The sequence below is a fragment of the Lissotriton vulgaris genome, chromosome 6, assembly GCF_964263255.1.
Source record: "Lissotriton vulgaris chromosome 6, aLisVul1.2, whole genome shotgun sequence".
Taxonomy (NCBI): Eukaryota; Metazoa; Chordata; class Amphibia; order Caudata; family Salamandridae; genus Lissotriton; species Lissotriton vulgaris.
In genome coordinates, this window is record NC_141694.1 from 402,081,993 (window position 1) to 402,226,171 (window position 144,179).

A 144,179-nucleotide genomic window follows, 5' to 3' on the forward strand; every position below is an offset into this window, starting at 1 on the left:
TCTGCTCTGCGTAGTTCTCCTTGTCTTGTTTTAAGGTCTTGGTTAAACCATGGGGCTGACAGCTTCTTTTTTTTGTCTTTGATCTTCCTCTTGTTTCCCTGCCCCCCCATTCTTTTTAGTACGTTCATCCATTCCTTGAACGTATTAGGGTCCGTATTCAGAGATCCTATCTTATTAGGTCTACATTCCATTGCCCATCTAGTGAGGTCTGGGTGTGCTATTAGTTCCTTCCATTCTTCATGGGTGGACTGAAATTGCTGATTATGATTTTTACATTTTTTGCCAGTTATTATTATTCAAAATAAGTCAACTGTCTGTGTTTGATTCTTGTAGTGAGTGAGTCGACAACATATACAAACATACTCTGATTTTTCAGATCACACAGTTACATTTTGTAATCTCTTCTTCAAAACTATTTACCGTAGTACCTGTATCCTGTTCTGCAACTGCTCTTGTTAACAACGAAACTGCACATGATCACAAACCTTTTCCTACATTTGCCACACTACCATTCAAAAGTGCTCTGTTCATTTCTCCTAAACATAAATCAGAAGTTTTTACATAGTACAGCCTCCTATCTAAAGTTTGCATTGTTGAGTGGTGTACAGTAAGCATCCTAAAATGATGAAAGTTTCTTTTCTTTGATAAACATGCTAGTGGGTATCCCTGAAAATGTGTATGCTTTCTAACCTTGCAAGGATACAATACTTATAAAGTACCTATTTTGTGTTTTAAACTTTGCCTTGGAAAGATATGTTGTTAATATATCAATGGATGGCTGTCAAATACTGCAAACACTACTACAATTTTGTTTTTATACAGGGGCCTAACGACGTCTTCCTTGTACCTCTTCTGCAAAAACGTATTCTACATTTCTAAGTACGATCGCCGCTTTCGCTACAGGAGTGCCATTCTACATTTCATCATCAGGATTGGGTACCTACATGGGATTCTATTCCATAGTCATTTTCATATGTTGTGAAATCAATTATAATAAGCTCTAAACAGTAGCTTACAGTAAATTATTTTTCAAAATGCTTTCTTATTTTCAATCAATCGAAGCAAAAATTGTATTAAAAAAGAACAATACAAGATGGGTGTGTACTTCTTGAAATACAAATGTATGTGAGAAGATGAAAAGTTATTGAAGGGAATATAAAATACAATATATAAACAAAAAGTGACTGAGATTTAGCGATTCCTTACAACAGTTCTCATATCATTGACTGCACGAGCAGCGGTTTACAGGTTGGATCTAGACCCATTTTTTGAACACCTAATGAAGTTGCTGGCCACACTATAACCAAGTCAGACCAGCATTGCCTCAAAGGTGGACTGTTCGATGAGCAATTGCCTCCAATTTCTATTTCCATCCTATATTTTTTTAAACCCATTCAACGGATTAGACTACATCATATAGCCCACTGCCAATCACCTGCCTAGTCCTCTCAGGGTCATTCTACATTTCAAAATACCATCCTGAAGATTGTCTTACAGATGTTTTCACAACATAGACCAAAACGTCGACACCTGAACCCATTTTCTCTGTGATTGCTTTCACCATGGGAATTGCTTTCTTTATAATCAGTTACAATTCCTTTACTTATATAACATATGGAATGGGTGACCACAAAAGTGTGAATGAGATGAGAACTGTTGTAAGAAATTGCTAAATCTCAGTCAATGTGTGTTTATATGTATTGTATTTTATGTACCCTCCAATACCTTTTCATCTTCTCACATAAATTTGTGTTTGAAAAAGTATACACCCGTCCTGTTTTTTCTTTTTTTTGGGATAAATATTTTGTTTAGATTGATTCACATTAAAAGAATGCATTTTGAAAAATATTGTACTGTAAGCTACTGTTTAGAACTCATCATAATTGATTTCAGAACACATGAAAACAACAAAGAGAAAGAATCTCTTGTAGGCATCCTTACCTGATGATGTTCTAGATAACCTAAGCCTCCTAAGGTATACTGGGTTCCCCACTCTTTTGTTCATTATCACCATCATCTGTATTCTTCATTTCATAACATCATTCGTTTTCATCAATAGCAGGAAATAATCTGTTATGATGGAGAATGCTTTCTTCATTAGTACAAAAGTTACTTTAATTCACTAATGCTTTCTTCTGGTTTTGTCTCCTCATTCACAACACATTTTGTCAAAGGTTTTCATTCGATTTATAAACAAAATGAAAATCTTCCCCTTCAAAGCAAAGGCCTTACCAACTACTCTCTCAACTTGTTGTTTCTGTGTCAGGGACCTCTCTCCTTCTTCTACACTTCTTCAGTAGAGAACAACAACTCTAGTATGAAACATCCTGGCTCTGATTACCTTAAACTGCTTCTGTTTCCTGGTTAAGATGTATCCCTCTTTGTTACATTTTTTATTGTTCTTGCAATATACACTTTATATACACTTATTCTTTCTCATGGTTTGAATTTTATTTTGTTATCTTTGCGAATGTCCACATATATTTTTAAGAAATGACTTTTGTTTTCTTACCAGTAGCTCTTTGTCCTTTTGCCACTTTTTCTGCATTGTGCCCCTTTTATGTCTCAGTTCTGCATAGATACTGTAGTTGCTTCTGTTGCTTTTTACTCCAAGCTTTTGTAGGCATTCTAACTGTCTGTTGTTATGTAAATACTGTTCTGTATAAAAAGGTATATTTTAATTTTAATTTTAGCCACCGCACCAACTACTTTACTACTCACTTATACAGAATACAAAATCAGTTTTATAAATCTACAGAAGAACAGAGCTATATAACTAAATGCTCTAACTTAAATATATCAAACCTGAAGCAAAACACAAAACTTAATTTATTGGTTTTCTTATATTAGTATATCTCCCTCCCCTATAACACAGCTGCACCATATCTCAGTTCTCAATTTAAACATGGTAAAAAAACCACTTTATGTCTTCTGTAGTAAATTTTTAAATAAGCATAAAACAATGCGTAAAAGTAGATGCAGTGTCTCAATACTGTAAATCCGAAAACACAACATGAGCTATTTATGCGCCTCTCTACCACTGTGTCATTAGAATGTTTAGTGTTTCAGTACTTTTCTACTTAGATACGTCAGATTTAAATTTTGGGAAACAGCGCATATACAAATCTACACATTTATCCCTATCAGAGAATATAGCTCATTAATTCTTCTGAGCACATTTAACAGTGTGTGACAGGTTACCTGTATAATTCACTAGATTGTTCTGAAAGACTACACATTCCTCACTAAAACCTGCAATTACATGTGTATGTAGTGGAGTACAACACTATTCCCTGGATGATTGCATGAGTGTGTAGGTAGTGCCTAGGTGATTATCTGAGAATAGAGGTAGTGTCTGGATGATTCCCTGAATATGTGGGAACTACATTGGTGGTTCCATATCTGCATAGTTATCGACTGTATGTTTGCATGAGGATATTGCTACTACCTTGGTGTTTGGATCAGTGCATGAGTAGTGCCTAAATTATTCAATATATGCAGAGATAGTAGTTGGATGATTAAATGAGTGCAACTCTAGTGTTTGGATAATAACAGGAGTGCATGCGTAGTATATAGGTGATTTATTGAGTGCATGGATAGTTAATGTTAATGTTAATGTTAATTGTCATTTATTGAGCGCTCGTACGCCCGGAGGCTTCATGGCGCTGTAGGAAGGAACAGGGCGCGTCAGTCAATTAGTAGAAAAAAGCAGCTCAATGATGTGCCTGAGAAAAAAGCCAGGTCTTCAGGAGATGTCTGAAACTGAGGAGATTATCACTTAATTTTAGGTGAGGGGGAGAGAGTTCCAGAAGGCAGCTGCAAGGTGGTCAAAGCAGCTGCCTCCGAGACGTTTCCTTTTGTACGGAGGAACAATCAGGAGGGATTTATGGGTGGACCGGAGGTTGCGGGGAGGGCTGTATCTTTGGAATAAGTCTCTAATGAATTGGGGACCAATGTCATGTAGAGATTTGAATAGAATGCACCCCGTTTTGAAGGCCACGCGTTGCTCCACCGGAAACCAGTGTAGCTGTTTTAGGCCAAGTCTGACTGATTGCCTTCTAGGGATGTTCAAAAGAAGTCTGGCTGCTTGGTTCTGAACCAGCTGGAGGCGTCTAAGCTCTCCCTTTTGGAGCCCAAGATAGAGACTGTTAGAGAAGTCCAATCTGGACAGGACCAAGGAGATGACGATCTGAGTGAGGGCGGCAGAAGAGAAGAAACAGGCAATTTTTTGATTTTTTTCAACTGGAAAAAACTGGAGGACACAACTGCTCCCACCTGTTTTTTTAAGGAAAGGTCTTCACTGATGTAGATGCCCAGGCTCTTGACCGAGGGTGACTTAGATGGGGGGGCACCCATGCAGGAGGGCCAGAAGCTGGGATTCCAACTATGTATACTCTGTCCAGGCAAGACCAGTTCGGTCTTGCCTGGGTTAAGTTTCAAATGATTGCAGCTCATCCAACTCAGAATGTGGGACATGGTGTTTTGAAATTCTACCACTGAGTCCTTGGTGTTAAGAGGAAAGATGAGCTGCAAATCATCTGCATAGTTGAAGATGGTTACCTTAGCGTTTCTAAGAGTAAACAGAAGGGGGTGCAGGTACAAATTAAAAGGCCTGCCTGCTCGACACGGTCGACCAAGATGGTATAGTCGACCGTGTCGAACGCAGCATTGAGGTCCAACAGCACCAGAGCCTGGTGGATCCTCTCGTCCGCATTCCCCCTCAAGGTATTCTGCACTGAAAGAATGACTGCTTCAGTCGAATGGCAAGGGCGGAAGCCGGCCTGGTTAGGTGCAAGGTACTCTGATTTTCCCAGAAATGTGGAAATACTGTCACAAACATGGGACTCCAGAAGTTTGGCACAGTATGGCAGCAAAGAAATAGGCCTGTAGTTGAGTGGATCTAGCGGGTTGGCTCCTGTCTTTTTTATTAGCGGAATAAGGAGGGCTTTTTTAAAGTTGTTTGGGACTTTCCCTTGTGTGAGTGATCCATTTAACAAGGAAAGTAAGCCCTCGGGGATGTAGGTGCCCACTTCTTTCAGGATGTGAGGGGGGCAGATGTCATCGGGGCAGCCGGATTTGACCTTTGTAAGAAGTTTGGATAGGATGACATTGTCAATGGGGGGGTATGAGTCCAGGGTGGCGGGATTATGAAAGATGTCTGAAAATAAAAGAGGAGGCTGAGTGGTAGAGATGCTTTGTTTGATGGTGCAGATTTTATCAAAAAAGAAGGAGTTAAGTGAGTTGCAGAGTTCCTGGGTGGGGATTTTTGGAAGGGAGGTTCTGTCGCTGGTACTGAGGTTTTCCACTATGTTAAACAGTTCTCTGGATTTATTGTGGGCTTTGAGAATTTTTTCAGAGAAGTATTCGGTTTTATGTTTCAGGATAAGCTTTTGGTAGTCCATGCGAGCCTTGCGATAGTTATCCCTGTCTTGTTCTGAATAGGCTGTTCGCCACTTTCGCTCCAGTTGACGGACTTCGAGCTTGAGGGTTTTTAAAAGAGGTGTGAACCACCTATGAGCGTCGTTGGGGCGAGAGCGGGGAAAGTTGGTGCAGGGAGCATAAACATCAGCTGCCTGAAGTAGCCACCCTGAGAAAGCTTCTTCCATTTCATCAATGCCCTGGTCAAGTGAGGGAGGGGAGGAGGTTAAGGATCCAATAAAAGTGGGGATATCAACATTCTTCCACAGTCTAGTTTTTCCTCCGGGCTGGGGTAGGGACCTTCTACTACTTTCAATGGTCATGGTGAAGTTGATCAAATAATGATCCGACCAGATGCAGGGCGTTATGGACTTAATAGCAAGGAGGATGTTTTGAGAACAAATTTGGTCTAAGCTATGCCCTTTATCATGGGTAGGAAGATGAATATGTTGAATGAGGTTCATGTCCAAAAGGGTTTCTTTTAGCGTGGCTGCCTGAGGGTCAGACTCAGTAGAGTCCAGCCAGAGGTTGAAATCTCCCAGTAGCACGATTTTATCGTGGGAGATTGTCAAGGGAGCAAGTTGTTCTGCAAAGGATGCAGTGAATGTGGGCATGGTTTGAGGGGGGCGGTATAAAAGGATCAGGAGTAATGATCCTGAGTTAGTGTCCAATTTAAAAATCAGATTATCTGATCCTATTAAGTCTAAAGATGGTAAAGAAGAGACTTTATGGGAGCTGCGAATGATCGCAGCGACCCCTCCACCTCTTTTGCCGGCTGGTCTGTCGGCATGCAGAATATAATAGTTCGAAGGAACAGTGGCTAAAATGTCAGGCAGGGATCCTTCATTAAGCCAGGTCTCTGAGAGGAATAGAAAGTCTGGAAAGGGGCGACCACTCGGTCCCCCCGAACGTATGGTCGGGTGCCCCGATCCCCCCTGGAAACCATTTTGGGCGGGAGGCATGTCACGGCTGGTATGCCCGAAGCGGCGTAGCCGGGGCGTGCCTTTTCCCGCCCAAGAGGGGTTGTCCTAGACACCTACACCGTCACCGTCGGAGGAGGGTCCACGCCCTCCCAAAGAAGAATAAAAGGAGCAACAATCCAAGGAAGCATCCTCTTGTTCCTGTGCTTGGAAGCTGCACCTCTTCGTTGCACGTGAGCCCGAGACGGAACAAAGAGCCAATTTTGAGAACTTGTATTTTGTGTTTCTTCTTTCAGCGATTTCGAAGCTTTGATCCAGGACCTCGAGTCGAATATCCGTGAACGATGCCTGACAAGAAGGTCGGAAAAAAGGTTGGGACCGAACAGATGCTTCGTATGCTGGTAAAGGACATGGCGAACATGAAGAAGCAGATGGCGGCAATGAATGGTACGGGTAGACCGAAAAAAGTCATCGGACCAGCATTGCCGGGAGTAGTCCCTACCGGGAGAGGTAAAAGGGCCAGGAATAGGGCGGCAGGAGGGGAGGCTCCGGTTCCCGAATCACCTCCAGCGAGCCCGGTCAGTCCGGTCGAGGCCCCAGTCCCGGTCCCGAACGCGGGACAACCGATCCCTGTAGTGCAGAGCCAAGACTGATGATACGGGAGGTAGAGGAGGCGCCAAGCAGGTCTAAAATCGACCGAGGGGCACCGTTACCTACTCCCATTGATATCATGGCAATGATCCCTTGGCTGAACGAATACCCTGATCATGTCTCCGCCGGGGTGTTGCGAGACGGTTTCTCATATGGTTTCCGCATCCCGGCGGGGGATTTTCGGGGGGAAGCACAATGTAAGAACCAACTATCGGTTCAACAAAATACAGCGGTGGTACAGGCAAAGATTGCAAAAGAAGTGGCCCGAGGTCGGGTTGCGGGACCATATGGCAAGCCGCCAGTTGTCAACTTTGTTGGTTCACCGTTGGGAGTAGTCCCCAAGAAGGACCCAAGTGAGTTTAGGTTAATCCACAACTTGTCCGCTCCTAGGGGTCTTTCGGTGAACGATGCGATTGACCCGGGAGTTTGTTCGGTGCGGTACGCATCCTTTGATGAGGCCGTCGCCATTTTGAATCGCCTGGGGCCCGGAGCGCTGATGGCTAAATCAGATATCGAGTCAGCATTCCGGTTGCTCCCGGTACACCCAGAGGATCAGCGTCTCTTAGGTTTTGTGTTTCAAGGGCGCTACTACATGGATAAATGTATGCCAATGGGTTGCTCCATCTCTTGTGCGTATTTTGAGAAGTTCAGTACTTTTTTGCAATGGGCTTTCACCAGAGCCACGGGTTTTACACTGGCCATGCATTACCTTGATGATTTTCTGTTCCTGGGGGCAGCCGGGGACACGGAATGTGCTCAGGCCTTGAGGGAATTCTGTAATCTCATGAAAGAATTTGGCGTGCCACTGGCACCAGGCAAGACGGTAGGGCCATCTACTACACTCGAGTTTCTGGGAATTGAGCTCGATTCTGTGGAGGGGTACTTCCGCTTGCCCTAAGAGAAGGTAATGAAATTTAAGGCCTCGCTCGAAATGTGCCTCGGCGAGAGAAAAGTAACTCTCCATCAGTTGCAACAAGCTGTGGGTCAGCTTAACTTTGCCCTTAGAGTGATACCGATGGCTCGCCCCTTTTCCCGCTCTATCGCCCAAGCTATGGTTGGCCTCAAGGAAGGGCACCACCGCACAAGACTGTCAGCAGAGGTTTGCCAGGATATGCGCATATGGCTGGCATTTCTGGCGGATTTCAACAGTCGTGTCGTGTGGAACAAACCGCCAGTTTCCTCCGAAGAGCTGGGGTTGTGGACCGACTCGGCAGGGAGTGTAGGTTTTGGCGCCATATTTGGTAATCAATGGTCGGCACGAACCTGGCCAGGTGTGGGGGCACGACGATGGGCTCACAGGTAACATTGGGTTTCTTGAGCTGTTCCCCATTCTGGTGTTCTTAAAAACATGGCCAGAGGGGTTTCGTGATCGCTCTGTGGTGTTCTGGTCTGATAATATGACTGTTGTGGAATGTATCAATAATCAGGCAGCGCGCTGCAAATGGATTTTGAGATTGCTGAAGGAAATTGTCCTGTTATGTATGAGACTAAACGTCCACTTTAGGGCAAGACACGTGCCGGGTGTACTGAACCAGGCAGCTGATGCACTCTCTCGTTCCCATATGCAGGCCTTCCGGGGTTTTCTGCCCTCAGCGGACTTGGTGGCGGCTCCATTTCCCGAAGCTCTCTGGTCTCTCGGTGCCCCGGATTACAAAACCTTGTGGGAGAGAGTCTAGCACCCAGGACAAGGAAGGCTTATGAAGGGGCGTTCTGTTCCTATTGGTCATTTTTGGGTTCAGCTAGGGGGGAGCAGTGGGGGCAGGAGGAGTATGTCCTGAAATTCCTGGTATCATTACATCAGGCAGGCAGATCAGTGGCGACGGCCAATAGGCACCGGGCCGCCATTTCCTTCATGGCGCGGGCACATGGAATCCAGGACCCCACAGCGTCCTTTCTCGTACAGAAGGCACTGCGTGGGTGGCAACGCCTTGAGGGTCGTAGAGTGGATGAGAGGCACCCGATAGGTGTAGCAAGGTTGTCCCTGTTAATGTCCGTACTCCCTGCGACATGTGCATCTCAATCAGAGACGGTGCTGTTCCGGGCCGCTTTTGCATTAGCATTCCATGGGGCTATGCGGGTAAGCGAACTGGTAGCAAGGAACAAGCAGGATACGGGGGGAGGTCTGTGTCGAGAACTCATTCAAATTAAGGGGGAGACAATGGTAGTCTCAATAGCCAGGTCCAAGACCGATCAGAGAGCGATCAGGGACAGTGTGGTAGTCCAGCGGATTCCGGGATCTCCCATGTGCCCGGTAAAATGCGTGGAGGAGTATTTAGCGCAGAGGGCGGCATCATGGGGGGGAAGCTTGCTGAGGCACACCGACGCCACCCCACTGACTAGGTTTCAGTTTCAGCGGGTGTTAACAATGACAATCGCGGCAGCGGGCTTGAACCCGAGCGATTTTGGGACCCATTCCTTCCGGATAGGGGCTGCTACAGAGGCTACAGCCAGGGGTCTGAGTGTTGGAAAGGTGAAAGAGTTGGGTCGTTGGTCCTCGAACTGTTATAAAAGGTATGTGCGGTTGCACATGTTGTGAAGCTTATGTCATGTACTCACGCTTCTTGTTTTCTGTTTGGTTTACAGTTTCGCGAGCAGGCTTTGCGGGGCGGACTGTGCAGTTGACCCGACACCGGCTGAGGAAAGAGTGGTGTGGGTCGTTGGCCACTCATACGTGAGGTGCGCCGCAGACGTATTCAAAACAGGTGACATGATTCACGTGGCTGGGGAATACGGGTACAGGGTGACCTTCCACGGAAGTGGCGGGCTCTGTATTGACCAGTTTCAAAGTTTTATTGAGGGACTGTTAGGGCGGACGAGGTCACCGCCATCTGTAATCATAGTGCATCTTGGGGGCAATGATTTGGTGACCATTGGTCGACGAGTACTTCTCGAGTCAATTTTGTCCGCAGTAAGTTGGTTGGCAAGAAGGGTTCCGGGGTGCACAATTGCATGGTCACACATGATTCCTCGGAAGGTGTGGCGGGGGGCCCTCTCTGTGTCAGCTTTGAACCAGTCGGTAAAGAAGGTTAATAACAAAATTAGTAGGTTGTTTCGTACAGGTAAATTGCATTGTATTCCACACGGATGTATCCGGGGGGACCATATGTATTTGAAGGATGGGGTCCATTTGTCCCGGGAGGGTAATGTCTTACTCATAGGAGACTTCATAGCTTGGTTAAAGAGTTTATGTAGCCATGACCTTTAGTAGGAGCTTTTGTGGGGGGTCCGGATAGCCGGTCAACTATCCGGCCTGTGGCGGTAAGGTCATGATCGGTGAGCAGTAATTGGAAGATCCCTAGAGGTGGGGCGCCACCCATTATGGATGGGAGCGCCCGGGGGGAGGCGGCCATTGGCCCCTCACACGGGGAGGCGGTACCCTTCTAAGGATGGGACTGCCGAAAGGGAAGGCGGTCATAGGCCCCTCCCTGGGGAGGAGGGGCTACGGGCCCCTCCTTGGAATTTCCCGGGGCCAGGACATCCGCGACGGCGGATGTGGTAAGCAGTGTGGGGTGGGAGGGGGGTCTACGCTACCTTCTAGACACCTCACACGAGTCCTCGGACGACCACCAAGATGGCGTTGAGTAAATATGGGGCCCCCGTTAAGACAAGGGAAATTGGAAGTTGGCACAGAGGTACAGTCCTCTGTGCGCCTGCCCCTCACAAGTAAGGGGGGGAGTTCTGGTATTAGGGATCTGACACCGGTTACGACCTTGACGTTGGCCCGTAATGTTAGGATGTACAATTTGAATTTAGAGAAATGCATTTACAGGATGTTTTAGAATCGGCTAGGAGAACCTTTGTATTAGAGATATGTTAAGGTTAGCCAATAAACATCGTAATGTATAAATGAAATTGTACATGATATGAAACTGGTATTTTAATGTTTTCATTTTGTTTCATATTTTAATAAATACTGCTGGGAGGGTAACTCCCTCCCGCCTTCCAAAAGTTCAAGAACCGTTTCCGTCTTCCCATTCTTGGGGATTGTGTTGGGAGGGGGTGACGGGTATCCCGGCCATATGGAAAGGGGCGACCACTCGGTCCCCCCGAACGTATGGTCGGGTGCCCCGATCCCCCCGGGAAACCATTTTGGGCGGGAGCCGTGTCACGGCTGGTATGCCCGAAGCGGCGTAGCCGGGGCGCGCCTTTTCCCGCCCAAGAGGGGTTGTCCTAGACACCTACACCGTCGGCCACGCCCTGTAGGCGGTCGGAGGAGGGTCCACGCCCTCCCAAAGAAGAATAAAAGGAGCAACAATCCAAGGAAGCATCCTCTTGTTCCTGTGCTTGGAAGCTGCACCTCTTCGTTGCACGTGAGCCTGAGACGGAACAAAGAGCCAATTTTGACCCACCCACCAGCCCCTGATGACAGCGTTTTTTAGTACAGTAATGTCGATTAATGAAGTATTATCTCTTTTCAGGTTGTGTTAATAAAGTTTGGAATTTTTGATGTGACAATAAAATGGTTGCTCTGTTTGCATGTACTTAGGGGTGGTATCGCAACTAAGTTGAAAGAGGGTATTGCTTGAATAAAAGTTAAAGGTCGAAATGCCCAGCATACTGTTTATTTCATCCTCATTAAGTTAAAAAATGTCGTATTTATTTTTTTGGTCGGGCGGTAAGGTCATGATCGGTGAGCAGTAATTGGAAGATCCCTAGAGGTGGGGCGCCACCCATTATGGATGGGAGCGCCCGGGGAGAGGCGGCCATTGGCCCCTCACACGGGGAGGCGGTACCCTTCTAAGGATGGGACCGCCGAAAGGGAAGGCGGTCATAGGCCCCTCCCTGGGGAGGAGGGGCTACGGGCCCCTCCTTGGAATTTCCCGGGGCCAGGACATCCGCGACGGTGGATGTGGTAAGCAGTGTGGGTTGGGAGGGGGGTCTACGCTACCTTCTAGACACCTCACACGAGTCCTCGGACGACCACCAAGATGGCGTCGAGTAAATATGGGGCCCCCGTTAAGACAAGGGAAATTGGAAGTTGGCACAGAGGTACAGTCCTCTGTGCGCCCGCCCCTCACAAGTAAGGGGGGGAGTTCTGGTATTAGGGATCTGACACCGGTTACGACCTTGCCGTTGGCCCGTAATGTTAGGATGTACAATTTGAATTTTGAGAAATGCATTTACAGGATGTTTTAGAATCGGCTAGGAGAACCTTTGTATTAGAGATATGTTAAGGTTAGCCAATAAACATCGTAATGTATAAATGAAATTGTACATGATATGAAACTGTTATTTTAATGTTTTCATTTTGTTTCATATTTTAATAAATACGGCCGGGAGGGTAACTCCCTCCCGCCTTCCAAAAGTTCAAGAACCGTTTCCGTCTTCCCATTCTTGGGGATTGTGTTGGGAGGGGGTGACGGGTATCCCGGCCATATGGTTGGTCGACCTGGAGCAGGAGAAATATATCCAGGTGGTGTTTAACCAAGGACCTGGTGTTTAAATATAAACATTTAACAGTGGTCTCTGAGTTACGAGAGGTTGTAGAAGGTAAGGAGGGCTTGAACTTGGGAGCTTTGCCAAGAATGTATTCGGGCTTCAGAATACCATAAGAGGCAGCACGTTTTAAGGTATGAGCGGGCGGGGCGAGTCCAGCGCTGTCGGGGGGTCTAAGTGACAGCAGTGTGGAGGAGGAGTATTTGATGTTAGGACCAGGGGTCGTGGCCCCAGGCCCTGGACTGCCGCGGACGGGCGCAGACGGGCTTGACTTATGCGCGACTTCGGCGCGCATTCGTCGCGCCCGCTGCGCTCGTCCGCTGCGCTCCTGAATGCACATTGTTTATATGGCCTGCCTCCCGGGAGAACTAGACCGCTAGATCCGGTCCAGCTCCACCCAAGATGGCGGCTCGCCTCACCCTCCACGCAAACGGCACCAGCCGCGATGGAACAGGGCGGGTAACAGAGGAATATGCAATTAAATCAGTAAGTGCAAGTCAAAATAATGCTTGTGATTGTTTAAGTGCATGTGTAGCACCTGGCAGATTGAATGAGTGCATGATTAGTGTTTCAGTGATTGAATGAGTACATAACTGCTGCCCATATGTTTTTAGTTAACTGAACAGGTGGTGTCTGAGTGATTAGACAACTACATGGGTAGTGCCTGGATAATTGAATGAGTGCATCAATAGTCCCTGGCTGGATACATGAGTGCATGACTAATGTCTTAATAATTGCATGAGTCCATTGTTGAAGCTTGAGTGATTGGATGAAAGCAAATATACCACTCTGGTGGCTTTATTAGTGCAATAAAGTTTCCTCATTTATTGAGTGCATAGATACTGGATGGGTGATATGTTCACTGCAATGGTACTTCCTGCATAATTGGATGAGTGCATGACTAGTGCCTGAGTGTTTGGATGGGTGCACAGGTTGTGCCTTGGTGTTTAAATGGCTGCATAGGTACAGCTTTTTAATTGTATATGTGAATGGTGCGTGCCTGGGTGATTGGATGAATGCATAGGTAGTGCCTGCGTTTTTCAATTTCAACTTTATTGAATCTTTATTAGGTATGATTAAAAAAGTACAGAAACAACAATAAAATTAAAAGAAAAATAATTCTCATAGATAAAATATGGTGATCGTTTCATCCATATTCTTATAAAGAAGGGTTTAAAAATTCATGCAAGGTTTCAGTTTATAAGTACTTTAAGTTGCATAGACAAATATAAGTTAAAATACAGTATATATATAAAATGTTATAATCCTAAGGACTTCTGCCTTTTTCTACAAGCCCATAGAAATGAGTCTGGCGAGAAGCACACTAGATGGTCTTTTAATGATTTTAGAAAAAATAGTACAACCCTACATTGGACAAAGTGATGGCTCTTTAAAATCGGTACAATATACTTTGTCCCTTATTTAAGATAAGGACAACAAAAGAACAGAATGTGAAGGTCTGTTCAAGCAGAGCACTTGCCACAGGGACAATTAATCAGGTCCGAATGGTTAAATGTTTTCGATGGAAACCTCAACATTAGTGGGATCAGATTTAACTGAAACCGCAGTATTATAATGGTGCTGTATTGTGACCTCCTCTAAGTAAGGGAATCCACCTTCCCAAATAGGTGAATGTGGTTGATAAGCCAGAATAGACTGATTCCTGTGGCTATTCTCCCTATGAGTATACTTGGCTTTCAGCATAAAAGTGTCGACTAGTCTTTGCTTAGACATTATTCTGCAAGACATCGGGTCTGTAAACAATACTTTCAACCCCCAACTTCATCAATTCTCGCTCGACTTAGCTAATCCATGATTTTCTTATAATTGTCTAGGATAAGACAATCTTTTTATTTTACTCTGAGTTAAGGGGAGAGTTTTTCTTCACCAAATTGAGAACCACAGGAGCAAAGGAGCCAGTCTAATTGAGTCCGTAATATAGGGTAGGCTCCGCTCCAGATGGAGTTTATAATTAGATGTTGGCTGGGGAAGGGAGACCAAGGATTTAAAAAAACGTATCTTCAATAATTTGAAGTTGTTCGGAGTGTGCCAGACCCAAGACACCCGCTCCATATGTGGGCACTTATTTTGTTTTAGCTTGATAACTATGAGTAACAGTAGCCAAAGGTTTTATGCCCATCCTGGAGATAAATGCTTTTAATGAACACAGACTCCTTTCCATTCCCATGGCCAGATCATCAAATGAATCTAGACCATGTTTGGTACTTTTCGAAGAGTACCCCAAGATAGGGAAAGGATTCCACCACCTCGATTTTACCAATAATTACAAATGATTTTGGCTGGTTAACCTTCATGTCAAGATAGTCCATGAAGACGGCATAAGTGCTGATTAGACAACGCAGCCCTATCCCTGTTCTGGCGATAAGGACTGCTTTGTCTGCATACTCCAGAATTGGGGGCTGGATAGACTCAGACAGGGGGAGATCAGGGGTTACACCCAAAAGGGCATTTCCCACGTCGTTTGCATAGATGGAAAATAAGAATGGCATGAGGACACAGCCCTGTCTTACCTCCTTAAGATCTTAAAAGAGACGGTACATTCCCCATTTTTTCTATATCTGACCGATGCTACCGATGCTACTGCCTCCGAGCACATTTGCCAGATAAAGTCAATTATTGAGGGTCGATCCCCATCTCTTCCATGATATACCAGAGTTTTAGGTGGGAAATGAAGTCAAACGCTGCTGAAAGATCCATTAAGGCAAAATAGATTTTTCCACCCTTAGCCCATGTATATTTGTCTATGATCAGAGAAAGGTTGAGGCACTGATCTACAGTTTCTCTACCCTGTTGGAGCACATACTGGGCCTGCATTTAAATGTCTTATCATATGCCCAAGTCTCTAGTGCAGCTAAAAGCAGACAGCCCATGAGTTTCTCAGTGCTATCTATAAGGGAGATAGGCCTGTAATTTTTAGGGCTACTCTTGTCCCCCTTTTTATAGGTAGGAACTATTATACTATTCTTCCATGAAGGGGGCCTACCATTGCTATGTTGTTAAAAATGTTTGTCAGTAAAAGAATCCAGAGGTTGTAGTTGTCCAAAAGAAGTCTATTGAGACCCCATCCGGACCTGGAGCTCTTCCTGTACTGCATGCCGATAATGCCCTCCTAACCTCAAAGAGGGAAAATGATAAGCATACCTTCCTTTTGTTCAGAGTGGTAGATGGGGAAAGGACAGGGGGCTCAGCTGGCAGGAAGATATTAGCAAAATGTTCTATCCGCTCCTTCTCACCAACATTTGTATCCATCAAAGGTCCCATGGTTTTTAAAACATGGAGAATTGATTATGCCCCAAAACTTTCTGCTGTCTCGTGACAAAGTTCCTTGGGCAAGCCTTTCCCAAATTTCCTCCCTTAGTGTTCTCTCCCTTTTTCTTCTAGCCAATTTAAACTAGGTATGCAGTAGGGTGATCTGGGTTTGATCGCGTGACCAAGTTTGGAGAGCAATGGTAAGAAGTTTCTTGGCTTTTCTACAGGTCGAGTTGAAATCATCGCTTTTGGGTAGGGCTCTTTCCATTATGTTTACGGGTAAGAGCCACCTTTATATGCATCAAGAGATCCTTAAATTAGAGGACCAGAGTTGAGGATGCTATGGATAAGTCCGGATACCATTTAATTACTAGTTTTAGTGGTTTTTATTATATCAGGGATTAATTTAAATTTATCGATTTGAGCCCTTTTCAATTGATAACCATTTTTTCTGGACAATACGCGGTGATCAACTACCAAATGCGTGGCCTTCGTTCTAGAGTTCAAAGGGGCGAAGTACAATGAGTACATAATTAGTGCATGCGTGATTGGAAGAGTGCATGTGTAGTGCCTGGGCGCTGGAATAAGTGTGTGAGTGATTTGATAACTCCCTGAGTAGTGACTGGGTGATTGGATGTGTACCTGAGTAATGCCTGGGTGACTGTAAAGTATCTCCATTTCTGTTAGATACATAACAGTTGTGACTATATCTGTGACTCATCTTGTCGCTTAATTCCTTCTGTCAGTATCAAACTATCTGTTTTAGTGTATTTATCCTTTTCTACTGAGCTATGTCTAGGAAAAGTCTAGATATCACACTTCATATATAATTGGATACATGTCTCTCTAGGAGCATACATTTCTCTGTTATACAAAGTCAAAGGACTATCCCAGGAAAAATTAGTGTAACGGGAAGCTATCTCACTCACTCCCAGCTTATACTCCAATTACTGTTCAAAACACTGGTCACAAACTAATTTATAACGTTCACAGTCTTTTTATTAAAAAACATATTTGTTAAAAATTCAGTATAGAGTCGATTAGATTCTACTGAAAACATATGACGTAAACACCACCTCATACAGTACAACAGATTAAAAAGAAACTTAAAACATTTTCACATTTATGCAGCATATCTAAAAAAGAAAGAATACATTCTCTAATTCATCAACATATTCCTACAATTATTAACAAATGGAAAGAAGAAGACAAAGAACCCACTACTATAAATGGAACACCTCTTGTTGCTACAGATTGTCAGATTCAATATGCTTTACATTAATTCATTCGGATTTCCAGTATTACAGTGTGCAAAATATCAGGAATCTCCTAGGCTTGAATTCTATTTGAAACATGCATCTGTGAGTTTCTAAAACTGAAAACAACAATTCCCACTTTTTCAAAGCACAAAACCTTTTCTTAATGGCATACATACAACATTTCTCTAATACTTCCTGTGTGTTTAAAATGTATATTCAGTATTTCTAAAAGAAAAATTACACACCAAGTGAATCTAGAACAAGAACTCTCAAGAGACATTCTGCACTATTAACCCTCCTCAATTTTAAACAGAGCATGTTAAAAGAAATACTTCACCCTCAAATATAGATGAAATTGTCATCATCCTTAAAAAACACAGATCACCATGAAAACATATATGTGATTTCATAATAGATATACACCTTCAAGCCATCTTTCCAAAAATGCATAGTTCTCTGCAACTTTAAATAACATTGAGTTCCACCATACATATAATTAACTGCATCCATAAAAAACATATCTTACCATCTGAGCATATACAAACAGGTCATATAAATTAAAAACCAAATGGACAAACACTTGCTAATACATACCTAACAAGTATTACTACTTTATAATTCATATGCGGGTGTAAAACATTTTCTTATCTGTCATCTATGACTACACTTCTCCTATTTAATAATGTGACTAAAAGTATGAAAACTCCCAAAATGCAAATAACATAGATATATCTGTTCTGCACATGATGCTTAGACATTTAAAACATTCTTAGTTTTAAATACATTCCTAATTGTAACTTTCAACAGTATTAAACTGTTATTTATTTTAAAACTTCACAATGGAATAAAGGGGCATGAATTCATTTTATTCTTACTTCATGAAACATTTGGTACTAACATCATAAACACATACCATCTGATATATACAGTTCATCTCATATATTTGTTTCATTTCACTGTGATATTTATTCTTTTATATCAAATACCCATATACATCTTGATTTCTAATGTAAATGTTTTTTAATGACAAAAAAGTTGTGTACATACCAGTAAATTGAGTTCATTGATTCTATTGTTGTTTAGCTCTTTTTAAATAGTTTTGATACTGTTAGGATTTGTAAAAAATAAGAACAAGAACGTTACACCACTCTCATACATAGCAACCATAAAATGGCAAACTCTTCAACTTTCCAATCTGCAATCATGCAAAAGGCAGCAAATAAAATGTCTTTCATTTTAGATTACTCTACCTCAGCTTGTGAATGGTAAGTATCTGTTAACACTTTCTCTCTCTTACAAAAAGAGAATCCTGTCTATGTATGTTTGCAATTTTTTTGCCATTATCGCAGAGTAATTATGAATAAAAAAATGGTAGTCCAAACCTATATTTACCTTTTGTTTATTTAAATTTCAATACTGCGGAACAGTTTTCTACTAAATTAGAAATTAAAATGTATAAATAGTTGCATTGTGTCATAACTACTATACTTTAAAAAAACATTCTACCTCTTTACCACCCTTACCCCAATACACTCTTAGCTGACTATGTATAGCAACCCGGTGTAACCAGTAGGTCACAAGCTCAAAGCACGTTCTAGAAGGACCATCCTACTTCCAAATGAGTTGCAGCAAGTCTGGTTTACTCCAAACATTCAAAAGCATATCCAGGTCTCTATTACATTTATTTGTTTAAACAACAGCCAATAGTAGGACTTCTTGCTAATGTATCCAACACACTACCTAATTGTATTCACTTACAGGCTGACAGCTTCCAGTGAAATATATCTTTTTAAATAGGAAAGAAAACACCTCCATTTAACTGTTTTTTGTATAACACTTCCTCATTCAGCTCCAGCTTTCTCCTGACTGCTATTATTCCTTCACTTGAAAAGGCTTAGAGTGAGGAGTGTTGGCCACAGCAATGTCTACAGGGCTAAAAAGAGAAGCATTGACGTTTACCAAATGTGAAAATTACTTGGTTTGGCCAAAGAGGGTTGGAGTTTCATCAGTTTCTAGCTTTGGTTTAAACCATTGTGGATTGCTGAGCTCCCCACCTTATGATTGTGCACTGAGGTGGCAATGACCTAAGCACATTGACTGGGGTGGCGGTGGAAATCCTGATGAAAGATACCATTGCAGAACTGATGTCGCTTTTCCTCACACTATCTTGGTGTAATCTAATATATGCCAAAGCCAAAAATGGAAGTGATGATAATAATTTTGTCCACAGATTGACAAAAACAGGAAACATGTTAATAGAACTGTTTATGCATTTTCCGGAGATCATTGCATGGAATGTATCTATAACAAAATCCTGTGTTTTGACATGCATAGAATTTATAGAAAAGATGGAGTGCACTTTACGGACGAGGGCAAAAGGGTGTTTCTAAGTAACCTGAAACTCTGCATACGGTCTTATGTGTAGCTGTCATACCCACAATCAACACAAAGGGTCTTGTCAGAATCACCCTATTACCCAAAATATTGTTCATTTTCATTTATGTTTGGGGCGGAATCTTCACGATAATGTCACAACATCACAACATAAAAGCAGACATTCAACTGCCACCAGCACATCCAAAAATCATTACTCAAAAAATTAATTCTAAAACATTGCACTACACATATTACTATACACATACTTCTTTAAAAACATATTTAAACTCACGTTTTTGTATTAAGTTTCTTAAAATCCATCTTTAAGACCTACTTTCCATTTTGTAGTTATTTGGGGAGTCACTGCAATGCCATTAACCAGGACGAGTGTGCCTTTTTTAATTAAGTTTAAAACACATATATACACACTTTACTGTATTTTACACACTAGAGGTTTATAACAGTGTTCTATAAAGTCATGTTTTTCTACTGCGTTTCTATAAAAACCATCTCTTAAACCTATTTTCAGTTTTTGCCCTGATGCCAGAGATTGTGATTATGTCGTTACACACGATGCAATGATTATGTTGCCAAAACTCAAAGCAGAAGCAGGAATTCAATAGCCACCACCACATTCAAAAAATTATGACTATATAATTAATTCTAACCACCACACTACATAACCCCTTATCTAAATATCTCTATAAAAAACTTTGTCCTGTGGATTTTCAGAGCACTGTGTGGAAGCTCCTACCTCTTTCCTGCCAGCCGCCGTTGGATCGTCCTGAGGGAAGCGCTACGTCTTGCCGGACCCGCTGCGCGGGTCCCGCTGTGCCTGCACTCACTGAGGGGCTTCGTGAGGGGAGCAGAACATTTCTTAAACCTCCTTGCACACCGGCAGGGCTGCGAGCAGCCCAGCAGGGACTCCATTGCCCAGGAGTCCCTGCGTGTCACACCTGTGGCCACTCTCCCTGCCAGCCACGCCCCCCGTCTGTTCAAAAGTGCACACCATCTACCAGCAAGCCGGAAACTTTGTCCTGTGGATTTTCAGAGCACTGTGTGGAAGCTCCTACCTCTTTCCTGCCAGCCACCGTTGGATCGTCCTGAGGGAGGCGCTACGTCTTGCCGGACCCGCTGCGCGGGTCTCGCTGCGCCTGCACTCATTGAGGGGCTTCGTGAGGGGAGCAGAACATTTCTTGAACCTCCTTGCACACCGGCAGTGCTGCGAGCAGCCCAGCAGGGACTCCATTGCCCAGGAGTCCCTGCGTGTCACACCTGTGGCCGCTCTCCCTTCCGGCCACGCCCCCCGTCTGTTCAAAAGTGCACACCATCTACCAGCAAGCGGGAAACTTTGTCCTGTGGATTTTCAGAGCACTGTGTGGAAGCTCCTACCTCTTTCCTGCCAGCCGCCGTTGGATCATCCTGAGGGAAGCGCTACGTCTTGACGGACCCGCTGCGCGGGTCCCGCTGCGCCTGCACTCATTGAGGGGCTTCGTGAGGGGAGCAGAACATTTCTTGAACCTCCTTGCACACCGGCAGGGCTGCGAGCAGCCCAGCAGGGACTCCATTGCCCAGGAGTCCCTGCGTGTCACACCTGTGGCCGCTCTCCCTGCCGGCCACGCCCCCCCGTCTGTTCAAAAGTGCACACCATCTACCAGCAAGCGGGAAACTTTGTCCTGTGGATTTCCAGAGCACTGTGGGGAAGCTCCTACCTCTTTCCTGCCAGCCACCGTTGGATCGTCCTGAGGGAAGCGCTACGTCTTGCCGGACCCGCTGTGCGGGTCCCGCTGCGCCTGCACTCACTGAGGGGCTTCGTGAGGGGAGCAGAACATTTCTTGAACCTCATTGCACACCGGCAGGGCTACGAGCAGCCCAGCAGGGACTCCATTGCCCCGGAGTCCCTGCGTGTCACACCTGTGGCCGCTCTCCCTGCCGGCCACACCCCGCGTCTGTTCAAAAGTGCACACCATCTACCAGCAAGCGGGAAACTTTGTCCTGTGGATTTTCAGAGCACTGTGTGGAAGCTCCTACCTCTTTCCTGCCAGCCACCATTGGATCATCCTGAGGGAAGTGCTACGTCTTCCCTCAGGACGATCCAACGGCGGCTGGCAGGAAAGAGGTAGGAGCTTCCACACAGTGCTCTGAAAATCCACAGGACAAAGTTTTTTATAGAGATATTTAGATAAGGGGTTATGTAGTGTGGTGGTTAGAATTAATTATATAGTCATAATTTTTTGAATGTGGTGGTGGCTATTGAATTCCTGCTTCTGCTTTGAGTTTTGGCAACATAATCATTGCATCGTGTGTAACGACATAATCACAATCTCTGGCATCAGGGCAAAAACTGAAAATAGGTTTAAGAGATGGTTTTTATAGAAACGCAGTAGAAAAACATGACTTTATAGAACACTGTTATAAACCTCTAGTGTGTAAAATACAGTAAAGTGTGTATATATGTGTTTTAAACTTAATTAAAAAGGCACACTCGTCCTGGTTAATGGCATTGCAGTGACTCCCCAAATAACTACAAAATGGAAAGTAGGTCTTAAAGATGGATTTTAAGAAACTTAATACAAAAACGTGAGTTTAAATATGTTTTTAAAGAAGTATGTGTATAGTAATATGTGTAGTGCAATGTTTTAGAATTAATTTTTTGAGTAATGATTTTTGGATGTGCTGGTGGCAGTTGAATGTCTGCTTTTATGTTGTGATGTTGTGACATTATCGTGAAGATTCCGCCCCAAACATAAATGAAAATGAACAATATTTTGGGTAATAGGGTGATTCTGACAAGACGAAGCACGTTGTTCCTTCAATAGGGCCCCTGTTAACCTCTTGTGTGACAGGAAGATCTTTTGATGGTGGGCCTGCCAGTTCATAGAGTCGTAGAGGTGGATACCTAAATAATCGAACTCTTTTACCCTTTCAAGTAGGGCTGAGTCCAAGGTGGGTGGAGTGACAGTTTTCCTTGGTGGGTTTAAGACCAGAAATTTAGTTTTGCCTACGTTAATGGCAAGACCCCTATAATCACAGAATATCTTGAAGCTGGAGAATAAGGATTGGAGGCCTATTGGAGTCTTTGAGATCAGGAGGGTGTCATCTGCAAATAGGAGGGTAGGGATTTTTCTGCCAGCCAGGGAAGGTGCATCTGCTGGATGTTTAAGCAGATGCTCCACCACTCCATTAATATAAAGAGAAAACAGAGTGGGGGCTAGCACACATCCCTGGCGGACTCCCCTATTTACAGGAATACGTGGTGTTTTTTGGCCCTGATCACCCCACCTGATCTGTGCAAAGTTACTCTCGTGGAACTTAATAAGCATGCTAAGTAGGTAGGAGGGAATGCCCAAGCCCTCTAAGACACTCCACAGCTGAACACATGGGACCAGGTCAAAGGCAGTCCGTAAGTCTATGAATGCGAGATACAGACTGCCCTTGCCCAATACAACCACTTTCCAGTATAACATTAGTAACCGGAATGTCTGTTCGATGGTCCCCGTTCCGGATCTAAAACCAGCCTGGAAATCTGACAGTACTTGATTATCGTCAACCCACTGTAGGATCCTGCCTAAAACTACCTTGCCAGCTATCTTCTGGGTGGAGTCTAACAGACTAATTGGGCGATAATTAGCGGGGTCGTCCCGGCAAACTTTTTTAAAGATCGGGACGACCTCCGCGCCCCTCCAGGAATCAGGCAAACGTCCCCCCTTCAGAGCCACATTTAGAAGTAGGGCAATGAGTCTGCCCCACACCTCCGGATTGGCCCCCATTAAGTCACCTGGAATGCCATCAGGTCCTGCAGCTTTATTGGCAACCAGGCACTTAATAGCCCTTTCAACTTCCTTAGTGAGAAAAAGGTGGTCCTCATCTAGATAGTCAACCGACACTCGATGTGGCAGATCCGTCATAGCATCTACAGAACCCACAGGAAGGGAGTAAAGCTTAGAAACGCCTCCCCCGTGATGTTACATGTCGCTGGTCCCGCTGCGCCTGCACTCACTGAGGGGCTTCATGAGGGGAGCAGAACATTTCTTGAACCTCCATGCACACCGGCAGGGCTGCGAGCAGCCCAGCAGGGACCCCATTGCCCAGGAGTCCCTTCGTGTCACACCTGTGGCCGCTCTCCCTGCCGGCCAAGCCCCCTGCCCTAGCCCTATTTTACAGTTTGGAGTCACCGCTGCGCGGTAGCGCGCTTGAGCGACCGGGGCAAAGAGCGGGCCGTTTGAGGCCGTTCGAGGTCTGAAGAGTCTGGACTGGGCCCCACCCCTTTCGTCCTTCCCTGTACCATTTACTTGTTGTTCTACCTTATTGTATCTGTCTGGCTAGTTTAATAGGAGATGAGTACACGGGTAAGCCGCAGCAGGGCTGCTAAGGGGAATGTGAAGCAAAATGGGACCCTAGATGACTTCATTAAGAGGACAAATTTTGCTATAGACAAGGAAATCTCCAAAATGCAACAACGTGTTTCCTTAGATTTGGAGGCTGCTAGAAGATTGTCCCAGGACATTGCTAAGTCCAAAAAATCATCTTTGGGCCACATAGCGTCCGCACTAACCCCTGAGCGTTTGGCTAATCCGTGATGTATTATAACGCATGCTGACGTCCATCACTCATTACCTCCGTCCCCTGCGATAATACCAACCCCGAGTCCCTCTCATCAGCTTGCTAGTCAAATTTCTACCGCGGTTGTTCATGATCCAAACCACGGTCAATTTAGTGTTAATGCACCACAGATCACTATGATACACGATAATTCCCCATGCACTAACATTAAGGGTACAGCTCACAAAAGAAAACGCAACACAAGGTCTGCTTACACACGCAAGAAGGCTAAAGTTGCTAGGGCCCATCAAATTACTGTTGGCAATCTCCCTATGCTTAGTGCAGAAGGTGGGACTACTTTTCCGGTACAGACGCCTCCAGGAGTAGTTGAGGATGGTGCTACATTGGAACTTCCCAAGGGTAATGTTACAGTAGAGGACATAGGGGCACAACTAACTGAACAGGAGGGAAACCCTAAAAAAGCTGCTATCTCCCCTCGATTTAAGAATGTCACGCATTGAGAACCATCTCTTAGAGGTGGAAAAGAGTATTTTAGCCCTAGCAACTCTTGCTTTGCGAGGTCAGGAAAACATTAGTACTCCAGATGGCAACTTAGCTCCACCGATACCTAACACTACCCCTCTTGTACCACCCCTAATCAGGCCAATACCCAAACCACGAACTAAGGGTTATGATCACAACGCCCCCAAACCCCCTTCAAAGTTACCGAGGTACCCTACTACACAACCTGCTATCCAAAATGCAGCAGGAATTGAACATAGGCCGAATGCCAATAAGGCTGATTGCCCAACCCCCCAGGTCCCACAAAACAAAAGTAACTTTCGTGGGGGCTTCATAGATCTTCCCCCTGAAGCAAAGCCATATGTGGTGATCTTGACAGGTGTTCCGGAAAATGAGAATGACCGTCAAGAAAACCACTGGTCCCTAAAGAATAAGGTTACCCACTGGCTAAATGTGAATAGACCAATCCCAAATGGAATGAGAAGTAGAATTTTAATGGTGCGTAGGGTTCCTTGGACAGGCCCTTCCCGGAAATCTAGCCCAGGTGATTGTATAGTTGTGTCCTTTGAGGACCCACATACGGCTCACCATATATGCTCATGGACTACCTATGGGGAAGACTCAGCCATTGTACCTAGGCCTTTAACATTCTTTTACCCCCCACGTCCTTACCAAAACTTCGGGGGGGGAATGGTCTCTGGTACGCCACCAGGTACTTCGAGGGGCAAGAGACAAATGGCAAGCCCCACATAGAAGGTGGCTTGGGGCACCAAAAGCCAATAGGTTGGGGTGTCTTGAAGAGGTAGATTGACTTCCCATGCCGGCTGGTTCTTCACCTCTTGCCAATGTCCCCTCGCCTCCTGCGGTTCTTGACCCTTTACCTCTGGCTTTTAAACCTGTGGGAATCAGCATCTATCTCCCTGGCCACCAATCGGAGTACACTATGAAGGAATGGGGGTTGTTGGAAAATCTTAACACCACCACAGCCCCAGATACAGCTCAGGTGACAGCTCCTCTTTCACTGTCCCCCTTAACATTGCACCTACTGGCCCCGCTCACTAGTAAAAGGAGCAATGTTGCTTGTACCCATGACATCTCGGCATTTATCCCTACTAAGGAGGAGGTCAACGCAACCTTACTTGGGGTTGCTATTGAGGCTACAGTGTTATCACAGGGGCCAAGAGGGTCTTGCCTTGTCTCTGCCCCCACTGCAAGTGACCCAGCCTTGGGGCTGAGTGCTACAGGAATTCCACCATTAAGGCTTCTTAGTTGGAATGTAGCAGGTCTTGCACATAACATCGACACTCCTGATTGGATCGCGTTTGTGGAACCGTTTGGGATTTGTCTATTGCAAGAAACCTGGTCCATGGAACCTCGCCACAGGGTGGGTTACACAACCTTCTTTGTGCCTGCATCCCAGGTATCTGGAACCAAAGGTCGCCCTTCTGGCGGCCTTTTGATCTGGGTTAGTATTACACTGGGATTAATCACAAGGCACATACCCACCAAATCTCCTGATTTGCAGAGACTATCAATCCAATGCCAGGGGGGGCAAAAGCTAGAAGTGTTTAACCTCTACTTAAGGGGGGCTAGGGGTGGTGGCTCTAGGCTTTTCTCAACAGGAATTGAGGAGGAGCTTGGGTCCTGTAATACAGACTCCCTCATCATACTGGCTGGAGACCTTAATTGTTGTTTCGAGCCACTAGCCTGTGAGGACATTCTAGATATCTGGGAGGACGATGTTAGGAGAGGTATTCCCTTGCTCTCTCTAAATCCAATCAAAAAATGGACCCAGAGTGCCATCGATATTAATGGCCTTTGTATGGAATATGACCTCAGAGCAACTAATGGTAGATCCAAGTCTGACACCAAGGGAGCTCAAACTTATAACAGGGTAGGGCACACTTCACAAATTGACTACATATTGTTGAATCATAAGCTTTGGGCTTACCTTCAAGATATGGAGGTCCTACCAACTTCTGATAGTGACCACAACCCATTAGCCCTGACCCTTATTCCCCCGTGGCAAGGCATGACCCCAACACAGCCACCGCATACATGGAAATCATCTCACGATCTAGTCCCTTCGAACTGCGGTAGGCGGTTAAAATGGAACAAAGTTGCCGCGGATGAGGGAAGGATGGCCCAAGCGAACTCCATAATGTCAACTGTGGAGTTGAGGCTAGATTCCTTGGAATTTAGTGATTCTGATGTCTCCAATGTCTTTACAGAAACAACCCTAGCACTAAGTAAGCTGTTTGTTGTCCCGCAGGGAAGAGCTAGGGACAAGAATAGAGCTATGTCTAAGGGTAGAGCTAAATGGTATTCTTCTACCTGTGCCACAGCTAAACGTGAACTTATACTGGCAGTGAAATCTAAAGTTCCCGGTCAAATCTGCCTCGCTAGGAAAAAGTATAAAAAAGTCCTGTCTATCGCTAGGGGTGACTACGAAACCAATTTCTGGAATGATTTAATGATGGCTAGTTTAAAGAAAGATTCGAAGGCCTTTTGGGAATTATTGAGAGCCAGGGATAAACCCGCCGACTCTCTACTGACATGTAACATCACGGGGGAGGCGTTTCTAAGCTTTACTCCCTTCCTGTGGGTTCTGTAGATGCTATGACGGATCTGCCACATCGAGTGTCGGTTGACTATCTAGATGAGGACCACCTTTTTCTCACTAAGGAAGTTGAAAGGGCTATTAAGTGCCTGGTTGCCAATAAAGCTGCAGGACCTGATGGCATTCCAGGTGACTTAATGGGGGCCAATCCGGAGGTGTGGGGCAGACTCATTGCCCTACTTCTAAATGTGGCTCTGAAGGGGGGACGTTTGCCTGATTCCTGGAGGGGCGCGGAGGTCGTCCCGATCTTTAAAAAAGTTTGCCGGGACGACCCCGCTAATTATCGCCCAATTAGTCTGTTAGACTCCACCCAGAAGATAGCTGGCAAGGTAGTTTTAGGCAGGATCCTACAGTGGGTTGACGATAATCAAGTACTGTCAGATTTCCAGGCTGGTTTTAGATCCGGAACGGGGACCATCGAACAGACATTCCGGTTACTAATGTTATACTGGAAAGTGGTTGTATTGGGCAAGGGCAGTCTGTATCTCGCATTCATAGACTTACGGACTGCCTTTGACCTGGTCCCATGTGTTCAGCTGTGGAGTGTCTTAGAGGGCTTGGGCATTCCCTCCTACCTACTTAGCATGCTTATTAAGTTCCACGAGAGTAACTTTGCACAGATCAGGTGGGGTGATCAGGGCCAAAAAACACCACGTATTCCTGTAAATAGGGGAGTCCGCCAGGGATGTGTGCTAGCCCCCACTCTGTTTTCTCTTTATATTAATGGAGTGGTGGAGCATCTGCTTAAACATCCAGCAGATGCACCTTCCCTGGCTGGCAGAAAAATCCCTACCCTCCTATTTGCAGATGACACCCTCCTGATCTCAAAGACTCCAATAGGCCTCCAATCCTTATTCTCCAGCTTCAAGATATTCTGTGATTATAGGGGTCTTGCCATTAACGTAGGCAAAACTAAATTTCTGGTCTTAAACCCACCAAGGAAAACTGTCACTCCACCCACCTTGGACTCAGCCCTACTTGAAAGGGTAAAAGAGTTCGATTATTTAGGTATCCACCTCTACGACTCTATGAACTGGCAGGCCCACCATCAAAAGATCTTCCTGTCACACAAGAGGTTAACAGGGGCCCTATTGAAGGAACAACGTGCTTCGTCCCTCAAACCAATTGGTGCTGTACTCGACATCTATAGGGCAAGGGTGGTGAGCGCAGCTCTGTATGGGTCTGAATTGTGGGGCGTGCAGAATGCTGATTTTCTGAGGTGTCTAGAGAACAAATTCCACAAAGACCTTATGGGGCTACCGCATAGCACCCCTTCCCTTCCACTCTTATTAGATGCGGGCACACGCCCAATAAATGAACAGGCGAGGCTACGTCCCCTTCTCCTGTGGGCACGAATATGGAGGGTACCAGAATTATCCAGTTATGCTGAAGGCCTGAGGGAACTCCTCATAACATCCGGCTGGCACAAGGTCCGTTGGCTTAGAGAAGTTAAGCGGCTTCTTTATGACCTAGGCCTTGAAGACGCCTGGGCTAATAGAACTGCCCCCCCAAAAGAGACACTAAAGAAGCTATATTGGTCCTGGGTGGTAAATGAGCGAAACAGTAACTCTAAATTATGTAGATCTACTGTAGAATTTCTGATGGTCAAGGAGCTCCCACTTAGAGAACCATATCTAGACATGATCTACAAACCTTGGGACAGGGCATTATACTTTAAATTTAGGGTGGGTGTCTTGCCACTAGGACAGTTAACAGCAAGTTGGAAATCACCGCTGCAATCTACTCCATACTGCCCTTTTTGTGATAATAGGCAAGAGTCAGTTCCCCACCTAATGTTTGAGTGCCCAGCCTATACAGCCCCGCGCCGCTTGTGGCTGAAATCTTGGCACTAGATCTCATTTGGATGCTTTACGCATATTAAGATCTGATGCCCGTCCCTTGTTTGCTTGTTGTTTGGCGAAATTCTTGGGTTGGGCCTGGCGGATTAGATCCGCCAGACAATTGAGTCTCCATTAATATGTACTGTAATGACACCATTGTACTTCTTTTGCTGCTATCAAAATCCTTCCACAAATGAGTTTTTCCTTAAACCACATTGTGTTGGTTTTCTCTTTTAACATTTTTTATTGTAGAACATAATGCTAAAAATATATTGCTATTTTATTCCTTCTCTTGTACTGTAATGCCAGTATTGTGTTTCATATTTCTTGTACTGTAATGCTTTTATGATATGACTAAAATATCGAAATAAAGCTACTACTACATAATAATAAAAAATGTTGCCAGTCTCTCAATATCTTTATCACAGTGTCTGTTAATGATTCACTGGGTTATGTGAGTTGGTTCATAAGCGTCCGAGTGGGTCTGTGACTGGAAGCCAGAGTCCTTCAGTAGGTCTCTACGTGGGTGCAAAAGTCTCTGAGTGGTACTATGAATGGGCACATGAGTCTTTGAGTAATGACTAGGTATGTGAGTGGGTGTATTAGTATGTGCATATGTTTCCGAGTGGATCTGTCTATCAGAAGGTGAGTGGAAGCAAAAGCTTCTTATTGGGACTGTGAGTCGGTGCATGAGTGTCTTACTATGAATGTGAATAGGCCCATGACTCTCTGAGTGCATTTGTAAGTGGGAGAAAGAGCCTCTAAACACTAATGTGAGTACATGCATGGTTCTCTGAGTGAGTGTCTGAGTGGGTACGTGAGTGGCTGTATGAGTGGATATGTGAGTAAGTACATGAGTCTCTCACTGTGACCAGCTAGGGTATTTATATAGAAATAGATATTTATTGTATTGAATTCTGGCCGATAATAGCAGTGTTGCTGTGATAATCATGACGTCTACATGATGGTGCAAGGGGGCTAGCACTGGCAGTCACAGTTTCGTCATGAATATCATGTGTGATTAAAAAAATTAATTTTAGACACCCCCATTTCTCAAACATGGGGTCACTGAACCTCTACTCTGACCTCTTATGTTAGATTTCATAAAGATTTTTAGCCTTGGTAACCATTTCTGATAGAGAAAACTGTGGGTGCAAGTTTCTGTTCAGGTTACTTCCAGCACATGCATTCATGATTGATCGCGAAATTAGCATGAAAGCTCTGCGGCCAGTGATATCACTTTAAGTTTTTACTTCAATATATCAAAAACTGCCGAACAGATTTACATCAAATAAACAAAAGGCACTTTCTTAAACCAACATCTACCTCCCTACCAATGGTGGTGTAAGTCCATTCATCAGTTTGGGCCGTAGGTGTAATTAAAGGTTCCTATGGGAATTATCATTACAATGCATCCTTATTTCACACCCCTATTTCTCGGTCCCCAATTCACACATCCCCCTAAAACATGACACACATAACCTGCCTTGATACTTTTTGCAGAACATTTCCAGAAGATTGGTGAAACAACACCAAAGTTATAGTCAAGTCAAAAAATGCTTTTCCTATGGAAACTAGGTCCATGGATTAATGAGTGGGTGAGTCAGTGGCTGTATGGATAAGTGAGTGTGTAAGTAAGGGGCTGTATAGGTGACTGAGTGTTGACTTTCATGAAGATTTTTAGCCCCGGTAACCATTTCTGATAGATAAAATGATGGGCGCAAGTTTCTGTTCAGGTTGCTTCCAGCACATGCATTCATGATTGATCGCAAAATCGTCATGAAAGCTTTGCTGCCAGAGATACCACTTTAATTTTTTACTTCAATATATCAAAAACTGCTAAACAGATTTACATCAAATGAACAAAAGGCACTTCCTTAAACCAACATCTACCCCCTGTCAAATTTGGTGTAAGTCCATTAATCAGTTTGGGCCGTAGGTGTGATTAAAGGTTCCTATGGGAATAGGGGAGTTGGGACATTATTGAAAGCAGGAAACGGAAAATGTTAATGATTGAAATGTATACTGAAATATGTGTCACGATGAGGAGAAATACTGTACGAATGTCTATAACATATGCAGTGACCTAACTTGCAAATAAAGAAATTAAAAAAAAAAAAAGGTTCCTATGGGAATTATCATTACAATGCATCCTTATTTCACACCCCTACTTCTTGGTCCCCAATTCACACATCCCCCTGAAACATGACACGCCTAACCTACCTTAACACTTTTTTCAGAACATTTCCAGAAGATTGGTCAAAGAACACCAAAGTTATAGTAAAGTCAAAAAATACTTTTCTGATGGAAACTAGGTCCATGGATTAGTGAGTGTGTGAGGCTGTATAGATAAGGTAGTGTGTAAGTGAGGGGCTGTATAGGTGACTAAGTGTGTATATGGGAGTGTCAGTGAGTGAATGGAGGTGTGAGTGAGGAATTATGAAGGTGGCTGTATCGGCGATTGTGTGATTGCATCAGTGACTGTATAGGTGAGTGAGTATGTGTTTGTATCTGTATGAATAAGTGACTGAATGTGTATAACTGTAAGGGTGAGGAAAGTGGCTGTGTGACTTACTCTAGGTGAGTGAGGAGGTGTGTGATTAGCTCTATGAGGGACTGACAGTGTCTGAGTGGCTGTGGCTGTATGGGTGTATCAGTGGATATATCAGTGGCTGTATTAGTGAGCACGTTGCTGTATGAATAGCTGTTTGGGTGACTTAGTGGATGTGTGTGTAGACCTATGAATCAGTGAGTGGGTGTGTAAGCACTGGTATAGGTGTGTCAATGGTTTTGAGAAAGGTAGTGTGGAATTTGGTGGATGAAATGTTACATGGGGTGTGAGTGGGTGCATCAGAGATTCTGTGGCTGATGTCCTCAGTGATGGCATGAGTGATATCATTTGAGATGTCCACCCTCGATATATATATATATATTTTACCTACTGGCAGTCACCAGTAGGTAGTTATAGTTAGGATTTTTTTCAATGCAAAATCTCAAAATTCTATTGTGAATAACTTTGGCGTCGGTTGACGAATCTGCCTGAAAATGTCCTCAAATTTGCCTCGCGGAGCTCTGGTCCATTCGTCAAGCGGGGGCCAAGATAAAAGGGGGGCCCCAAAACGTGTTTTCCCCATGTTTATTTCCATAGGGCGGTCCAACTCACTTTTAGCCCAAATGGCTGAATGGATTTCCACCAAACTTGGTAAATTTGTAGGGACTGGTAGCCCGATGTGCCTTTGCTAGGTCTCAAGATATGTGCTCCAGTGGTTTTTGAGTGAATTAGGTTCCAAAAAATATATATCTATGGCTCTTGTCCTTCCTAGAAAGTTTTGGGGGGATTCGTCAAGCGGGGGCCAAGATAAAAGGGGGGCCCCAAAATGTGTTTTCCCCATGTTAATTTCCCTAGGGCGGTCCAACTCACTGTTAGCCCAAACGGCTGAATGGATTTCCACCAAACTTGGTAAAATTGTAGGGACTGGTAGCCCGATGTGCCTTTGCTAGGTCTCAAGATATGTGCTCCAGTGGTTTTTGAGGAAATTAGGTACCAAAAAATATATATCTATGGCCACGCCCCGATACGCGCACCGGGGAGCGCACCGGGCGCGCTACGCTACTTGCGCGCCGAAATCTGATTGGCTGTCGGGTGTCTGTAAACATTCTAAAAAGTCAGGAGCGGCCGCCATCTTGTGTCTCGGTAGGATCGAGACACAAGAGGTGGCAAAAACAAAGGGGGAATTGACCATAAGGGGGCAGAGTAGACCCCCCCTGACCTGCTAGGTTTGATGTGGGGGCTTTTTTTTCGAATTTAGCGGGGGGAGCGCCCGGTACGCGCACCGGTTAGCGAACCAGGGAGCGTACCATGGGGAAAAAAGAATGACAGACTTTTCAAAATAATAAAATTGTTCTTTTTGTTGTTTTTTTTTATTTAAGTACCAACATGTAGGTACCAATGCAGAGTCTAAAATTTAATATACACCGTCTCCTTTGTAGATATCTTGCATGTTGTTACGGAAGTTATTGTGGTATATGGAATTCATACCATAGTCTGTCAGAAAAAGCAGAAACAACATGGAGGCAGGAGATGATAAAGAGATGTTAAATACACATTGGAGATAATATAGTGGGAGAAAGGAAGTAACTATGAGCAACATTACTATGTAACATAAAAAAGTTGCACAGTATATTTTAAGTCTCACTTTATATTATATCTATTTTGGTACTATTTCATAATTTACATATAAAAAAGAATAATGTCTCAAACAATTTTTAATTTTTAAATAAAAATTTATTGCTGTGATTTTGTCAGGTATGTCCTCATTTGGATTCCATGATTCAATTTCTTCCACACAATTGAGTAAGTCTTGGTCCAGAGACTGATCCAAAAAGTCTAATTCATCAATCTCTTCCTTAGGATTGTTCTCCATATCAATTTCAAATTAAATATTAATTTTATTATGTTCTCCTTCCATTTTCTTGCTGTAAATTGCATACAAAATAAATATATCAGTAGAGATAGGGCACTGTTGGGTTTAAGTTCAGACAGGTACTTGTGAGTTTTTAACAGTGAAGTTATCTTTGGGCAGTGTATGGTATGAGGTAGGAAGTAGAAATATAAAAAAGTGTATGTGAAGAAGCCTAATATAATTCATAATTATACCAGAGAAGGCTAATTCAATCTATCACTATAACAGAGAAGCCTATCTCAATCTGTAATTATAACAGAGGGACAGTAAATAACTGTCAGAAAACGTTTTTACAAATGAACTTAAAGTGCCCCTTCACATATTTATAACTTACCTTATAGAAAGGTGATGAGGATAAATGAGAAAATCCTTTAAAGATGTATCTCAGGTAGTTGTAGTCAAAATGGCTGTGTTTCCCTCTCATTTTTCATCTAAATTCATATACAAAACCAATCAAATGTCAGGAAAAAAAAGTAGGAAATGAAAGTAACATTTTAATTGATTGTAAATTGTAACACTTGATATGTGTTTTTGTCATGTAATTTACCTCAGGATATTTAGACAGGGCTACAGCCCAAATGGCTCAATGGAATACCATCAAATGTGGGATAATGGTAGGGAGTGGTATGTAGTAGGGTCTATTCTATATTTGGTGAAAGTCTGTCCAGTGGTTTTTATGTAATTTCGTTTCCCACATTTTTTTGGGAGCGCTCCACGGTGCACGCCCCTGTACCCGTACCGGGAGCGCTACGGGAGTCCACCATTTTGTGTTTCGGTCTAATTGAGACACAAGATGGAGGACAAACAACGTTGGGAATGGGTAAAAAGGTGCACAGTAGACACCCCTTGACCCTCTAGGTTTGCTGAGGGGAGCTTAGGAGGGGCATATATGCTAAAAAAAAAAAAATAATACATTTTGCGGGGGGAGCGCCCGGTACGCGCAAGTTATTGTTGTATATTGAACCAATTCCATAGTCTCTCATGTAAGCAGAAACAGATTCATTCACATGTTTCTGTGCTTTCTCAAATTGTGGACAAAATTGGTTGGACCAGTTCCATTTCTGTCTTTGACATATATTGGAATATACCAAGGCAGTTTGTGGAAAAAGTGTCATCAATTGATCAAAGGTGTCCTTTAAAAGCATTTCCAGACCAACCCCAGTCAAAGTGCCCAAGTCATTTTCTCCACAGTGCACTATTAAGAGGTCAGGGTTTGGCAGATGCAAAAAGGTTTTCACCAATGGTTTCAATTAGTGACATCTCAATCCTCTCTGGCCAATCTACTTGATTTCCACATTTGTTAAATCAAGGTTGTGAAAATTTCTGCTAGCTGCATACCTTTGAGCCCAGTGAATGTAGCTATGTCCAATAATCCACACAGAATACATGATGAGAGAAGGTTCTGGTGCAGTCAGATGAAGTGTGGGAATGAAATGGCAGTTGGAATAGTAGGAGTTTACAAAAAAATAATTGTGGAGTTTCACTGCTCTTGAATCACAAGCAATGATTGGTGGATTCAGATAGTTGAAAACTAAAAGTTAGGGTGCATGGTTGTGTTTTGTGAAAGAAGCAATTTGAATGGTAAAGAAAAAGTCAATTAAAGAAACATTTCATCGGATAAGCTGGTGTATTGAGAGGTCAAACATCCTTGCTTAGTTCATTTGCAACATTGTAGAATAAACTTTTTAACCTGAGAGTTCAGTAAGGAGGGAGTTGCTATGGTAACAGATAGAAAGGGCTGAGGGGCGAAGGTTGTTGGCTTGAAAATAGTGAGGGAAGAGTTTTGTTTGGTTGAAATGAGGCATATCTGTGTAGAATTAGAGGTTTTGTGTGCCAGTCATGGTTGCAGTGTGTGGAATGCATACCCTTTGCTCTGCTAAAGAAAAATTGGTGTGTGCGTCTGACATTGTTCTCTATCTCCCAAAGCATTTGTAAAGGTAAGAAATGATTCATTTAATTTAGATAGAGACTTGTATGCTCTATGGAGAAGATTTGGAAGTAGATTGTTGTTTTAAATGTTTTTTGTGTCATGTTTTTTGATAATTCTTGGTTAAAACATTTTAATGCATAGAGGAATTGTATTTTGTGAAATAGTGAATTTTCAGTAGTGAAATTGAATGCTTGTATATAGGACCTGTGTTGTGTTTCTAAAAGGTTATTTAAAAAACGATCTGGGGGTAAATGAATGCTTTTTATATTTTTGAGAATGAATTATTAGTGCTTGCCTTAATAAATAAATATATTTGACCCTTTTACAATGATGTCACCTGCATTACCTCAGATTAGGATACAGATTGAGCTTCTTTCTGGTTGGTTTGTGTCATGTTTTTGGATAATGCTTGGTAAATAGGTTTTGCAGCATATGGGAATTGCATTATGTGAAATTGAGAAGTTTCTCTAGTGACATGGAATGCTTGTACATAGGACCTGTGCTGTGTTTCTAAAATGTTATTTTATAAACGATTTTGGTGTAAATGAATGCCTTTTATATTTTTGAGAAGGAATGATTAGTGTTTGCCTCATTACATAAATATATTTGAACCTTTTACAATGATGTCACCTCCACTGCCTCAGATTAGGATGCAGATTGAGTTTCTTTCTGGTTGGTTTGTGTCACGTTTTTGGATAATGCTTGGTAAATAAGTTTTGCAGCACTGGGGAATTGCATTATGTAAAATTCAAAAGTTTCTCTAGTGACATGGAATGCTTGTACATAGGACCTGTGCTGTGTTTCTAAAATGTTATTTAAAAAACGATTTTGGGGTAAATGAATGCTTTTTATATTTTTGAGAGTGAATTATTAGTGTTTGCCTCATTAAATAAATATATTTGAACCTTTTGCAATGATGTCACCTGCATTACCTCAGATTAGGATGCAGATTGAGCTTCTTTCTGGTTGGTTTGTGTCAGTTCTTTGGATAATGCTTGGTAAATAGGTTTTGCAGCATAGGGGAATTGCATTATGTTAAATTGAGAGGTTTCTCTAGTGACATGGAATGCTTGTACATAGGACCTGTGCTGTGTTTCTAAAATGTTATTTAAAGAACGATTTTGGTGTAAATGAATGCCTTTTATATTTTTGAGAAGGAATTATTAGTGTTTGCCTCATTAAATAAATATATTTGAACCTTTTACAATGATGTCCCCTGCATTTCCTCAGATAAGGATGTAGATTGAGTTTCTTTCTGGTTGGTTTGTGACATGTTTTTGGATAATGCTTGGTAAATAGGTTTTGCAGGATAGGGGAATTGCATTATGTAAAACTGAGAAGTTTCTCCAGTGACATGGAATGCTTGTAAATAGGACCTGTGCTGTGTTTCTAAAATGTTATTTAAAAAACGATTTTGATGTAAATGAATGGCTTTTATATTTTTGAGAAGGAATAAATAGTGTAGATGAAGTGAGGCCTGTCCAGGGGTATAGATGAGGTGAGGCCTGTCTAGGGGTGCAGATGAGGTGAAGCCTGTTTAGGGTTGTAGATGAGGTGAGGCTTGCACAGGGGTGCAGAGGAGGTGAGGCCTATGTTCAAGAGTGTAGTGGGAGAGAAGTCTGTTCAGGGGTGCAAAGGAGGTGAAGTCTATGTTTTAGTATGCAGTGGGGGAGAGGCTTTTTGAAGTCTTGTCCATTGCACTCTTCGACTCAGGCCTCACCTCCTCTGTTCTCCTGGACAGGCATCACCTCATCTGCACTACTGTTCAGGCCTCACTTCATGTGCATCCTATCACTTTTAATTATACCCAATACATTGAGGTCTGTCAAGGGGGCACGGAGGAGGTGAGGCTTGCCCAAGGGTCAGATAAGGTAAGTCAAGTCCATTGCACTATTGGACACTGTGCTGAACTCTTTTGCACCCCTGGATAGGCCTCACCTCATCTGCTTAATCTGTTTACTAGTCTGAGGAAACACAGGTGACATGATTGTGAAATGTGTTAATATATTTATTTAATGAGGCAATCACTATTGATTCTTTCTCAAAAATATAAAAGCCATGCATTTACCCCAAAATCGTTTTTAAAATAACATTTTAGAAACACAGCACAGGTCCTATGTGCAAGCATTCCAGGTCACTAGTGAAACTTCTCAATTTTACATAATACAATTTCTCTATGCAGCAAAATCGTTTTGCCAAGCATTATCAAAAAACCTGACACAAACCAACAAGAAAGAAGCTCAATCTGTTTCCTAATCTGAGGTAATGCAGATGACATCATTGTAAAAGGTTCAAATATAGTTATTTAATGAGAAAGACACTATTAATTCCTTATCAAAAATATAAAAGCCATTCAATTACCCCAAAATCGTTTTAAAAATTACATTTTAGAAACACAGCACAGGTCCTATGTACAAGCATTCAATTTCACTACTGAAACTTCACTATTTCACAAAAGACAATTTCTCTATGCAGCAAAATGTTTTAACCAAGCATTATCAAAAAATATGACTAATCTGAGGAAACATAGATGACATGATTGTGAAATGTGCTAATATATTTTTTGAATCATGCAGATACTATCTAATCAACCTTTTTCTTTGTAATATTCTAGCCTTGAGTTACTCCCTATTACACCTTTTGTCTGTTTTATACTGTCTCTCTTTCTCTTTCTGACCTTTTTTTCTCTCTTCCTGTTACACCCTCTGTCTGACCTACTTCTTGTAACATCCTGTCTCTGATTTACTTCCTCTTACACCCTCTCTCAAACTTACTCTCTGTCTCTTCCTTTACAGGCTCTCTCTGTTTTAGTCTCTTTTACAACCTTTTCTCTTCTAACACCCTCTCTCTGTGTTACTTCCTGTTACATCCTCTCTCTGTTTTACACCCTGTTACATCCTTTTTCTGACCTACTCCCTTTTTTGACTTACTCCCTCTCCCTATTACATCCTTTTTCTGTCTTTCAACATATTATACAATCTCTCTGTCTTAGTCCTTTTGTATGTTTTACTCCCTCTACCTGCTTATTTGTCTGAATTTCTCTGTGTTTTTGTGTTACTCCCTCTAGCTCCCTCTGGTTTGCCACTGCCACCCTCTGGTTCAGCACAGCCACCCTCTGGTTCATCACAGCACCCTATTTTTCACCACTGTAGATTATGGGGGGGAAGCACACCTGCCCAGCCTCAACAGAGATGAATTAATTTGAGGCTGGTTAATGTGTCACTGGTTTTGAGCTTCAAGTCTGGCACCTGCTTCCTTAGCTGTAAGTGATTCCTATTGCAGTTTAATTTTTTTTACAGGAGCATTGTGCCATACTTGTAACTATTCTCTAACCCTGCTTTGAGGGTCAGGGCAGGGTCAGAGAATAGTTGCAAGTAGGCAACAGAACTCTGGAGGGGCCCCTCAGGAAGCACTGCAGGGAATGGTTACAAATTAGCTTGAACTTTTGCACCTGCTAAGTGCTTTCAGTTTTCCAAAATTCGTTTTTCTGCCATTTCACGAGATTAGCGGGCGCGAATTCATGCGCAATCGAACTTGCAATCCGAGAATTTGTGCAAATTTTTTGCGTTAGCGCGTTTTTTTGCTTATTCGCTGACCACTTGCAGCGCACCGACCCCGAGGTTGCCCATGCGGTCGTGTATGGGTGCGGCCATCTTGTTTGCGTGACGTGTTTCCGTTTCTGGCCGCTAGTTGCATGCTCGCGTCGTATGCGGCACGCGATTACGTATTCGCGGGCGTTTTCGCGTGCATGCAAGGGAAATATCGCGCAAACTTACCCATGCGGTCCTCAATGGGCACGGCCATCTTGTTTTTTATTCATTGCTATGGTTCTGTGCATGCTTTCTAATCCTTCTTTCATCTGTGCAATCCTTTGTTTCTTTGGAGTTTTTTTATCTTTTCTACTCTATATCTATCCCTTTTTTTTCTAGATCTATATTTTGTGTTTTTTTCAACTTTTCGTTACTTTTAAAGCTACTTTAAAAAAAATGTTACTTTACTTTTTCCCTATTCTTTCCTTTTTTTTCTTCTTGCAGTACAGGACCATGGCAAAGGGAGCCGGGAAGGATAAGGGAAAGGGTCCCGCACCCCGTACCCGGCTCCCATGCGGGCGATTGCGGGGGGAGAATGTCACAGTCCGGGAGATCTTTAGGGTGGAGGAGGTGGCCACACTGGTATTTTATGTCCAGTGCCACCTCCCCAAGACCATCGCGGCAGGATCGCTGGTGGGTACAGGCTCCGGGAGCGTCAGAAGCAGTGGGAGAAGGTGTGCCGGGCCATGTATCAATACTCTCGGGTCCGGCGCACCTACAACCAGGCCACACACCGGGGGTCCGACCTCCTGGGCCGAGAACGCGACCTGCTCGACCATCTAGGCGTCGAGATCCCTGGGCTTGGTGAGTAGTAGTAGCTATTTAATCACTACTCTGTTTTCTCCTGCTCTATGTGTTATCATATTGCAATTTTTTTTCGAAGAGCAATAATGCTGCCGATTACATTATAGGTAAATTATGTTTCAAAATGTTCTCTGATTTTATTTCAGGTGCACTGCTCTCCTGCTCAGTGGCGGTGCTACTATTCTTATTTGTTTTTGATTTTTTTTGTTCATTTCATTGGCCTGAGTAATTATGTAGGAGTGTACTTTACAGAACTGCGTAATGCTAGACACCAAGGGGCAGATTTACAATTACTGGCGCATCCCTGCAAATTAGCAGGGATGCGCCAGTAATTGTGCGCCACGCCTCCACCACCCAGCTGTGCCATAAAAAGTCAGCGCATTGCTGGAGTTGCGTTGCAACCACGACGCAGCTCCAGCAATCCTCTTGGGTGCCCTATCTCCCCAATGGTGCGTCAAGCTGTAAGTCTGCTTCAAGCAGCCTCAGGGTTTAGAGTGACGCAGGATTGGCCTAAAGGTGACTGAGTGAAATCTTGTAAATTTTACTCAGCCACTTTTAGGATGCGTTCCTGCGCAGGAACGCCATCCCTTGCACCGGAAAGCCCCCTGATGGCGCAGGGCTTTACAACGTGATGCATCTCCCAGATGCGTCACATTTTAATATACCCCGCACCATGGCGCCTCTTTTGCGCTGCCGCTGCGTCACAAAAGTCACGCAACGATGGAGCAAAAGAGCCGCAAGGGACTTGTAAATCTGCCCCTAGAGACTCAAGTCCAGTCCTTCCTTTGTACACCTGCCACTAATAAGAGTGGTGGTGGATTGATAGTTTGAGTATTTTAATGACTGGTTATGTAGTAGGAAACTTACTTTTTAGTGTTCTCACTGGTCTGCAATCACAATGGACTTTGTCTGTCACTTCGCGTGCTGCGGAGTGCTGCCTGCCAGTCCTACTCGAACCTTTTTGTAGTTGGTTTAGTGAGTTACATAACTATCCAAGTCGACGGTCCTCGAATTTAGCAATACTAATATCCTAGTAGACCACACCAGATAGGTCAATAAATGTAGTGCAATTGTTGTCTATTTGCTATTTCCCCCGAAATAATTTGTTATTGTTCTTTTGAAATGTTTGATTTGGTTGACAACAATCATCCATGTTTGGGTCTTTCTTTAATGTTGTACATCAGCTCCCCCCAGGGGCAAGAGGACAGAGGAGGAGGAGGTAGCGGCGCCGGCGGACAAGGACCAAGAAGGCCAGGATCGGTCCGGCGAGGGCTCCTCTGCTGGCCCCAGTAAGTTTTCATATTAATATTAATAATTATACTTCCCTACCTTTTAGTGTACCTATTTTTTACTAACGTTCCTTATTAGATTTTTCCTACATCGTCTTTGATCTTCTTGTAGACTGTTTCTAAATTCTTATCCTGCCTCTACTATCACTTCCTGTGGTACTACTAGATTATTATTATTAGACTGTCTGTGTAGCTAACTAAGCTTGCACAGTTGGCAGAAGGTGTTAAACGAAACTCCCATTCTATTCATCAATAGCTCTATGCACTGAGTGCGGTCCCCCTGGGTTGTCCATAATGTCTTTTGAAGTCTTCTAAATGTTTATGCTATGACAATTCCCGACAAGAAACTGTCAATGACCACCAAGAAAGAATAAGATACTAGTTTACTTTTTGATTGGATAGGAGGACAATCCATATTACTATTGTTGCAGGTACAATTCTGCACAAACAGAATTATGGACACTAAATAGTGCATTGTTTATCAATTTAATATAGGCGCAGTCAGACTTTCCACATACCTCAGTCATAACAGAATTTGAGCCCCCATCTCCTCACTGACTAGCTAGTGTGACAGAGTCATTTAGCTCCCTAATTCATCAATGATTGATCCCCAATGATGATTATCCAACCCAGGACATAAGACTACGGAGTCAGAGTCCAGAACTGTCAGAGCCACGGACTCATGCTTGCAAATTGCAAACCCTTTCGCTCACTCACTCATGACTAAAAACCACTGAGTCTATGTAAGTTTTAAATCTTTATTAAAAGTAAAAACATTTATTAAAATCAAGTTCAGCATACAACATAAACGGTGGATTGAAAATGGAAAAAGTGCTTAGTGATTTCACACATTAATTGTGGGCGAGCCCTCACCTGGTTGGAACTTCAAATCTTCTTTGTGGTGATGAATCGTTGCTGACTCCGTCCTAGTGATGATGATCTGATGTTGCTTTTGTTCTTAGAAGGGAAGCTTCTGTTTGTTATGAGAAAAACGGTGCATGTTAAAAAGCAAGCATTCATCAGTTGTGCCAAAAACTGTAGCAAGACAAGCAACACCCTTCCCTGAAAAAAGTGCAATTTTTTGTTTTGACTAGACAGTCACAAATTATTACATTTCTTTGTGTAGTCGTAGTGACATTTTTTAATTCCTAGACAAAATACTAGGGAGTGGTGTATATGGCATCTAAGAATCTGAAATGTATTTTCTAGGCGGTACATCGGCAGAACCATCCACCGGTGCCGTGGCCAGTGCTGAGGTGGGCACTCCTGGGGCAGAGGCGGTGCAACAGCCAGCGGAAGCTGCTGTTGGGGATGCCACAGGCGTGGCGGACAGTGGTGAGCTATTATATTCCTTACTTTTTGAGATAGCAGACTGCAGAGTGTGCTCTCTGCATGGGTGTATATTGTACAGTACAAGTATACTATAATGTTAAAAAGACTTACAAATTTAGAACTAAGTTTTTATTAACCAGGTAGTAGCCTCCTTTAAATTGACTTCAACTCAGCTGTGAAAGTTTTTTTGAGAATCCAAGTGAGATCAGACATGAACTTAATGGATGGAATGAACGAAAAGGGAAAGAAGGGTGTAAGTAAGTGTGGAAGGACGAGCGAGTTAAAAAGTAATGATGACTGGCAAAGAATGATACGTGTTTTTGAATGCTGCCCGAGGGGGCTGGGAATATGATGCATGGCCGGTTGCAGGATGAATCAAGGATGAGTGGAAGGAGAAAGGAAAGAGGACTGCCTGGGTGGGTTAAACAGAAACTGTATGTGTGCGCAATATATCTTTTGGTTGAAATTCAAATGCAAGTCAAGCACGAATGCATGGCTTGCGGTTTCCAAAATCAAATGAAAAAGTTGTTTTCTTGTGAGAAAAAGTAAGGTTTGTCCACTTGAGACATTAAGAAGGATGATTGACATTTACTTTGAATGGATGGATGCCTGGATCATGGTACTATCTGACTCATGGATAGCATATGTGTATGTAGAGAGAGTAGACGGTCACTGGATGAACTAAGTGTTACTTTGAAGAGCATGTAACACCGCACCCGCACGTCCGTTCTAGTGTAGGAAAGGCAAGAAAAGGAAGTTGTCATTTTTCCGAAAACTACCATGAATAGTAGCAGTACTTTGTATTGCTAGCACAGCATATATCCGGCGATTACCGGGGCCACTCACTACCTCTGTTGATAATTTTAGTGCAACTCTGTCATTCATGTGTGGCCTATCAGTGTTCACTCAATAAAAAAAATTACCTAAAGTCATCCCATATGTAATCAAATACATATCCTGTGAAGGGATAGATAATCATATTATTTATCTTCTTAATTTTCCTTTTCTAGTAGTCATTGGCACTCTAGGGTGAAAGTTAAATTAATTAAGCAGTAGCCCTTGTAACAGAGTATTCTCAGTGCCACCCATAATAGAAAAGTAAGAGCTTCACCACCTGCATGTACTGGACTGGTACAGTAACGCAAGCCCGTGTCATCATTGCGTGCATCTGTTTTTCTTGGTTGCAAGTTGACTGCGCTGGCATTATGCCGGCTTCCAGAAGTTTACATACCAATTTCGTTAAACAAGAGAGAACAAGAAGAATAAGACTGGTGTACTGTCATAGTTGACTCTAATGTAGTGAGTCCATAGTGCTCATAGAATTGATTCCTGAAACTCCCACTAATGTTAGAGCAAGGCTGAAGAAGTGGGAGGTTAGATAGATACAGGCCACAAATGTTATGTACTGTGCTTGCAAGTTGCTAGTTCTACCGTGACACAACTTTCTGCTGAATTATTTTGTGTTAATCTTAAAGAGCATTGGTTACAGACTATGTTTTTCTTTCTTCATGTAGATGCTCCTTCCAAACTTTCACGGAAGGAGCTGGCTAGAAGGGCCCGGCAAAGGAAACTGGAGGCGACTGTCGATGAATATCGGCGGCTGGTGGCCCAGGATGAGGAGGAAACGCAGTCGCAGACCACCACAACATCTACAGGGACACCTGCATCCTCCTCTGTGCTCCCTGGGTCAGCCAGTCAGCGCAGGCCTCCAGCGGTACGGAGCCGTGGTACCGCAGCCACCCGCCACTGCCAAGCAGCCAAAAAATCAGCTGCCCCCCACAGCAGGTGCAAGGCACGCGTGCACCGCCTAAAAAGGCGAGAATCCTGCTCAAGAACCTCCGCAAGGAGCATGACCACCTGGCTAAGAAAGTACGCCGCCTCCGGCATTAGAGAAGGAGAGACTGTCCCTTGTCCCTTTTTTAAAGACTTTTGGGGGGTGGGAATTGGGAGTTGGGTTTTTTGGACTTTGGGGACTTTTTATTTCACGAACATTCCTTGGGGTTAGGGAGTGGGGGTGGGTCGGGTCTTACGGGATAGTTTATTTTTCTTAGGGTTATAAATAATTATTACTTTCAACCTAAACATAGCATACGTGTTTTGACTGCAGTTGAGGCTGGAGGGGGGGTTAACTGTAAGTTTGTTTTCCAGAAACTTAAGTGGCTTCTTGATTCAAATTGTGTAAGTAATTGCCCAAATGTTCACAAAAGTTAGTGCCTCTCACAGAGTTAGTGAATTCAATTGTCCTAGGACTTTACTAGTACTACTGCCAGTCTCCCATCTCTCATACTACTCCATTAGTCTTGCTCCCCCCAAACGCTTATCTTACCTTTAATTCGTGTTTGAAATTAGGGCTAGGCACAGGGCTGGCTGCATGGCAAATGGCGATTAAGATTGACAATCCTTGGCGGTTGAAATGGCATCATTGCGGTGGTACTAGTGGTGGTACACAGTGGCAGTTGCAGCATATGAAAAAAAAGAAATTGAAACCTTGATTGGCCTTAGCGGAGCATTAGAACGGTACGATAGATACTATAGCACGTGACAGTACACTAGAACAGTGCCAAAATGTAGCCTTACAAATGCCAAAGTATTGAAAGTATAACTACTACTTGCGTGGAATTTGACATTGGCTACTACTACAAGAAATAGTACTGAAGGTGAAGGACACAGCAGCGTAATCCTTTGCCACATGTAGGAGGAGGATGTTCTTCATGATCAATCCATTTCATGGCGCCCATGAAAATCTGCCTTGATTTGCCAATAGTCATGTGTCTGTGTCAAGCTGACTAAGATTATATCCTTTGATTCCTTCACCAGCCTTGAAATGTAATTCATTTTCAGTCGCTATGACCTTATCCTCCCCAGCAAGTGTGTGGAATTATTGCTGTCATTTACTCACACATCAATGAAAACCACACAGCCTGGGGGAACAGGGTTAGGGTTTGGAAATTGGATGGGAATGGGGTTTTTTGGGAAAGTTTTGTTGTGAGAGAGGAAAAAAACACAGCATGGACAAAAAACAAATGAAGATAAACAAATCTTTGGATACGAAAATATCCATACAGGGGCATAAAGGAAGTGCTTGCACTTCCGCAGGCATGAAGTTGATTACTACATGGATGGTTAGGTTACTTTAACTAAGTAGAACTTTCTAATGAATGAAAGAATGCAACAGTACAGGGCTGCAGTAATTATGCGTTTTCACTTGCCTATCTCTGCACTCGGAGAAACACTTTGTTCAATAAATTAGTTTGAAAAATAGCAAAGTAAAAGTAAACAATCGCTGGAGGGATGAATTTAGAAGCAGAGAGCATAGGAATGCCGAGTCACACTCAAAGAAGTTCACAGCAATAACATTACTTAAAAGATAAGTAGAAATGAAAGGACACTGTTATTGTATGTTGTTGTACTTGTCCTGTTGAATTTAGGAAGTTGCATGCATCAGGTCATTCCTCTTATTTGCGGTACTCCACCATTCCATCTGACGCTCCGTCGATCAATGTTGGTGACCAGAAGACACCCTGTCCACTGCCTGCCTGGCGGATGCTGAATTGCGGGTCGCTAATGTGAAGCCTAACTTCATCCTTTGTTCCATTGCACAGGATGAAAGCCGCCCTGTAAATGTTGATGGAAAAACAGGAAGTGATATTGTATATGTATGTAAATGTATAGGCATTTATATAGCGCACTACTTACCCGTAGGGTCCCAAGGCGCTTCGACCGCTGCGAAACCCTTCCTGGCTTCCCTGAGAGATGGTCCCTTAATGGGTATCTCCAGGGTGAGACCAGGCATCCCCGGCGGTCTGGTGGGGCCGTTAGTGAAGATGAGGCAAGCTAATGCCCAGAGTTGCCGAGTGTGATCGCTGATCAGAGTGGGCACCGAGGCGAGAGAATTATCGAGTCCGCTGACCCTGGTCCAGAAACCTGCGGCGCCGGGAATCCAACCCTGGTCCCGGGCCGTCCTCTGCTCTCGGGTCTGCCGCCTCTAACCAGTGAGCCACACTAAAACACCCCCGAGAAAAAAGATTAGGTACGTACGCTGTGTAGTGCAAAAAGTCACACTTTCAGTTTCAGAATCGACAGTACAATAGTTTCGAAAGGGCGTACTCTGAGTCTCCTTTTGAAGGATAAATAAGTATGGGCGAATTTTGCGGATCTTTCCCCTCAAGCTAGGTGCAGTGTAAACTAAGATTTTAGAACAAAATTAGACCTTCCCAGCAGTGCTCCCAGACCCTTAAACACAGACGCTAAAAAATAGAATACCCCCAATCAGACCCCAAAAACGTGCGATACTGCTACCTGTCTGAGGCCTAGCGGAAAATGGTGACAAAACGTACATTGAAAGTAAAGTAGGCCCATATGGGAAATCCCCCCTTTCCCACCATGGATGTTCTTCAAACCACTTGCAACAAAAATTTGAGATTTCTCGACAAGTGCTCCTCCAAGAGTAGACCCCAGAGCCCAGTTGGCAAAATCTCGAACACCCCAAACACATGCAATACTGCTAACCCTTACTAGCCCTAAGTTAAAAATAGTGTCAAACGCTTTCTTCAACTAGGCCCTAACTCCCCTTTGCCACTATGGATTTGCTTCAAACCTCTTGCAATCAAAAGTATCCATACCCAGCATTGCTCCAACACCCCAAAACCCACCCCCAAACACCAGGATCCGTCGATCAATGTTGGTGACCAGAAGACACCCTGTCCACTGCCTGCCTGGCGGATGCTGAATTGCGGGTCGCTAATGTGAAGCCTAACTTCATCCTTTGTTCCATTGCACAGGATGAAAGCCGCCCTGTAAATGTTGATGGAAAAACAGGAAGTGATATTGTATATGTATGTAAATGTATAGGCATTTATATAGCGCACTACTTACCCGTATGGTCCCAAGGCGCTTCGACCGCTGCGAAACCCTTCCTGGCTTCCCTGAGAGATGGTCCCTTAATGGGTATCTCCAGGGTGAGACCAGGCATCCCCGGCGGTCTGGTGGGGCCGTTAGTGAAGATGAGGCAAGCTAATGCCCAGAGTTGCCGAGTGTGATCGCTGATCAGAGTGGGCACCGAGGCGAGAGAATTATCGAGTCCGCTGACCCTGGTCCAGAAACCTGCGGCGCCGGGAATCCAACCCTGGTCCCGGGCAGTCCTCTGCTCTCGGGTCTGCCGCCTCTAACCAGTGAGCCACACTAAAACACCCCCGAGAAAAAAGATTAGGTACGTACGCTGTGTAGTGCAAAAAGTCACACTTTCAGTTTCAGAATCGACAGTACAATAGTTTCGAAAGGGCGTACTCTGAGTCTCCTTTTGAAGGATAAATAAGTATGGGCGAATTTTGCGGATCTTTCCCCTCAAGCTAGGTGCAGTGTAAACTAAGATTTTAGAACAAAATTAGACCTTCCCAGCAGTGCTCCCAGACCCTTAAACACAGACGCTAAAAAATAGAATACCCCCAATCAGACCCCAAAAACGTGCGATACTGCTACCTGTCTGAGGCCTAGCGGAAAATGGTGACAAAACGTACATTGAAAGTAAAGTAGGCCCATATGGGAAATCCCCCCTTTCCCACCATGGATGTTCTTCAAACCACTTGCAACAAAAATTAGAGATTTCTCGACAAGTGCTCCTCCAAGAGTAGACCCCAGAGCCCAGTTGGCAAAATCTCGAACACCCCAAACACATGCAATACTGCTAACCCTTACTAGCCCTAAGTTAAAAATAGTGTCAAACGCTTTCTTCAACTAGGCCCTAACTCCCCTTTGCCACTATGGATTTGCTTCAAACCTCTTGCAATCAAAAGTATCCATACCCAGCATTGCTCCAACACCCCAAAACCCACCCCCAAACACCAGGAACCCCCCCAAACAGCACCCCAAAGAGAAGCAAGTGAGCAAAAACGCAACAACTTTTTCACCTCCGATTTTCTCCAAAACAATTTTATCCGGTATTAGACATTCCCCGCAATGGCCCCAGACCCGTCAACCCAGGTGGAAACAAGTAGAAGACCCCCAAACAGCCAAAAAGCAAAAATCCAAAAATGGGGACTTAGAAATTTTTAGGCAAATTTCCAAAATCACTCCACACGCTCTCTGCAGCTAGGCCCTAACTCCCCTTTACCACCAAGGATTTGCTTCAAACCTCTTGCAATCAAAAGTATCCATACCCAGCATTGCTCCCAGACCCCAAAACCCACCCCCAAACACCAGGAACCCCCCCAAACAGGCCCCCAAAAACACGAAAGTGAGCGAAAACTCTAAAAAGTGAAAAACGTTTTCACCATGTATTTTATCCAAAACACTTTTATCCGGTATTAGACATTCCCAGCAATGGCCCCAGACCCGTCAACCCAGGCGGAAACATGTAAAAGACCCCCAAACAGCCAAAAAACAAAAATACAAAAATGGGGACTTAGACATTTAGACGCAAATTTCCAAAATTACTCCGTGCGCGCTCTGCAGCTAGGCCCTAACTCCCCTTTGCCACCATGGATTTGCTTTAAACCTCTTGCAATCAAAAGTATCCATACCCAGCATTGCTCCAAGACCCCAAAACAAACCCCCAAACACCAGGAACCCCCCCAAACAGGCCCCCAAAAACACGAAATTGAGCAAAAACTCTAGAAATTGCAAAACTTTTTCACCATGTATTTTATCCAAAACACTTTCATCCGGTATTAGACCTTCCTAGCAATGCCCCCAGACCCGTCAACCAAGGCGGAAACAAGTAGAAGACCCCCAAACAGCCAAAAAGCAAAAATAAAAAAATGGGGACTTAGACATTTTGAGGCAAATTTCCAAAATCACTCTGCGTGCGCTCTGCAGCTAGGCCCTAACTCCCCTTAGCCACCATGGATTTGCTTTAAACCTCTTGCAATCAAAAGTATCCATACCCAGCATTGCTCCAAGACCCCAAAACAAGCCCCCAAGCACCAGGAACCCCCCCCAAACAGGCCCTCAAGAACACAAAAGTGAGCAAAAACTCTAAAAAGTGCAAAACTTTTTCACCATGCATTTTATCCAAAACACTTTTATCTGGTATTAGACATTCCCAGCAATGGCCCCAGACCCGTCAACCCAGGCGGAAACATGTAAAAGACCCCCAAACAGCCAAAAAGCAAAAATAAAAAAATGGGGACTTAGACATTTAGAGGCAAATTTCCAAAATCACTCCCGCGTGCGCTCTGCAGCTAGGCCCTAACTCCCCTTTGCCACCATGGATTTGCTTCAACCCTCTTGCAATCAAAAGTATCCATACCCAGCATTGCTCCAAGACCCCAAAACAAACCCCCAAACACCAGGAACCCCCCAAACAGGCCCCCAAAAGTACGAAAGTGAGCGAAAACTCTAATAAGTGCAAAACTTTTTCACCATGTATTTTATCCAAAACACTTTCATCCGGTATTAGACCTTCCTAGCAATGCCCCCAGACCCGTCGACCGAGGCGGGAACAAGTAGAAGACCCCCAAACAGCCAAAAAGCAAAAATAAAAAAATGGGGACTTAGACATTTTGAGGCAAATTTCCAAAATCACTCCGCGTGCGCTCTGCAGCTAGGCCCTAACTCTCCTTTGCCACCATGGATTTGCTTCAAAGCTCTTGCAATCAAAAGTATCCATACCCAGCATTGCTCCAAGACCCCAAAAAACAAACCCCCAAGCACCAGGAACCCCCCAAACAGGCCCTCAAGAACACGAAAGTGAGCGAAAACTCTAAAAAGTGCAAAACATTTTCACCATGCATTTTATCCAAAACACTTTTATCTGGTATTAGACATTCCCAGCAATGGCCCCAGACCCGTCAACCCAAGTGGAAACATGTAAAAGACCCCCAAACAGCCAAAAAACTAAAATACAAAAATGGAGACTTAGACATTTTGAGGCAAATTTCCAAAATCACTCCGCGTGCACTCTGCATCCAGGCCCTAACTCCCCTTTGCCACCATGGATTTGCTTCAAACCTCTTGCAATCAAAAGTATCCATACCCAGCATTGCTCCAAGAACGCAAAACAAACCCCCAAGCTCCAGGAACCCCCCCAAACAGGCCCTCAAGAACATGAAAATGAGCGAAAACTCTTAAAAGTGCAAAACTTTTTCACCATGCATTTTATCCAAAATGCTTTTATCTGTTATTAGACATTCCCAGCAATGGCCCCAGACCCGTCAACCCAAGTGGAAACATGTAAAAGACCCCCAAACAGCCAAAAAACAAAAATACAAAAATGGGGACTTAGACATTTAGAGGCAAATTTCAAAAATCGCTCTGTGCGCGCTCTGCAGCTAGGCCCTAACTCCCCTTTGCCACCATGGATTTGCTTCAACCCTCTTGCAATCAAAAGTATCCATACCCAGCATTGCTCCAAGACCCCAAAACAAACCCCCAAACACCAGGAACCCCCCAAACAGGCCCCCAAAAGTACGAAAGTGAGCGAAAACTCTAATAAGTGCAAAACTTTTTCACCATGTATTTTATCCAAAACACTTTCATCCGGTATTAGACCTTTCTAGCAATGCCCCCAGACCCGTCAACCGAGGCAGAAGCAAGTAGAAGACCCCCAAATAGCCAAAAAGCAAAAATAAAAAAATGGGGACTTAGACATTTTGAGGCAAATTTCCAAAATCACTCCGCGTGCGCTCTGCAGCTAGGCCCTAACTCCCCTTTGCCACCATGGATTTGCTTCAAACCTCTTGCAATCAAAAGTATCCATACCCAGCATTGCTCCAAGACCCCAAAACAAACCCCCAAGCACCAGGAACCCCCCCAAACAGGCCCTCAAGAACACGAAAGTGAGCAAAAACTCTAAAAAGTGCAAAACAATTTCACCATGCATTTTATCCAAAACACTTTTATCTGGTATTAGACATTCCCAGCAATGGCCCCAGACCCGTCAACCCAAGTGGAAACATGTAAAAGACCCCCAAACAGCCAAAAAACTAAAATACAAAAATGGAGACTTAGACATTTTGAGGCAAATTTCCAAAATCACTCCGCGTGCACTCTGCATCCAGGCCCTAACTCCCCTTTGCCACCATGGATTTGCTTCAAACCTCTTGCAATCAAAAGTATCCATACCCAGCATTGCTCCAAGAACCCAAAACAAACCCCCAAGCTCCAGGAACCCCCCCAAACAGGCCCTCAAGAACATGAAAATGAGCGAAAACTCTTAAAAGTGCAAAACTTTTTCACCATGCATTTTATCCAAAATGCTTTTATCTGTTATTAGACATTCCCAGCAATGGCCCCAGACCCGTCAACCCAAGTGGAAACATGTAAAAGACCCCCAAACAGCCAAAAAACAAAAATACAAAAATGGGGACTTAGACATTTAGAGGCAAATTTCAAAAATCGCTCTGTGCGCGCTCTGCAGCTAGGCCCTAACTCCCCTTTGCCACCATAGATTTGCTTCAAACCTCTTGCAATCAAAAGGATCCATAACCAGCATTGCTCCAAGACCCCAAAACAAACCCCCAAACACCAGGAACCCCCCCAAACAGGCCCCCAAAAACACGAAAGTGAGCGAAAACTCTTAAAAGTGCAAAACATTTTCACCATGCATTTTATCCAAAACGCTTTTATCTGGTATTAGACATTCCCAGCAATGGCCCCAGACCCGTCAACCCAAGTGGAAACATGTAAAAGACCCCCAAACTGCCAAAAAACAAAAATAAAAAAATGGGGACTTAGACATTTTGAGGCAAATTTCCAAAATCACTGCGCGTGCGCTCTGCAGCTAGGCCCTAACTCCCCTTTGCCACCATGGATTTGCTTCAAACCTCTTGCAATCAAAAGTATCCATACCCAGCATTGCTCCAAGACCCCAAAACAAACCCCCAAACACCAGGAACCCCCCCAAACAGGCCCCCAAAAACACGAAAGTGAGCGAAAACACTAATAAGTGCAAAGCTTTTTCACCATGTATTTTATCCAAAACACTTTCATCTGGTATTAGACCTTCCTAGCAAAGCCCCCAGACCCGTCTACCGAGGCGGAAACAAGTATAAGACCCCCAAACAGCCAAAAAGCAAAAATAAAAAAATGGGGACTTAGACATTTTGAGGCAAATTTCCAAAATCACTCCGCGTGCGCTCTGCAGCTAGGCCCTAACTTTCCTTTGCCACCATGGATTTGCTTCAAAGCTCTTGCAATCAAACGTATCCATACCCAGCATTGCTCCAAGACCCCAAAACAAACCCCCAAGCACCAGGAACCCCCCCAAACAGGCCCTCAAGAACACGAAAGTGAGCGAAAACTGTAAAAAGTGCAAAACATTTTCACCATGCATTATATCCAAAACACTTTTATCTGGTATTAGACATTCCCAGCAATGGCCCCAGACCCGTCAACCCAGGCGGAAACAAGTAAAAGACCCCCAAACGGCCAAAAAACAAAAATACAAAAATGGAGACTTAGACATTTAGAGGCAAATTTCCAAAATCACTCCACACACTCTCTGCAGCTAGGCCCTAACTCCCCTTTACCACCATGGATTTGCTTCAAACCTCTTGCAATCAAAGGTATCCATACCCAAAATTGCTCAAAGTCCCCAAAACCCACTCCCAAGCACCAGGAACCCCCCCAAACAGGCCCCCCAAAACACAAAATTGAGCAAAAACTCTAAAAAGTGCAAAACATTTTCACCATGCATTTTATCCAAAACACTTTTATCTGGTATTAGACATTCCCAGCAATGGCCCCAGACCCGTCAACCCAGGCGGAAACAAGTAGAAGGCCTCAAAACAGCCAAAAAGCAAAAATACAAAAATGGGGACTTAGAAATTTTGAGGCAAATTTCCAAAATCACTCCATGCGCGCTCTGCAGCTAGGCCCTAACTCCCCTTTGCCACCATGAATTTGCTTAAAACCTCTAGCAATCAAAAGTATCCATACCCAGCGTTGCTCCCAGACCCCAAAATCCACCCCCAAACACCAGGAACCCCCAAAACAGCACCCCAAAGATAAGCAAGTGAGCAAAAACGCAAAAAGTTTTTCTCCTCCGATTTTCTCCAAAAACAATTTTATCTGGTATTAGACATTCCCAGCAATGGCCCCAGACCCGTCAACCGAGGAGGAAACAAGTAGAAGACCCCCAAACAGGCCCTCAAGAACACGAAAATGAGCGAAAACTCTTAAAAGTGCAAAACCTTTTCACCATGCATTTTATCCAAAACGCTTTTATCTGGTATTAGACATTCCCAGCAATGGCCCCAGACCCGTCAACCCAAGTGGAAACATGTAAAAGACCCCCAAACAGCCAAAAAACAAAAATACAAAAATGGGGACTTAGACATTTAGAGGCAGATTTCAAAAATCGCTCTGTGCGCGCTCTGCAGCTGAATGAATGAATGAATTCGGATTTCTAAAGCGCGGGTAGCTGCCCTGAGGCGTCCAAGCGCTAAGCATATCTCTGAGGTGTGAGTTAGGAGGAAGGCAGATTCAGTACCATGGTTATGTGGTGAACAGGAGCGTTTTCAGCTGTTTGCGAAAAGAGAGAATGTCGGGGTTTGATCTGAGATGCTGGGGTAGGGCGTTCCACTTTTTAGCCACATTGAAGGAGAAAGAGCGGCCTCCGGATCTTGATTTCTTTATTTGCGGTACAATGGCTAGATGTGCAGAAGTGGAACGCAGCTGTCTAGTGGGTAGATAGGGTGTGATGAGAGGGAGGTTGATGGTCGGGCCTTGCGACCAGAAAGTCTGGTGTGCGATGCAGAGTGATTTGAAGTCTACTCTTTCCTTTACGGGGAGCCAGTGCAGTTTCCTCAGTCCGGGCTTTACTGAGGATCTGCGAGGGATTTGTAAGAGTGTTCTGGCTGCGCAGTTCTGTATTAATTGTAGTTTGCGCAAGGTGAAGTCAGGAGCTCCGAGATATAATGCGTTTCCATAGTCCAGCCGCGCTTGAATCAGGCCCAGGACTACGGTTTTTCTTGCTTCAAAGGGGAGTAGTGGCAAGATCTTCCTGATGACTCTCAGGATACCAAAACAGGTGGCAGAAAGTTTTGTAGCCTGTTGGTCAAAGGACAGGGACCTGTCGAGCCAGACACCAAGGCTCTTAATGGCGTCTTTGGGTGTTGGGGCCGGGCCTAGGCTGGTGGGCCAGAGATTGTCTATGGTCGATGGTAGAGTGTGACCCAGGAGCATGAGCTCTGTCTTGTCTCCATTAAGTTTGAGACAAGACTTGGTCATCCAGCTTTTGACCGTATCCAGGCAGCCTGCGAGATCTACATTTGCTGACGTACCGCCCGCCTGAGCCAAGGAGACCACCAGCTGGGTATCGTCCGCGTAGGTAATGATCTTGATACCGAACGGACGGACGATCTCAGCCAGTGGCCTCATGTAGACGTTAAATAACGTCGGGCTCAATGAAGATCCCTGTGGGACCCCACATCCCAGAGGCTTGCTGGAGGAAGTGACATTGCCCTCATACACCTGAAAGGATCTTTCACTCAGGTAGGACTTGAGCCACTCCAGAGCTCTGTCAGATATTCCGGTGTCCAGGAGACGCTGCAGAAGGATACCGTGGTTAACGGTATCAAATGCGGCGCTCAGATCGAGGAGGATGATTGCCACCGATCCTCCCCGATCTAAGATTCTCCTGGACTCCTCTGTGACTGCCAGCAGTGCTGTCTCGGTCCCATGCTTGGGGCGGAAGCCAGTCTGGGATGGATCGAGAAGTTGGTGTTGTTCGAGAAAAGTTGTTATTATACTGTTTATATGTTTCTCCAGGATTTTGGCTGCCCAAGGCAACAAGGAGATCGGGCGGTAATTGTTGAGGTTCTTGGTGTCAAGATTTGGTTTTTTAATCAGGGCCCTCACCATAGCCTGCTTCCACGCTGCTGGTACTATGCTGGTGGTGATCGAGGTGTTGAGTACTTCCAGCAGTGTGGGGAGGATGGTTTGAATCGCCGAAACTAGAACATATGGGGGTGCTGGGTCCCTAGGGGAGCCCGACTTCACCTGGTGCATGAGGGAAGTGAGGTGATCTGCCTGCAACTGGGGGAATTCCGCCAGCACCGGGGGGTGATTGGATGGGTGATCTGCCTGCAACTGGGGGAATTCCGCCAACACCGGAAGGTGATTGGGTGAGTGGATTTGAGGGGGACAAGGGGCTGCTTTGATCAGAGCAGTCTGGTCTGTAGAAGGGAAGGATGAGTATATAAGGTTGATTTTCTGAGAAAAGAAATTAGCCAGGTCTTCACAGCGGAGCTGTGGGTTCTCCGTTATAGACGGGGGTGTGGGGAGGGTGATGAGGCTTTTTACTATGCTGTATATCTCTTTTGAGCTGGAGCTGGCCTCTGCGATCTGGTTGGAGTAATATGAGGATTGCGCACTTTTTATATCTTTTTTGTATGACCTAATGGCGTCTCTGTAGATAGTTTTATCTGTTTCCACGTAACCTAGTCGCCATTTACGTTCCAGTCTCTTGCAGAAACGCTTTTTCTCCCTTAGTTCAGTGGAGTACCAGGGAGCTGAAGTTCTGGATCTTTTAAAAACTGTTTTCTTCAGGGGGAGCGTGGCGTTTAGGGAACTCAGAATCCATTCATTGAATGTTTCATTGGCCTGTGAGGGAGTCTGATCGATTGAAGGAGTGGATTTTTGTAATTCCTGGGTCCACTGGGCCAGCGGTATTTTAGACCAAATTCGAGTTTCTTGGACAGTGGGTGTAGGGGGTATAGACTTCTCTGTTGTCCAGAGCAACGGGACTAAGGCATGGTCTGTCCAGGGAAGTGCTATAGGGGGGCACGCCTTCAAATGTGTGCAGTTGCTAAAAACTGGATCCAGCAAGTGGCCTTTCGTATGCGTAGGAGATGAGACCAGCTGGAGCAGCTGCAAAGCAGATAGGTCCCTACTTAGTTTGTTGGCGATGGAATTATTGGGGTCGTCAAAGTGTATATTGAGATCACCCAATAACGTGTAGTTGGAAGGCGATAGGGCCAGATCGGCGACTAGCGGTGGCAAAGTTTCATAAAACTGTTTGGGAGTGCCTGGTGGGCGGTATATAAGAGTCCCAGAGAAGCTCAAATTGGGAGAGAAATCCAAGGTAAAGGACATACTTTCACATTCCGGAAAGGGGTTGGGAGTGCAGCGACAGGTGAAACAATCTTTAAAAATGATGGCTAGTCCGCCCCCTCTGTCATGTTCCCGGTCCAGTCTTACAATTTGATATTCCTGCCCCAGGATTTGGACCAACTCGGGGTCAGAGTGAGGGGTTAGCCAAGTCTCCGTTAGAAAGAGAGCGTCTGGTTTTTCCTCTTCGATTAATAGGGAAATCTCTGTGCAGTGTCTAGGAAGAGACCTGCAGTTCAGCAGGAATAGTCGAAAAAGTTGTTGGTTTGATGTGGAGGGTTTAGGTTTGAGGTGAGTTTTGCAAACCTTGCATTGGGACGGTAGGTCGAGTGGGCCATATTTATGAGCACAGGGCAGGATTCCCTGGGAGTTGATGGTTCGGAGTTCCTCGGAGGTATAATACCGAGTTTGCGTGACGAGAGAAGTAGGGGTTATGGCCCCTGGTCCCGGCCCGTCGCGGACGGGAGCAGACGGGCTTGCCTTAGGCGCGCCTTCGGCGCGCAAACGGCGTGCCCGCTGCGCTCGTCCGCTGCGCTTCCTAGAGTGACACATTTTTATATGATTAGGGTATGACGCTAGGGGTGTGGCCTGAGAAGGGGGTGTGGCCAGCAAACTCGCCGGTAATGTCGGCGTGGTGCTTGTTTTTCCTCGGCGTGGGTCCGCTGCGCGCTGGCAGGGAGGTGTGCACAGGTGAGAGTTAAAATCACAACAAGTTTTCAATTTTAAAAGAAAGAAAATTAGCAGCAAATCGCCTACTCCCGGCTTCCGCCTCAGGAGATATGTAATCTAAGGGCGCTAGTGATCAGCGTTCCTTAAATAGGGCGGTCAGGGGGCGTGGCCTGAGAAGGGGGCGTGGCCAGCAAACTCGCCGGTAATGTCGGCGTGGTGCTTGTTTTTCCTCGGCGTGGGTCCGCTGCGCGCTGGCAGGGAGGTGTGCACAGGTGAGAATTAAAATCACAACAAGTTTCCAATTTTAAAAGAAAGAAAATTAGCAGCAAATCGCCTACTCCCGGCTTCCGCCTCAGGAGATATGTAACTCCCCTTTGCCACCATGGATTTGCTTCAAACCTCTTGCAATCAAAAGTATCCATAACCCGCATTGCTCAAAGACCCCAAAACAAACCCCCAAACACCAGGAACCCCCCAAACAGGTCCCCAAAAACACAAAAGTGAGCGAAAACTCTAAAAAGTGCAAAACTTTTTCACCATTTTATCCAAAACACTTTCATCCGGTATTAGACCTTCCTAGCAATGCCCCCAGACCCGTAAACCGAGGCAGAAACAAGTAGAAGACCCCCAAACAGCCAAAAAGCAAAAATAAAAAAATGGGGACTTAGACATTTTGAGGCAAATTTCCAAAATCACTCCGCGTGCGCTCTGCAGCTAGGCCCTAACTCCCCTTTGCCACCATGGATTTGCTTCAAACCTCTTGCAATCAAAAGTATCCATACCCAGCATTGCTCCAAGATCCCAAAACAAACCCCCAAGCACCAGGAACCCCCCAAACAGGCCCTCAAGAACACGAAAGTGAGCAAAAACTCTAAAAAGTGAAAAACTTTTTCACCATGCATTTTATCCAAAACACTTTTATCTGGTATTAGACATTCCCAGCAATGGCCCCAGACCCGTCAACCCAGGCGGAAACATGTAAAAGACCCCCGAACAGCCAAAAAACTAAAATACAAAAATGGGGACTTAGACATTTAGAGGCAAATTTCCAAAATCACTCCGTGCGCGCTCTGCAGCTAGGCCCTAAGTCCCCTTTGCCATCATGGATTTGCTTCAAACCTCTTGCAATCAAAAGTATCCATACCCAGCATTGCTCCAAGACCCCAAAACAAACCCCCAAACACCAGGATCCCCTCAAACAGGCCCCCAAAAACATGAAAGTGAGCGAAAACTCTAAAAAGTGCAAAACTTTTTCACCATGTATTTTATCCAAAACACTTTCATCCGGTATTAGACCTTCCTAGCAATGCCCCCAGACCCGTCAACCGAGGCGGAAACAAGTAGAAGACCCCCAAACAGCCAAAAAGCAAAAATACAAAAATGGGGACTTAGACATTTTGAGGCAAATTTCCAAAATCACTGCGGGTGCGCTCTGCAGCTAGGCCCTAACTCCCCTTTGCCACCATGGATTTGCTTCAAACCTCTTGCAATCAAAAGTATCCATACCCAGCATTGCTCCAAGACCCCAAAACAAACCCCCAAACACCAGGAACCCCCCCCCAAACAGGCCCCCAAAAACACGAAAGTGAGCGAAAACTCTAATAAGTGCAAAGCTTTTTCACCATGTATTTTATCCAAAACACTTTCATCCGGTATTAGACCTTCCTAGCAATGCCCCCAGACCCGTCAACCGAGGCGGAAACAAGTAGAAGACCCCCAAACAGCCAAAAAGCAACAATAAAAAAATGGGGACTTAGACATTTTGAGGCAAATTTCCAAAATCACTCCGCGTGCGCTCTGCAGCTAGGCCCTAACTCTCCTTTGCCACCATGGATTTGCTTCAAAGCTCTTGCAATCAAAAGTATCCATACCCAGCATTGCTCCAAGACCCCAAAACAAACCCCCAAGCACCAGGAACCCCCCCAAACAGGCCCTCAAGAACACGAAAGTGAGCGAAAACTGTAAAAAGTGCAAAACATTTTCACCATGCATTTTATCCAAAACACTTTTATCTGGTATTAGACATTCCCCGCAATGGCCCCAGACCCGTCAACCCAGGCGGAAACATGTAAAAGACCCCCAAACAGCCAAAAAACAAAAATACAAAAATGGGGACTTAGACATTTAGACGCAAATTTCCAAAATTACTCCGTGCGCGCTCTGCAGCTAGGCCCTAACTCCCCTTTGCCACCATGGATTTGCTTTAAACCTCTTGCAATCAAAAGTATCCATACCCAGCATTGCTCCAAGACCCCAAAACAAACCCCCAAACACCAGGAACCCCCCCAAACAGGCCCCCAAAAACACGAAATTGAGCAAAAACTCTAGAAATTGCAAAACTTTTTCACCATGTATTTTATCCAAAACACTTTCATCCGGTATTAGACCTTCCTAGCAATGCCCCCAGACCCGTCAACCAAGGCGGAAACAAGTAGAAGACCCCCAAACAGCCAAAAAGCAAAAATAAAAAAATGGGGACTTAGACATTTTGAGGCAAATTTCCAAAATCACTCTGCGTGCGCTCTGCAGCTAGGCCCTAACTCCCCTTAGCCACCATGGATTTGCTTTAAACCTCTTGCAATCAAAAGTATCCATACCCAGCATTGCTCCAAGACCCCAAAACAAGCCCCCAAGCACCAGGAACCCCCCCCAAACAGGCCCTCAAGAACACAAAAGTGAGCAAAAACTCTAAAAAGTGCAAAACTTTTTCACCATGCATTTTATCCAAAACACTTTTATCTGGTATTAGACATTCCCAGCAATGGCCCCAGACCCGTCAACCCAGGCGGAAACATGTAAAAGACCCCCAAACAGCCAAAAAGCAAAAATAAAAAAATGGGGACTTAGACATTTAGAGGCAAATTTCCAAAATCACTCCCGCGTGCGCTCTGCAGCTAGGCCCTAACTCCCCTTTGCCACCATGGATTTGCTTCAACCCTCTTGCAATCAAAAGTATCCATACCCAGCATTGCTCCAAGACCCCAAAACAAACCCCCAAACACCAGGAACCCCCCAAACAGGCCCCCAAAAGTACGAAAGTGAGCGAAAACTCTAATAAGTGCAAAACTTTTTCACCATGTATTTTATCCAAAACACTTTCATCCGGTATTAGACCTTCCTAGCAATGCCCCCAGACCCGTCGACCGAGGCGGGAACAAGTAGAAGACTCCCAAACAGCCAAAAAGCAAAAATAAAAAAATGGGGACTTAGACATTTTGAGGCAAATTTCCAAAATCACTCCGCGTGCGCTCTGCAGCTAGGCCCTAACTCTCCTTTGCCACCATGGATTTGCTTCAAAGCTCTTGCAATCAAAAGTATCCATACCCAGCATTGCTCCAAGACCCCAAAAAACAAACCCCCAAGCACCAGGAACCCCCCAAACAGGCCCTCAAGAACACGAAAGTGAGCGAAAACTCTAAAAAGTGCAAAACATTTTCACCATGCATTTTATCCAAAACACTTTTATCTGGTATTAGACATTCCCAGCAATGGCCCCAGACCCGTCAACCCAAGTGGAAACATGTAAAAGACCCCCAAACAGCCAAAAAACTAAAATACAAAAATGGAGACTTAGACATTTTGAGGCAAATTTCCAAAATCACTCCGCGTGCACTCTGCATCCAGGCCCTAACTCCCCTTTGCCACCATGGATTTGCTTCAAACCTCTTGCAATCAAAAGTATCCATACCCAGCATTGCTCCAAGAACCCAAAACAAACCCCCAAGCTCCAGGAACCCCCCCAAACAGGCCCTCAAGAACATGAAAATGAGCGAAAACTCTTAAAAGTGCAAAACTTTTTCACCATGCATTTTATCCAAAATGCTTTTATCTGTTATTAGACATTCCCAGCAATGGCCCCAGACCCGTCAACCCAAGTGGAAACATGTAAAAGACCCCCAAACAGCCAAAAAACAAAAATACAAAAATGGGGACTTAGACATTTAGAGGCAAATTTCAAAAATCGCTCTGTGCGCGCTCTGCAGCTAGGCCCTAACTCCCCTTTGCCACCATAGATTTGCTTCAAACCTCTTGCAATCAAAAGGATCCATAACCAGCATTGCTCCAAGACCCCAAAACAAACCCCCAAACACCAGGAACCCCCCCAAACAGGCCCCCAAAAACACGAACGTGAGCAAAAACTCTTAAAAGTGCAAAACATTTTCACCATGCATTTTATCCAAAACGCTTTTATCTGGTATTAGACATTCCCAGCAATGGCCCCAGACCCGTCAACCCAAGTGGAAACATGTAAAAGACCCCCAAACTGCCAAAAAACAAAAATAAAAAAATGGGGACTTAGACATTTTGAGGCAAATTTCCAAAATCACTGCGCGTGCGCTCTGCAGCTAGGCCCTAACTCCCCTTTGCCACCATGGATTTGCTTCAAACCTCTTGCAATCAAAAGTATCCATACCCAGCATTGCTCCAAGACCCCAAAACAAACCCCCAAACACCAGGAACCCCCCCAAACAGGCCCCCAAAAACACGAAAGTGAGCGAAAACTCTAATAAGTGCAAAGCTTTTTCACCATGTATTTTATCCAAAACACTTTCATCCGGTATTAGACCTTCCTAGCAAAGCCCCCAGACCCGTCTACCGAGGCGGAAACAAGTATAAGACCCCCAAACAGCCAAAAAGCAAAAATAAAAAAATGGGGACTTAGACATTTTGAGGCAAATTTCCAAAATCACTCCGCGTGCGCTCTGCAGCTAGGCCCTAACTTTCCTTTGCCACCATGGATTTGCTTCAAAGCTCTTGCAATCAAAAGTATCCATACCCAGCATTGCTCCAAGACCCCAAAACAAACCCCCAAGCACCAGGAACCCCCCCAAACAGGCCCTCAAGAACACGAAAGTGAGCGAAAACTGTAAAAAGTGCAAAACATTTTCACCATGCATTATATCCAAAACACTTTTATCTGGTATTAGACATTCCCAGCAATGGCCCCCGACCCGTCAACCCAGGCGGAAACATGTAAAAGACCCCCAAACAGCCAAAAAACAAAAATACAAAAATGGGGACTTAGACATTTAGAGGCAAATTTCCAAAATTACTCCGTGCGCGCTCTGCAGCTAGGCCCTAACTCCCCTTTGCCACCATGGATTTGCTTCAAACCTCTTGCAATCAAAAGTATCCATACCCAGCATTGCTCCAAGACCCCTAAACAAACCCCCAAACACCAGGAACCCCCCCAAACAGGCCCCCAAAAACACAAAATTGAGCAAAAACTCTAGAAATTGCAAAACTTTTTCACCATGTATTTTATCCAAAACACTTTCATCCGGTATTAGACCTTCCTAGCAATGCCCCCAGACCCGTCAACCAAGGCGGAAACAAGTAGAAGACCCCCAAACAGCCAAAAAGCAAAAATAAAAAAATGGGGACTTAGACATTTTGAGGCAAATTTCCAAAATCACTCCGCGTGCGCTCTGCAGCTAGGCCCTAACTCCCCTTTGCCACCATGGATTTGCTTTAAACCTCTTGCAATCAAAAGTATCCATACCCAGCATTGCTCCAAGACCCCAAAACAAGCCCCCAAGCACCAGGAACCCCCCCAAACAGGCCCTCAAGAACACAAAAGTGAGCAAAAACTCTAAAAAGTGCAAAACTTTTTCACCATGCATTTTATCCAAAACACTTTTATCTGGTATTAGACATTCCCAGCAATGGCCCCAGACCCGTCAACCCAGGCGGAAACATGTAAAAGACCCCCAAACAGCCAAAAAGCAAAAATAAAAAAATGGGGACTTAGACATTTTGAGGCAAATTTCCAAAATCACTGCGCGTGCGCTCTGCAGCTAGGCCCTAACTCCCCTTTGCCACCATGGATTTGCTTCAAACCTCTTGCAATCAAAAGTATCCATAACCAGCATTGCTCCAAGACCCCAAAACAAATCCCCAAACACCAGGACCCCCCTAAACAGGCCCCCAAAAACCAAAAGTGAGCGAAAACTCTAAAAAGTGCAAAACTTTTTCACCATGTATTTTATCCAAAACACTTTTATCTGGTATTAGACATTCCCAGCAATGGCCCCAGACCCGTCAACCCAAGTGGAAACAGGTAAAAGACCCCCAAACAGCCAAAAAACTAAAATACAAAAATGGGGACTTGGACATTTAGAGGAAAATTTCAAAAATCACTCTGTGCGCGCTCAGCAGCTAGGCCCTAACTCCCCTTTGCCACCATGGATTTGCTTCAATCCTCTTGCAATCAAAAGTATCCATAACCAGCATTGCTCCAAGACCCCAAAACAAACCCCCAAACACCAGGACCCCCCCCCAAACAGGCCCCCAAAAACCGAAAGTGAGCGAAAACTCTAAAAAGTGCAAAACTTTTTCACCATGTATTTTATTCAAAACACTTTCATCTGGTATTAGACCTTTCTAGCAATGCCCCCAGACCCGTCAACCGAGGCAGAAACAAGTAGAAGACCCCCAAACAGCCAAAAAGCAAAAATAAAAAAATGGGGACTTAGACATTTTGAGGCAAATTTCCAAAATCACTCCGCGTGCACTCTGCATCCAGGCCCTAACTCCCCTTTGCCACCATGGATTTGCTTCAAACCTCTTGCAATCAAAAGTATCCATACCCAGCATTGCTCCAAGACCCCAAAACAAACCCCCAAGCTCCAGGAACCCCCCCAAACAGGCCCTCAAGAACATGAAAATGAGCGAAAACTCTTAAAAGTGCAAAACTTTTTCACCATGCATTTTATCCAAAATGCTTTTATCTGTTATTAGACATTCCCAGCAATGGCCCCAGACCCGTCAACCCAAGTGGAAACATGTAAAAGACCCCCAAACAGCCAAAAAACAAAAATACAAAAATGGGGACTTAGACATTTAGAGGCAAATTTCAAAAATCGCTCTGTGCGCGCTCTGCAGCTACGCCCTAACTCCCCTTTGCCACCATGGATTTGCTTCAAACCTCTTGCAATCAAAAGGATCCATAACCAGCATTGCTCCAAGACCCCAAAACAAACCCCCAAACACCAGGAACCCCCCCAAACAGGCCCCCAAAAACACGAAAGTGAGCGAAAACTCTAAAAAGTGCAAAACTTTTTCACCATGTATTTTATCCAAAACACTTTAATCCGGTATTAGACCTTCCTAGCAATGCCCCCAGATGCGTCAACCGAGGCGGAAACAAGTAGAAGACCCCCAAACAGCCAAAAAGCAAAAATAAAAAAATGGGGACTTAGACATTTTGAGGCAAATTTCCAAAATCACTCCGCGTGCGCTCTGCAGCTAGGCCCTAACTCTCCTTTGCCGCCATGGATTTGCTTCAAACCTCTTGCAATCAAAAGTATCCATACCCAGCATTGCTCCAAGACCCCAAAACAAACCCCCAAGCACCAGGAACCCCCCCAAACAGGCCCTCAAGAACACAAAAATGAGCGAAAACTCTTAAAAGTGCAAAACTTTTTCACCATGCATTTTATCCAAAACGCTTTTATCTGGTATTAGACATTCCCAGCAATGGCCCCAGACCCGTCAACCCAAGTGGAAACATGTAAAAGACCCCCAAACAGCCAAAAAACAAAAATAAAAAAATGGGGACTTAGACATTTTGAGGCAAATTTCCAAAATCACTCCGCGTGCGCTCTGCAGCTAGGCCCTAACTCCCCTTTGCCACCATGGATTTGCTTCAAACCTCATGCAATCAAAAGTATCCATACCCAGCATTGCTCCAAGACCCCAAAACAAACCCCCAAGCACCAGGAACCCCCCCAAACAGGCCCTCAAGAACACGAAAGTGAGCAAAAACTCTAAAAAGTGCAAAACTTTTTCACCATGCATTTTATCCAAAACACTTTTATCTGGTATTAGACATTCCCAGCAATGGCCCCAGACCCATCAACCCAGGCGGAAACATGTAAAAGACCCCCAAACAGCCAAAAAACAAAAATACAAAAATGGGGACTTAGACATTTAGAGGCAAATTTCCAAAATCACTCCGTGCGCGCTCTGCAGCTAGGCCCTAACTCCCCTTTGCCACCATGGATTTGCTTCAAACCTCTTGCAATCAAAAGTATCCATACCCAGCATTGCTCCAAGACCCCAAAACAAACCCCCAAACACCAGGAACCCCCCCAAAAGGCCCCCAAAAACACGAAAGTGAGCGAAAACTCTAAAAAGTGCAAAACTTTTTCACCATGTATTTTATCCAAAACACTTTAATCCGGTATTAGACCTTCCTAGCAATGCCCCCAGACCGGTCAACCGAGGCGGAAACAAGTAGAAGACCCCCAAACAGCCAAAAAGCAAAGATAAAAAAAATTGGGGACTTAGACATTTTGAGGCAAATTTCCAAAATCACTCTGCGTGCGCTCTGCAGCTAGGACCGAACTCTCCTTTGCCACCATGGATTTGCTTCAAACCTCTTGCAATCAAAAGTATCCATACCCAGCATTGCTCCAAGACCCCAAAACAAACCCCAGAGCACCAGGAACCCCCCCAAACAGGCCCTCAAGAACACGAAAGTGAGCGAAAACTCTTAAAAGTGCAAAGAAATTTCACCATGCATTTTATCCAAAACACTTTTATCTGGTATTAGACATTCCCAGCAATGGCCCCAGACCCGTCAACCCAAGTGGAAACATGTAAAAGACCCCCAAACAGCCAAAAAACTAAAATACAAAAATGGGGACTTAGACATTTAGAGGCAAATTTCAAAAATCACTCTGTGCGCGCTCTGCAGCTAGGCCCTAACTCCCCTTTGCCACCATGGATTTGCTTCAAACCTCTTGCAATCAAAAGTATCCATAACCAGCATTGCTCCAAGACCCCAAAACAAATCCCCAAACACCAGGACCCCCCTAAACAGGCCCCCAAAAACCAAAAGTGAGCGAAAACTCTAAAAAGTGCAAAACTTTTTCACCATGTATTTTATCCAAAACACTTTTATCTGGTATTAGACATTCCCAGCAATGGCCCCAGACCCGTCAACCCAAGTGGAAACAGGTAAAAGACCCCCAAACAGCCAAAAAACTAAAATACAAAAATGGGGACTTAGACATTTAGAGGCAAATTTCAAAAATCACTCTGTGCGCGCTCTGCAGCTAGGCCCTAACTCCCCTTTGCCACCATGGATTTGCTTCAAACCTCTTGCAATCAAAAGTATCCATACCCAGCATTGCTCCAAGACCCCAAAACAAACCCCCAAACACCAGGAACCCCCCCAAACAGGCCCCCAAAAACACGAAAGTGAGCGAAAACTCTAATAAGTGCAAAGCTTTTTCACCATGTATTTTATCCAAAACACTTTCATCCGGTATTAGACCTTCCTAGCAAAGCCCCCAGACCCGTCTACCGAGGCGGAAACAAGTATAAGACCCCCAAACAGCCAAAAAGCAAAAATAAAAAAATGGGGACTTAGACATTTTGAGGCAAATTTCCAAAATCACTCCGCGTGCGCTCTGCAGCTAGGCCCTAACTTTCCTTTGCCACCATGGATTTGCTTCAAAGCTCTTGCAATCAAAAGTATCCATACCCAGCATTGCTCCAAGACCCCAAAACAAACCCCCAAGCACCAGGAACCCCCCCAAACAGGCCCTCAAGAACACAAAAGTGAGCGAAAACTGTAAAAAGTGCAAAACATTTTCACCATGCATTATATCCAAAACACTTTTATCTGGTATTAGACATTCCCAGCAATGGCCCCAGACCCGTCAACCCAGGCGGAAACAAGTAAAAGACCCCCAAACGGCCAAAAAACAAAAATACAAAAATGGAGACTTAGACATTTAGAGGCAAATTTCCAAAATCACTCCACACACTCTCTGCAGCTAGGCCCTAACTCCCCTTTACCACCATGGATTTGCTTCAAACCTCTTGCAATCAAAGGTATCCATACCCAAAATTGCTCAAAGTCCCCAAAACCCACTCCCAAGCACCAGGAACCCCCCCAAACAGGCCCCCCAAAACACAAAATTGAGCAAAAACTCTAAAAAGTGCAAAACATTTTCACCATGCATTTTATCCAAAACACTTTTATCTGGTATTAGACATTCCCAGCAATGGCCCCAGACCCGTCAACCCAGGCGGAAACAAGTAGAAGGCCTCAAAACAGCCAAAAAGCAAAAATACAAAAATGGGGACTTAGAAATTTTGAGGCAAATTTCCAAAATCACTCCATGCGCGCTCTGCAGCTAGGCCCTAACTCCCCTTTGCCACCATGAATTTGCTTAAAACCTCTAGCAATCAAAAGTATCCATACCCAGCGTTGCTCCCAGACCCCAAAATCCACCCCCAAACACCAGGAACCCCCAAAACAGCACCCCAAAGATAAGCAAGTGAGCAAAAACGCAAAAAGTTTTTCTCCTCCGATTTTCTCCAAAAACACTTTTATCTGGTATTAGACATTCCCAGCAATGGCCCCAGACCCGTCAACCGAGGAGGAAACAAGTAGAAGACCCCCAAACAGGCCCTCAAGAACACGAAAATGAGCGAAAACTCTTAAAAGTGCAAAACCTTTTCACCATGCATTTTATCCAAAACGCTTTTATCTGGTATTAGACATTCCCAGCAATGGCCCCAGACCCGTCAACCCAAGTGGAAACATGTAAAAGACCCCCAAACAGCCAAAAAACAAAAATACAAAAATGGGGACTTAGACATTTAGAGGCAGATTTCAAAAATCGCTCTGTGCGCGCTCTGCAGCTAGGCCCTAACTCCCCTTTGCCACCATGGATTTGCTTCAAACCTCTTGCAATCAAAAGTATCCATTACCCGCATTGCTCAAAGACCCCAAAACAAACCCCCAAACACCAGGAACCCCCCAAACAGGTCCCCAAAAACACAAAAGTGAGCGAAAACTCTAAAAAGTGCAAAACTTTTTCACCATTTTATCCAAAACACTTTCATCCGGTATTAGACCTTCCTAGCAATGCCCCCAGACCCGTAAACCGAGGCAGAAACAAGTAGAAGACCCCCAAACAGCCAAAAAGCAAAAATAAAAAAATGGGGACTTAGACATTTTGAGGCAAATTTCCAAAATCACTCCGCGTGCGCTCTGCAGCTAGGCCCTAACTCCCCTTTGCCACCATGGATTTGCTTCAAACCTCTTGCAATCAAAAGTATCCATACCCAGCATTGCTCCAAGATCCCAAAACAAACCCCCAAGCACCAGGAACCCCCCAAACAGGCCCTCAAGAACACGAAAGTGAGCAAAAACTCTAAAAAGTGCAAAACTTTTTCACCATGCATTTTATCCAAAACACTTTTATCTGGTATTAGACATTCCCAGCAATGGCCCCAGACCCGTCAGCCCAGGCGGAAACATGTAAAAGACCCCCAAACAGCCAAAAAACTAAAATACAAAAATGGGGACTTAGACATTTAGAGGCAAATTTCCAAAATCACTCCGTGCGCGCTCTGCAGCTAGGCCCTAAGTCCCCTTTGCCATCATGGATTTGCTTCAAACCTCTTGCAATCAAAAGTATCCATACCCAGCATTGCTCCAAGACCCCAAAACAAACCCCCAAACACCAGGATCCCCTCAAACAGGCCCCCAAAAACATGAAAGTGAGCGAAAACTCTAAAAAGTGCAAAACTTTTTCACCATGTATTTTATCCAAAACACTTTCATCCGGTATTAGACCTTCCTAGCAATGCCCCCAGACCCGTCAACCGAGGCGGAAACAAGTAGAAGACCCCCAAACAGCCAAAAAGCAAAAATACAAAAATGGGGACTTAGACATTTTGAGGCAAATTTCCAAAATCACTGCGCGTGCGCTCTGCAGCTAGGCCCTAACTCCCCTTTGCCACCATGGATTTGCTTCAAACCTCTTGCAATCAAAAGTATCCATACCCAGCATTGCTCCAAGACCCCAAAACAAACCCCCAAACACCAGGAACCCCCCCCCCAAACAGGCCCCCAAAAACACGAAAGTGAGCGAAAACTCTAATAAGTGCAAAGCTTTTTCACCATGTATTTTATCCAAAACACTTTCATCCGGTATTAGACCTTCCTAGCAATGCCCCCAGACCCGTCAACCGAGGCGGAATCAAGTAGAAGACCCCCAAACAGCCAAAAAGCAACAATAAAAAAATGGGGACTTAGACATTTTGAGGCAAATTTCCAAAATCACTCCGCGTGCGCTCTGCAGCTAGGCCCTAACTCTCCTTTGCCACCATGGATTTGCTTCAAAGCTCTTGCAATCAAAAGTATCCATACCCAGCATTGCTCCAAGACCCCAAAACAAACCCCCAAACACCAGGATCCCCTCAAACAGGCCCCCAAAAACATGAAAGTGAGCGAAAACTCTAAAAAGTGCAAAACTTTTTCACCATGTATTTTATCCAAAACACTTTCATCCGGTATTAGACCTTCCTAGCAATGCCCCCAGACCCGTCAACCGAGGCGGAAACAAGTAGAAGACCCCCAAACAGCCAAAAAGCAAAAATACAAAAATGGGGACTTAGACATTTTGAGGCAAATTTCCAAAATCACTGCGCGTGCGCTCTGCAGCTAGGCCCTAACTCCCCTTTGCCACCATGGATTTGCTTCAAACCTCTTGCAATCAAAAGTATCCATACCCAGCATTGCTCCAAGACCCCAAAACAAACCCCCAAGCACCAGGAACCCCCCCAAACAGGCCCTCAAGAACACGAAAGTGAGCGAAAACTGTAAAAAGTGCAAAACATTTTCACCATGCATTTTATCCAAAACACTTTTATCTGGTATTAGACATTCCCCGCAATGGCCCCAGACCCGTCAACCCAGGCGGAAACATGTAAAAGACCCCCAAACAGCCAAAAAACAAAAATACAAAAATGGGGACTTAGACATTTAGACGCAAATTTCCAAAATTACTCCGTGCGCGCTCTGCAGCTAGGCCCTAACTCCCCTTTGCCACCATGGATTTGCTTTAAACCTCTTGCAATCAAAAGTATCCATACCCAGCATTGCTCCAAGACCCCAAAACAAACCCCCAAACACCAGGAACCCCCCCCAAACAGGCCCCCAAAAACACGAAATTGAGCAAAAACTCCTGAAATTGCAAAACTTTTTCACCATGTATTTTATCCAAAACACTTTCATCCGGTATTAGACCTTCCTAGCAATGCCCCCAGACCCGTCAACCAAGGCGGAAACAAGTAGAAGACCCCCAAACAGCCAAAAAGCAAAAATAAAAAAATGGGGACTTAGACATTTTGAGGCAAATTTCCAAAATCACTCTGCGTGCGCTCTGCAGCTAGGCCCTAACTCCCCTTAGCCACCATGGATTTGCTTTAAACCTCTTGCAATCAAAAGTATCCATACCCAGCATTACTCCAAGACCCCAAAACAAGCCCCCAAGCACCAGGAACCCCCCCCAAACAGGCCCTCAAGAACACAAAAGTGAGCAAAAACTCTAAAAAGTGCAAATCTTTTTCACCATGCATTTTATCCAAAACACTTTTATCTGGTATTAGACATTCCCAGCAATGGCCCCAGACCCGTCAACCCAGGCGGAAACATGTAAAAGACCCCCAAACAGCCAAAAAGCAAAAATAAAAAAATGGGGACTTAGACATTTAGAGGCAAATTTCCAAAATCACTCCCGCGTGCGCTCTGCAGCTAGGCCCTAACTCCCCTTTGCCACCATGGATTTGCTTCAACCCTCTTGCAATCAAAAGTATCCATACCCAGCATTGCTCCAAGACCCCAAAACAAACCCCCAAACACCAGGAACCCCCCAAACAGGCCCCCAAAAGTACAAAATTGAGCAAAAACTCTAGAAATTGCAAAACTTTTTCACCATGTATTTTATCCAAAACACTTTCATCCGGTATTAGACCTTCCTAGCAATGCCCCCAGACCCGTCAACCAAGGCGGAAACAAGTAGAAGACCCCCAAACAGCCAAAAAGCAAAAATAAAAAAATGGGGACTTAGACATTTTGAGGCAAATTTCCAAAATCACTCCGCGTGCGCTCTGCAGCTAGGCCCTAACTCCCCTTTGCCACCATGGATTTGCTTTAAACCTCTTGCAATCAAAAGTATCCATACCCAGCATTGCTCCAAGACCCCAAAACAAGCCCCCAAGCACCAGGAACCCCCCCAAACAGGCCCTCAAGAACACAAAAGTGAGCAAAAACTCTAAAAAGTGCAAAACTTTTTCACCATGCATTTTATCCAAAACACTTTTATCTGGTATTAGACATTCCCAGCAATGGCCCCAGACCCGTCAACCCAGGCGGAAACATGTAAAAGACCCCCAAACAGCCAAAAAGCAAAAATAAAAAAATGGGGACTTAGACATTTTGAGGCAAATTTCCAAAATCACTGCGCGTGCGCTCTGCAGCTAGGCCCTAACTCCCCTTTGCCACCATGGATTTGCTTCAAACCTCTTGCAATCAAAAGTATCCATAACCAGCATTGCTCCAAGACCCCAAAACAAATCCCCAAACACCAGGACCCCCCTAAACAGGCCCCCAAAAACCAAAAGTGAGCGAAAACTCTAAAAAGTGCAAAACTTTTTCACCATGTATTTTATCCAAAACACTTTTATCTGGTATTAGAAATTCCCAGCAATGGCCCCAGACCCGTCAACCCAAGTGGAAACAGGTAAAAGACCCCCAAACAGCCAAAAAACTAAAATACAAAAATGGGGACTTGGACATTTAGAGGAAAATTTCAAAAATCACTCTGTGCGCGCTCAGCAGCTAGGCCCTAACTCCCCTTTGCCACCATGGATTTGCTTCAATCCTCTTGCAATCAAAAGTATCCATAACCAGCATTGCTCCAAGACCCCAAAACAAACCCCCAAACACCAGGACCCCCCCCAAACAGGCCCCCAAAAACCGAAAGTGAGCGAAAACTCTAAAAAGTGCAAAACTTTTTCACCATGTATTTTATTCAAAACACTTTCATCCGGTATTAGACCTTTCTAGCAATGCCCCCAGACCCGTCAACCGAGGCAGAAACAAGTAGAAGACCCCCAAACAGCCAAAAAGCAAAAATAAAAAAATGGGGACTTAGACATTTTGAGGCAAATTTCCAAAATCACTCCGCGTGCACTCTGCATCCAGGCCCTAACTCCCCTTTACCACCATGGATTTGCTTCAAACCTCTTGCAATCAAAAGTATCCATACCCAGCATTGCTCTAAGACCCCAAAACAAACCCCCAAGCTCCAGGAACCCCCCCAAACAGGCCCTCAAGAACATGAAAATGAGCGAAAACTCTTAAAAGTGCAAAACTTTTTCACCATGCATTTTATCCAAAATGCTTTTATCTGTTATTAGACATTCCCAGCAATGGCCCCAGACCCGTCAACCCAAGTGGAAACATGTAAAAGACCCCCAAACAGCCAAAAAACAAAAATACAAAAATGGGGACTTAGACATTTAGAGGCAAATTTCAAAAATCGCTCTGTGCGCGCTCTGCAGCTACGCCCTAACTCCCCTTTGCCACCATGGATTTGCTTCAAACCTCTTGCAATCAAAAGGATCCATAACCAGCATTGCTCCAAGACCCCAAAACAAACCCCCAAACACCAGGAACCCCCCCAAACAGGCCCCCAAAAACACGAAAGTGAGCGAAAACTCTAAAAAGTGCAAAACTTTTTCACCATGTATTTTATCCAAAACACTTTAATCCGGTATTAGACCTTCCTAGCAATGCCCCCAGATGCGTCAACCGAGGCGGAAACAAGTAGAAGACCCCCAAACAGCCAAAAAGCAAAAATAAAAAAATGGGGACTTAGACATTTTGAGGCAAATTTCCAAAATCACTCCGCGTGCGCTCTGCAGCTAGGCCCTAACTCTCCTTTGCCGCCATGGATTTGCTTCAAACCTCTTGCAATCAAAAGTATCCATACCCAGCATTGCTCCAAGACCCCAAAACAAACCCCCAAGCACCAGGAACCCCCCCAAACAGGCCCTCAAGAACACAAAAATGAGCGAAAACTCTTAAAAGTGCAAAACTTTTTCACCATGCATTTTATCCAAAACGCTTTTATCTGGTATTAGACATTCCCAGCAATGGCCCCAGACCCGTCAACCCAAGTGGAAACATGTAAAAGACCCCCAAACAGCCAAAAAACAAAAATAAAAAAATGGGGACTTAGACATTTTGAGGCAAATTTCCAAAATCACTCCGCGTGCGCTCTGCAGCTAGGCCCTAACTCCCCTTTGCCACCATGGATTTGCTTCAAACCTCATGCAATCAAAAGTATCCATACCCAGCATTGCTCCAAGACCCCAAAACAAACCCCCAAGCACCAGGAACCCCCCCAAACAGGCCCTCAAGAACACGAAAGTGAGCAAAAACTCTAAAAAGTGCAAAACTTTTTCACCATGCATTTTATCCAAAACACTTTTATCTGGTATTAGACATTCCCAGCAATGGCCCCAGACCCATCAACCCAGGCGGAAACATGTAAAAGACCCCCAAACAGCCAAAAAACAAAAATACAAAAATGGGGACTTAGACATTTAGAGGCAAATTTCCAAAATCACTCCGTGCGCGCTCTGCAGCTAGGCCCTAACTCCCCTTTGCCACCATGGATTTGCTTCAAACCTCTTGCAATCAAAAGTATCCATACCCAGCATTGCTCCAAGACCCCAAAACAAACCCCCAAACACCAGGAACCCCCCCAAAAGGCCCCCAAAAACACGAAAGTGAGCGAAAACTCTAAAAAGTGCAAAACTTTTTCACCATGTATTTTATCCAAAACACTTTAATCCGGTATTAGACCTTCCTAGCAATGCCCCCAGACCGGTCAACCGAGGCGGAAACAAGTAGAAGACCCCCAAACAGCCAAAAAGCAAAGATAAAAAAATTGGGGACTTAGACATTTTGAGGCAAATTTCCAAAATCACTCTGCGTGCGCTCTGCAGCTAGGACCGAACTCTCCTTTGCCACCATGGATTTGCTTCAAACCTCTTGCAATCAAAAGTATCCATACCCAGCATTGCTCCAAGACCCCAAAACAAACCCCAGAGCACCAGGAACCCCCCCAAACAGGCCCTCAAGAACACGAAAGTGAGCGAAAACTCTTAAAAGTGCAAAGAAATTTCACCATGCATTTTATCCAAAACACTTTTATCTGGTATTAGACATTCCCAGCAATGGCCCCAGACCCGTCAACCCAAGTGGAAACATGTAAAAGACCCCCAAACAGCCAAAAAACTAAAATACAAAAATGGGGACTTAGACATTTAGAGGCAAATTTCAAAAATCACTCTGTGCGCGCTCTGCAGCTAGGCCCTAACTCCCCTTTGCCACCATGGATTTGCTTCAAACCTCTTGCAATCAAAAGTATCCATAACCAGCATTGCTCCAAGACCCCAAAACAAATCCCCAAACACCAGGACCCCCCTAAACAGGCCCCCAAAAACCAAAAGTGAGCGAAAACTCTAAAAAGTGCAAAACTTTTTCACCATGTATTTTATCCAAAACACTTTTATCTGGTATTAGACATTCCCAGCAATGGCCCCAGACCCGTCAACCCAAGTGGAAACAGGTAAAAGACCCCCAAACAGCCAAAAAACTAAAATACAAAAATGGGGACTTGGACATTTAGAGGAAAATTTCAAAAATCACTCTGTGCGCGCTCAGCAGCTAGGCCCTAACTCCCCTTTGCCACCATGGATTTGCTTCAATCCTCTTGCAATCAAAAGTATCCATAACCAGCATTGCTCCAAGACCCCAAAACAAACCCCCAAACACCAGGACCCCCCCAAACAGGCCCCCAAAAACCGAAAGTGAGCGAAAACTCTAAAAAGTGCAAAACTTTTTCACCATGTATTTTATCCAAAACACTTTCATCCGGTATTAGACCTTTCTAGCAATGCCCCCAGACCCGTCAACCGAGGCAGAAGCAAGTAGAAGACCCCCAAACAGCCAAAAAGCAAAAATAAAAAAATGGGGACTTAGACATTTTGAGGCAAATTTCCAAAATCACTCCGCGTGCGCTCTGCAGCTAGGCCCTAACTCCCCTTTGCCACCATGGATTTGCTTCAAACCTCTTGCAATCAAAAGTATCCATACCCAGCATTGCTCCAAGACCCCAAAACAAACCCCCAAGCACCAGGAACCCCCCCAAACAGGCCCTCAAGAACACGAAAGTGAGCAAAAACTCTAAAAAGTGCAAAAAAATGTCACCATGCATTTTATCCGAAACACTTTTATCTGGTATTAGACATTCCCAGCAATGGCCCCAGGCCCGTCAACCCAGGCGGAAACATGTAAAAGACCCCCAAACAGCCAAAAAGCAAAAATAAAAAAATGGGGACTTAGACATTTAGAGGCAAATTTCAAAAATCACTCCGTGCGCACTTTGCAGCTAGGCCCTAACTCCCCTTTGCCACCATGGATTTGCTTCAAACCTCTTGCAATCAAAAGTATCCATACCCAGCATTGCTCCAAGACCCCAAAACAAACCCCCAAACACCAGGAACCCCCCAAACAGGCCCCCAAAAACACAAAAGTGAGCGAAAACTCTAAAAAGTACAAAACTGTTTCACCATGTATTTTATCCAAAACACTTTCATCCGGTATTAGACCTTCCTAGCAAAGCCCCCAGACCCGTCTACCGAGGCGGAAACAAGTATAAGACCCCCAAACAGCCAAAAAGCAAAAATAAAAAAATGGGGACTTAGACATTTTGAGGCAAATTTCCAAAATCACTCCGCGTGCGCTCTGCAGCTAGGCCCTAACTCTCCTTTGCCACCATGGATTTGCTTCAAACCTCTTGAAATCAAAAGTATCCATACCCAGCATTGCTCCAAGACCCCAAAACAAACCCCCAAACACCAGGAACCCCCCCAAACAGGCCCCCAAAAACACGAAAGTGAGCGAAAACTCTAAAAAGTGCAAAACTTTTTCACCATGTATTTTATCCAAAGCACTCTCATCCGGTATTAAACCTTCCTAGCAATGCCCCCAGACCCGTCAACCCAGGCGAAAAAAAGTAGAAGACCCCCAAACAGGCAAAAAGCAAAACCAGAAAAACTCACACTTAGAAATATTTAGGCCTCATTCCAAAATCACTCCAAGCGCGCTGTGCAGCTGAGCCCTAATTCCCCTTTCCACCATTGATTTCCTGAAAAACAAATGCAATCAATATTAGACTGTGCCAGCAGTGCTCCTAGACCCCAAATCTCACCCACAAAAACCTGGAAGCCCCTCAAACAGCACCCCAAACACAGGCAAGTGAGCAAAAACGCCAAAAAAATGTCACCATGGATTTGGTCCAAAACACTTGATTACGGTATTAGACCTTCCGAGCTATGCTTCCAGACCCCTGCAGCCACCCACAAAAAAGCAGAACACCCCCAAAGAGGCAAAAAGCAAAAATGGGCCTACTACCTTCAATTCAGTCCAAATACGCTGTGCAGCTAGGCCCTAACTCCCCATTCTCAACCATGGATTTCCTGAAAAATAAATGCAATCAAAATTAGACTGTGCCAGCAGTGCCCCCAGACCCCCAAACCCACCCACGAAAACATAGAAGCCCCCCAAACAGCACCCCAAACACAGGCAAGTGAGCAAAAATGCAAAAAACATTTCACCATGGATTAGGTCCAAAACACTTGATTCCGATATTAGACCTTCCGAGCTATGCCCCCAGACCGCTGCAGCCACCTGCAAAAAAGCAGAACACCCCAAACAGGCAAAAAGCAAAAATGGGCCTACTACCTTCAATTCAGTCCAAATACGCTGTGCAGCTTGGCCCTAAATCCCCTTTTCCACCATGGATTTCCTGAAAAACAAATGCAATCAACATTAGACTGTGCCAATAGTGCTCCCAGACCCCAAAACCCACCCACAAAAAACATGGAAGCCCCCCAAAGTGCACCCAAAACACAGGCAAGTGAGCAAAAACGCAAAAAACATTTCGCCATGGATTTGGTCCAAAACATTTGATTCCGATATTAGACCTTCCGAGCTATGCCCCCAGACCCCTGCAGCCACCCGCAAAAAAGCAGAACACCCCCAAACAGGCAAAAAGCAAAAATGGGCCAACTACCTTCAATCCAGTCCAAATACGCTGAGCAGCTAGGCCCTAAATTCCCTTTTCCACCATGGATTTCCTGAAAAACAAATGCAATCAACATTAGACTGTGCCAGCACTGCTCCCAGACCCCAAAACCCACCCACAAAAACCTGGAAGCCCGCCAAACAGCACTCCAAACAAAGGCAAGTGAGCAAAAACGCAAAAAAAAATCAACATGGATTTGGTCTAAAACACTTGCTTCCGATATTAGACCTTCCTAGCTATGCCCCCAGACCCCTGCAGCCACTCGCAAAGAAGCAGAACACCCCCAAACAGGCAAAAAGCTAAAATGGGCCTAATACCTTCAATTCAGTCCAAATAAGCTGTGCAGCTCGGCCCTAACTCCCCTTTTCCACCATGGATTTCCTGAAAAACAAATGCAATCAACATTAGACTGTGCCAGCAGTACTCCCAGATCCCCCGACCCAGCATCGCAAATCTAGAACACCCCCAAAGAAACCCCGAAAAAACCCTGCAATATTGGTATATTCAAAACATGGCAAATTGCGCTGTTCACAAAAACAAACAGCAATTGGTTTCAACAGAGACAGACAGCCATTGCTGTCCACTGCATGCCATCTTCTCATTATTCATTACCTGTTCTACTTTTTGTCTGCATCTTCTTTGGAAAGTGAGGGCCCACAGGGCAGCCTCTCCTTTAAATTTCAGAAGTAGGTCTGTCAACAATCAGCAACCATGTAGTCAGTCAGTTATTTCAGTCCCACTTGAGCGGACTCGTCTACGAAGACAAAGTTTGTTTTTTCTCCATAATCCATCCATCTGCCTTGAGGGAAATGGATAGGGGGAGTCTGGCGGCGAAGGATAGAGGAGCATGATTGAGTTATGAACTTGTGAACATCTGAATGCAGACTGCGGCACCTTCGAATCAATAAGGAAAATAAGATGAAGACAGTGCTGATGTTGGACTTATTGTGATTAGGTGATTAGAGTTCTGTTGTGGTAAAAGTAGCAAAACAAAGAAAGACACACAGGAATAAAAGTGAATATGTACGGAAAAAAAGGAAAGTAATTTTCAGGCCTCAGTGTCAGGGAAGCAGAGCTCGTCCTCCAAGTCTACGAATTGAGATGGGAGTAGGTCTGGTGACCGAGAAGAACTTCCGTCGGCGTCACCTAAGTCGGTTCCTCCTCTTCCTGCGTGCATTCACGTATTTTGTAATCGGGTGGTATGAAGTGCTGATTCATCTTGAATATTGTTAACCTCTCCACATTTTTGGGAAAAAGGCGGGTCTTTTTTGAAGTAGCAATGGCACCAGCAGCACTGAAAACACGTTCAGAAGACACGCTTGCAAGTGGGCAAGACAAATAATTTAGAGCCAGGTTGGTGATCAGTCGCCATACAGACCTTTTCGTATACCAATATCCCAATGGGTTCTCATTATGACAGACCTCTGTTGGGTCATCCAGATAGGCCTGCACCACCGACTCGAGGTTCTCCGGGGTTGATCCACTCTGCGTACCATCTGCGACCTTTTTATCAGTGGACCGAGCTAACCCTTGCTGAGTTAGCCAAACCCCTTCTGACAATATTCGTTTGCGGCATGGTTGCTGGTGTTGTTAACGGCTGTGAGGGAAAGTGACTCCCTTCGGCTACGGATTGAGAAGTGGAACTTGATGCCGGATAGCCTGCTGATTCAGTTGTACTTGTGCTGCCTCCTTGAAGGTTCTGCCGCTCTCTTTCAAACTGAGTGGCTGACACAGCTAGCCAATGTTTGTACTTTGAAACATCTGCTTCATCAAAAGGAATGAATGCTTTGCTAGCCACTGCCTTTTTGTACCGTGGATCAAGAGTAGTGGCAAAAATGTAATGTTGTTCTGTATGTATCTTTTTAAACATTTCATTGTCAAGAAGGCGCCTTAATAACTTCTCCGCCAAATCATATGCTTCTCGCTTTTCACCATCATCTCGGAACGTTAAACACACCTCCTTCAGTTGGTGCTCTAGCATGCGCAACAATGGGATACCTTTGCTCAAAGAACAGTCTTCCCTACTAACTTCATGCGTGAAGGGCTCAAAAGGACGAAGCATGTCTGTCAGGCTTGCAATTACCTTCCATTCCTCCAACTCTAGCCTCATGTCTTTATGAGTAGAACCCAGTTTAAAGACAAACTCATGTATTACCTCCCACTGCTCAGACAGACGCTCAAGCATGTAAAAGGTTGAGTTCCAACGTGTTGCCACCTCCTGGATTAGTACTTTGACTGGCAGTTTCCGTTCATATTGAAGGCTCCTCAGCGGCTTCCGGGCCTTAAAAGAATGGCTGAAATGTGTACAGATTTTTCGGCAGATGGTCAGTAATTTGACGACTGGCGCTTCTGTTTTCAAGAAGGCTTACACCACGATGTTAATACTGTGCGCCAAACACGGCACTCTGAAATAGCCACCGTGCTCCATGGCCTTAACTATATTACTGCAATTATCCGTGGAAACATAACCAACTGTGCGATTTCTTGGATGCATCCATTCATTGACCTTCCTGTTAAACTCCTCCAAAAGGTTAGGTGCTGTGAGATTTCTCCAGGCCAAACATGCCTACTGTTGCATGTTTGCGAGTAGCTTGAAAAACTTCCTCCGTGTCAACATCTTTGTGTTTTAACTGTTTTCTGACTCCTGCAAAAGAGATCCAGTGTGCAGCGATGCACATGTAATCAAGGGCTTGGCAACTAGTCCACATGTCTATTGTCATGTGGATAGTGTGAACAGCACTCTTCAGAATAGCTGTGCCAATCACCTCCAGCACATCTTGATGCAGTGCTGGAACAGCAACCCTTGCAACACAGGACCAGCTAGGATCCTTCCATTTAGGGCAGACTGTTGCCACCAGTTCAGGAAAACCAACCCCTTCCACGAAAGAGAAAGGGAGAAGGTCCTCCACTAGCATTTAGCCAGCTTGGCGTTATACAGACGCACCGTTGGGTGGTTGCGTTCAAATGGCGGTTCCGACCAAAACATGCTGGTAATGGTGGGCTGGACCATATTATGTGATGATGATGATGCAGACTTCAAACCAGTTAGGCTCCATGATTTAATTTTTGGCAATGGTGTCTGTCCCAGACTCTTAGTGTGCCTCATACATGTTGCAGGGGCAGAGGGTGTGAGCGCTACCACTGCAGTGCTGCTGCCAGGGGTACTGGGTGTACCAGAAAAAATGGCTGTCGCTTCTTCACTTCCCCCCTGCACGATCAGCCTCTCATCATCATCAGATGCAATATCAAGGGATACATTTGGATTTGTTTTGGCTTCCTCAATGTCACTTAGGTGCTTATACCACTGGATAGGGTGGTGTTGTTTGAGATGACCTCTCTGGCCTCCGGTACCATAGTTGGTACCAAGCTTACCCCGACTAACTAATACTTTACAAATTGAACAAACGACCATGTTTTCCGCCTTTTTGCTCACAGTAAAGAAGTCCCAAACTGGGGACTAGAGATGTCTGCTGGTGGTGGAGGATATACTTTGACTTTCAATGCCAGATGAAGTGGAGGATGGGCGTGGCTGAATTTGTTTCTGTAGTTGACTTACAGCACCACTACTTGAGGTAATGGAGGTTGAGCTGGATGGAGGTCCTTGCCGGCCCTTCTGACGAGACAATATGGAAGCTGTAGGTTGTTTTGGTGTTGTAGTTAACTGCGTTGGTGGTGGTACCAGTGCCACGCCGCCCACATGATCATCCCGCTCAGCAGCCATTCGGGATAGGGTGAAAATGTTAGTCTGCTGCATGCCCGCTGGGGCTGGAGTGACGTCTGTGATGACTGGGTCGTCATCAGACTGTTCATCAGCAGCACAAGACACCATTTCTTGATCGTCGTCATCACCCATAAGTCAAAGCCTTGCGGGAACCTTCCTGTTAGGCTTAGCTACCTTTGTCGGCTCATGGGGTGCCTCACTCTCAGACTGCATTTGTGGGTTCCAATCAAGGTCAAGGTCATCAGAATGAAGGCGGCTTGAAGAAGAACTTGTAGTAGTAGTAGCCCTCCTTGACCTTTTTCTTGCTGGGGATCTGGTAGACAATGGTGGATCATCATCAGGAGGAGTGCCTTCCTCGGATGATACCCCCGCTTCAATATCAATTTCCTGATTTGTCCCTACTTCTGGAGGAACAAGCGTTGTAGGCAGTTGTGCCGCCCCATGAACCTCTACTTGCACCTCTCCATGCACCTCTACTTGCACCTCTCCGTGTGCATGTACTTGCGCCTCTCCTTGCCCATGTACTTGCTCCTCTCCTTCACCATGTACTTGCGCCTCTCCTTACCCATGTACTGGCGCCTCTCCTTGCCCATGTACTCGCACTTGTACTAGTTGCACTTGTGGTTGTTGTTGCGGCTATGGTTGTTGAACACTTGCCAGCTGAGTTACACCCGGCGTTGATTGGATGATACTTTCTTGTGATGAGCCAACATCACTGGTTGATGGTGATTGAGAAAGTAAAGTGGCTGCCTCAGCAGCACTCATGGTCTTGGACCTAAGTTGGCGTGGTGGCACTGAGCCCAATGAAGCGGAGGTGCTGCTTCCAGCTTGGTCCCCGGCAAGCACCGCTGCTGCTGCAGGCTTAGTTTTTTTTCCCAAAAAAGGTGTGGGTGGGCACACCAGTCTCCTTGGTAAGTGGTGCCACTTGCTTCTTCTGCTCCTTCTTACTGGCAGTGGCACTGGCAAGTTTTTTTGCTGAGGCGCTATGGCCAACTTTCTTTGGGGCCATCTTCTTGAGATGTCAGAACAGCAGGCCGCATTTGCACGAGTTGTAGAGTTGTCTTGTCTGTGGCCACACGTGACGTCACGTGACTTGTGCTGCACACACTGCTGCAGGACTTCTTCCTGGCACTGGTGGTTCTCTCGTGCACCTAAAAGCAATGGAAGCCAGAGGAACATCAGTTATACACCCCAAAAAGTCAAAAAACACTCAAAAATCACCACAATCCCATGCCATCCATGCCCTCAATGATGTTTAAATTCAAGACACCCCGCAGAAAGACTAGGCCCATGCACTACTGATTACCCCTGGGCATAATGGTTAAAAGCAAGGCAAACTGGGTGCAGGCCTGAGCACCCTGCCTGGCTTCAAAATGGCCCGTTAACCCCCACCACATGGCCAGGCCCTGCCTATACCAGGCCTCAAAACAGCCCCCACCCACATGGCCAGGACCCAACAACACCCCAAAAAGTCGAAAAACACTCAAAAATCACCACAATCCCATCCCACCCATGCCCTCAATGATGTTTAAATTCAAGACACCCCACAGAAAGATTAGGCCCCTGCACCACTGAGTACCCCTGGGCATAATGGTTGAAAGCAAGGCAAACTGGGTGCCAGCCTGAACACACTGTCTGGATTCAAAATGGCCCCTTAACCCCCACCACATGGCCAGGCCCTGCCAGTACCAGGCCTCAAAATGGCCCCCACCCAGATGGTCAGGCCCCAACAACACCCCAAAAAGTTGAAAAACACTCAAAAATCACCACAATCCAATGCCATCCATGCCCGCAATGATGTTTAAATTCAAGACACCCCACAGAAAGACTAGGCCCATGAACCACTGAATATGCCTGGGCATAATGGATGAAAGCTAGGCAAACTGGGTGCAGGCCTGAGCACACTTCCTGCCTTCAAAATGGCCCCTTGACCCCCAGCACATGGCCAGGCCCTGCCTGTGCCAGCCCTCAAAATGGCCCCCACCCACATGGCCAGTCCCCAACAACACCCCAAAATGTCGAAAAACACTCAAAAATCACCATAATCCCATGCCATCCATGCCCTCAATTATGTTTAAATTCAAGACACCCCACAGAAAGACTAGGCCCATGCACCACTCACTACACCTGGGCCTACTGGCTAGAGAGGCTTTAAAGGCAACCCAAAATTTTTAAAAAATCAACATATAAAAGTGAGCTAAAATTCCATGACATAAATGAGAATAAGTTAAAAAAAATCACAGAAACAGTTGTATCAGGCACCCATGACTAAACAAACAACACCAACTTACTGGAAAAACCTCAAGTCCTAAAGTGATCCAATCTCCAAAGTCCAAAAAGTCCTCAAATAGAAATCCAACAGCAGTCACAGAAAGTAATCCTTCCAGCTCAACAGCCAAATGAAAAGTGACCAGTACATGCACAAAGCACTGGGAGGAGCCTGCTGGACAGGAACAGGAAGTTGGAGCCTCTGAGGCACTTCCTTCCTCCCACCCAACCTCAAAAAATGGACTCCTGCACCAGAAAGTGCAGTCAAATGTCAATCTGAGGAGTTATTCTGATCAAAATCATCATTTTCACAACGTTTATGCTTCCTGCTGTGGATTTCTTGTGCAGAATTGCAATTTTTGCAATTTCGGGAACGCGAGCTGTTCAAACCTACAGCCGGAAGTCAGCTGCGTGCCGTCGCGGGCATTTATGACGTACTCTCGTTCGCCGTGCAAGATGGCAAGCCGCGATGACGTAATTGCATTGGAAAACTCTTGTGCGATCACGCAGCAAGATCGAAAATGGCGTAGCACACGCAAAACCGGGAGAAAAACAACTTGGCAGGCTCAGAGTCAACGCCGCGCTCGCGTTATTGTATTTTTCAAGCACGACCAAGCAAAATAATTCGTAGCTTGCGAATTTGCAAATTATTGGGTAAATTTGTGCGATTCGCGGATCGCGAAATCGTCAAAAATTCGCAAACTTGCCCGCGTAACGGATTTTATGCCCACGCTTACTTTTCACCCATCAAGAAGGAGCTAGGGGGCCCTGAAACGCGTTGCTGCTATTAATCGGGAAATTGAATGTGCCGGTCCCTCAATAAATGATTCAGTTGAATCGAACTTGCCATGAGTGTGTCTTCATTTGCAGAACAACTTTGGGAAAATATATATATATATATATATATATATATATATATATATATATATATATATATATATATATATATATATATATATATATATATATATATATATATATATATATATATATATATATATATATATATATATATATATATATATATATATACATATATTACCTACTGGCGGTCGCCAGTAGGTATATATAGTTAGGATTTTTTCTCTATGGGACTTTTGAAAATTCTATGTCTAATAACTTTGGCGTTTGTGGACGGAATCGGCTGATTTTTCAGGAAAATGGCACATTTTGTTTCTGAGCAGCCCCTGAAAATTTGGGGGGTTTCCTCAAGGGGGGGCCGAGAAAAAAGGGGGTCCCAAAACGCGTTTTTAACTTTGAGTTTTCCATAGGGCGTTTGGCCTCACTTTTAGCTCGAACGGCTGAATGGATTTGCACGAAACTTGGCAAAATTGTAGGGACTGTTAGCCCGATGTGCCTTTGCTGGGTCTCATTATATGTGCTCCAGTGGATTTTGAGAAATTAACGTTTAAAAAAACAGATATATCTGTGACAGCGTCCCGGGTAGCGCTCCGGTTCGCGTACTTTTCGCGTAACGGAACTTTGCGAAGGGAAGCTGATTGGCTCTCCGGTGTCTGTCAACATTCTAAACAGTCCGGAGCGGCCGCCATCTTGTCTCTCGGTAGGATCGAGAGACAAGAGGAGGCCAAAACGAAGGGGCAAATGACCATAAGGGGGCATAGTAGATCCTCCCTGACCCCCTATGTTTGATGTGGAGGCTTTAAAAGGGCCCCGCGGGGCCAAAAAAAAAAAAATATCGTTTTTTTTCGTGGGGTGCGCCCGGTACGTGGAAAGCGGTCCGGGGAGCGTACTATAAGGAAACAAGAATGATTGACTTTTAAAATATTGTATGTTTATTGATTGTTCGTTTTGTTGGTTTTTTTTGTTTATTTTTATTTACGTAGAAACATGTAGGTACCAATGCAGAGTCTAAAAATCAATAAACACCGTCTCCTTTGTAGATATCTTGCAAGTTGTTTCTGAAGTTTTTGTGGTATATGGAATTTATAACATAGTCTGTCAGGAAAGCCGAAACAATATGGAGGTAGGAGATGATAAAGAGATGTTAAATACACATTGGAGATAATATAGTGGAAGAAAGGAAGTAACTATGAGCAAACTTAGTATGTAATACAAAAAAGTTGCACAGTATATTTAAAGTCAGACTTTACATTATAATCAATTTGCTACTAGTTTACAAAATACATATAAAAATGAATAATGTCTCAAACAATTTTTGAATTATTAAATAAAAATTTATTTTTCTGATTCTTTTTCAAAATTTAAAAGAAATTCTAATAATTCATTATAATTTTTTTTCATTTTCAAGTAGGAAATCTACTGCTTCCACACATTGCAGAAGTTCATTGTTCCGTGAATCATCATTTAATTCATGGTCAATTTCTGTATCTGTTTTGCTTCCTGCAACAATTTCCAAGTTATTTTTCTGTTGTCTTTCCATTTTGTATGCTGTAAAATGAATTTAAAAAAAATATATCAGTACAGATAGGGCACTGTTGGGTTTAAGTACAGACAGGTAGTTTCGTTTTTTAAACAGTGATTTTTTCGTTGGGCAGTGTATGGTATCAAACTGGAAGTAGAAATATGAAAAAAATAATGAAATAAACTCTAAGTCAATTCTTAATTATACAAGACAAGTCTAACTCCATCCATAACTAAAACAGAGAAGTCTATTTTATTCTATAAGTATTACAGAGTGATAGAATATAACTATCAGAAAATGTTTTCCTAATTAGCTTACAGTACAGAACATACTTCAGTTTTTAAAATAATATCTTACCTTTCAAATAGAACTTGAAGTTATCAATTGAAATGTAGTTGATATGTACTTCAAGAAGTAGTAGCCAAAATGGCTGTGTTTCTCTCTCTTTCTTTATATATATTCAGGTACATAACCAATCAAATGTCATGATATAATAGTAGAAATTGAAAGTAACATTTTAATTGGTTGTCAATTCCAACACTTACGATGTGTTTTGTGAAGTAATTTACCTCAGGGAATTTAGAGAGTTCTACATGCTAAATGGCTACATGGAATTCCAACCAAATTTGTGAAAATGGTAGGGATTGGTATGTAGTATGAGCTAATGTTTAATTGGTGAAAGTGTCTCCAGTGGTTTTTGTAGAAAAAAGGTACAGGCAGAAGACCTTTATTTTTCGGAAAAAAAATTGAATTTTTCGCGCGGTTAGCTGCCGGTACGCGAACCGGGTAGCGAACCGGGAAGCGAACATAAGTGAAAATTAGTGAAAAAAGGTACATTCGAAATTTCAAAAGAGTAAATAAAGTTAAGGTAGCTCTGAAAAGAGCTTTTGTGTTCTGGGTAAGTTCTAGGTACTTATAAGTAGGAACCAATACACATTCTTAAATTTAGTATGAAAACTCTGTTCCCCTCATCTGAGAAGTGCACGCCATCTCCTCTGTAGATATCTTGCATATAGTAACTCAAGTTATTGTTGTAGATAGCACCCATTCCATGGTCTCTCATGTAAGCTGAAACAGATTTATTTACATGCTTCCTCGATTTCTCAATTTGTGGACAAAATTGATTGGAACACCTCCATTTTTGTCTTTGGCATATACTGGAATATACCAAGGCAGTTTGAGGAAAAAGTGTCATCAATTGCTCAAAGGTGTCTTTTAAGAGCATTTCCAGACCTACCCCAGTCAAAGTGCCCAAATCATTTCCTCCACAGTGCACTATTATGAGGTCAGGGTTTGGCAAATATAAAAAGGTTTTCACCAATGGTATCAATTGGTGACATTTCAATCCCCTTCGGCCAATCCATTTGATTTCCACATTTTGTAAATTGAGGTTGTGTAAATTTCTGTTATCAGCATACCTGTGAGCCCAGTGGATGTAGCTATTTCCAAGAATCCAGACTGAAACATGGCTAGAGGAGTTTTTGCTGCAGTCAGATGAAGTGTGGGGATTAAATGGCAGTTGAAATAGTGAAGTTTGTAATGAAAAAAAACTGTGGAGTTTGAGTGCAAATGATTCATAAGTAGTGATTGGTGTATTTCCATTGCTGAAAACAGAAAGTTAGGGTGCATGGATGTGTTCTTTGAAAGATGCAATTTGAATGGTTATTTAAAAATGATGTTATGAAAGATTGCAGTGGATTAGCAGGTGCACTGAGAGTTCAGAGTTCATTTGAAACATTGTTGTGTGAACTTGTAAACATGAGAGGTCTGGCAGGCGGTAGTTGCTATGGAAAAAGGGCAGAAAGGGCAGAGGGGGGAAGGGTGTTGATTTGAAAATAGTGAGGGAAGAGTTTTGATTGGCTGACATGAGAGATATGTGTGATGAATATCAGCATTTCAGTGCCTTTGTTGGTTGCAGCCTCAGGAGTGCATACCTTTAATTCTGCTAAAGAAAAATTGGTGTGTTTCTGAGACTGTTTTGAAATTCAAAAAGAATTTGTAAAGGTGAGTTATCGTTTCTATATTTTAGATAAAGACTAGTATGATTTTTTGCGTAAATAAGAAAGCCAGCTGTGTATTTAAAATGATGTTTTGAGTCAAGTGTTTGCATTATGCTTTGAAAGACGATTTTGCATTTTTTTACCAATTGTAATTGCAGATAATGTAAAGTATTAGTACTGACAAGGTGTGGTTGTACATAGGAGCTGTGCTGTGTTTTCAAATTATGATCAGAAAATCGTTTTTAAGGAAAAGGAATGCTTTAACAAATTATGAGAATGCATCTGTGTTGTTATTGCCCCATGCTGCTCTACGGTGTACATGTAAAAAATGATGCATAAGTGTTGCACGGGCATTGTAAATACTCTCCTATATGTGCTTAGCCATTTCAAGTCACTTCCCCCTGGTTCAAGGGCCTTGTAAATACGTCCCCATGTGTGTCTGGTCATTTGTAGTCACTTTCCCCGTGGTGCAAGGCCCTTGTAAATACGCCCCATGTGTGCTTGAAAAATTTTGATTTTGATTGTTTGAGTTACATAGCCATGTTAAAAGTTATTGAAAAAAAGGTGCAAGTACCTTAAAAAAACGTTTTCATGTGTATTAGGGCATTTTAAGTCAGTTTCCCATGAATGTAGGTATATCATTGTTTTACATAAAAGGTTTAAAAACGTTTTTTGAAATCAATTAGGTTTCTTGATATGTACTGCTAGTGTTTCATAGGTTGTTTGGGGCATATTTACAAGGCCTTTGTGTCCCTTTGATGTAATTTTTCCAATTTTAATTTAAGACAATTCCCCTGGAGCAAGGTCCTTGTAAATACGCTCCCATGTGTGCTTGGGTAATTTAAGTATTGATAGGGTGTGCTTCTACATAGGACGTAGACTACATCTGCATAATGAGATAAGCTGAAGAAATACAGGTGATGTGATTGTTAAATGTGCAAAAATATTTTCACGTTTTTCAATTATATCACTTGTGTTTCCTAACATTACGAATCACATTGTGCAGATGATATTTAGTCATGTTCAGGGAGATAGAGGAGGTCTGGCCTTTGTTCAAGAGTGCAGTGGACATGATTCACTTCTTTGGTAGGCCTGTACATGTCTTATCACCTCTGTACTCTTCAACAAGTCTAAATTTCATCTGCAACCCTGAGTAGGCCTCACCTCAAACAAACTTCTAGATAGTTCACACCTTATCGTCATCCTGAATCAATCATTTAAAGTCTTAGGGGCAGATTTATGATGGTTGTGCGCCTATTTTGTGCTGCTGTTGCATCACTTTTATAATGCAGTAGTGATTTACAAGATGCACCATGTTGCAAGATAGCAGCCGCGGGTCGTGGAGGGAGGTACGGTGGGGCAGGGAGGCGGGGAGGGGATGGGGCAGGGTGGAGGGACCTAAACACTGGCATATGTATTATTGCAGGTAAGTACACAATTTAATGTGCGTAAAGTTTCATGTGGGCTTTTTGTTTCAGGGTGGGCAGTCATTTGCATGAAAGCCCTGTAATACTATCACTATCACAGTGAAATTAAGAACATTTTACTGAATCATCTTTATAGCATTGCTGAATCAAATTCTTACTGTTATTGATTTACTGTTTGGTAATAGTGGTTAATAACATTTTTTATTATATTTTACCACAGATTCTACTGCAGATTATTTAGAAATTAGACAATGCCGTCTAAGGATAGAATCCGAAAGGCTACGAAACATCAAAGACAGCAGATTACTAAATGCTTGCAGCAGTCCTCTACATTAAAATCACCTCAACGCACGAAGAAAGCTCCGGGTAAGAGAACGAAATCATTCCTTAGAAACATTTGTAGAAACAAAAGTATAACTACAGAACAAGTTTTAGTCCAGAAAAAAAGAGCCAATTTAAATGGAAATGAAAGGCCCGTCAAAAATGTTTCTGCTAGAGCAGGAGATAACTCTGCGCATGGCAGTAGAAGGGAAAATACATTCAGGGACATTTGTAGGCGAATGTTCCGCAACAGGGTAATTGTCAATTTGCTAAAACAATTTAAGAAAGGTCAACAGAAAGTGGCATTTTATAAGAAAAAGAAAAATGTAGAGAAAATTATTGATCAGGCTTTCGAAATTAAGCAAAAGTTATTTATTTTGGTAATTAATAGAATTAGGAAACTAAACAAGGTAATCTATGTTTTCAAATCAAATAGTAGATGGAAGAGAGAAGTTAATCAAAATAATTTTTGTGAAGTTTTCTTAGGAGAATGGATGCATAGTTCAAATAGTGAGGCATTTTTTAATGAGGAGAGTTATTTTCAGGACAATGATTTGGTGCATGCAGTTGACAGCCGTGGTCGAGCATATGAGGTAAAAGATGGTCGTCCGGTTGAAAAAGAAATACTTGTGTCTGCAGATGCAGAAGAGGTGTGAAGTGATGAGGTTTTAGGGAGACGCCCTAAGGGACCAGTGTACACCTGGAAGTGTAGTTCTATTTGCAGTGTGCGACAGATTCCATCAATTTGCTTTGTGATTTTATACGGACATTTAATAAGAAAAGTTTAAAACAAAAAATAAAGTTTTTGCAAGAATTAGATCCTTGCAGAGTGAGACAAGTGACAGGTTTGCATGGTCATTCACTGGCTAGGAGAGTATGCCAGAGTGTTTTTCATCATTTCAGGATGCTAGCAGTGCATCATAATAAAGTGAGGAAATTAGTTAGAATGTTGTATTATGCTAAGAGTCCAGCAATTATGCTTAAAAAATTAAGCAGAGCTCTTTTGCATGGTTCTGAAGTAGATGTGAAGAATATTTGTCAAGAAATTGAGTTCTGTTACTTTGCTGGTAAAGAGAACAATGTTGATATTGAACCACTAGAAGAAGGTAATGTGGAAGACAGTGTACAGATTTTCAGTACACATAAGTTTCACAAGGAACTTTCCACGTTTATGGTGAAAACATGTGAGAGGCCTAATTTCACTTGTGTGTGTTGTCGATGGACTTAATATAAGAATCAGACTAAGTTAGTGGATTTATATGCAAAAAGTGATATGGAAAACAATAGTGAATGGAAGGATTTTGTCACATACTTGATGATAGAAAATTGTTTTGATTTGGGAGCAGACCAACGTATGTGTACTTATTGCTATAACAAATTAAACCAAAACCAGATGCCTGCTAGAGCAGTTTATAATAATCTGGAATTAGTTGACATTCCTTCTGAATTGAAGGATTTAAATACTTATGAATCTATTTTGATTCAAAGTGTCCATCCCTTTCAGGCTATTGTACGAATGGAGCCAGAGACAGGGAAGTTGCCTTCATCAGATTTACAGAGAGGATTAAAGGGAAGGGTTGTTTATTTGCCTTTGGATTTGAAGAAAAACATTAATACAATTGGAGTAGAGAAAGTGGAGGAGGAACCTCTGGTTATCATAGTTAACGGTGTTCCGACAAAGAGTTACAAAATCTGGCAAGATTTAGTGGATGTTAGGAAAGTCAAAAAGGCAACATTGTATTTGATAAAAAATAATGAGTACTATAAGAATGTATGTGTTGCAGAAGAGGAAGTAAGTGAAGAAGAGGACAGCGATTTGTGTCCTGGACAAATTGAGAAAGTAGAAGCCTCTGAAAAGGAAGAAATATATGAACATTATAGTGTTCATCCTTTGCATTCCAAGGAAGTCATGGGGAATGCTATTGAGTTGTTTCAAATGAAACAAGCCAAAGGGAGTCCCATTAGTGTTTGGGAGGAAAGTTTGGAAGCTCGATGTTTCCCACAGTTATTTCCCACAGGTCGAGGAGGACGATATGATGAGCGACCTGTTCAAATTCCTGCTTCAGAATACCGGACTTTACGATTGTATGCAGAAGATCCTAGGTTTCGTCAATGCATTCCCTATTTATTTTATCTACTGTTTGAAAGTGATCACTCTGGATTGTCTTATGCAGTGAACCACATCTTGAAAAGTGGTGTACAACTGCGAAATATCTCGGCAAGGGACTTTATGGATAAAGTCAATATGCAAGACTGTATTTTGGATTCTCACCTGATTAATCTGATGGCATGTCAGCGTGGTACTAATGAGTATTGGTACCGTCGTCATGGTGACTTAAAATGTATGCTGAGGAACTTAGGAACTCCCACATGGTTCCTCACTCTCAGCTGTGCTGAGTATGGCTGGGAAGACTTACTTGAATTTCTACGAGAGGCAAATGGAAACATTGAAAATATCGAATTCAAGACACCCGGATAACTGTGCTCTTTGTATCCAGTGAATGTATGCAGGTACTTCAATCATAGATTTGAAGCTATGATGTCTTTCATCATGAACAAGAAAAATCCACCTCTTGGAGAGGTGTTGGATTTCTTCTGGAGAAAGGAGTATCAAGCAAGAGGAGCTCCTCAAATACATATGCTGCTATGGATCAAAGATGCACCCAAATTTGGAACTATTTGAGTTCTGGTATTTCAGCACTATGTCTGCTAGCTTTATGCATAGGCCAGTAAACAAAATTGAAGCAATCAGTAAAAACAGTCATTTTAGACTCTGAAATATAAATATAAATGTAAACTACATAATGGATGACTTATAAAAATAAATGTGTTACGGTCTAAAGTAAATATACATGATTATCAAAGCAATCATTTTGGTGATATAAAGTATTAGTTCCTGGCTCATCGGAATCTTAGTACATGAAAAAAGCTCAACATTTTCTTTCAGACAGAGACATTTGTCGCATACCGGCCCTTTGGGTGTTTAATTAGGAACTGGATTTACCTGTAAACGTTCCTTTAATTTGAATGTAGTTGCATAATTTCAGAACATAAGAAAAACAGGACATTTGCGACAGGGCCACGTGTCTCATACTAGCCATATCAGTTTCACCTTCAAATTATCATTAGCAAAAATCCCTACAAGGAAGGTGTAACAAGTGATTTCCATGCATATAGATGACTCAGCAGGCGTAGCCAGGAGATGTCTTTTTAATTTGTATTGAGTTGTTAAGATCCATAGTAACAACCACACCAGGATCAGCCTGCAAGCTGCTCATCCCATCTTCCTACTGACAACACTCACAGGCAGCCAAGCATTTCACTCATGTCAATCATACCAACATTCCACACAGAACACTCACACTGGCTGAGCAGCTAGTTACACGGTAAAGTTGAACACTATAAACATAACTGGAAGATACTAAATTATCTTCTCCCTTTACAATTTAAAATTAATTAAACCATACAAAAAATGAAAGACAACTATACACAAAATATGCAAATTAAATCAAATAGTCTAAAGCCCAGGGGCAAATAGTAAAAGCCACACCAAGAGAGGGAGCACAGACTTCCCCAGGGAGGAAAGAAAGATGAAAAGATACCCATCACCATCCTCCTCCTTTAATAATGAACAAAAAGAAAGTATAGAATGTACAGCTCACAAGCACAAAGTGAGCTTACACCATATGAAACGACTTGTGAACACATGTGAAAAGAGTAAAGGGAATAACGCACCCCAGAACTCTAACACTATGGGTGGACAGCACCCAAGAAAGAAATCCTCATGTAAGGAGCCAGACCATAGAAAATGTGGGGAAGGGACTATCTCCCAACCTGTCACCCCTCAAGTAAGGTACAAAACATGCTGAAAAAGGGACTTAGACCCATAACGTAAAGACACCTGAAGTGTAGAGCGACTTATACAAAAGAACTCATAAGTCGCCCTGACTTACAAAACAACACTAATCAATGATGCACGGTGCGACTTACAGAAAACCACAAGTGAGGCGCAGGGCGACTTACACACAAAAAAGAAACATGTGAGGTGCAGGGCAACTTACACACAAACACACAAGAAGCGAAGGGCGACTTACACACAAGACAGAAAGACGTGAAGCGCAGGGCGACTTACACACAACGACACGTGAGGCGCAGTGCGAATTACACACAAGACAGAAATATATGAAGTGCAGGGGGACTTACACACATGACAGAAAGACATGAGGCGCAGTGCGAATTACACACAACAACAACTATTGGGGTGCGGGGCAACTTACACACAACAACAAGACATGCAGCACATGACACTTTACACACATAAAACATACATGTGAAACATAGCCACAACACAATGAAGTGGGGAAACACCCAGCAAAACCAGGACCACCCTCATGTAAGGGACTGTGCGAGAACTAACCACACTGTAAGAAAAACAAACCATGAATGAGACTGCGTTGACTGTGAAATCACAAAACAGGAAATTGTCCCTTAGATCATACAGACACCATTCATATAACTGTATAACGTTATAAAATTGTAATCCATGCAGGTGAGCGACCCCTTACCTGAGTAATGTAAATCTAACTGCACACTGATAACTGCAGATAAGAAGATACAGTCACAGGTGTAACAACCCCAAAGTACTGTATGATAGATGTTGGCAACACAAATGAATCCAAAAGAGGCAGAAATGACAATCTGTAAAACTGCCACACAAATAAATGACACAGAGTACCCTTGTAAAAATGATAGTGAGGCACGTTCAGGAGTTGTACACAAAAACGTCAAAGAGGTGACTTCGAACACATTTGAGCTTGAAAATGTCTTTAAGTATTGTACATACGTGACAACCAACAGAGGCGTAAGAACAGCACCTTCAGCTCCTCCACGTTATGTCCTAGTGAAGGTAAACCTCGCGCGCATCAAATGACACGAGCAACAGTTTTTAAATGGGACGGTTGACAGTCAAACTACACTCCCAAATAGAAAGTCAATGTTACTCACAATGATCACTCTGAAAAGAAAACCAGATGCATATGCAGATGCATATGCTCTTTGGACACTTCAACGTCTGCTGTCCCAACAAATTACTAATATGCTCTGATGTTGGCACAAAAGTGAAGATCACACAAATTCACGGTTCATTGGAAGGCTCAGTTCAATGCATGCAGCCTCCAATCCCAAGATGGGGGCACGCTGTCACACCAGCACAGGGGTTCTCACAGGGTGTGCGTGCGCCCAACATTGCTTAGCTGCAAGGCTGGATCGTCAAGAGGATTCCTGATGCTGCTTCATCATTGAAGAAGCTTAAAAGCTCCACCTGAAGGTTGGAGCATGCGCACTGAGCACAGGACACGCATCTTTTCAAACCGCTACGCAGTGGTTGAACTGTCAGAAGTTAAGGGCCAGCCATGTACAAGCAAATTAAATCTCAAAGTTGGTCTAACTTGCTTAAGCCTACACCAACATGCTGAATATTGGTTCCCCTCCAAATGCACAAGGTCTAACATGCAACATGAATGTGGAATGTCCACGCCCAAACTGGCCCACACAAAGGACAGGCCCCATGCCAACCATCAACGTGAACATTCCCAGCAGGCAAGAGTTTTACTATTGACAAATATAACAGCAATACACGTTGTCAAACCAAAATGTCCTCATCAAATATGTTCCACTTCTGTTGCAAGCACCACTGCCAGAATCCACAAGATATCAGTGCTCTGAAAATTCGTTAAGACAGTGTGCATCAATTGAGCATACCAAACAATAGTTTCCTTTACTTTAGTGAATCCATCTTGAAATGTGAGGTACCCAAATAGAGTTGTAGAAAAAAAATAACAGGCAGCTTGCTCACAAGATTCAAGTTGATTTCTTTCAAAATGTCCAATGGAGCATGGCCAGGCTATGGTGTCCTTTGGCACGGACTCCGGTAGATAGGGCCGTCCATTGATATGGACACCGGTGGGGCTGGCCTGCCCGAAGCTCCAAACTTTCTTCTTAAAGTTTTTAATGTACCTTGTAGTTTATTGTGTTTCATATAGTTTCTATTGTTTCATGTTGCGTGCTTTGAATCCATATAAACACTTGAGTTCCAGTACAGTTGTTGCCAAATATAACAAGTGATTTTCATGCATATAGATGACTCAGCAGAAGTAGCCAAGAGATGTCTTTAAGATATTTATTGAGTTGTTAAGATCCATAGTATTAGCCCCACCAGGAGCAGCCTGCTAGCTGCTCAACATCTTCCAACTGACAACTCTCACACCAGGCACCCGAGCATTCCACTCATGTCAATCATACCAACATTCCACACAGAACACCGACACTGGCTGAGCAGCTAGTTGCAAGGCAAAGTTGAACACTATGAACATAACATGAAGATACTACAGAAGGTTTATTTTTTACTTAGGAACTAGATGTACCTTTAAAAGTTCTATTACTTTTGCATGCAGTTCAAAGTTGCACTAACTGTGGAACCTAACAAAAGCCGGAAATATTATCCCAACGTTTTGTGTTTTTTTGCGGCATGCCCTTATTTAATTCAAATATATAGCCACTTACTAGGCTTACAAAGAAATACAGCTGACAATGTCTTTACTTTTCTACTTTTACAGGTCAGATTACAAAGGACCCCACAGGAAAATCAATCATACTCCTTAGTTTATTGGTCTTGCATTCAAATGCTGGGGTGCAGAGAAATTTGGTGTACTTTCACAGGAAGCAGCAACCTTGATCTGAACTGTGCATGTGCCTTGCAGTGTACTGAATGAAAGATGAGTTATTACTACACTGTGCACGTTTCTGAGTCATAACATCATTGGTCTCTTCCGATATGAAAACATTGAACAATTACAGCGCTGGCCGCACTGTTATTGTTCTGTAAATAGCTAGTGAATGCGCTGCTGTTGTGCGGATCTATTTGGTGATTTTATCCTCTAGAAATATGTAGTAAAATCGAGGAGTTGTTGTAGCACCCCTCATACCCCTACATTCAGCGCTGATATCCAAACATTTCTGTTAGACCTGGCCCTCTCTGCAGGGTGACCCTCAAACCTTTTGCCTTTTTCCCCTTTTTGCTGGATTCATTTTTGTTGGCCTTTGGACTCTGTGCACTTTACAACTGCTAACCTGTTCTTAGGTACTTTTGCTCACCACCCTAAGACATGGTTACATTGGTTTTGCCCAATTGGCATATTTAATGTACTGATAAGTCCCTTGTTGTCATAAGTCCCTTGTAGATTGGTATACCACATACCCAGGGCCTGTTTATACCCTGTAACCTGTATACCCAGGGTCTGTTACACTTTGTATGCTATCAACTTAAATATCACCTTAAAACATGTCCCAAGTTTGCCACTGCAGCCAGAATGCACTTTTAATCTGCCATGTTGACATGGCATCAACATTTGCTTGCTAAGCCCTAAACTTTCCTTTTCATGCATCTGATTCACCCCTAAGGTAGTGTGGTACTGACCCGTGTTATAAACATCGTCGTATCATGACGATTTTGGTATCAGCAGACCGAGAATGATTAGAATACTATGCACAAGCATTTTCGTCATATTCGGGCGACGAAATCACCCTGAAATCAGAGTTTCCGTCCTGAACCCTCGGGTTCCATTTTGTGAACGGCAGCCATTTTGTGATTGCCCTCACATAGGCCAAATGACTGAGGCCGAAAACGAGTCTGAAGGACAAGTACACCTTTGCTGACTCCTCTCTGACCTGGGCAAGCTGACTCCACTGCCTGAAGCCAAACCTGTTCGGCCAGTTCCTTTCCCAGTGGCTGAATGAGACTAGTATCAAGGCACAACATATCAGAAACCTTTCATCGCACACAAACCATGCCTAATTTTGCACACACCTGTCCCTGTTTCTTTCTTTATGACTTGCTTTACGAGGAGGAGGTGCCCGTTTTTATTGGGGGTCCGTCGATATCTGATGAAAATATTGGGCCTTGCCGGGTAATTGATTGTGGGCTGGACAAACTAAAATATGGGCTTGTCATCATGACTCTTCTTTTTCTTTGTAGTGAAAATATGTGAATGGTCAACTGTAAAATAAGGAATGTTTGCCTAAAGCATAACATTTTGTATAAAAAGAGAAGGCTGGCTTTGTAAGATTGAGCAGTCTCCTGAGAATATACACTATGTTGTACTTCTAGGATACCTGTTACTGGCTTCAGCAGATAAATACGATCTTTGACTTCACCAAGAAGACTCTGTGTTTCTGTAGTCTGAAACAGGAAGGACTCGAAGTCTTAGGGTGTGTTCCCTGGCACCGCTGGGTTCTTAAAAACCCAGTACTTCAGTAGGCCCTAGGTAGCCCACAGGGAAGTTTCAGTGTAATTAAAATGTTGGGCATATAATTTTAAGTTTTACATGTTCTGATAGAAAATAAACTTCTACATTCATTTTTCTCTACTGGGAGGCCTACCCCTCCCTTGAGTTTTTATTGGGGATTCCTTAATACATTTAATATGATGTAATTTCCAATTGGGAGCTGCTCGATGATTCATGTTTGGTGTCTATGAAATTGTAATGATAAACCCACTATAATTGTAAAGTCGGATTTTTCACTGCAATTTTGAAAATGTCATTTTTCGAAAGTTAGCCTTCTTCTTGCCCTTATCCATTTGGGCTTGCAGCCTGTCTTTGGTCACATCACTGGGTGTAGCTGACAGTTAGACCTTGTGAATTTCTTCTAGAGTTGATAGGATGAGGGGAGAGCTGAGCTTAACCCCACTTACAACTGACTAGTTTGTGCCCTACCTTCACACAAACGGCTTAACTGCCCTGTATTGTCAATGCAGCCAGTTTGGAGCCAGGGTTGGTGGGGCACGGAGGGGTCATGGAATTCTATGCACTGCATAGAACATTTCTAGAAGCTTCTCCCACCTTCCAGAAGAATTGCACCAGAGTATGAAAATAAGCCATATAGACCCACTCTTCAGTTCACTATTGGACCTACAGAAGGATTCTAAGAGGACTTCCTGCTGCTGTGACCTGCTGTGAACTCTGCCACACTGCTGCTGTACCTGTAATAACTGCTTTGCTGCCTGGAGTCAGCCTTGAACACTCAGAGTCCAGAATTTTCAGTACCACAGACCCTCCTTTTGCCCTTACATAGGCAATATTCCATACTTACGCTAATCTGAGTCCAGGTCTATATTCAAAAAGTCATTGAGATGTTGCTGTAGCATCATCCTATTACTTAGCTCATTTCTTGATACAGGTTTCCTTATACACGATGTAGCACAGAGGCCACATATTGCAGGAGCACACTGTACACACAGACAGAACTGGAAAAGAATGGCTAAGATCATCCCAATGACTATCAGAATCTTCCATCCCCAGGCGGATATCAGTTCCCAGAACCACCCCATTAATGACCAATCTCCTTTATCCACGTGAATAGATTCAGAGATCTTATGCAGTTTGGAAATGGCCTGGTAGACTGTCAGAGCGTTATCTGGGATGAAAACACAGCAACTTGATTGGATCACTTTACAAACCCCACCTCGGTCTGCAAGTATGACGTCTAATGCGACTCTGTTCTGAAGAGTCATAAGGCGATCCGACTGAAGCTCAGCCGTCAAATTACTAAGGGCACCTGCAGTTTCAACTACAGTGGATTCAACCACCCTTGTCAATTGCCTTATGTTCCTGCTATTAACCATAGGTCCCCAAAACGGCAGAAAACTCTTTACGAAATCTCCAAATTCTTGTCCTGCAGTGTCTTCTTCACTGATGACACCGCTAACTATCCTTGTCTTATGGTAATCTGCCGCGGCCGTGTAGGTGGGAGGCAACAGGAACAAAACAAAACATGTGCCCGAGAAGTCAGGGGGCAACCATGTATAGGCTCTATCATGGCAGATGAAATAGGTACCCTTAGCTGCTAGAAACGAATGGGAAATCTGAGATGCAAAAACATATGTTTCAGTGCAGATACTTCTCCCTAACTGAGCTCTGGGATTCTTGCCATTACCTTGAAGACATAGGTGACCCTGATGGGGTACAATCCAAATCTGGGAGGATCTCTTTGCTCGCTGGTTCTCACTCAGAGTAACTCCATATCCTGTTACATTCCATCTAGCGTAAGCTTGTAACTCATCTCTGGGAATCGTTCTGTACGAGTGAATGTTTCTGCTCATATTTGTGATTCCCACTACCAATGCCTTGTTGCTCGAGTTACTTTTCGTGGAACATGGGGGATATGGTTCGATGGCATATATGAACATCGTCTGAAACGCCCTCAAAGAACTATAGTAACTAAATGGTAAGACCAAGTATGAGATACCCTTATCTGTTGTATGTGACATAAGACCACACACCCAACAATTAGTTGTGTTCACTATTAATTGAGATTGGTGTAAGAGCTGAATGAAGGAGTTATTGATAAACTCTAATCTTCTAGTGGACTCATGCTCAGGCAGAGGGTGAAAAGAATGCGAGGAAATGGTAGAAGGAGGTATGGGCTGTGAAGTGGGTGCAAAGGTTACTTGAAAAGAGAATAAAACATATCCTATTAAAAACGTCATTACACTAAGCAACATGAAAACACATAATATCAAAAATCGTTTCTTTGTCATCAATATACACATTCTGGCTTTAAAGTCCATCTGTTTGGCAGGTCTCTCCATCTCGAAAAACTCCATCCTCTCTAATTGCTGCCCGTGGCGGTAGGGTGTTCAATGCTAAGGAATGCTTCTGTCAGTCCAGGGCAACTCCCTTAGACCAACCAGAACGGTCGACGTAATGTCTTCAGCTGCACCCCAAAGACTTGGGCAACCACGACCCTAGCAGCTGAACCCGGATGGCGGTTCGAAAAACAAAAATAAGAAAGTTTCTCAGATGAGAGAGCTGCACTTTCAAAAATAGAAGAAAATAATTTTTTATTTGTCCATAGTTCTCGGCCTAAAATTATAACAGCTTTTTCCAGGTACTGTCTGGTTCTGGAACAAGAGTTCAGGCTCTGTAGTGTTCAATCGAATTGACGGCGGCACAGTTTCTTGCTAAATATTATCACTTTCTCGTTCAGAAATTGTTCCTTTTACACGTGCATCGCTAAAAGGCAGAAAACGAGGCACAGTCTCAGTCTCAGAGTCAGCGATCCCCTCCTGGACCCACCGGTCATACGGTAGAGGCCAAGGGACCCCTTTGCAGTGTACGCCGTGGATCCAGTTCTTTTTCCCATCCACTCGAACAGCTGATCTTGTTGAGAGAAGGACGAGGTGAGGGCTGGTCCAAAGGGGCTGGTCATTCTTTGTCCGTTGGAAGTTCTTGACCAGCACCCATGATCCAGGATCGATAGGATGTCCTGGAGCTTCAGAGACCTGAGGCAGAGTATTGTGAACCTGTTGGTATAAAACCGTCAATTCATACAAATAATCAAGCAGTACAGGGTGTTCGATCTCACTGAATTTTGCCGGCCTTGGCACTCCCCATATGTTGGCAGGACGGCCGAACACAATTTCATAGGGACTAAGTCCCACTCGCGAATGCACAGTCATTCTTGTTGATAGGAGTGCTAAAGGCAGAGGGTCAGGCCATTTAAGACCAGAATTCGCTTGGATCTTGGCCAATTTCAGTTTTAGCGTGCCGTTATAGCACTCTACTAGTCCAGCTGATTGGGGGTGATTTGCAGCATGGAATGTATGTTGGATACCTAGCCCTTCACATACTTTCCTCATCACTCGACCCACAAATTCACTCCCATTATCACTCCAAACCATTCTCGGCATTCCAAATCTAGGGAAAAATTCTTTGACAAGGGCTTTAGCTGTGGATATGGCAGTGTTGTCTTTTAAGGGATATGCTTCTACCCATCTCGAAAAGGCACAAACAACAACGAGTACGTATTTCAAATTGTTGCACCTTTCCATGTGGATGAAATCTAGCTGCAAAACCTCGAACGGATACGTTGGAGGCGCAAAATGACCAGCTGGAGTTGGGGTTCCCTTACCAGGATTGTATTTCAGACACACCATGCAATTCTTGACCACATTCTCTGCACACTTAGGAATTCCAGCATTTTGCCATACTGGAGCTAACAACTTGCATATCCCTTTCACACTGATATGAGCCCTTCCATGGGCCATTGTCACCACTGCAAGCACATACGCATCGGGTAACAACCATCGCTGATGTTCTGACAATTCAACCCAACAACCATTTGCATCCAATTTACCCATACTCTCTCTCCACACACTCAACTCTTTCTCTGAAGCTTCAGCTTGAATAGACTTCACACTCTCTATCATATCTTCAAACATTCCAACGTCACCAACCCATCTTGCAGGGCCTGCAACATACATTCGATTCATTACATCTTTTGCTGTTTCTTTTGCAATTTCATCAGCAAATGCATTTCCACGACCAACATCATCAGTAACCTTTTTGTGTGCACTGCATTTCACAATCGCATCTTGTAACGGCAAGGTCAGTGACTCAAGAAGCTCATTCACCAACTAACCATGTTGTATCTTAGCTCCATGCAAAGTCAGGAACCCACGTTCTTTCCACAATCGTCCGAAACTATGAGCCACGCCAAAGGCATACTGGCTGTCAGTATATATGGTCACTTTCATTCCTTTGGACAACACACACGCTCTCGTAAGTGCAACCAGTTCTGATGCTTGAGCTGAATTATGTGGGATACGTGCAGTTTCAACAATCGTATGCAAAGTCGTGACAGCATATGCCGCAGTCGTATCACCATTCGGAAGCTTGAAACATGAACCATCCACCCATAAGGTTCCGTCACACTTCACAAGAGGAGTATCTTTTAGATCTACTCTCCCTTTCGTTCCTTCTTCTGTCCTGAGAAAACAATTGTGCTGTTCAACATCATCTGTCTCTACTGAAATCGGCAATAACGTGGCTGGATTCAACGTATTGCACCTCTTTATGTGCACATGACTTGCTAACAGTGTCAACTCGTAACCTGACAAACGAGCACTAGTTAAGTGCTGTGTCTTGATCCTGTTTAACAAAGTGTCCACCGCATGTGGAACCATCACAATCAACATATTATTCATCACTAATCCAGCAGACTGTCGGATAGAAACACCTGCTGCCGCTGTGGCCCTCAAGCAACTTGGCAACGCCTTAGCTACCGGATCCAAAGTCGACAAAAAATACGCGCATGGACGCTGTTTATCTCCGAAAGACTGTGTCATCACTGACAATGCACAACCTTCTTTCTCATGGACATACAGTGTAAAGGGCTTACTGTAGTCTCGGGTACCCAACACAGGAGCCAAACACAATGCATCACGCAATTCGGAAAAACGTTTCTGACAATCTTTAGACCACGGAATGGGATTCAGTGTATCTTTACAAGTTAATGCCACCAGAGGTTTGGCCAACAAAGAAAAATTCGGTATCCATTGTCTGCAATATGATGTAATGCCCAAGAAAGCACGTACTTCTCTCTGTGTCCTTGGCACACTCAATTTTGCAATTGCCTGAATTCTTTCTGGGGTCAGTTTCCTTCCCTCCTTCCCTCCTTCGATAAGAGGTGACCTAAGTAGGTTACTTCTTGTCGACAATATTGCAATTTTGAAAGAGACACTTTTTAAATGCAAATCATACAAATGACGCAACAACGACAAGGTGGCTTGTTTACAAATCTCCTCAGTATCTGCAGCGACTAGCAAATCGTTGACGTACTGTATAAGGGTAGCGCCATCAGGAAAAACAATCGTATCAAGCTGTGTTTTTAAAGCCTGACTGTATATCGATGGACTTTCACTGTAGCCTTGAGGAGCGCATTTGAAGCGGAAGCTTCGGCCTCCCAAACTGAAGCCAATAATATCCCTGCTCTCCTCGGCAATCGGGATGCTGAAGAAAGCATTCTTCAAGCCAATCACCGAGAACCAAGTGGCTGAAGCTGGAATCATAGTCAATAGGGCAGTGATATCATGGACAACGGGAAACTGTGGCACAACTATTTTATTTACCTCTCTAAGATCAATCACAAACCTGTAAACAGGTGGCTGGAAAGGGTCGGTACGCTTCAAAACAGGCAGAACATGACTATTACAAACGTTGCCTCTTGTCTCTTCAATTACATCTTTTTCGATCAGATCATAAATGATCGCTAACAACGCCTTTTCACCTTCGGTAGAGATCTTGTATTGGGGAATGCGCGGCATTCTAACATTGGCTTTCAATGTTACAATATATGGCGGTATTTCCAAAAGACCCACGTCGTTCGGACCAGTAGCCCAAAGAGCATCCGGAAGAGAAGCCAATTCTGTCGGAAGTGTATCCTTCGACAAATACATCGGGAAGACCACTCTCTTGCCCAGTGTAAGTTGTACTCCCGAAGGAGAACAATACAACGTTGCATATAGTCTTTTCAACAGATCCAATCCTAGAAGGTTCTCCCCACAACATGTCGTCAGAATAAGGGGTGCTTCAAATTCATAAGGTCCAGCAGAAAGAGACATAGGATTAGAAATCGGGTTCCTAACTGGGGCGCCAGAAAAACCTATTGAAACATTCATTTCGCCAGACAAAGGTGCGCCAGGGAGTTTTGAGTGCATAATAGAACTCTTTGTAGCACCAGTATCCAACAGAAAAGGCTCTGACACTCCTGATGTAATCACCTCAACATAAGGTCCACTCTGATCTACTGGAACTGAAACAACTCCCTCTCTTTGTCCATTGCAGTCCTAACAATCATTACCATTCATTTCCTCACCTTCATTATAGTAATCGTCCGTATAGTACTGAGCGGTCTTACCAGATGAACCTCGCTGTTGATCAAAACTATTCATCGAGCTCTGTGGAGGCAAAGAAAGTACATTCTGTCCACGACCTCGACCTCTAGGTGCTTGTTGAGCTCCTCTACCTCTTACACCAGAAACACCATTCGTTCGCTGCAACAAAACTGGACAACTATTTTTGTAATGACCCTCTTCTTTGCAATACGCACACTGATTAGGACCATACGGAAAACGCTGTTGAAAAGACTCGTTTCTTTGCGAGTTTCTCAAATACTGCTCACGTTGATTATTAGTACGGGGTGGATAAGCTTGCTGTACAAGAACTTTAGTTTTCAATTCCTTAGTCTTCTTATCCACTTTCTCTAACTCATCTTTGTACCTATTTTCATAGTACTGGGCAGTAGCCAAAATTTGTGCTGACGTGGAAACAGCCCAAGCACTTTCAGAATCCTTCAACTTATTGCACAATTCAAGAAGCAAATTATGTACAAATTTGTCAACAAACAATCTCTGACCGCCCTCTGTAGCCATATCCTGACCACTATGGTCGACGAAGGTCTCTTCGAACCTCATGAAAAAGTCAGACACCGTTTCGTCTTTCTTCTGCTTACATGCAGACAGCTTGTCCCAATTGACACGCAATTCGGGCATTAAAGTCTTCATATACATATTAATTTTATCAGGAAGTTCAGTAATCAAATCCTCAGGCTTAGCACCGCCTACTTGCCTATTGTCGGCATCTCTAAGATTAACCCATGTATCACCCAATTCAACCGCATGATCCATATGACGAATCTTACTCCAAATAGGCTGTCGAACAACATTGCCATACAACATGTCGATGTCCGCCAAATTCATAATACACGAACCCACAGTCTGAGTCAACTCTTTATAGTACCCTGCTGGATTTTTGCATGGATCAGGCAAAGACTGCTTAATAGCTAAAACTTCAGCACGTTTCCATGGAACATGCACCCAGACACGCTGAAAATGAGCCGGTACAGCTGGCGGATTATTATGTGCACCAGCAACCACTTCTTCTTTCCACACCGGAGGAACCTCTCTCATTGGATATTGTCGTGCCTTTCTCCCAACTGAAGAATCAGGCCCGAACAATTGTCGAGAAGGAGACTCACTCCTAAATGACAACAACATCGTGACCGCTTCCCCAACATCAGATGGACTTACAATAGTTCCTTTTGCAAATTCGGAACGTATGCTGTACAACTCGTCAGGAGCTTGCCCCACTTCCTCATCCCATTTTCAACAAGAAAAGCACACATTGTATCGAAAACGTACCGTTGCTTCGGTGCTTCCCATTGAAGGAAAACATGCATAACACCCTCAAGGTCATACTGTGTATCGTACATAATCTATTTACGAGCCATGTGGTCCAAAATCGTATGCTCATCCATATTCGGCAACTGACTACGTGACTGCCTACGCTCAGTAACAGGGGACATACCCAATTGTCCCAACAAAGGAGAAAAGTAGTCATTCGTTGTCTAGCAGAAGGAGAAGGTGAAAGGAACAATAGCAGAAGAAATCGAAATCGGAATGGAGGGAGCATTAAGAACAGGCGTAGGAATAGCAGACGAAGAAGGAGGCAAAGGTGGCGGCCCCTGAGGAGGCTGCGCCAAAGGAATAGTAGCCAACAGAAAGGGAGCTGGCTGTGGTGGAATCACAGGTGGCACAACAACTGGGTGTTGTGCAACCACAGCTGGTGGCGGTGGTGCCGTAGCATTTTGTGCATAAGGGGTTGGCGAACTCAAGAGATGCGACATTAAAGGATCTTTCTCAAGATCTTTCTTTTCTTCCTGTTCTTTACGTGGCAAAACTGGGTAGCATCTATCTACCGCTAACTTCTTCACCCTAAGCATCTGTTCACTTTCTTGCTCTTCCTCATTATCCCTAAACGCAACAGCAGCTTGTACCATTGACATACCTCATTTTGCTGCTTTGCTGCCTGGAGTCTGCCTTGAACACTCAGAGTCCAGCCCTGCTATTGAGCCATTGTAACGACTGGATTTTTGGACCAGATGGGATCAGCTCCTGAGAGCCCCTCTAACCCAGCCGGAACGTAACCACCTCCCTCCTCAGGACCAGCTATCCAGGCACCTGGGTACCTACCTGAGGATGGGGAACTCGCAATATACAAGCTCATATCATCAGAAACACCACTAAATCTATAGGGATACTAAGAATACTCACTGATTACTAAGGACATCCATGCCCTACACCACACTCATACCTCATAGTCTTGCAACCACATGGGTCCAGACTAATCTACCCTGGGGCAGTTCTGATTATCTACCATTACACACTGATTACCCTCAGTGCTCACTCGACACGCAATCTGGCGTGCCATACACACTGAGCTGCAGCCTCAGTGCTCACTCACTTACAATCCAATCTGCAATCCGGCAGATCTAAACACTGGTCTCCTTCCCAGTGCTCTCATTTACACACGATCTACAATCCGGCAGATCTAAACACTGGTCTCCTTCCCAGTGCTCTCATTTACACACGATCTACAATCCGGCAGATCTAAACACTGACCACAATTAGTGGTCTCATTAACGCCACTTACCAATGACGACCACTTTCCTATGAATACCTTCAGCTCTCTGTCTCTCTATGTTGGGAAGTCTCTCTCACTATTCACTAAGGGTTTGCTACTACAATATTAGGAGTTAGAACAGCTTTCCAAATTGAAGCATGTACCTTCTGCTCTTGGCATCAAATGTTCCCTCTCTCCCTACTTGCTCAGTCACTCCTTACCTGATCGGGATTCGCATCCGTTCATGCAAACAATGTCTGACTAGAAGACCAGGTTAACCTGATTGAACAAGAATACAAGGCACATGTCGGTTCACTAAGAACTGGGGAAGTTTTATTATAACAATGATGAAATACACATACACAGATCTGCGGGGTCTCTATAACTAACAGGAACTTTAACACACCGCTGAAAGAAAAGGATTAGACATACAGTATGAGGGCAAGGTTATCAGTGGGGTCTCTTGACTAACAGGAACTTTAACACACCGCTGAAAGAAAAGGATTAGACATACAATAGCCTAGGGAATAAAGACAAGATTAAGGTGTAATTGTAAAGGGGACTAGTTTAGACTACCTCACCTATTAGAAGGAAGATTTCTCTCTGACTCTGGTGGGATCAGGGCTCTCTCTGTCTCTGGTGGGATCAGGGCTCTCTCTGTCTATCCCTCCGTCACCACAGCACCACGCCTCTGGTTCAATTGCTCCAGCTGACAGCCTCAGCTCCTCCATCTACTTTGATGCTCTCTGCACTGCTCTCTCTTCAGCTTCAGCAATCATCTGCCTTCTTTCTCCATTCCAGAACTGCACTGCATTCTGCAGCTCCAGCAGACATCCTGCTCTCTCCTCTGCAAGAACCAAACTGAACTGACCACTCCTCCTCTCCTGCTATTCGCTAATATGGATTCCTCTCCCCTCATGGAAATTTCCAACAGAGGGCTGCCTCCCACCGAATTCCTGTGCCAGCTCCAGAGCTCTTTGCGCAACCGCAGTGGCCAGCTGCTTGTTACGTCTGGGCCCAAGAGACAAACACATTCCTCGGATAAGAAGCAGTCCTGACTGGTTTTCCCCTAGCAGTCAACAGCCTTAACTATAAACTTTACCTTTACCCCTGAAGCCTCTCAGCTCCATCAAAATGGAGTCCCTCTAGTTCTGGACCTTGTAGGCCTGAGAAGGATGAAATAACCCTTAGCTCTGTCAGAGTACCTACATAAACCATACCAATGTGTAATATAAAGTCAGGACCACAGGATCCAACCTCTACTATAAGCAAAAATGACAGGCCAAAGCCAATAGGCAATAGATGGCCTCTTCTATGTCTGAAAGAAAGGGCTTAAAAGGGCCAACACAAGCTAGGAATACATATCCTAGATGTGAGCAAGATTAAAGTCTATATCACTCCCAGATAGGGCCAAAAAGCCTGTCTATACAGCCATACATCTCCTGCACCCAGTACTATCAGACGTGACTCCAAGTCCTAGTTTGTCGGCCTCCTGGGCAGGTTCACAGGGACATAAAAGGCTCCCACCATCTTAAACCCATACTTGGACGCAGCCTGAGTGAGTCTCGAACCCCCAAGAGTTGTCCCATCAGTCCTGGACCCTTCGTTGAGGTGGAAAAACAAGCCCAAATCGCCAAGTCACAAAATTGAGGACTTTAAAATATTTTGGCCAAAAACTGTTCTGATAACAGAAGGAGACTGAGACCAACCTGCTGGCTTATTTGCCTGAGGTGCAGAGCCAGTCGGATTGATTTGCGTTTTCTTCTGCTACCTTCTTCTTTGCAGCAGTAGAGCAAATCCTTTTCAGTGGTCCTTCATCAAAACAGTATCTGACCTTGTAGATTTGTCTTCAGCTGCAGCCCTCTGATTTGCCCCACAGGAGAATTTTGATTACCATTTTGCCAACTAAGGGGCCTATTAGGATCACGGACGGATCACCATCACTGGGCTGGCTAAGGCTTCCGCCGGCCTGGAGGTGGCGATATGCCCGCCGAATGTCAATGTTTCACCCCTGCCCCATTAGTATGGCGAGGGGCACCACGACGGACAGAAAGACCGTCTGCCGCTTTTCCCCCGGTTAGATTGCTGGCCGCACCGTAAAAGCACACAATATGGTGACGGTGCCTTGCAGGCACCGCCATCCATATTACGATGAGTGCAGAGGCATGCCATTCCATGACGGAGACTCCGTCATGGAAAGGCATGCAGTGAATGACATTTGGGGCCCATTGGGGGCCACAGGGAGGTGGGTGGCTGCACTGGGGGGTACCTATGATACCCGCCTTCATTGCCATACACAAGGTGGCAGGCACCACACGGTGCCTGTCACGTTGTGCATTGCAATGCACAGCTTGCCAAATTAACATTGCTGCGGGTGCTGCTTACAGCACCGCCCGCCGCAATGTTAAATACCAGAATGCGCCCGCCATACTGGCGGGCGCATTTAATTGGCATTGTGGGACCGCCGCACCTCTGGCGGTCGGTCCCATTTGCTGTTACGGTATCGTACTGGGGTCCTAAGTTCGAGTGTCCGAATCATTGTGACGTCTAGGTAAGACTATCCAATGACGACATCCACTGACAAGTGCTGCAGCCTTGCCCCACTGAACTTCACCTTCTGAGAACATTTTCTTCAATAATTTGTTTTATATCTGAAGGTAAGCCCTTACTGGATCCAATCCACTTCTTGTGTCTGAACCATACTTCATCATGGTTGGTCTTAACATTCGACTTTGATGCAGTCTTACATGACTCGATGTCTGTGGTTAACACTTTGATCTTTTAGGCACTAGTTTCCATTTCAACAATTAAATTCATATCTTTGGTTTTATTGATTGTTTTTTGTCATTTTGGAGTCAAATAATTTATAAAAATGTACTCTATTTTTCTAAAGTGGTTTGGGATATGATTTGTGTTTTCACTTTAATACCATTTATAGCTGCATACATACTTTACACATTGCCTCTAAGTTAAGCCTGACTGACTTTTGTGCTAAGAAATCCAAGATTAAGCACAGGTTAATTTAGTAACGTTTTGTGATTAACCCTGCAAAGGATTGTGGCTGTTGTTGACCAGCACTCACACTGCAGTCAACCAACAGCCCAATTTCTCACATTGATGCTCAGCGGTGTAGTAAAGGACTTGTGTTTATGCAGTACAATACAGTAATTTGTGTTACCCAAAGATCCCAAATACTTTATTTCACAAAAGAGTGACACATTTAACTTATTTTTTAGTTTTTCCATTGGCTCTTTTCTCCCTCTTCTAAATTCAAGTGTCCTACCTTCCTTTTTGTTCCATCGGGATGGATAGGTGCAGGGCTGAGTTGCTTAAACTCTGCAAGCAGAGTGGGTACAGCAGACAAGAGGGCTGCTTAACTGGATCTCCATGTAGCTCTCAGGGCCTTTGAGCGGGTGCAACCGTGGCAAACATCCATAGGAGAGGAGGGACATTGATGACAATAAGGAGGAGGGAGCCCAAACAGAGAAGCATGGAGTGTGAGATGAGAGAGGACCCAGTCTAGGGTACTGAGCTGCCCAGAGGGCCCTCCTTGGCACCAGAAGATGACCAATATATACAAATACTCGGGATGGAGCAGGCCACAATGCGTCTGCCAGTGGCCTGACCCCACAGGAACTGGAGGACAGGAGGGAGGATAGGAAAGTTAAATTGGAGCTTCAACTGGCCAAGCTAAAACTGGAGAAGGAGAAGGCGGAGAGAAACTTGGAGGAAAAGAGACTGGCCATGGTGGACAGGAGGATGGCCCATGAGCTCAGTATCAGTGAGCTGGATGTAAGGGCAAAGCAAAAGGATATGAGTAATATAGGTGGCAGCATACCAGCAGTACCCACTGGAGAGGTGAGGGTCCACATACCCAAGGACCTGGTGCCCATTTAAGTGGTGGGAGACAATATTAATAAATGGTTCTAAGTATATGAGTATATGAGGTAGCTCTGAGTGTAGATACGTTTTAGGGGAGTAGCTTGTGGAGGTACATGCCCATGTTGGGAGGAACACACTACTCACACTTGAGGTAGAAGACCAAACCAAGTATGCCCTAGTGAAGACCATTCTTCTTACCAAATGTTGTGTTATCCATGAGAATTTCCTGAAAGAGGTTACTGTACAACCACAAATCCCAAACCAGTCTTGGGTGAAATTCTTAGTTTATTCCAGTGAGGCATTGAAGGAATGGGTGAAGAGCAGCAAGTGGATGATTTTGTTGGGCTGTACAACTTGATTCTGAGGGAGAGTGATTTACGTTCCCCCCAGCAGAGTGAGGTAGAGGTCAAGGGAGACACAAACAAGTCTCAGCCTAAGAGGGAAGGAAATGGTTCTCACTCCCCTTCTGAGAAGAAGGAGGGAGGTTCTAGTGGGCGGTAGGTCAGGGTGCTTCACTTCCAGCCCTGCTGCCTTGATTGTTCCCAACTAGGACACAACTATTCCATTCACTGGTGGGACCTCTACAGGGGTGACCAATATGGCCTTAGGGGCAGGTGGTCTTCATGAGCAGGAGGTAGGCGATTCCCTAATCTCCCTTAGTTGGGGAGGTGAACTCAGAAAGAAGACCGGTGATCCCTAAAGGGTGTGAGTCATCACTTCCTCCAGCTCAAGGTGAATGAGTTCCCTGTCACTGCTCTGAGGGACACTGGGGCCAGCCATACCATGCTAGTGGAAAGGCTGGTTTCCCCTAAGCAGTACACCAGTTGGGTGTATAGGGTAACCTAGGCTGTGGGACAGGAATTTCTCCACCTCATGGCCCTGATCTACATAAAGTGGGGTTGTGAGGTGGCCCAGAGATGGGTCGTAGTTTGTTCTCAGATGCCCATTGACTATATTCTATGAAATGAGATGCCACTGATGATAGATGAATTAGGAGGGTGGCTGCCCAGTGTGCCCTGAAAGTTCAGGCATTTGGTCATAACAATCTTCACTAGGGTGATGATCCAAAGCCATTCAATGGCAAAGTCCCTCCTCGGACACCTTCTTTAGTCACGCCCACTGACCTTTACCCTCTCAGAATGTTTTCTTTAAGGCTTTTTTTAACTCCAAAGGTAAGCCCTGTGCGGGCCCAATCCACTTCTTTTATCCAAACCAAGCTCCATCCTGATCAGCCTTAACTTTCAACTTTGACCTGGTCTCATGTGACCGGATATCCGGTGTTGGCACTTTGGTTTTTTAGCACTACTATTCATTAAAAAAATTGAAAATTCATATCTACAGATTGGATATTTGTCATTATGGTGTCAAATAATGTATTAACATTTACTCTATTTCTTTTAATTAGTTTGTGATTTTTCTTGTGTCATGTTTTCACTTTATTACTTTGTTTGTGTGCTGCATAAATAAATACACATTGCCTCCAAGTTAAGCCTGGCTGTTTTTTGTGTTAAGCTACCCAGGCTTAAGCACATGTTAATTTAATTGGGAGGGACTGTGGCTTTTGCTTGACCAAGACTCCCACCCTAGTCAACCAACAACCCAATTTCTCACAATGTCCATTATCCTTACCTTCTTATCCTTTAATTGTACCTCCTTACCCTGTTTCCATTTTGCTAGGAGGGGCTTTCTCTGTGGATGTGAAGGAGTGGGATGCATCAGGCTGCTGTGGGAGAGATGGGGCCGTTGTGGCCTGTTTGGCGATGGTGGCTGTTATCTTCACGTGCTGGCTGGAAGGTGGTAGGAGCTGCAAGTGTCTTCTCCTGGTCCTCCTGCTCAATGTCTGGTTATTTGTGTGCTCAAACTAGCAGCTATCTCCCACTGAGCCTGGTGCTGTAGATCCTCTTAAACCATTTTACCAGTCAGAATCTGTTCTAAAGAGAGAAGAAAAATTCATTGAATTGTAGTATCCTGTGCATTTGCATAATACTCCAGTTACTTCTTCATCAGACCCCTGACATTATGTGAGTCTACATCTCTGGAATTTTTTTAAGCATACCTGCTACTTCCTGTATGCATCATTAATTAGTCCACTGGCACCTGCATAACTAAAATGCTAAACTTTAAAGAAAATTATTTGGCAAGTTGTATGTTTACCAAAGAGCATTTGTTAGAGCTGGTAGTCTCTAGTTGGCAAATTGTTTGCACCTTTGACCAAATAGGGACCCTTACTTCTAGTAGGGGAAGGGGGTTACACTCCTAGATAACCCCTGCTCACCCCCTTGGTAGCTTGGCATGAGCAGACAAGCTTATCTCGGAAGCAGTGTGTTAAACATTTGTGAAAACATACAGTAATACAGTGAAAACACTACTGAAGGACACCACAGAGGTTTTATAAAAATAACTATTCTTTATATAGACTAAACACAAGACCACAAATGACAAAAATCCACAACACTGTAATCGAAAATAATACTTCAAGATGGTAGAGATAGTTCAAAAATAGGTTAAACACTTAAAAGCAGTCTTTAGCAACAGATAGCCCCAACTGGAGTTATCATGACGTCAAGGTCAAAGAAATCCCAAGGTACTGTGCTGACCACGAGGTGCGCGTCGTCTGGCCCAGAGTCAAAACAAACTCACACAAAACAGTACCTTGGAAAAGCAAACACAAAGACAGCTTATGGATTTGGGGAGATTCGGTGTCCTTGGCATGTACGGTGTCGGTTCCTTACTTCGTGGGGTGAAGCGTCAGGTCCTCGGTGCTTTCGAAAAGCAGGGGAGGCATAGGTTCCTTACCGTAGAGGAGTTGACGTCACGATGGTGCCAAAACCACGGTTCCGTACAATGTCACGATGACGATGGGTTCTTGACCACCCACATCGAGGATCATCTCGGCGATGATGTTGGCTTCGGAGTCGGTTCGGCAGAGCAGCAGCCGTCGGGCCTACATTGCAAGTCGGAGCAGCGCTCACGGATATGACAGGTTATGACGTCCCTCGCCAGCATTGATATGGCACAGCAGCTGGCGTCGGGTCTACTTTGTCAATCGGAGCAGCACTCACAGCTTCAAAGCAGAGGACAGCGAGCGTTGGTGTTGCAATTTCCTTCTGTAGCAGCTAGAATACCAAGTTCCAGATGCAGGCAAACAGAAGTGGTGCAGTCTTTTGTATCCCTGAGACCTCAGACAGGAGGCAAGCTCAAATTCAAGCCCTTGGAGAAATATTCTGCAAGATGATGAAAGTTCCTTAACTTCATTCCTTGGCAATAAAGAAACCACTGTAGGCCAACCCAGCAAACAGCTCACTGGCAGAGGGGCAGTCAAACCTCCTGCAGCTTCCTTGGTTCTTCTCCTTGGTAAATGTTTGTCTTGTAGTCTGGGCCCCCATATTTATACTACTATTCTCTTTGTTCTCTGAAGGCAGAGGGTCCTGTACCTAGTCCAAACCAGTTCTGGGTGCATTCTGCCAGTGTACACCTTCTTCCTTTGTCAGTGTGGGCCAGGGTCATCAAACGCACCACAGGATGTAGAGCCAGCATTGGGAAGGCAGGTACAGTCATATTCAGGCCCAGATGCTACTCCTCATACCACTCCTCATGCAGATAGGTCTATTCAGCCTTGTGCTGACTCACCCTGTCTCCTGGAGCCCCCCAGCCCCTGTCAATCACAAAACCAGAATTACAATATACAAAGCAGAGGCACGCTGGATGGTCAGGCAAGAAAATACCTACTTTCTAAAAGTGGTATTTTCAAACACAGAATGTTAAAACCAACTTCACTAAAAGATGTATTTTACCATTCTGAGTTCAGGCATACTAAACTCGAATTTTTACCATGTTCCCTGGGTCAGTTAGGATTATAAGATGTTATAATCATACTGCCCATTCTAGCCCATAGGGGCAGGTAGCCTTGCAATAGTGAAAAACAAAATAGGCTGTAATTCACTATCTGATCATGCCACACACATCAGGGCATGACCTACCTTTTACATACAATGCACCCTGCCCTAGGGCCTACCTTAGATGTGTCCGATATGTAGAAATTTAGAAGGTTTAGGGACTGGGAAGGGGGTGCACTTACCAAGTCGACATGGCAGTCATAGACTCTGCAATGGCAGGTCTGAGACACACTTTACAAACTGTTTCTGTGGGTGGAACAACCAGTGCTGCAAGTCAACCAGCAGCATTTGATTTACAGGCCCTGGGCACACATGGTGTACTGTACTAGGGTCTGACAAGTAAGTCAAATAAGCCAATCATGGAGTCACTAAATAATACATGGATTTACAATAGGGAGCACTTGCACTGTGGCAAACCGGTCCCAGGATGCTTTTGTCCTGTCCATGGAAGACATGACTTGGCAGTTTAGGCTGGACCGTTCCCATGAGGCACAGGTTCAAGACTGATTTGCATATAGCTGTATCTGAACTAGGGTGGCGAAATTAGCTAAAGAATGTTGATGGATTCAACCCAGATCTGTGACTGAAGATGAGTGTTTGAAAAGTTTCACTACTCCGTCCATCATCTCCTTGTGTTTGCTTTGTTTGCCCTAAATTGGCAGGGTATGCCCAGACCTGGGTCCCTTGCTCACTTTGCCACTGGATTTAAGCTAGCCTGGCTGATGAGGGGTGTCACCCCGAAACCAGTCCCAGGATGCTTGTTTCCAGTCCAGGTAAATTATGGCTTGGCAGTTCGGGCTGGAATGTTCAAGGCACAGGGTCAAGACTGATTTGCATATAGCTGTGTCTGAACTGGGGTGGCGCAGTGAGCTAAAGAACGATGATCGATTCAATGCAGATCTGTAACTGGAGGTGAGGGTTTGAAAAGTTTCAGCTCTCTTTCCATCATTGCCATGTTTTTGAAAGGTTCCATAGTGACAAGAGTAAACACAACAAGCCAAGTGCCCCTGTAACCTGTTGAGGTCCCAAAGTAGCCGTTGTCCAAGTTAGGAAAATGATTTTAGGCATTCAATGTTGCTTCATCCATCAGAGAGGTATGCCATTTACCTTGTAGACTGTACCACCAAATTGTTCTCTGCAAGACATATGAGACTGATTACTGCTAAAACGCTTTTCGAGTTGCTGAAGGATTAGTTTGTGAGTAAAGGAATTTCCAAGATCATTGTGACTAACAAGGGGGCAATTTGTGTCCAAAGACTATATGCAAGAATTGGTTATACTTCAACTCTTTATGTCCCTGAAAGATTAGTTTAGCAGATGAGTAAGGTAATTATAAGTTGTGCCATGCCACTGGTGGAACTGAGGAGACTCTTGAAGGATACGTTGCATGAAAAATGATGGTCCCACGAAATAACTTCCAATATCGTGTCTGCTGTTTCCCCATTTGTAAACCTAAAAAGGTGACTGTCTGGAGCTGAGCTCCATGCAGTTGGAGGGGGGTTGAGAATCAGAGAAGTGGAAAGGACCTCCTTGATGGCTGATACAAATGAAAGAAACCAGGAAAAGTGGAAATTGTTGTATGATAGAAGCCACAAGGTTAAAAGCACATGCTGGCATAAGGGTAGCATGATTCATTTGAAAAACTGTTTACTCCACAAATGGATCCTTAGAAAATCATGATAGTCAATAAGAACATGGTTGAGGTCAGTACGGATGATCTGTGGACCATTGAACTATTGATCTCACTAGATGTTGAATCGCTGTACACTAACATCCCTCAGGAAGTAAAATTAAGAGGTAGCAAGCAGGATTCTAGGAGATACCCAATGGACTCTATTACACATAAGGAGTTAATTTTAGACCAGACCCACCTAGCACTAACCCAGCAAAACTTTGAGTTTGAATGGTAGTATTATTTTAAGGTGCACTGCACTTTTATGGGGAGCACATTTGCCCCTAGCTTAGCCTGCCTGTATGTGCAATACTTTGAATCCGAAGTCATCCTAGATGAGAATAATCCTTTCTTTGAAAAAATAAAATCATGAAAGCAGTACATAGACGACACCCTACTGATTTGGACAAGAACCGTGAATGAAGTGGAAAACTTTAGGGAATGGCTGAATGTGAAGAAATATTACCTATGATTCATCCTCACAATTAGAGGCAGTGAAGTGGTATTACTAGATCTGCTAATCAAAGAGAAGAATGGTGTATTAATCAGTAATGAGTTTAATAAACGAAAGGATAGTAAAAACCTACTGAGATTTGATAGCCATCATCCACATGGTTTATGTGAAAATCTGCTGGTAGGTCAATTCTTGCGATTAAGATGATACTCCTCGGATACGATTTACAAACGAGCACATGCAAAAAAGCTCACACAGATACTAACTACAAACAAATATCCAACAGGGCTGATTATAAAAGTCAACAAATGAGCTCTGAAAAACAATAAAGAACAACTATTGATGCCAAAAAAAGAAGACCTGCGACAAACTGATGTGTGTGTTCACGTACAGTACACTCTCCAATAGGTTTCATAGGCTGATCAACAAGAATTGGAGAATCCTCTGTTCTGGAGGATTAGACCTGGAAAAACCTATGTTTCCTTTAGGAGGCCAATAAACTTAAAGGACATGGTAGTGCACACTAGACCAAGGCAAAAGGGACATGTGAGTCATCAGTCCACCCTGTGGAACCTTCCACCACTGGCAGGACACTCTCCCTGTGAAAGTTGCAGTGTGTGCCCTTACACCAAAAGAACAAAGGAGCTCAATTTGAGCATGAGGACACTATGGAGACAGAAAAATCTGACTAACTGTAATACCACAAACGTGATCTACATAATAAAATGCCAGTGTGGTCTGTTGTATATATGAATGACAAAACAGAAAGTGCTTATTCACATCTCTGAACATTGCAGCACCATTGGGGACACCACAGGACTAACTGCCCATTAAACTGAGAAAGGACACAGCTCTGACAAAATTGAATGGTCCGCCCTGGAAAAATTGACACCATACCATCAGGGCATGACAAGAGCCCTACTCACTTTTGAGTAAAGATGGGTACATAGATTAGAGGCAGACCACCATGGACTTAATGATGACATTCCCTGGAAACTGAAAGGTCCTGATCTATTAACCCCTTTTGTAGATAATAACTCTGTAGTTTGTAAAATCACATGGTTTGTGGTCTCAAAATTGCCTTTTACTACTGACTAATACCAGATGTATTAAAGGGTTTTACCTACTCTGTGTCTATGGGAAAATGTGTTTGTAAATATGGCCCTGAATCCCTTTTATGAGGTGGAAATTCTATATGCAAAATAGATGTTGTGGCTTATTCTGAATTGCAAGAGGAAGGGAACATTAAAAAGCATCCCCTCCTAATTGCAATTTGCAATTGCATGTGTCAGTGATTTACATCCACAATTATCAAATCACTCATCAGAGACTGACCAACATGTTAAGGTTTTCTTACAAAGGTGATGCTGTTCCCATGGGACAGATTCCCTTTTATGAAATATTTTTAGCAATTGTGTTGAGAAGCCTCAGAAAGAGCACACAGTAGTCCAGGGGGAAAACTGCATGCTCTCCCTTGAATTATTCCCGAAGGGAATATTTTTGGAAAAGCATAACTTGTCCCCTTAAGGGGCACTGTGTGCTTAAAAAAGACATGATTCCTGTTTAGGAATGCAAAGGCAGTGATGGAGGTCTGTTGTCATGTTATAATAAGCATTTGCAGATGAGTGAAAATAGGGATCTGCCAAATTAGTAAGTATTAGGAAGATTATTTGTCAAGCATCTCAAAATGAATATTTTAGAGCGTGACCAGTTAGTTAATAGGTCATACCACAGAATGACAGAGAAGTCACAAAAGGTTGGTGCGGAATTGCTCTCACAATTTGCCTTAAACCCATTTTGCAAGTCAAAAATACTTTTCCAATTCACAAGAGCAGTATTGCAACTCGTTCACAATAAAAATCCCACTCCAATTGTCAAAAATTGTAAAATATTTTAATGTACAAAATGACATCAAAATCCAATAAGAGGAATCAGAAATATGAATTCGAACAGCAAGAAAACGGTCACGTTAGACGAGGAAAAGATTAAGGCTTAAGGCCAACAGCAATGGAGCGTGGGTCAGATATAAAGACCAGTTTCATTCTGCTCTAAAATCTTGCCTTCTGTAGTAGTCTCTGAAATGGAAGTCAAAACTCCTCAGCGGGGCAAGGCAGCAGGCTATGGCTTTGGTGGCTTCCATGAGGGCCGGAATACTGCTGGACAAAGTCCTGGAGCAGGCATTGACTTTTGGCAGTAAAGCTCAGAGTGGGGGAAGTTTAAAATTTGCACCCAAGGAAGGTTTCTCCTGTCAAATACTTTTGACCCATTGCCCAGTGAAGATTTCAACCTTTTAAAGAACAGATTCCTTCACTAGAGGGAAGGCTGCAAGTTGTAGCCAAATAGAACCCCAAGAGGTTGTATACCTCCACGACATCCCACTGAAATTCATTTTCTGCTCTAGAAAAGCTTTGAGTGGCCGCTACCTGATACTTTGGCCTATTAGCAGCACACCTTCGTCAGAATGCCTTGACATGTTTGTCTAGGTCCTCTGCCAGTTCTCTGGGAAAAATTATTTGAAGATGTTTCTATGTCCCAGATTTTAGGGTTAGGTGGGAGGAGCCAAGGGTTCCAGGACCTCAGGGACAGCATTTGGGGGTCACAGCTTACTTAAGTTGAAGTCCTCAGAAGGGTCCATGAAGGTTCAGTTGTAATTGGTGAACCAGGCTTTCTTAGGAAAGTAGATTTCTTGGAACATTTTGTCCTTGTAGCTGAACAGAAGGACAGCCAACTGACCCTATTGTTACATTTCTTGGTCCTGGCAACAAGTGGGAGCAGGTCCAGCCTTTAGGGTTCTCATCACAGGTAACATAGAAGAAGGGGAACTACAGATGGAAAACAAAGACAAAGGGGTACTGTCCACTCACTTAGGCTTAAAGACAAGCAGCACCAATAATCAAAACCCATGTGACAAAGGTAAATGTAATTGTGTCCTTCTGGTCTCAGCCTTCTATAGGAACACATACAAACTCTGATTAGGCTCATAGTCGCTCAGAGAAAGAGGTGCATAACAGCAAGTGCCCCCCAGAAGGAACTACCAGAAGCCTATTGGCTAATGCTTACCCACAAGCTCTTTTCATCATCATTGGCACTTTCCAATTAAAGCTAGACAAAAAAGTATGAGAGTATGTACCCATTATTAGTGAGTGTAGTGAAATATTCTGAGCTAAGCTCCTATCTCACTCTACAGCACCAAATATTTATTTCAAAATCTTTTTATTGAAACCTTTTTCCTCAGAGAGTGCATCAAAAGCATTACAAATGCGACAAGTTGCAGAAGTATCATCCGCCCAGGTATACAAATCATTCAGGATAGCTACAATTACCCCTTTCGTCAAAACGGATGAAGTTTAATATGTGACACAGTTTCATCATATCTAGTCACAAACCCGGTAATGTAAGCTTATAACCATCTACCCTCCCATGAGAGTAACAAGAAAAGGAAACTTACTGATTCCTAAGAGGAAAAAAGGAAAAAAAGAGAAGGAAAACAAAGAATAAATCAAACTAAGATGTCATGGTGCGAATGAAAAAAGAAGAGAAGTGGGTGCGAGGATTGGGGAAACAAGGTCTACACCCCGATATTCAGCGCAGCAGACCTAGCCCTCAGCAGCGGTGGGTATTTAGATTAGAAATAGATGGAGAGCCCTAAGACTTGGATTGCAAGCTGTCAATAGGAGCTCTTCGGACAGGTATCTGACCAGTGGAGACCAGATGTATTCAAAACCTTTCCTGGTGTCCTCGGCAATATCAGTCATACGCTCCAGAGCCAAAGCCCACCATTGTCGTGCATGCCACTGGGTCAGGGATGGGGCCTCTAGCTTTTTCCAAGCTGCAGCTAGTGACATTTTCGCTGCCCCCAAGCAGAGCCATAGTACAGCTTTGTCACTCTGTGTCTGTCTTCTCAGGAGTGGGTCCAGGACCCCCAGCAACACGTGTTCAATAGAGTCAGGAATGGGGTAGCCCAAGATGAGTTTTATTTGAGACCTTATCTCCTTCCAAAAAGGTTTGATGACAGGACAGTCCCACCAAATGTGTCTGAAATCGCCTAAGAACCCACACCCCTTCCAAAATCTTTCAGAGGTGCCCGGAAAAATTGTGCATCATTTTGTAGCGCCTTACTGAGATACATGGAACTATTGAATTTCGCTATATCTCTACCCAAGTCTTCCCACTGTTTGTCTACCATAGGGGCGTCCCACAAATTATTCCAAAAATGTTTGAAGCGCGGCCTTGCTCTTTGGCTCAGCACTTGGATAAAAGCATACAAGAAGGATATACACCCCCTGGAAGAGGACCCCAATAGTGCAAACTTCTCAATGGGGAGCAACTCCCTGGTAGCGGCCAGCCGCACCAGGGGCTGCTGCAACCAATGTTTCAGCTGCAAATAGTGGTATTCCTCCCTATTAGCGCATATTGCGCTTTACATTCCTGGAATGTGAGGAGTTCACCCTTATGAAACATGTGGCAGATCTTGGGGCAACCCCCCTCCCGCCAATCGCCCAAGGGGCCATCCTGTAAAGCAGGTGGGAACGCAGCATTAAAGTGCATAGGCGTGTGAGGTGATGGAAAGGTCGTAAGTTGAAGTTTGGAGGTGAGGGTGTCCCATACCTTGAGTGTGGTGAAGGTAGGAGTGCTAGTATAAGCATTGAGTGGCCTATCTTGTTTAGGTTTCCAAATGGTGCCCCCAGTTATCTGTCTATCTATATGAAGCCAATGCTTCTCTGATTCCCTCAATGACCACTCCATGATCACTCGCAATTGTGCTGCTCTGTAATAGGTTTGAAAGTCTGGTAACGCTAGACCGCCCTCCTTGCGTGGTCTAATGAGCACTTTATATGGACGTCTAGCCCTCTTTCCCTACCAGATAAATCTGGTCAGTATAATTCGCAGTTCTCGAAAAAGTCCTCTTTCAACTGAAATGGGAAGTCCCTGGAAGAGATAGAGTAGACGGAGGGAGGACATTCATCTTAATGGCATGAATCCTGCCTAACCAGGTCTAACCTGCCTAACCATTTGCCCAAATCACTCTTTAATTGATGCATGAGGGGAGGGAAATTAGCCTCATACAGGTCCTGCACATGCAGGCTAAGTTTGACTCCCAGATAGGTAATATCCCACGATGTGCAACAAAAAGGTGACATCCCTTCGATCTGCCGTCATTTGTCTTTGGGTATTGTTAAATTCAGTAGGAAGGATTTTGTTAGGTTAACCTTAAAGCCTGCCACCCCTTCAAACACCTTCAGCTCAGCTTGGATAGCAGGGAGAGAAATCTGGGGGTTCATCACCAGAAGGAGCACGTCGGCGGCGAATAACGATATCTTATGGTCATCCGTGCCAAAATGTAACCCCCGAATCTCCTCATTACCCAATATCCTATGCACCAGAGGTTCAGTGCTCAAGGCAAAGAGAAGAGGAGATAGGGTACACCCCTGCCTCGTCCCTAGCATTAAGGGAAAGGGGACACTACTCCGTTGACCAGGACCCGAGTACTAGGAGAGTGATAATTAGCGCAAATCATCCCAATGAAGGTTTCGCTGAAGCCAAAGCGCTGGAGCACATTAAATAAGAAGGGCCATTACACTCGATCAAAAGCTCTCTCCGTGTCTAGCGAGAGAAGCTCTGTAGGAATATTCTTCTTGTTGGCCTTTTCAGTGATATAAATGATGCGCCTCAAGTTGTCATGCATTTGCCTCCCCTTAATAAACCCAAATTGGTCCGGATCCACAAGAGCAGGTAGGATAGTTTCTAGATGTGTAGCCAGGATTTTGGAATACATTTTTCCAGGTTTAGAAAGTACCCCCACTATTCCCTCTGCCATGGAAGGGGTAATCTTGTGTGTAGAAGCGATGACATTAAACAGTGTAGTTAAAAAGGGGACAAGCTTGGGTGCAAAAGTACAATAAAAGTGGGCTGAACAACCATCTGGATCGGGAGCTTTCTGGAGTTTAATGGAATCGTTCGCCTTTTGTACTTCTTCGCCAGAGATAGGCTACGACAGCTCTTCATTAGTACGTGCTCCAACCTGAGGGAGGTCCAGAGTGTCTAAGTAGCCCGAGGGGTCGTTCGAACCAACCAGAGGACTCCGAGGTATACAGGACTCTGTAAAAATCTTCAAAAGCTCTAGCCTTACTCTCCTGTGATCTCTGAGAAATGCCATTGCCATCTATAATGTGCTTGATGTACTCACATTCCTGTTTGGCCTGTAATTGGTGCGCCAATAAGGGTCCCACCGTATTTCCACTTTCATAGCCCCTGCCCTGCAACCGCAAGATAGATTTTTCAGCTCTATTAGTGTAGATGGCCTGTAGTTTCCCCTTTAGAGACGTAACCTTCCGAAGGGTCAGAAGGGAAGGTTGGGTCTTATGTGTTTGTTCAGCAGACTTAAGCTCGCACATTGTTGGGAGTGCAAGGTAGAGGCCATTTTAATGCACTTGCCCCAAATTACTGCCTTAAGTGCATCCCAAGTATTAGAGTGAGAAGTGTCCTCAGGGTCGTTCATCTCGAAATACCCCTTAATAGTTTTCCTATTTTCGTCTCTGAGGAGTCTATCTCTACATAGAAAGTTGGGAAAGTACCATCAGGATTGTTTAGGGCACGGGTTTGGCCACGTGAACGTCATCTCTAAGGGAGCATTGTCCTATATGCAGATTGGGTGAAACTGTGATTGTAAAACGAATGGTAGCAGGGACTGACTCACGAAAATATAATCAATCCAGGAGTACGATCTGTGGGAATGTGAGAAGAATTAGAAGTCTCTCATCGTGGGATTGGCATCACTCCAAGCACCCACCAACCCCAAGTGTTGAAGTTGTGAGCGCAGCGCTGAATCAAATGCACCCGCTGGAGCCATGTGGCATTGTGGTGTGTCTCTGTCCAAATACCAGACTAAGTTGAAGTCACCCAAAAGCAGTATATCCCCCTTGGCAAAATGTTCTAAAGTCATAAGGAAGGAAAGAATGAAGTCTTGTTGACCCGTGTTAGGTGCATAGAGTGCTGCAAATGTACATGGACGACCTAGAAGATCTCCCCTAACCATGATGTACCTAACAGTTTTGTCCGATTTAGTATCCTGAACCTGAAAAGGAACCCCAGCATGGAACACCAGTGCCACCCCGTTTTGTTTTGAGGAATGCGAGGACCGAAATATGTGGGGGTAAGCCTACAGCGTAATCTCTGGTCATTGTATTTTTTTAAGTGAGTTTCCTGAAGAGCGATGATCATTGTGATCAAGCATGTATTTTCAAAATCGCTGGCGCTTATTTGGGGAATTCAGCCCCCTAGAGTTCCATGAAACTACTCTAACCGCTATGATGACAAGAGGAAGATAGTCTCCCTAGAAATGGTAGCCCCCTCCCCTTTGACCCCCTGGGGACCCAACCCCCAGCCCCCACCCCACCTAAATCCGATAAAAAGAATGGCACCAGGACCTCTAAACAAATTTTTAAAACGCAATAAACGTATACAATGAGTGTGTGGTGTTCCCCCTCCTAGAGGGGAATAACAAAACTAAACTACACTCTAGGGACATTACCCCCAGCACTTTTCACATAAAAAATCAAGGCAATCCTTGCACAGTGAAACAGTAACCCACCCCCAAACTGATTATTCATGAACTAAGACAATTTGAGCTGAGCATTGAATTAACACACCAATGTTCCTGGAGGACAGCTCCCATTCACAAAGTTGAGCAGGTCCCAACGATCCCAACTCTCCCTCCTGGGACCCCCCCCTAAGTGTCAACATGAGTCACCCTCCTACCTGACTGCAGCATGGCAGGGAGCCCAAGTGTTGTGCATGTCAGGCATCAGAAGTAAAGTCTCAGGTGGTCTCCGGGGACCCAAAGCCCGACCAAATGCAGAAGATGCAAGTCCTCCGCTCCGTCCAAATCCCCAGGATTTCCAGCCTGGCCCATTTGTAGGCACAGGGGAGGGATGAGTGAGGGCAACCCCCCAAGACGGCCATAGTGTCCTTCAAAGGGGTGTCCAGTCTGACATTAATATGACCCTACCATAAGCCCGGGATCTCCCCTCTCTCTCTATGAGTGGACTCATCTTGGAACTTTTGCGTTTCTTCTTCCCACTCTGCACAATTTCCCGCCGTTGCGACGAACCGGTCGGCCTTCTCCTTCTTGATCTGACGAGGTTTTGGAAAGTTCCAAGCCCAGAAGGGTCGCCGCCTCCGCAAGGTCAATGCACTGTTGCTGTTTATTTTGCCACAGGAAGGTTATCCCAAAGGGGTATGTCCATCGGTACCTGACGTTCTTCTCTCTCAGGTGCTCCGTGACCAATTGTAAGTGCTGTAGACGCTGGAGAGTAGCCTGGGCCACATCATGATATAGGGTACATGTGGTGTTCTGGAAGGAGATGGAGTCGGAGGTCCTAGCCTTTTGTAGGACTAGTTCTTTTACCTTAAACGAGCTGAACTTGGCCAGGACATCCCTTGGGCGGCGGTTCTCCCCAGTTAGGCTTGGGCCTACTATATGAACTCTCTCCAACAGAACCTCTGGGCCATCCTCTCCAAGGGCAGAGGAGAAAAGACCCACCATAAACACCTCCAGGTCTGGCCCCTCGCAATATTCCTCCAGGCCCCGAACTCTTATGTTATCGTGACGAGAGCGATTTTCCAAATCTTCACACTTGAGTAGGGAATCGTGAAGTTGCTTGAGCAGGTCTGTTGTGCTTTCTTCCAGTGTTGATATCTAATCAGCCACCTCCTGGTGTTGCGCTTTCAAATCGTGTAAGCGTGTGCCCACGGAATCTACATCTGCGTGGACAGCGGTTAATTTCTTGTGTACCTCCGCGCGGAAGGTTTCAAAGGAAGCTTCTATGTCCGCCTTAATGTCCGCCCGTAGCTCAGTGTGTAGTTCTTGTTTAAAATCACGTAGGGAGGCCAAAATATCCTCTTGTGTCATCGCTATGGTTGCTCCTTCCTTCGTCCTCCCCCTTCCAGCCACCGTGAAATAGTTGGAGACTTTATTATTGAGGTTCTTCTTGGGTGGCATAAGGGGCCGCCCCACAGGTATGCGGAATCTGCTCCTTTTCAGTAGCCGCTAGCAGGGACTCCCTCACTCACTCCACCGCACTTGAAGTTGCACTGCTCCGCCTGTTCAGGGGCCAAGCCAAGTCCGCCCTTAGCACCCTTCGTATCAACCCACGAACAGCAGCATGAGCAAGAAATGATAACATCTAGCCATCACCTCTGAACGCTCTGTCAGCTCTCCCGTCTAGGCAAGTGACCTTTTGCCGCCCTGTGGAAATCACATATCAGCCAGGAAGGACCTCCTGTCCGCCTTCTTGCAGTGGGGCAATCCTCCCATGTGCACCCCTGTGGAGCAAATAACCCCCTCAAATGTCTTCCTGGATACTCTCAAGCCTCATGTCGATTCAGCCTCTACTAAAATTAGGCTTACAGCTATTAAGCAGTGTCAAACACCCCCAGGAATAAGAAACTCATTCACATTGTGGCGGGTCTGTCGCTTTTGGCCTCAACTCTGCTGTGCAATGTAATTCTGCTGAAATTGGATGGGTATTCCTATCAAGGCAGGAGCCGACAGGATTACATGGGACGCCAGATCCTGCCGAGTGCTCCCTGTGCATCACCGCTGACCGCCATTTTGCAGAGCTCCCAAGCAGATCTGGGGCAGGCCCACCTTCCTCTGTGATGGAGCACCGGGGGCTCCCAGGAATCCACGACCCGCGGGAGCGTTCCCCTACAAGCGTTTGCGGCAATACTTCTTAGGGCTCATTTACTGCCTGATGCTGCAGGAGAACTTCAGCATTGCGCTCCCGAATTCCGCACAGAGGCAGCCGCCATGTCCCTCAGTGCCGTCCACCTCTCTTTGGGCCATGATCGGGCGCCCGCTGAATTTCCAAGCAAAGCAGGCCTAATCCCCAGGTGCAGCACTAACTCCGAACACTCGGAGCGGCTTCCGTCAAAGCGGTGAGGTGCCTTGTTCTTTCCCCGGCAGCAGGACCTAGGAGAAAGCCGATCGGATTCATGTCCGATCGGCCATGTTGGTTAGCCAGGCCCCCAGCACCAAATGTTTAATCACATCCTCATACTACGAGAGTGGGCCCTTTACTCTAAAAACAGAGGGGCATATTATCAAGGGGGTTTATCTCCGCTTTTTTGGCTTTAAAAGCCAAGAAAGCGGAGATAAAATTATCTCCCTATTACCTAGTTGTCGCTAACACCAGTTAGCAACAGCTAGTAGGAGATAGCGACCATCTTGGGCCCCACTTTGCAAGTCAGTGATTTTTATCACTAATGACATGCAAAGTGGGCGTGCCAAGATGTTAGCGACTGTGAGTCGGAGTCTGCCACCGCGGCTGCTGCGCTACAGCACTCCCTGATGACCGTCATTCTATGAACACCATTAATAATATTCTATTTTCATTTTCGTATAAGGTGAAAAACACCATGGAATCCTATATTTAACATAGACATGGTTTTAAATGTTGCCTTGGAAGAACCAATAACTAACATTTTACCCTATTGCTATTCTCCACTAATTTAAAAAAATACTCACAATATGTGTTCAAAATAAGACAGCATTCTAGCCATATGAACTGCTGAAAGAAGAAAGAAGCCTGGATTAGACGAGTTGGAAGATAACAGTTCTAAAGTTATCAAGTGCAAATAATGTCACTGCAGGAACAAAGCATGAGTCATGCATGAACTGTGAACCCATCAATTTTGACTACTTACGCTACCTGCTCCACCACCACAATTACTGAAAACTATAGACTCAGCTGTCTACCGAAGAGATTGGTGCTATTTCAAAAATCATATGTTTTGTCTTCTGAGACATTTGAATCAGGTGCTCTCTGTCAAAGAGTACTTACGTATTGTTGAGCATTCACAAGAAGTCTTTCGAACACAAAGGCTTATTTGTGGAACTAACATTTCTCTATCCTTTTTGTGCAAGATTAATAGCTTGAAATGATGTTTCTACCTACGTTACTAAAAACGCATGTGTAGCTTGTATATTAAATATCCGTTCACGTGGCGGAACAATCTGCAAAAGGTTTTTGTCTCACACTTTGCTTATACTCAGTGACGTAGCTAGGATGCCACGATCCCCACTGCAAGCATTGATAAATGTCCCTTCCCCACTGATTATGTAGAGGAAGACAACCATATTTGGGCTGCGTAGGCCCCTCAAACACTTTGGCCTCTCTGCATCTGTACCTTCTTTGCCTTTGATATCGACACTCTTGGATAATACTGCGCAGAAAAAATCAAAGATTAAGGGCCTTTTTACGAGTCTGGCAGTCAGAAAACTCCCAGACTCGTGGTGGCACAGCAGTGGCAGCCCACCGCCAGATGCATTATGGCTTAATAAGTCGATGTGGCGGTGGACCATCGGCTGCTGGCGGTGGCACGGGAGCCCCACAACACAATATGCTGAGCAGGGACTGGTGTAGTCCCACTCAGCATCTTATGAGTTCCTGGACCGCCAGCCTTTTCATAGGGGAGCCCGCCATGAATAGTCTGGAGGTGCAGGAACAAAGGGGACCCAACAGGCTCAACGGTCCCTCCCACCATTCGGGTATATTCAGGGGGTCTGTACCCCCACAAAGTTCCAACACAGCATAGGCGTCCACGTCCATGCAGTATTGGAACTCTTTTGCAGTTCCCATTGAGGTGCTTGCTTTCCAGGCACTGTCATAGGAATAGCAAAGAGCCCCCGACCGTATTACGAGTTGTGCATTTCCAAATTGTAATACGGTTGGTGGTACTTCAGTGGCCTTGTATGGGTTTGTCACAGCAGGGGCGGCGTTGTGCCAGAACCGCTGCTTCAAACTCGTAATCAGGCCCTAAGAACTTCAGGAGGAGTTGGAGTTTAGCAGACAGTATAGATGTTTTGGTTACCAAAATCATGGTTCTCCCACTCTAACTAGAGTCAGAAAAATGGCCATTGCTCTGGCAGTGGAGTCTACGGCTGCTCTGCTGCTGACATCCTTTGACAACCGTCAGACAGAGTGTCGGCTAAAGTATCTAACACCATTTGCTCTATGTAGAGCAAATTTCTTAGCATACTTTTCCATGTTAGAGTCCACAAGGTAAATTCTATTGCTTTTGTACATGAAATCCAAAAAATGACCCCCAAATACCATGGGAGAAAGCACACAACATGTCAGGGAAATTTAGGGGGATATTTACAAGAATTGCCACTAAGCAGTGTTGACGTTGCTAAGTGGCAATCCTAACGGTATGTTTGTGACATATTTAGAAGACATCTCAACATTGCATTAGGATTATCCAGCGGCAGGAAAAATTGTCACTAAAACTAAGTTCAAGGCAATAGAAAAATACACGTTAGCGTTAAAAAACTGACAGACGGCCAGTTAGCAGCAAAACAATTCACGATAGTCAGCCTGACGTCACTTTTCAACCTCTAGAGACAAAAAGATCATACAAATACATCTCTAAGTAATAAAAGTAAGAAAAACACCAGAATGCACAATGGAGCAGCCAGGACCAAGGTCAGCACAGGTCAACAACTCCCCCCCAAACCCATCAACAGCCAGGAAGACCAGCCAGAGTCCCAGGAGAAGAGGAAATGCATAATCAGGGACAGATTTATGAAAAGTGGTGCATCTTTGGGCAAAACAGTGACGCAACACATTTCATTGCCCCATCCTTGACCCACCATGGCGGCCGATGACTGTAAGTGCGTACAGTACCTGGGGCTTTGAGGCCTCGCTGGGCCTGCGTCTAAGACCAGGGGTTGGAGGTGCTGTGCTGTGGAGTTACTGCGGCCTGTTGGATGAGGCAGGCAGCGTCGGACCTGAGTCTGTGGGATACAACTGTATAAATTGAGGAGTCAACAACCACAATTATATGGTGGCTAAGTCTGGCAGATCACATGCAGATACATTGCTGACCTGTGTGAGAAGAATGCCTGGTGCCCCTTGGAGCTGTGATTGGTAGAGACACTCCTGCACATCAACATGGGGAGGTTTGCAATGCATAGGATGAAACACCACTACACTGGGTGCACGGAGGAGATTGCAGATGGTGGCCCACACCTCTCAGCATCACAGGCCATAAGCATTGGATGGTGGGGCCCCTTAACTACACCAAACTTGTTAGGCTGGAGCGCCGCAACTTCGTGTCTAAGAGAGCCCTGTTGCATCACCTGCATCGGAAGGTTCCCCAGCGGACTGAGTGGTGACTGGTGTTCCCAGGCTTGTGAAATCTGGCATGGCCAAGGCTCCTGCTGGCCGAGTCACAGATTTAGAGAGAGCTCAGCAGATTGAGCCCTGGTGTCGATGTCCACGTGAAGAGAAAGTGGGATGGGGAGCAGCGGAACCATGGGGGTTATGTTGGACCCAGGCATAGTGCCTCTGGGTTGCGCACAACATGCCCTTAGCAATCCCTGTGCTGTGGCAGACCCACATCACCAAGGACCCAGCAAAAGACTGGTGGGGAACTCTACTAACTGGCTCAAGTTGCTGATATCGGCCATTGGTGTTGGCAGGTGCCAGGGGCATGGGGTTGATTCTGGCTCCAGCCCTCAGGCACACAGTTTGATCTGCTGCTACTCACTGGGGCACCTGGGAATATGGAATCTGGTCGCCACTGTTAGATCGGTGGAGGTGACCGGGTGTTGCTGCCTTTCCTTGCCCCCTGTTAGTGCACTTTTTGGTGTATTGTGGATTTCCCTCAGTGCCACCCAAATGAGATTCCTGGCTGCATACACCTGACTGGAGGACAGGGACCAGCTGGCCACACTGCACTGACTGCATGTCATACCTAGTGCCTGAGTTTCTGGTGCAATGATGGACCGCCTGCACATGGGGCGATGTAGACACTTGGCCACTTCTCCCTGTTGGTGAACCGAGCGGCTGGGGGTGGCTGGCTGCCAGGTCAGGTGACAGCTGACAGCTGACACCCTGTACTCTGCACTAGACTCTTTATTTATGGCTGAGGAGAAAATATGTACTTCTCTCAAACAAATGCACTCTTCCCTTGAGTGCCGCATCGACAAAATCACAGTCAACTTCACCCTGGAGCATGCAGATCATCGCAAGCTGACTGACAAGGGACATGACATTGACCAAGTACTGGCTTAATTCCACCAGATTTCCCGGACCCCTGCGTTGGAGGTACAGTAGCTAAGAGCATGTGAGAAGTCACAAGAAAGAAGAGCAGAGGATGTGGAAGGACGCTCCAGGTGAAACAATGTGTCAGTGGTGGGTCTGCCCGAGGGAGCAAAAGGAGCTGAAAGATGGTTGCATGACCTACTGCCAGCAGGTGCACTCTCATCATTCTCTGTTGTAGAGTGGGCCCATCGAGTGCCGGTGAGCCATCTGCTGCCAGGGACAGGTGCTAGACCCCTTCTCTTCCACCTCCTACAATGATTGTAATGCTGTCCTGAGGGAGATGAGCAAGATGGGAGAGGGGAAAGTGGATAACACCACAGTACTTTTTTTCCCTGACTATGCCGCTGGGGTTCAGAGGCAGTCGTTTCTAATTGTTAAGTGACGCCTCCAAGAGTTGGGAAACAGATATTCCTTCCTCTTCTTTAGTGTAAGCCAAGACAATAGAGTTTCCAGAAAAATCTGGGCATTTCTCATATACTTATTGCTCTGAGAATCATATTGAATCAATGTTCTTGGATAAAAGTTTCAAAAAAACAATTCCATCATAAAGACATTAAGGAATATTCTGCCATAAAGGGTGTTCCATTTTTGTCACGTTCAACCAAAACTCTAATATTTTCTTGTGATCAAGTCTCATTTGAAGATGTTGACATTAGAGTAACCTTGTTGCTGTAGTGGTGATTACAATTCTTGAGTATTCATATCCGTAATGAACTATATTATTTTTAGTCTTAGGAGTGACACAAGAATCAAGCTATCATTAAGGCATGATAAATTTCTGAACGTGATAAGATAACCATTTTCCTTTCACAGGTATTCATTCCAGATATTGTTCCCCGCAGTATCTTCCAAAATCTCTTCCCTTCAACTGGTCTCTTCAAAAGGCTGCACCTTGGTATAAGGGTGACCTGGCACAAAAGGGCATTTTCTCATAGTTGGAACACACTCAGAAAGATCTTGCTCAAGGACAGGATGAGACCCACTGTTCACCTTTTCTTGAGTGGTGCTGTTGAACTCGACTAAACTACCCACAGGTCACAACAGTCTCTACCAGTTGTCTTTTGGTTGCAGATCATGTTTGTCTCTGGGTGGGTGTGATCTCCATGCTGATTGTTAGTACCTCCTCCATTGTGGTGGAGAATTCTAGTGCCCACATTGCATCTGAGGTTATTGTTCTTCAACCTCTGTCATGCCCCAACATTTGTTAACCAGCTCAGTCTGCTGAAAAGGAATGAAGACAACAAATAAAAAAATGGCGAGTTCATATGTCTTCTGCTTCAAATAGATATCAATCTTTTCAAGAACATTAAAACAATCAATATGAGGAGGATTGATACTCTGAACAGTTTTAACCTTTTCCAATAGTAGTGTGTAATCTAACATTCTATTTTTCACATTGTTGAAGTTATAAATATTATTTCTTTCAATATTCAGAAATTATTTAAACAATTTATCCAGTCCTTCTCTGCAGAATATCTTTCTAGGAATAGAGGCATGTATAGATGACTGATCATGGCCTAGATGAAGCTTTTTCAAGGGCCTTCCTGTGCATTAGAGTCCTTTAACTCCCGGCAGGCATTGCGGCGGCGCGCGGGAGTGACGCGGAACGCGCCAGCAGGGCGCACACAGCTGGTTAAAGGGAGGAGGAGATCGGCAGAGCGGGGGGAGATTCACTTACCTGCCGCCACCGCCGAGAGTCACTCCACGCCACAAGAGAACACCAGAGCAGACGCTCAAGCCGCCACCGCCAAGAGTCATACCCGGGCATTGGAAACCGCGCCGCCGCTCCGGGAGGACTACAACTCCCGGCAGGCATCGCTGCAGCGCGCGGGAGTGACGCGGAACGCGCCAGCAGGGCGCACACAGCTGGTTAAAGGGAGGAGGAGACCCGCGTCGCGGGACGCCCGGGGCTAAACCCGGGCAAAGGGCGGGCCCTCTGTGGCCCTCCGGGGACCGAGGAGCCGGGCCGGGGCCACACCCTTTTCGTCCATCAATGCTCACTGCTCGTCTGAGCAGCTTCCAAATACGTGAGTGAGATCCTATTTCCTACACAATTACATCTTGTATTATTTGAGTTTGGAACCATCAGCCACTATAACCACTAAAGTGGTTACTATGGACAATTTCCTTATAAAAAAGGTAGCGCAAATCAACAGCAACAGAAGGGCTTCCTTGGGATTGGAACATTCGCCTGTTATTACTACCACACCTGAGCCCCCAGTTACTGTTCCTGATATCTCTGTGGTAAAGGAACACCCGGTCCCTGCAGGCAAAGTAACTATTGTAACAGCTCTGGTCCATGCGGGGCAGCATGATGAAGTCCCACATGTTCAAGCCCCCACAGGGTTGGGCATACTCTCTGCAGGAATAAATGATCCTGCAACTAAAGAATCCCCTAGAAGATTCAAGAAAGCCCGAGTGAGACGAAGGGGGAAGCAAAGCAAGGCAAGCCATAAAACTACACAAGGAGGGGGGAGTGTGCTTGGAACTGTACCTCTATTCTCTGAGTTGAGGTCTCCCAACATGGGAGGAATGGGGGATGCAACTTCGCTGAGTCATCTTACAGACTCTGTGATGCTTATTGATTTCTCACAACCAGGGATTACAGACAATATTGATAACCTTCCTCTTGATCCCATTACAATGAGCAAACATCTTTTGTCTAGCACACCAACTAGCTCATCATTACTGGACTCACCTACAGGGAATGATAATGGTAGGTTATCAGGTTCCCCAAAAATTCCTATTGAGTCATCTTCTAGGTCTTCTATTTCCCCCCTTGCTATAAGAACCAGTAAAAAAAGGGGGGGTGAGCCACTGTGTAATCGAGCACAGAAGATAAGGAAAGGGGCAGCTCATTCCCCACAGTTACAAACGGGTCAAACCTTATTAGGTGAAGAGGCCATGTTGGCCAAAATTGCAGAACTTATCAGGGGTGTGATGCAACCGATTCTGGATAAGACCAACATGATGTGTGCACACTTAGACATTATAGAGAAAAAGGTCGAACAGAATTCCCTCCTTTTACATGACCTAACAAAGGGCCCGGGAAAAGCTAAGATGAATCCTATAGCAAAGACTAACCTACCTGCAAAATCTAAAGTAATAGCTCTCCCCATAACATCAGCTCCCATAACACCAGCAACTAAAGCACCAGCATCTGTGCTAAAAAAGAAACCAGTGCAAGAGAGGGTAAGATCGGGTAGCCCCACGATTACGCTATTAACTCCCACACCACAATTGCCTATAACTCAGCCGGCGGCCCCAGTAATTAAAGATCAAACCCTCAAACCTGGGGAACCTCAAAACCAGGGTGGTAGTAAGGATATATTAACAACTAAATCGAAAAATGGGAACCCACCGACTATTGCCTTAGAAAAGACGAGCCGTACTATAGATTTACCCCCAGACTCTGCCCCTTTTGTTATTGTAATGGCAGGGGTTCCAGAAATGCCTGCAGGTAAATGGGAAGATCACGTAGCCTTACGGAACAAGGTTACCTTTTGGCTTCGAGACAACAGACCGTTGCCTGCATCCATCAATGGTGAAATTCTAAGTGTAAGGCGTGCCAATTGGGTGGGAGTTAGACCGAAGGATAGAAGGGGTGATGTTATAATCATTAACTTTAAGGATTATAGGGCCGTGAGGCACATTGGAGATTGGTTCGATGCCAGTAGCAGCGATGCCATCTCCACACATCTTTTATCCTATTTCTATCCCTATGCACCATCAAAAGACCATAATAAATGGGGCTGGAATAGGCAGCTATTTAAGAAGCCAACCCATCAACAACGGGGGTCTAGAAATGTGAGACCATGGGATAGGCCTGGTCCAAGGGGGCCACCACCTTTGCTGGGCAGTCCTGTTTATGTAAATGCTCAGGACCCCCATATTTACATGCAAAGGCCGGAGGTGTTTTATCCCAGATATCAGTTGCAAGATCATCAATACCCCACTTCAAATAATCAATACCCACCATATCTGGAGCCTAACCCCCCTCAAGGTAGACCATGGAATAACAGAGAATTCTTCCCACACATGTATAATCTACCTATCCAAAATCGCTTCCAGATCTTCTCTGGTCTGGATGGGGTTGATTGACAGCAAGCTCAGATATCCCAAGAAAATCTGGCCGGGAAAACATTTTTTCCTCCAGTTTTTCACCCTCTTATTAAGGGTATGTTTCCCCTAAAAGTACAGAGGCTTTGAGCGAGTTACCCCAAGAATTGCCCACTCTACAAAAGGTCCTTACTTCTGATAGATTGACACCATGCGACAGTGATATTCTGGAGCAGATGCAATCTATCATAGATGTTAAAAATGGGAGTGGGGAACAGAGAGGAGATGGCCCGATTCAGATAAAGAATGATTCATGTGCACTGTTGTTCTGGAATATAGCAGGGTTTAGGCAAAAAATTACTAACCCAGCCTGGGAGTCTGTAATAAATGGCCAGGATATAGTGGCCTTGCAAGAAACATGGACTCAGGAATCAATCCATGTAAATAGTTACAGAACCTTCTTTACACCAGCTGTTGGTGGTCATTTTGGTAGAGCAAAGGGTGGTTTGACCACGCTTGTTTCAAATCAACTTAAAATTAAACAAGCTCATTGCCATTTATATTCCAGTTATTTTCAGCTTATAACCTTAAGGAATTTTAAAGGAGCCGGGGTGTTAATTATTAATTTTTATAATAATGTCCCGAGAGATGAAATTCTGGTTGTAATGAAGCAGCTTAAGGAGCAAGTTCAGTTAGAGGTAGATAAAAATGATAGGGAGTTGATAATTTTATGGGGGGGGGGGGATTTTAATTGTTCATTATGTACTAAAGGGAATCATGGCCTATGTGGCCTAATGACAGAGAGAGATATGCATTTGACACATTTTGATCATACTCTGATGGGGGACCTGCTTAATGAATTATTATTCATGTTTGATTTAGGGTTTGCTAATGAATTTGCCCTAGAACCTACACCCTTCGCACCGACCTTTGTTGGTAGAGGCTTAGCGACAACCATTGATTTTATTATTGCCTCCAGTAATCTTAATCACAGACTGTTGGGGGTTACGAATATCCAATTACCCATAAGTGACCACCTTCCACAATGTCATAAGGTAGTAGATTTGTTCCCAGACCCATCGACGGCCGCGCCTCTAGTTGAGACAGCGGTTGATGTTGTCCTTGGGAGACAAAATGGGTACACACTTAAATGGAGCAAAGTAATCCCCACAACCTTTTTTAAGGAACTCTGGGAGGTGTGCTCAAATAGTTTTAGGATTTGCCTGAGTGACAACTCCACTAATGATCAAATTATCGAGCACTTTGGAATAATAGCTACAAACATAAAAAGTAGCCTAAGGGTGGAGGCAAAACGTAGAGGTAAGGGACCCAAGAGTTGGTTTAATAATGCATGCACCAGGGCATTGAAAAATCTAAAACAGGCAGTACACAGATGCCCCAGGGATATAGGCGAAATAAGAGAGTGCAGGTCCACATACAATCAGGCCCTGAAAGTAAGGAAAACTGCGCTAAATAAGGAGGCAATAGATTCCCTCTGCGGGGCCTCGCAATCTAAAGATTCCGCTGCATTCTCGAAAGTAATTAACACCCCTTTCCCATATGAAACCCATACGGCGCGAATCGAGATTGCAATAGATGAGGATAAATGGGTAGATCATTTCTCAAATCTTTATAAGGCACAGGAAGATATCCATAGTAGGGGTCCTAACTTTAGTTTGGATTCACAACAGAGTTATAACCTGGTTGTAACACTTGATGAAGTACTTCTAGCCTTGAGATCTACCAAAGGCGGCAAGGCTGCCGGACCTGATGGGATTCCGGCAGACCTATTTAAAGCTAATACTGAAATCTGGGGACCTATGTTGGTACAACTTTTTAATGCAGCTCTCTCAATGGGCCTGAAAGAATCCTGGTTCACCTCTGTCATCGTCCCGATTTACAAGAAGGGGCATAGGAACAGTTGTGCCTGTTACAGACCAATCTCCCTTCTTGACTCATCAGTAAAAATCTTGGGACGTATTGTGTTGGCAAGACTCCAAAGCTGGGCAGAGGAAAATGACATCATCAGTGATTTGCAATTTGGTTTTCAAAAAGGGATTGTCACAATTGAGCAAGGTTTAAACCTAATGCTTTTGCAGCACAAATATATAAGGATAAAATCGGAACTCTTGTATTTTACTTTTGTGGACCTTTCATCAGCTTTCGATTGTGTATCACACTCTAAATTGTGGAGAATAATGAAACGTTTGGGAGTGGACAATAACATCATTTGCTTCTTGAGGGAACTTTACAGTGGAGCCACAGCTTCTGTCCGCTACGGCAGGGGGGGAGAATGCTCCAGACAATTTAGTGTAGGCCGCGGAGTGCGGCAAGGTTGCGTATTGGCACCTTTTTTATTTCTTCTTTATATTAATGGGCTCGAGCGTCACCTGCTGCATGAGTGCAGGGATATGCCCAGGGTGGGGAGGAGGGCAATCCCTGCGCTCATGTATGCGGATGACGCAGTACTCATGGCACGCACTCCACGTGCTCTGCAAAATCTAGTAGTTAGTTTTGAGAAATTCATGTTGAACCTAGACCTACTAGTAAACTGTAGTAAGACTTTTACAATGAACTGTGGCCCAAAACCAGGCAAACTGATGAAGCGTATGTTTTTAAACAATGTGCCATTGGATAATACCCCAACCTTTTCTTATTTGAGCATTTTATTCCATGAGTCAGGTTCCTGGACAAGTGCAATTAAGGCCAGAACTCTTTTATTTATGAAAACGATCATGGCCCTACAGAATTTTGTCAGAAAATTGGGCAGGAAGCCGATAAAAGAAATGTTAACCATATATAAAGCTACATGTTTGTCTGTGGCTATGTATGGGTCAGGTCTGTGGGGATACGCAAATGTAGATCAAATCCAGCTGGTAGAGAATACATTTTTGAGGGGAGTCCTAGCAGTTCCACAGTGCGCTGCCACATTCAACTGTCATGCCAACCTTACATAACGGACATTATCAAAATTCAACCTATCCTATTGTGGCGTAGGGTATGGACTACCAATGAATGCGTTATGAACCGGGCCCTGTTACAGGACACCCTCAATTTGGACCGTGTGGACAGAATGGAATGGCTGGGATATGTAAAGCGTTTCCTAACCGAGATTGGATGCTATTCATATTATTCGGATCCATCCTCAATGGATACCATTTCCAGGAATACACTAAAAACCATCTGCCTGGACCATCTTGTGGATAAGAGGAAGAGAGTGGAAATTTTGAAACCCTCAGTACACTCTCACCTTCCTACTCTCTGTGAGACTAACTCTGTACAGCCATATTTATCCCTGCCCATGACAAACTATGATCGTTTTCTTTTAACTCGTTTTAGATTTTGTATATTTTTTAGATTAGTGTCTTTTCCATGCATGAACTCATGGAATCACATTTTGCCCACTTGTTTGTGTGATGGTACGTCACAACAAACTGATATTCATATCCTTTTTTCTGCAGATTTTATAGTGCCTTCCGTAGAAAAATTATTGTCCCTTTTTTAAAAGACATGAATTTAACCAGATGTCGCCCAGCTTTTTTAGAAGTACAGAAAATGGATACGGTTTTAACTGTTACTGTGGTTTTAAATTATTTAAAAAGTGTTTTTAAATTTAGGAAACAAATGCTAACTGAAATGGCTTAGACCTCCTACTGATCTACCTCACTGTGCTGATAATCATGAGATGTAATTATTGTAATCATTGTAATCATTGTAACTTGTTTTATGTCTGCTACTTTTATGGTTATTTGTTTTTAACCGAATAAAGTTTATTGAACTGAACTGAGTCCTTTGTTGGTGCTGCAAATGTGGGTGGGAGGACAGGCTGAGCACATTCTGATCCTTTACATAAGACCCAACACCCAAGTTCCTCTCAATGCTTATGGTATTCCTGATCTCTGTGTGTGTGGGCACCCACTGTCCTGCTGTTGCAAGGATCCTGCTCATACACAGAACTGTGCACAGAGACCCAGGATATCAGTGTATTGTGGTGTACCAGAAACACACCTCAGTACCTAGAAAAACCCCAACCAGCTAGCATCAGTGTCACATTAGCTCTTCGTCCTATAGCAGAGTAACCAATGATTAGACAACGTAGAAAATGCGACTTAGGACCATCTCAGGAATGGTGGGAAGTGAGAACACTCTTTCATTATACTTTCATACCATTCCACAACAGGAGTAAATAAGAGACACAGTAAGGTTAAAGTATTTATTTTAACAACGTGATTTCAGGTGCAGTATCTTAGCCAACATAAGCAGACATATGATTAGAATTAATATGGTCAGCTTTGTCACAATTCCATAAAATACAAAAGGAGAAATCATATTACAATGATGGTGAAAACAGGCTTCAAAGCGCCTAGTTTTAACACCCTCCCTATATAGGAACTATGCATTATAAACCAAAGAAGGTCTCTTAGGATTGCTTGGGGGACCCCATTACCTTTCTGCTCAGTAAGAGTAAATCACATCCAGATCAGCTAAAGCTCTCTGCATCCCAGGAAACGGAAAACCTTCCAAGTGTGTGGAATCATGGCAACTGTGAAATAACAAGGGCGCCAGATTCTCAGTTGGCTCACAGCTGCCAAATTCTGTCTAAAAAGCGTTACTCGATCATGTCGAACAAGAGCCACCATGTTATGATAACCTTGATGGCTTCATCACTCTCTGTGCAGACTAGGGGCACAATGTAAGTCTAGAGATGTCGAAAACTAAACCTTTTCTCATGTGTAGACCTTCACGAAGCCTAACTTACAAAAACAGCTAAATGGCTTTTAAACTTCTAATAAGCCGTGCTAACATAACAGGCGTGCAAAGCAGGCCTTAGGCCACACTACACTGCAGCATGTGCCAGTTTCTCACTAAATCTGGACCCACATTGCAATGCTCAGTTGGGATTCTGTACCATCTCAAAACTGTGGGTAATTGTTGAATATCCCCTTGCAAATGATGTTTAATTCTTCATCTGTAATGATGGGATCCCTCTATTCTCAACCCTTATCCATTCTGTTTGTTCTAATTCTCTAAGTAGCAAAATGATTGTGGGCCAGATGTACAACTCTAAATTGCATGCGCAAACAGCAGTGTTTGTGGCCAGGGCCGATAAAAAAATGCTGTGTGCCCTAGTGCTGTTGGACCTATGTGCGGCTATGACACGGTCAATCATGACCGTCAACTGTAACGGATTGCGGATCTGGGAATTCGAGGCATGGTCCTGGCCTGGCTCACCTCCTTTCTCAAAGACCGTCCCCAGAGAGTCCAGCTAGCCGACCTGATGTCCGACCCAGCCACTCTTCCATGCGGAGTGCCCCAGGGCTCAGCATTATTGCCCCTCCTTTTTAATGCTTATTTACAGCCCCTGATCTCCGCAATGAATCAGATGGAGTATCGGATTTATAATTACGCCGATGACATCCAAATCATTATCCTGATTGACAATTCATCATCGGCTCATCCAAGGATGCAAAACATTTTAAATTTACTGTCAGCTGGATGGCGGTTAACCTGGACAAAACAGAGGTATTGCCGGTAAGTACAGCTTCCAACTCCTGGAACGACCTCTTTCCAAAATCCACAGCTAGGCATATTGCGAAAACAGGGTCAGTTTTCACAAAAAGAATATGATGGGTCTACGTTGTGTTTTGGGCCGTTTCCTGTCACAGGCATTAAGCCTACCCACACAAGTGAGGTATCATTCTTATCAGGAGAATTGGGGGAACAAAGAACAGTAGAACAAGTGTTATTACCAATTGGGTTTACATGCATTTCTATCTTCCAAATTCAAGACAATATTTAAAAATGATTTCATTTGAAAATGTCCTCTAATTCACATGCCAGTACGGGTACCCACAATTTTGGCGATGTGCAAATAACCATAGGTTCTAAACTCTATATTTTGTTCCTATTTAGGAAATACATAGGTTTTCTTGATACCTATTTTTTCATTATTTATTTTTTACCAAATTAATTGCTATATACCCAGTACACAACGGAATCCATTGCAAGGAGCAGCTCTGTTTTTGGCTTTGGGTAACTCAGGTTCTTATTGAACCTGTCTTATTGAACCTAGAAGTCCTATATACCCCTGCAACTAGAAGGAGCTGGCAAATGAATGGTATATTGTTTTAGAAAATCTGCCATACTTACAAGAAGTTACAGATGAGAACTTTGGCACAATTGGTTGTTTTTTTCAACTCAATTTCAATATTGTTTTACACAAATGACCACTTCCTGAATTCAAACTATTGTATAAATTTCGGAAATAAATAGCTTTCTGGGATACATTATTGCTTTCACACCCATTTCTTCCACTAACTGGAAGGTGGTTGAAAACACAAAACATAGGAAAAATATAGGAAAAATAGGTTATGTGCCAGTAAAATGCCAAAACTGTGTAGCAAATGTTGAATTTCTGACAAAAGTCTGCCTGTTCCTGAAAGCCGAGAAGATGGTGACTTTACCACCAAAAACCCTTTGTTGATACCATTTGGAGTGAAAAACCAAACACTTTTTTCTGAAGCACTTTTTCACCATTAAAAAAAACACATTTGCTGTATTTTGGTTAATTTCTCGTTCCCCTCAAAGGGAATCCACAAACCCTGGCTTCCATTAGAATCCTCAGGACGTTAGAAGAAGAGAACACAACCTTGGCATGAATACCTTATGTGGAGAGAACGTAATGGGGTACTAAGTGCAAACTATCCCAAGTAGCCACAAAAGGCGTAGCACAGTGGTGGAAAAGGCCTCGAAAGTGTTACTTAGCAAATATATTAATGCTAAGACCAAAATGTTTGCAAAAAATACTTTTAAATTGTAGTCATTTATATTTTTGTATTTATAGTTGTATGTAAAAATAATATTTTATATTTATAAACTTTATACATGTATTTATATGTTTTTACATTTTATGGTTTTAAATTTGGAATAATAGTTCTGTTATGGTTTGAAGTCTGGGAGTGTTAGAAAATGTTTTCGAACATATTTGAACTAATAATAGTAATAAACATATGTTTTCTTATTTTAATATTTAAATCTGTATATAGAAGTTGATAGGACTTTTTTAGATAATTTAAAAATATATTTTATAGAAAAATAAAACGAGTGTGAGTATGTAGTATTGCTTGTGTATTTAAGTTGTTCAATATGTATTAACTTGTTTAAAATTATTTATATTGAAATGCCTATAATAAAATTCACCTCTTTAGTGTCCAACACCTTTTCCAAATAGCCTATGATGGGAGTGGGATTATTAAATTTCACCCCTTTAGTGTACAACACCTTGCTCTAACTGGTTTAGATTTGAGTGTGAATAGTTATTGTAACCCCTCTAGTGTCCATCACTTTCCCAAAATGGTATAGATTGGAGTGGGAATAGCAAATGTCAGCACCCTTTAGTGTGCAACAACTTCCTCAAAGAGGATTAGATTGGAGTGGGAATCATTAATGCAACCACTTTAGTTGACAGCACTTTCCCCTATATTGGTTTTAATTGGGGTGGGAATAGTAAATTTCACTCTTTTACTGTCCAACACCTTCCCCAAAATGGTATAGATTGGAATGAGAATACTAAATGTCACCAATTTAGTGCCCAACACCCCACTTAAACTGTTTACAAGGGAGTGGATAACATTAATGTAAGCACTTTAGTATGAAACACTTTCCTTAAATTGGTATAGATTAGATTGGGAATAGAAAAGGTCAGCCCTTTAGTGTCCAATGCCTTCCTCAAATTAGTTTAGATTGGAGTGTCAATACTTAATGAAACCTATTTAGGAGTTGATTACGATGTTTTTTTCTGAAGGACATCCGAGAGCACATTGGAATGAGACCGTCCTACCGACTCGTTCTCGGATGCTGTTTTCCTGACTGGCGCATTATGATGCCCAAAACTCAATGCTTACCGACTGGCTCGGTTACTCTGAATCCGACTGGATATTCTGACTGTGAAGTCTTTGGATATGCCGCATGGAACCGTTTGGAGCCACCTCCGAGTCCAAATCCGCCCACCCTATTACAATACATACTTCCGATGCATCAAATCTGTCGGGCCAACCAACTCGTCAGAGCAGTCGGAAGGGGAATATTTCAACTCCGAATCTCGTCACAACACAGTTCCTGAGACTGAGACTGTGCAGCTATGGAGCCCATTGTGCATGTCATCCCTCTTCTGTACATCTACGATGAATATTACAACACCAACTGACTCGGTCATTGCCAACAGTAAGTTAGGCACCTTCCCTACAGAATAACAGACTACCAAATACTGGGAGAAACGATTATACAACAGCACACAATGAAACATCACAGGGCAACAGAACTTCAATGTTCTCCCAAATGTATGTCCATAGAGACCTATTCACTGGCACCATGCCCACACCTACATGTATCAGTTCCACAGGCAAAATCCTAATATCTGAAAAGCATACAAAGACCACATCTGATGTCATAGGATGTCAAATTGCAGGAAGTGACACAATTCATCCTAATTACCTTGCCATTTACAAAACACCAGAAGCGCATTGTCTACTCTGGATAGCTTCAAAACAAACAAGAACATGTAGAAATCACACAGGAAAGGGAAGTCAAATTCTCGCTGCTCTACCAAGTAGCAATACAATCCATCCATGCAATCAGATGGAAAAGCTATGCCTAAGTTGTTTATTCTCTCACACCTCACTGTACTTACTGCCCCAACTGCTGCTAGATCAATACATGTCTACAAACAACAAATTGATAACTACAGTCTCACCTGGACTGCCAATCCCCCATCAGCCCAATCACACACTCCCATATCCTGTATTCTGATGAGTACAGCAGCGGCTGAGCAGGTATCCAACAAAGCCTCCATCCACCATCATCTCAGCCTCACCGCAGGGCATGTAGCCAGGTCATCATAGGGAGACGCAACCAGAATGGAATTTGGATGTGTGAGGAATAACAGCAGGGGAAGGATCCACCACAGATCCCGAGCAGGACTCGGACAGATGAATCCCTCACATACAATACCTACCATACTCACAGCACTCAAATCCATTGGGACACAGCTATCTTGGGGCCCCCTATACTTTGCCAGGCCAGGTTGACACGGCCCAGTGCCATTCACCCACCACTGTTCACTCAGCCAACAGGGCATGGGTAGGATATCTACCTGTTCAGTCAGGACACGGTCTCAAAATATCCCACTTGGAGTCACAGCACTCAAAAAAGGGACAAAGTGATAACAGCCCACATGGAGCAGGCATCAAATCTGCAGACACACAAAGGATGGTTCATCATCCAAAACCTTGGATGAAGGAAGACACACATTTCCAAACTAAGAGCAATTTCTCTCATATGCAATAGACAGATACATGGAAATGTGTTTGCTGGCATATGGCACAATGAATGTCCCTGCACACAAGTCACAAGACATTTCCATATCAAAATCAAAACCTTACCATCAGCTCATTATCATGACCTAGACAAAAATTGGGATGGATAGTAAATCCTCTTTCATGAATCAGGAAATGCAGATCTGGTTAGATGGGCAGAACAAATATTCAGCAATGAGTCCAGCATACCACAACAAGAGCAAATTGAACAAAATTGAACAACACAATAAACATAACAAGATAGAACAGCACAGAGGGATCATGTGCATTTAGAAGGTCAGCAACACTCATACTTTTTTAAAGCTTTATTTATCATTTTCACAAATACATAATAATACAAAGGAGGTCCATATGGTGCTA